This window comes from Oryza glaberrima, chromosome 9, assembly GCF_000147395.1.
Source record: "Oryza glaberrima chromosome 9, OglaRS2, whole genome shotgun sequence".
Classification (NCBI taxonomy): Eukaryota; Viridiplantae; Streptophyta; class Magnoliopsida; order Poales; family Poaceae; genus Oryza; species Oryza glaberrima.
The window spans coordinates 14,923,128-15,062,924 of record NC_068334.1 but is presented as its reverse complement, the minus strand read 5'-3'; the positions used below and the strand labels follow the sequence as shown (position 1 = coordinate 15,062,924).

The window sequence follows — 139,797 nt, the reverse complement described above, 5'->3', positions numbered from 1 at the left end:
GATCTATTGTTGTCCAAGAACCAAATTTTTCATAATGTTTGTTCAAGAGAATAAATAATAAGGATGTATAGTAGTAAAAAGATTGAAGTCAGTATATACCATGAGAAGTGCATGAAGGAACTCAGGGACAACAGAAGAAGATGGTCCATTTGCATCCTGTGATTTGAAAAATAATACCAGTTAGTATGTTCTTTCTAGGTAACAAAAATAGCTTTAATTTATACTTACATGGGAATGAGTTTCTGCCTTATCCTTGTCCACTGTCTGCTCTAGCCTTTCTATCCTTGATGCTAGTTCTTGATGAGCATTGTGCACAGCATTAGTGACTGCCTGCTGAACAATGTCTTGCACTTGCTGTTGTGTGTATAGTGGCTGTGTCTCCATGCTACCAGATGGTGCACTTGCTGAATTACCAACATGGTTTCTATCTATAATTCCTGGAAGACCATAATACCTTCCACGTTTTCTACCTTTAGTGAGCTGCACCCAAACATGCTGTTTGTCGACTTGATTGTTTTCTCCTTCCTTAACACGATCATTATACACCACCTAATTAAGATATGTAGTGGCACCATTGCATGGTTTTAGATGATTTCACTTTTTTTTATTGCCAAACTTGAAACTAGAAACTAGAATAAGCAGAACACATACCGCTAACTGTTCAGCTTTCTTGTTGGCATACTGTCCCTTGCCCTTTGCATGTCGATGTGTGCGTTCAAAGACATCAATATCATCAACATCCGTCCCTGCATTCTCAATTATCTATCCAAAAGTACATATCATAGTGAGAAGTCAAAGTAGTATAAATCATAATAGGAAAATCATTTAACTTTGGTACCATGGCTTGTTTATGCATAGCAACACTTCGTGAACCACAAGTATGATGAACACCACCTCCTTCCATCTGATTTTTGCTGTTTTGAGCTGACACCTTCTTTACATTTTCATCAGACCACAAGTCACACAACATATCCCACCACTTTTGCTCAATCCAATAAGGAGGGAATGCCTTCCAAAGTTGAGGATCATCAACATCAAAATCATCATGAGAAGGGGTATCTCCATCCTGTTGTAACTCAGTCGCACGCATATTTTCGATATGCTTCTCCAAAGAACGTTTTGCTTCAGATTTCTCATGTGACAAAGCTTGGCTAAAACGTTCAACAGCTTTGCGATAAAATAATCTAGCACAATCCTCTTCTCTACCATCAGCAAACTTAAAACGCAGCTGTAAAAGGATAAGGTAGGATGTCAATCCATTAAAAGAACCTAAATATTCTATGTGAATGCTAACACTGTAACTCACCAAAAATTCCTTCAGAATAGTTATCCTTGTATGAGCAGGAAAGTTGTGATAATGAGCAATGACAACTGCTTCATCCTCAGGCACCTGTTTGCCATGTTTATCCAAAGGTCTATATGTGCCAGGGTAGTGAGCTTTTATAAGACATGTGATGGTAGATGAAACATTCTTCTTCATAGGATTCGTAATCCAGGCACTAGAAACAACATGCCATTTACCAAGTTAGGTAATATTAGTGTAAAACAATGAAAGTGACAAAAAAATATGTTCAGCTATCATAATATTAGATTTATAGGAACTATGCATCTGTATTTCTTAAAATTTAACATGGAGTTTACAACAAGATTTTCAATTATTAACAACAATGATATACATATTATATGGAGTGTGTGTTTGTGTGTGATAGAAAGTGTGTGTTTTAATATAAGCAGAAATTTAGAGTGTCAACTTACTCTTTATTGAGTGGAGTTATCACTGCCCTATCTTTCTCTGGAACTGGTGCCATCAAAACATTTGGACCACGACCACCCTTACTTTCTTTTGTTGAAGTAACCAAAGAATCTGAAGGTTCATCTTGTGTTGAATCCTCAAAATGGTCTTCAACTTCAGGATCCGGATAATGTCGATGGCGTCTTGACATAATACTTAACTAGTAAAAACAAGGGTTATTTTGCAAGCAAATGTACTCATTAAAGAATAGATAACATAGTAAATTTGTAATAATGCCACTGCTCATGAGAAAATGAAATAATAATATCACACACACACACACACACACACACACACACACACATATATATCAATTGTTTAGTCACTAGAATCACTATCATTGTCTGAGTCATTATCTGATTCTATTGGCCCTTCATCTTCACTGCTGCAATCACTGTCCATGGCAACATAACTCTCTATGTTCTCATGGCTATTTGGTCTATTTAAAAAATCCATATCTTCTGGATCAACTTGCTCAACAATATTTGATTCATGAAGCAAGCTTTCATCAGCAAGCTCCTGTGAAATGTCAGCTCCAAGCTGCTCTCCCTCTTGATAATATTCAGAAACTACAGGAGGAAGCGAATCATCAACTTCATCGTCCATTGCAGGAACGGGTAAAGTACCAATTGGATTTGTCTTGAATGCAACCCACCAATCTTTTCTTCCACGTGGTGGCGATGGATATGGTGTATAATATACTTGGTCCACTTGGTATGCAAGCACAAAAGGCTCATATTGTTCCAATCTTGATGTATGGTTAACTTCAACTAGGCCTAGTGCTTTGTCATACTTCACTCCTTTCTTAGGATCAAACCAGTCACACTTAAATAGAGCCACCTTTAGATCACTATCACTGACATATTCCAACTCTATTATCTCCTGAATAGTGCCATAGTAGTCAGGCCCTTGGTTATCAAACCAATTTGCTGACACACAAACTCCACTATTTGTCGTTGTCCTCGATGATTTCTTTTGTTCATATGGCTGTGTACGAAAACGAAACCCCTGAACATCACATCCCTTATAACACTTAACCATGTATCGGGGCCCAATGGAAAGAGCCCTTACTTGTTCTTCAACTGTTTCATCTTTTCCAGCCTGTAGAATCAATTTTCATGAATCATGCATTAAAATAAATAATAATCCATCAGATATTACATCATGTATTCTTACCAACTCACGAAGCCAGGTTGGAAAATCTTTCTCATGCATCTCTTGTAATTGAGTTGTAGTGATGTTCCTGTTTTGTTGTTTCATCTCCCTATCAAATTTCCTGACATTTATTGCAATAACATAAATGTAATATGTCATATTCACAAAAATAGAGCCCAAGTAATAAAATAGGAAAACAGAATAATATATACTTACAAGACATATTTGTCAACTTCTGCACAATTGAGTAATGCATATACCCTAGCAGCCTGCCATTCTTCTCTTGATAAGTTGCGTGATGTGCTCTTTCCAAGAGTGCGATATGGGATAGAGAATATAGACAGCCAGTCAGTAGGTGCTCTGAAACCACCATCATCATGTCTAGGGACGCGAGTGTGCTTTGTTCGCACATGATCAGCAAAGTACATAGAAATAAAATTAGAGACCTCCTGTACTCTATACCCCTCTACAATTGAACCTTCGACACGTGCTTTGTTTCGAACCTTCTTGCGAGCCTCATGTAACTCCCTATGAATTGAGCAGAAAACATAATTATGAAATTAATATACAAATTCACACTTTAGTACTTAACCAAAGAAACATACCTTTCAAATACATACATCCAGCGGTAAGCTACAGGCCCTCCAATTAAAGCTTCATAAGCTAGATGCACCACCAAGTGTTCCATACAATCAAAAAATCCAGGAGGAAAAATCTGTTCAAGTTTACACACAATAACTGGCACTTCCTTTTGTAGGTGCTTCATTTGTTCTATATCCACCTCTTTTGCACATAGTTGCCTAAAGAAGTAGCTCAGTTCTGCTAAACACTTCCAGATGTGCTTGGGGAGGAAATCACGAAATGCCACAGGTAGCAACCTTTCCATGAAGACATGGCAATCATGACTCTTCATTCCTATGATCTTGCCTCGATTAATATCAACACCCCGTGCTAAATTTGATGCATAACCATCAGGGAATTTAAGATTCTTAACCCATTGCAGTACCAATTTCTTCTGTGCCTTATCTAGACTATAACAAGCTTTTGGTTTCACCTATCGACCTATAGATTTTTGTTGCATATGAAGTTCTTTGCGATTGCATATATTGGCTAAATCAAATCGAGCCTTGACATTATCTTTAGTCCTCTTTGGGATATCCATCAAAGTATTCCATATATTGTCAAACACATTCTTTTCAATGTGCATCACATCAAGGTTGTGCCGTACTAACAACTCACACCAGTAAGGCAACTCCCAAAAGATAGATCTTTTCACCCAATTATGCTCCTTTCCAAAACCTTCAATCTCTTGATTTCCTGCCTTGGTACCAAATGTAATTTGAGGGAGAGATTTAACACAATCATACACTTCTGAAGATGATCGATGAATAGGTGGGCCATCTTTCTCCTCCTTATTCAGGATGAACTTGTCTTTTGCACGTCTAAAAGGGTGTCCCTTTGGTAGGAAACGCCTATGACAATCAAACCAACATGGCTTGCCTCCAACTTTTAGCCAAAATGACTTTGTGTCTTCCATGCAAATTGGACAAGCTAATTTCCCGTGTGTGCTCCAGCCGCACAACATCCCATATGCAGGAAAGTCACTTACTGTCCCCATAAGGGCAGCTCGCATGACAAAGTTCTGGTTTTTTGAGCGATTATATGTCACAACTCCTTCTGTCCAAAGTTGCAAAAGTTCATCAATTAGTGGACGAAAGAATACATCTATGTTCTTTCCAGGGTGCGTAGGCCCTGGTATAACCATGGTAAGGAAAATATTATGTGCCTTCATGCATAATGCTGGGGGCAAGTTATATGGGACAACAAAAACAGGCCAACAGGAGTAAGGGGTTGCAGTTTGATTAAATGGCGTGAATCCATCAGTTGACAACCCTAAACGCACATTTCGAGGCTCCTTTGCAAAATTAGGGTACTTTGAATCAATATGCTTCCATGTTTCACTCTCTGCTGGGTGAGTTAACTTTTTCTTTCTGCTTTCATTGTTGCACCTCTCTGATTCAAGCCCATCCTTGTGGTATGTCATGTGTGTTGCAGTCCCTCGTGACATGTAGAGCCTCTGTAGGCGTGGAATGATTGGGAGGTAGCGAAGCACCTTCTGTGGAGTGCCCTTCTTATTCTCAGGGAGTTCTAACCCTTCAATATTACGAGGCTCATTACATGTTATACATTTCCTTTTGTTAGCATGCTCCTTATAGTATAACATGCAATCATTCTTACAAACATCAATCTTTTGGACAGGCATACCTAAAGCTTCGACGACTTTCTTGCATTTGTAAAAACTCCCTGGCAAATTTGCATCTGGAGGCAACATTTCTTTCATAACCTTGACCAGCTCATCAAAGCAAGCTACAGACATATTATGGTCTGATTTTATTGTCAACAACCGAGAGACTGCAGATAATTGAGAGTGTTTTCCACACTTCTCCCACAATGGCTTGTCTGCTGCATCTAACATATCAAAAAATGAAGCTGCTTCAGCATTTGGAGGCTCTTCAATATTTTGACAAAAATTAGGCCCTGCGGCATCCAACACCATCTCATCTATATGATCTGACTCTCCATAGGCATTACCTCCTTCATTCATCTCATTGTCAATACTGCCTTCTGGTGTCTCACTGGTATCAGCTCCACTTTCACCATGTCTACTCCACACATGGTAATTTTCAGTAAATCCTTTATTGCAAAGGTGCATTTGAACTATTCTTTTGTCATGCAGCTGTCCATTCTTGCACTTCGTACAAGGGCATCTAACCCTTTTCTCTGCCTGACCTTGTAACTTTGATACAGCGTGTGACATAAACCTCTTAACTCCTTTCAAATACTCATCTGAAATGTATCCATTCACTACCCTTTTATACATCCAACTACGGTCCTCAGCCATTAATCTCACACTAAACAAGCTATTCTGACATGCAAATAATGGCTAGCCCTACACTTGAAATTATATGGTAAGGATGCATATTTTGAAAGATTATGTCAAGGAAGTTTATCAAAATAAGAAGAGGAAAGATTAGATGTAGACTAATAGCAAATCTTCTTTTAAATACAAAAAATAATTGCTCCCAGATAAATCATTATTAGTGATAACTTGAACATATTAAGTAGTACATATTTCTCTATAATTTGTTTACTCTGTCTACACTTCAATACACCAAAAGAATAAACAACATGTGTCTTAGCTTGTTTAATTTACTGAATTTTTGCACACATGCCAATGGTTTGCTATCAGATTGCACAATTATTAACATTCAAATTCCATCGTACTTTCAGGAGACCTGAATTTTCTAACCACTTAAAGCAATCCTGAGATTGCACAATTATTAACATTCAAATTCCATCATACTTTCAGGAGACCTGAATTTTCTAACCACTTAAAGCAATCCTGAGATCAGTACCAATCATAAATTAAACTATGTTAATAATTCCTACCTGTATATTCTAATCCGAAGAACTGATGATAGAATATATATCTACTAGAGATACTCGTAATTTTTGGGCAATAAAAATATCTAGTAGCGAGCAACTAAAGAATTAGAAACACAACCATCGTCAGGAACTTGAGTCATACATGTGCAAGTTAGAGAGCAAATTTTAGTGTGTATTACTTAAACCATAAACAAATTAATCCAATATCCAACATCCTGGAGCAAGGAGAGTAGAAGAAACCAAAAGGATGATGAACATTCTTTCAAAATCATTAGTTGAGATGCTCCTGGGATACAATCACAAAAGATGAAAATCACAGGACATGACAAAATTCTCATAGGGGAATTCCATCGAGCAACTGGTAGGCACACATTAATCAAGATGTTACCTGAGGAGGAAGGATCGGGGCACGGCAGAGCGGCACACTCCGACGAGGTAGGAGTGCTGGGCCTGGGTGTCAGGCACCGCCGCACCGGGCTACAGGAGGTGCCGCACCTGAAGGCTCGGAGTGCGACAGGGGTGCCGACCTGCGTCGAGGCAAGCGCACGGCAGGGGATTGTTAGCAATCACGCGAGGAAGAAAACAAATGAAGAAAATTGGGTGCTACAAACTCACGGAGGGGCAAATAAATTTCTCCAATCAGATGAGGAAATCACAATTAGACCGGTAAACATGGGGAGTGGGAGAGATGGGATAATGGGGGTGGACGATTTTGGGGGGAACGCCAGAAAATCGCGGGAAGGAAAAAGATGGATTGGGAATTGGGGGTTTTTTTCGTGAGAGCTAGAGAGCCCTTCTTTTTCTTTTTCTTTTTTTTTTGAGTTGACGGGGTTTTTCTAGAGGACTGGCATGTTTTTTTTTAAGTACGGGAAAACTTCCTTTTTTTCAGGGAGTGGGATGTGGCTGGGTCAAAACAAACTCCAGATATTCCCTCATTAAAAAACTAACTCAGGATAAAATATTGCATCAAAAATTTATACATGGTAATATTATTTATAAAATATATGAAATCTCGTGTTTTCTATTATACAAAAATTATGTAATTATTTTCAAAGTTACATGACCATAAGAGTAAAATATACCGTCTTTAAATATAGATTTTGCATCCTTTATTTCTAGATAATCAATCTAGAATTTTTTTAATTTTTTTCAATTTTTATAACGATCGTTGCTACGGGAGTAGAGCCACCAGTAATAACATAAGTGTGGTAGGCGTGTACAATAATACCTTCGACTAAGTGGCGGTCATGGAACTTGACGACGAAGATAGAACAGTGGCAACGCTACTCAACCTGTCAACCATGGAGACCGTGTATATAAGACCTCGGCAACGACAACAGTGGTTACAATAATGTATTGATTAGAGGGTTGGTGTGATGGCGACAAGTAGTAGCTACTAGAGTGTTACTCCCTCCGTCCCAAAAAAAAGACAAACCCTGGTTTCCGTGCCCAATGTTTGACCGTTCGTCTTATTTGAAAAAATTATGAAAAAAATTAAAAAGACAAGTCACGCACAAAGTATTAATCATGTTTTATCATCTAACAATAATAAAAATACGAATTATAAAAAATTTTCATATAAGACGGACAGTTAAAGTTGGACACGCAAACCTAAGGTTTGCCTTTTTTTAGGACGGAGGAAGTAGGTAGTAGTGACAAGCATGCTAGCATGGGAAAATATCCCTCTAGAGTAGAGGTGCCAATGTACTGATAAATTTTTATACGGCAGATACAACGGTGGGCACCTTCTCTCGTTTGCATGACACTTGTTAGATATGGCTAAAAAAATATATCATGGCGTTACACCATTTTATTAATGTAATATTTAAATAAAACCTATACTAAAATATAACCTTAGATGTGACTCGGTATCTCTACTATTAAAATATTTGTGTTATTAAAAGATCATGATAATTAATTTATGTTTTTCTATTAATGGAAGACAAACAGTTATGCATGTCACACGCACATGCCCTGTTTTTATCATTTGCAGGCCCTTCCGAATAGTTCATTTATATTTTTTTTTATAGTACTGGAAATGAGGTCGCGTGGTCGACATTTTATATTAACATGTTTCATACAATTTTTATCGGTTAGCTATACTTTAATTAGCAAACTAAAACTTAGTAAATGTAAAAGAAGTTTTTGACAGTACAAGCACAATTTCATTTGCAATTCTTTAATTTAATTTTTTATTTAGCTATTTATAGAGTTTTTTTTTACAGAAATCAATTAAATATATTTTTATTTTTAGATAATGTTTAATCTATTTATAAATAAAAACAAGCTCACAAGATCCATGCATGGCTAGCGTAATAATAGCAATTAACTAACTGTAAAATTTATATTATGTAATTTATATTACAAAGGGATACTTTATTTCATACAATCCCAAGGACCATCGCACATGCCTTGGGGATGACGACATTCTGCAAGGATACGTTCATGACCCTTGCAAATAAACATTATTAGCAAGGAACTAGAGTGATGGTAGCAGATAAGGATCTTCTGCAAGACTATACTATTGCAAGGGGAAATACTCTTGCCAATAATTGTATTTCTTGTAGTGTTTTTATTATAAAAGTGTAAGGTTTTTAATTACTAGGCAAGTTGTTTAGGTTAAACCTAATGAACCCCTGAGCTATTCAAGTAACTTTTAGTGTTGAATATAAAACATATTTCCTAAAATGATGCATGTTATCTACAAATCATTAGGAATTATTTATTTTTATTTAATTCAAATGTAATAAACAAAAAAGTAGAAATGGTAAACTGATTACTTTTAAAAATCATATATTTGTATAGATATTCTATTCATTACATCTTCGTAGAGAAAAAAACCACTAATTAAGAATATGAACATAATTTATGTAAAAAATATTAAAATTTTAACTTCTATTAAGCTATGAACGCAAAATATATCCTAAAGATTATATTTTTACTCGTAATAATTAAAATATTAATATATAGTAAAATTAATTTGCGAGAGATTATATTAACATGTAATAAGAAGCCAGGTGAAAATGAATATGTTTGCTACTGAAAGAAGCCTGTGTATTGACAAAATAAATTATTTTTAAATACTAGTTTGTAAATTTTTTATGGAAATTATGCCATTAATTTTTGTGGCAATTGCGAGAGATGTATCGTTTCATTCAGCTTTTATTTGAAAAAATATAAAAAAGAAAAAAACAAATATCTTTTGGAACTGGTATAATTTTTGCTTCGGGAAAGAAATCATTTATCCTCTAACCACATTAGATGATGTTAGCAAAAAGAAATGTGAATTATCTAAGGAAACGCAAAAGTTATTAATAATAAGAATATGATCAGAGTTTAAATTTAAACAATTTATATTCATGATATTGATATGATATATAGAGTTAATTTGACTTTTAATGATTAATAAACTAGTATTTTCACTATTAGCTACAATATAAATCAAAGGGACAGAAGTTTTATTTAATGAAATAGTATGAAGTAATAATCCGAATTTTGTATTATTTCTATTAATATTTTTTATTTAAAATGGTTATTTATATTGGAAAGTTTGTAACGGTTTAGGAATATAAAATAGAGATTCCAATAATGCTAATGCATGGCTGTTTAGCTGTTATTTCTGGTCGATAAATCGTATTTAATGAAAGTAGAAACTTTGTTGGTATGAATGTTATATATATATATATATATATATATATATATATATATATATATATATATATATATATATATATATATATATATATATATGATCTACAGTCATTAATTATGTCTTTAGCTCCAAGTCAAATTATGATGGCAGTGCATCTACATTGAACTATTGGGTTTATCGTGTATTGGAGTGTGGAATTTATTTAGAAATAGTTTAATGTACATTAAATTTTATATAACAATAAATATAGTTAATGGATTGTAAATTCATATATTAAATACTAGTATTTTTTGGATGATGTGGTTTAATGCATGTCAAGTTTTTAGTTTTATTTATATAAGATATATAGATTTGCCGTTTATATAATTTGAGGTTACGCTGCTATAAAAAATAAGGAATAGTATGATATCTAATTTATTTTAAGGAAAGTTATTTACAAATATGCGCTAATTTTTTAGAAATGTTCCAAACGTTGATATATATATTTATAATGTGTAGCGGTCATCGGATTGATGACAAATGTCACCCACCAACTTTTTATTAAAAAACATAGATATTTGTAGAACTATATGTATAAATGAATAATATATGCATACATTATTAACATGGTATCATGTGATGCTGATCCTTCCTACGTCCGTACTCCAGCTCCTTTGCAACGTCACCAAGACGGCTTCACCTCGAGTTGTTGGTTGAAGGATTGTAGCTTCTTCGACGCTATCATTGTGGGTAGCATCGATGTGGTGATTGAAACAACATGATACAGTTATCTTACCGTCATAACCTCCTTTGTTGTTGTTAGTTTTGTGTGTTGCATATTCGTCCTTTGTGCCGTGTTGGTGACGGTCTCAACTCTCCGTCACTGGTGAAGATAGAGACATTGATTTACAGTTCAATTACTTTCTCCTATCTTCTGCCTGGATCGACTGTAATCATCAACGGTGATGTGTGTGAGATCTGATCATTCGATGATCGGGCATGGATTACGATGAGTATTCGCACATTCGAGTTCAAATTCAGAACTTGGATGATGACATATTCTCTATACTGGATTTGACTTTGGGATCCTATGGCAACGGTTTAAGGAGGAGGACTATGTGCAGATTATACATATTTTTGCCAACAATGCATATCTTCTTAATTTGCTTGGCGGTCCAACCGCCAACAAAACATTTCCTTACGGTTAGCTGTCAGAAAATCGTAATATCCCTGGCTTTCTAGATTTGACAGTTTTTACTTAGCGGTCGGCCAACGGAATAATTAACCTTGGCGGTTTTCATGCTATACTTGGTGGTTTTTGACCGCTAAGAAAATTGCGGATTCTTGTAGTGGTTGTCATCTCAGTATCTGTATTTAGACTTGTGTTACAGATAGTTCTACTATTTAATTTCCATCAATTTGTTTGTTTTTTAAAAATTTATTGTCATTTTGAACTGCAAACGCTATAATACTTGGGTGATAGTTATTTCGAAGCAATAGCCCAAATAATTTCCATTATTAAAAAGATTATCTTTGTACCACAATAATACACACATAATAATAAAAACTAGTCGGTGAAACATCCAAGACAGTAAAACAACCGTTTCAATTAGTCAGAGATAGTAACTCTGGAACACACTCCTCCGTAGAGCAGCTGCATGAACACGATGACACTTCCGGGCCTTACTGGGAAGCCTGATCATGTTGCCCACCCCAAACCCGGCACGTCGAAGCCCAACCACAGTTTGGGCCGTACACCTCGGCCCACGGGGAACTCTCCAACAAGCTGGCACCACCGCACTTGACCTCGTTTTCTTAGTGACACGCTCCTCCTCCATCAGCATGCTGATCGGTGGTGGCGTCTTGCCCTTGGCGATGAACATGGCGACGCGATCCATGAGCGCTCCGGTCTCGGCGTGGGAGCCGAACTCCGGCAAGAGGTGGAAGCAGTGGTCCACGCCCCTGGACTCCACTAGCGTCGCCTCGCCGCCCCACGCGCCGCCACGCAGCGCCGCCGCGTACCGCCGCCCGCGGCCGCGCAGGACGTCCTCCGTGGCGACGGACACCAGCGCGCGGCGGCACGGCAGCGACGCTATCGCCTCGGCGGGAGGGTCGATCCGGGGATCGCCGTTGTTGGCCGCCGCGCCCGCCGTCACGTACGGCCAGAGGGCGTCGATCCTCTCCGGCAGCAGCATCGGCGGCGGATCGCGCGTGCGCCAGGAGGCGGCGCCCGGTGTCTCGCACGGCAGCCGCTCGGTGCCCCAGAAGTATGGCTGCAGCAGTATCATGCCCTCGATGTCGATGTCGTCGTCGAACACCTCGCCGGTGTTGCGGATGGCGGCGCCGGCACGTAGCGCCACGTTGTGCACGATGTTGGCGCCGACGCTCTCGCCGGCGAGGAACACGCTCGAGCGGTCGGCGTAGTCGCCGACCCAGGCGTCATCGGAGAGGCGGCGGCGGCGGCGGGAAGCCGCCCACCGGAGCGCCGCCCACGCGTCGTCGTAAGCCGCGGGCACGGGGTGCGCCGGCGCGAGGCGGTAGTCCACGGACACGACGACCGCCGCGGCGCGAGCGGAGAGCGACTCGGCGTAGTCGTGGAACATCCTGGCGGAGGCGCTCCCCGTGCAGAAGGCGCCGCCGTGGACGTAGACGACCAGGGGGAGCCTCCTCCCGTCGCCCGCGGCGGCGGCCACGGCCGCGTCGACGGGGAGGAACACGCGGACGGACACGCCGGTCTCGTCGTCGATGACGACGTCCTTCGTCGCGACGCCGCTCGCGCTCCTCGCATTCTCGTCGGACGACGCCGCCACCGTCTCGTGGCGCACCAAGACCCACCTGCGGCCGTCGTTGAACTCGACAAGGAACGGCCGGAGGTCGACGGCGATGTTGCCGCGCGCCGGCGACGGCGAGCTCTTGCTGCTTGTTCTCATGCTGCAACTGTAGCTCGCTCTTGCACGATGGCTTGCATGGAATGGGAATTAAGCGGGTTCTTATATATAGGGAGTAGAGAGGTGCAGTGCTGGTGAAGTTCTCTAAACCCCTTAATTAGTTTCTTTAGGAGACCTTAATTAATTAATTAATTGATTAATTCTCAGAACACAACTAACTGATTGATCGATGCGCGTTCCCATTTCTCTCGATCTTGCAAGGATACGCGTTCCATTTGAAAAGACATATAAACATTCCGTAGAAGGGTATAGATTCGCAGGAAGCCAGGAACAAATTTCTCATGAATTAATACAAAATTGTTGTTGATGAACTTATCTGGGAAAGGAAGATATATGATTTATATATAAGCATTAAATGTTATGAAGTTTTTGCATAGGAAAACAAAGAGGAGAGATGCCATACGTATTCAAAAACCAATACTTATCCATGTTTCCATGCTTAAAAAACATGTAGGCTGATACCCTTCACATCCTCATGCATGCACCAATATTGGTCTGGCCGGTACATTTTCGTAGAAGGGCAGTTTGCTAGCAACCTTATCTCATGAATTAATTAAGACATGCCACATAAAATAAAATCATTATCCATGGACCCTCTGGGAGAAGGAGAGAGAACCTGGGACTGGGAGGAAGGCGTGTTTGCTGAAGCAATGCCGATCGATATTGTTTATGAAGTTTTGCATCTGCAAAAAAGAGGAGAATAGGTGGACAGGGAAATCCAATTCACTACTGCAAAATCATTTTTTTTCAGATAACCCATCATTTTTACGAATGGGCTAAAGAAAGACCCGCTTTTAAAAATACATAAGACTCCTCCGGTTAAGGTTGTCTTAGTAGGTCTGCTCGTAAAAATAGACCTATTTTCCCAGTTGGTGGTTTTGAGTCGATTCAGTTACACAAGTCTGTTGATGGGTGATACCCATATACCGGATGAGTAGGGTATTGAAGTACATTGGTGCGAGGATCTACACGATCCGACATCAAGCAAGCAAAAAAGACAAGGATTAATATACTGGTTCAGGCTCCTTATCAGGTAATAGCCCTAGTCCAGTTTATATGATATTGATATGGAAAAGCACATAATACATTAGGAGTAGGCGAATTCGGTGATAAGACTCGGAGATATCAGACCTCATGCGATATAGAAGAAACCCTATCCCCTCCGAGTAGGATTTTGTTAATCTCCCGACTTGTAGGGATATTTCCATAATACTTGATAAATTCCTTTAGCGCATACGGATACAACCTATATACGCAAAGGTATATCATACTCCTATATTCTATAAGTCATAGGATAGGAGGTATGCCTTATCCATAACTATGACAAAGTCTACCATGGACCGACGAGCTATATTAAAATCAAAGGACACGCCCCTGCCTCCGCTCATTTGTTCCTTTTTTCTCCTTCACTCTCAGCCCAATCTCTTCGTTCTTTCTATCAGTCTGATCCACCTCCTTTCTTGTTGACGGTGGCCGGCGGCCTCGGGAGCAGCAGCGGTGATGGTTGACACCCCATCCCCCCCCCCCCCCCCCCCCCCCTCCTACCTCACCCACCCTCTCGGGAGCAATTAAAATGACACCGATGATCTGATGCAGCAATAATGCGCGGCCTCGGCGTGTGTTTATCAACTATCAACACTAGGCCTCGACGTGGAAGAGGAGAAGATGACTAGATGAGGGTGTCAGAGTGGTTAGCCATACGGCAATGCCTAGCTAGCTTAGCTGCAACGAGAGCCGAGGGGACATGCATAGAGGTCAACGTCAACGTTGTTGCATCCTATAGTTGAGAGGAAATAAATATGTCTGGGTCGGCCAACGAGTCCATATATGGATTGTAACAAGTTGAACGCTCACCCATTTATTACATTATTAATTAAATAATTATAATTATTTTATAAGATTGAACAAGATAGAATAAAGTGTAATATATCACTTCACAAACATATAAAATTAAATTTGACTTCTACAAGTTGTAAAAAAAAATTTGGTTGTGCATATTCGTATAATAAATTTTTTATTTTTGTTATAACTTATAGAAGTTAAATTTAAACGCGTAGTTTTGTTACACATCACCTATATTGTCAAAAAAAATTTAAAAATTTTCACAACTATTTGGTTGACATGCAATAGACGAGTGGACATCCACCTAGGTAATTAAAAGAGTTTCCTCAACAAGCTCGCTTAAAATTTTAAGTTACCTTTTACATGTCGATAAATTAACAAGCCAACCAGAAAAAAGAAAAAAAGGGGCTCATAGATCAACCCATTTGCATCCTTGATATTGGCGGATCTTATAGCACAAGGTGAGATTTTGTTGTCGGCCAAATAAGGTGAGTTAACAGATCCATTGCTTTTCACCAAAATCGTTCGATTTTCATGAAATCGGCAAATCGCTGGTGGTCAGTTTGCAGAAACCGATCGGTTTGAGCCGGTTTACTTATGGCATTGACTGGAAGTCGTCGTTCTTTCCGGTTTCTGGCCAGTTTTCGATTAGCCAATGAGGGGTGGTTTTCAATTCCACAAGGAAAGGTAAAACCTAAGAAACACTATGCATGAATATTTCTAACATTCTTCCTATTTCAATAAATCACAAATATCATTTTCTACTTTTTATTAAATTTTAGAAAAATAGCCATTATACCCCCCTATGATGTTCTAACACTAATTTTGGTGGTAAACTTCATATATTAATAACAAGAGGGAGTAATAAAGAAATCAGTGTAAGGGATGATATGGATTTTTTAAAAATTAGCAGCACAAAAACATTAAACTATTTATTAAGCATACATCTGTCCCCCACATCGACATACTTCATTTTGCAACATAGGTATATTGTACTTTATCATAGTGATTGGGCAAAAGGAAGTCCAGGAAACACAAGGCCCAACATTTTCCATTTTGTTCTTCAGAGACAACTCCTGAGCACATACTTGTCGGCCTTATTGGCCATTATTCCTGATCCGGCGTGTTGAACTTTCGGCGCAGTTTGGCCTCGCAACGCATGCATTGACGTCGTTTTCTCCGCGCCCGCGCCATGCAACGTGCACCGGCGACGGCGACGCCGCCGCTTCGCCATCGGCGACGACGTGGAGGTGTTGCCCTTGGCGATGAACTCGGCGACGTGGTCCATGAGCGCCGCGGCGTTGGGGTTAGGCCTCGGCGAGAGGTGGAAGCAGTGGTCCTCGCCGCCGGACTCCACCAGCGTCGCCTCGCCGCCCCACGCGCCGCCGCGCATCAGCGCCGCCGCGTACCGCCGCCCGCGGCCGCGCAGGACGTCCTCCGTGGCGACGGACACCAGCGCCCGGCGGCACGGCAGCGACGCCACCGCCTCGGCGGGGGGGTCGATCCGGGGGTCGCCGTTGCCGGCGGCGCCCGCCGTGGCGAACGGCCAGAGCGCGTCGAGCCTCTCCGGCAGGAACATCGGCTGCGCGGCGCGCCTCCAGGCGGCCGGTCTCTCGCAGGGTAGTCGCTCGGTGCCCCAGAAGCATGGCTGCAGGAGTATTATCCCCTCGATGTCGATGCCGCCGCCGCCGTCGTCGTCGTCCTCGCCGCCGGCGGCGGCGGCGGCGGCACGTAAAGCCACGTTGTGCACGATGTTGGCGCCGGCGCTCTCGCCGGCGAGGAACACGCACGCGGTGTCGGCGTAGTTGGACACCCAAGGGTCGGAGTGGCGGGAAGACGCCGCCCACCGGAGCGCCGCCCACGCGTCGTCGTAACCCGCCGGCATGGGGTGCTCGGGGGCGAGGCGGTAGTCCACGGAGACGACGACCGCGGCGGCGCGCGCGGCGAGGGACTCGGCGTAGCGGTGGAACGGCGGGGCGGAGGCGCTCCCGGAGCAGAAGGCGCCACCATGGACGTAGACCACCAGAGGCAGCCTCCTGCCGGCGGCGACCGCGGCCGCGGCCGCGTCGACGGGGAGGAAGAGGCGGACGGACACGCCGGTCTCGTCGTCGACGGCGACGGCGTCCTTCGTCACGACGCCACTCGGGCTCCTCTCGACGGGCGACGCTGGCACGGTGGCGTGGCGCACGAACTTCTTGATGCGGCCGTCCTTGTACACGCGTAGGAACGGGAAGAGGTCGACGGCGATGTCGCCGTCGCCGTCGCCGCCGCTCTCATTTCGAGCCGGCGAGCTCTTGTTTGTACTGCTCATGCTGCACTGAGATGAATATGCTTGCAAGCTAAATTATTGATTTTGCCTGAGGATGCTTTTTGCATGTGTGGTTGATGGGGGTTCTTATATATTAGAGGAGTGCTTAAGTTGTTGAGTCTTTGACGAAATCACGAAACGCTATAAATTAAGAACAACGAATGACACGTTTCATGCATCATATAGTCCATTCATTCTCTTTTTAAATAATATATCATGTTGTTTCCGTTTTGTTTTCACATTTTGAACACCCATATAGTCTCCGAGAGGCACATGTTTTTTGTTTTTGTTATTAAACAAAGTAGATGATATTAAGTAATACAGTATAGTACAGACATATTGTTGCAACAAAGAGACGAAACATCTGCTAGTACTCGGAACAAAAGATGCTTCACGTATTCAAACATCGCAAGAGATGTAATGCTGGTAGACGTGTGCATACCCAACTGATCAACCCTACACGCACAAAAGTATATTTTTATCGGAAGGCTAAATGGCTGTCGAATGATTTTTGATAGCTAAATCATTCATGTTTCAATATATTTAGAACCGTTGTTTTATACGTTGTAGAAAAATGTTTCATGAGGTGATTTGATTGTGCTTCAGCTTTTTAAAAGATTGAAACATTTTCAATCTAATTGGTGAAACATTTTCGATCCACTTGGTGAAACAACGTCCGATTAGTTTCAAAATATGCATGATGAAAGCCTAAAAAATCATGTGAATCCCAAATAGACTTTTTCTCGATGTATTTGGATTTGTTTCATGTTTCAATATATATATATATATATATATATATATATATATATATATATATATATATATATATATATATATATATTCTGAACCGTTGTTTCATACATTGTAGCAAAATGTTTCATGGAGTGATTTGATTGTGTTCCAGCTTTTTTAAAAGATTGAAACATTTTCGATTTATTTGGTGAAACACTGCATGATGGAAGCCTAAAAAATCATATGAATCCCATATAGACAGCCCTCCTTCGATGTAACAGTTAATAAGTATCACCGAATAAATCAACAACTGACACTACTACCGAAACGGTACGAGAACCCCTATAGTTTACACATGGATTGTAACTGATTGCGCCCGTAAAAATCAACTTACATTTTCGCATAAGCTCCTTTAAAAGATCCGTATGAAAAAAAAATCAATTTTCAGAGACTGACCTCTTAACATATATACCCAAATATAAAAATAAGTATATTTTCACAAGCGACCCCATTTAAGAGGCCCACCTTCAAATATCTAACTTCCTACGTCCACTCCTCACTCTCTCCCCACTCCTCGCTTAGCCTCTTCTCTCTTCCTTTTCTTTTTATGAGAAAATAGTAGGAGAGGCTCCTATTACTACGGTATATTAAAGGACAGAGAGTTTATGTACAAGAGAATATAGAAGGCGAAGCACGAGGGATTGTTAGAAATTATCAAGCCATGTTTGCCAGATTGGTCGATCATGTATTTTTACTCTATTCAAAAGTAGAGTAAAATCTTCCCTGAAATGAAGCTTCCAAATTAAGGTTGAAAGAAGGTTGAATGTTGTTGAATATTAAGTCATTTTTTCGTTTCCAAATGTTCCAAAGAGCTATAGCAATTACTTCAATAAAGAATGGGTGACCAAAATTCCTTTTTTTTAATCATCATGTTCATGACATCTTAATTCGTTTCCCAACGAAAACCAAGAAAAATCCTGCATTGATTTGTGAATGAGCAGGTGAAAAACGTGTGGTTTGAGTCTTCTGGCATAGAAGTGTTGCAAAGTAGGAGTACACAGTTGGCTCCCGAGTTGACACTGAGATTCGTTCCGTGCAGCATATCTCTTGTGTTTAGGCGATCCTCTCCTCTCCTCTCACCCCTCTCCTCTCCTCTCCTCTCCTCTCCTATCCTCTCTTCCTACTGTGACTCCGATAGAATGTGGTGTGAGGAGCCCAGCGGAGGAGGCACGTGTTGATGGCAGCAGCAGTGGGGCCCTCTCCCGTGCTTCCCCACACGGATCTACAGGCGGCGGCCCTACCCCACGCTCCCCCGTGCGGATCCGGCGGTAGAGGGGCAATGCAACACGGGGAGGAGCGACGACGGCCTCGGTGACGGTGACGACAACGACGACGAGCTACGGGACTCAGTGATGGCAATGGCGATGACGACGAGCAACGGCAGACTGCGGGACGATGTCGCCGGCATGAGACCTTGCTAAGGTTTTGAGATTGATTTTTTGGGATTTTTTATTCTTTTCGTATTTTTGTTTTTGCGTGCGGACGACATAATCACTCGCACGATTTTCCTGTGCAGGTGCGCTGTCCGCATGAAAAAAATAGTGATTTTCGCAGATACACACAAAAATAGGTTTTGGCCATATGAAAAAAAAAATTAGTGGTGCGATATATATTCGACATCCTTACTGTTAAAAGCTATATTAAAAGAGTTTTAATATATTTTTTATATAGTTCAAAATATTTATATATTAATGGCTACAAATTTTGAAATTTGTTGGACATCTCCTATTTAAAAGGGTAAATTTTGCTGCAGGATACCCAAATTTAATGTAATTCGCTGATGGACATCGTAAAAATATGTCACGGTTGAAAGATACCGTAAAAACTGATAATTTGGTAGAGGACAATTCTGGCTCAATTAGATAGATAAATTCTTAAGGAAGACGATAATATCCTTAGAACCAAAAGCTTTTGACCAAAAATTTTTCTGAAGAATTTAATGTGTTCTTGTTTTCCCTGAAGAATTTTTCTCTCTACTCGAGCCAAAAATGTTTTGCAGTAAATTATCAAATTTAAATGTCTTTTAGCCATGATACGTTTTTATGATATTTATCAATAAATTATGCAAAATTTGAATTTCCCAGAACAAATTTTGCCAAACGTACATAGCGCGGATATATTCCATTTGATACCTTTCACATTGTTCGGGAATGTTCCGATGGAATGGACCGTTGCAAATAAATGGATAAAATAAAATAAGATTGCTGTACGCTTAAGGGAATTATTAGCTGGAAGGAACAGCCTTATCATGAACTAACACGTGCAATATAAAATCGTTTTTTTGCTAACTCCGAACTTCCGTGTGAAAAGGAGATAACCTGGCGGGAATTGAATTATTGAATACACGCAATTACGCGTGATGAAGCAACATTCTGTTATCAAACTTTTGCGGATGGGAAAAAACTACTCTTTTTATTTTATAATATAAGACTTTATATTATTGTTCTTCTATATTAATATAGATATTAATGAATCTACAGACAGATATATTTAGATTTGTTAATATCTATATAAATATAGATAATACTAGAAAGATTTATATTATAAAACGGAGGAAGGTTATGTATTCGAGGCATGGGAGTTCGGTGCAAACCAGTCGAAAAGAATGCGCCACGTAGAATGACATCACTCACACATGTCTTCCGACACTTATGCACACTGAAGTTTTAAATCGGCCAAACTAAATCTTCAGCCAATCTCTTCAGCCCATAACCTAGTAATCCCACAACCCATAAGCAACAACCTTTAATTTTTGTCATACCCCTATTCTTCTTATGGTTACTTTGGAACCCATGATTCTCAAAACACGGAAATAAAAACTACGCAGGATTAAAATGCCATAGCAACTTGAATCCCATGGACCGAAAAAATGCACTTTAACTGTAGGAAATACCGTTTGGATGAAGCACAGAGCGAAAACTCACCAATTAGATGAGAGAGATAGACACAACGGATTTTTTTCTTTGAACATAGAGCATATTGTCACGCCCCGAACTAGTCCCGAGCGGAACTAGCCCGTGACGCTCCAAATTAACCTGTTAGTCGATACCAGTCCCAGGAAACAGTGCTGGTATCACAGGAAGACAGAATATCACAGCAACAGAGGTCTCTTTATTATAGAGTAGGAGTACAGTCATGTTGGGCTGCGGATAGATCCCGAGCTCACAACTGCATTACAAAAGGGAAGCAGAAGCCAAGACTTGGACCAAACATCACAGGCGCGACTTGGGAACTAGGCCGAAACCCTAAAATTCATCGTAACCGGCTTACTCCTGGAAGAACTCCTTGTCAGCGGGATCCGCTTCATCTTCTTCAGCAACTGGGGGGATTATTTATATAGAGCAAGGGTGAGTACGGGAGTACTCAGCAAGCCATGGGAAATAAGTGTTTAATGCAGGCTCCAAGGAAAGGCTGTTGTTTTTTTTTTTTTTGCAATTGATTTTATTTGAACTCTTTTCTGAAACAACTAAGCGAGTGCTTCTCAAACGACACGGATGAGACAGTGCGTCTCGTCCGGTCGGAGTATGTGCAATGTATCAGTCTTTTGAATTGGTCAAGATTGGCACCCGGCCAACAGCTTTCAAACGGCCACCCGGGCCTGGCTGATCCCATCAGCCGCAGATTTTCCAAACATCAAAACCCATTTCACAACAGCAAATCTCACAAGGCAATGGTCGAACAAAACTATGCTAGGAATCACCTCACATCCGCCCATGACTGTGGGCACGGCTGTTCGAACAGTTTAATAACCTCTGCAGAGGGGGTACACTTTACCCACACGACATTACTAACCCGTATCATCCAGCCCGTGCAGAACAGTCATGACTAGAGACCTTAAGGCTTTCATGACAAGACATTTCGAAAGCCGACACAGGTTCACCATATGCCAACGAGAGGGGTCCCAGACCAACACCAGATTAGGTCCCAGACCATACTGTGCCAGGAAGCCCAGGGGTCCTCCCCGACACCACCCCGGCAAATCCACATGTCTCTTGGCATCAAGGCTCCCCTGATTAGCTAATTACTCAGCCAGGGGTGTCCCATTCTACCCATGTGGTCGTACTTGTCTTATGTTCGAATGAAATTCCAAGGAAACGGTCCTTAAGTGCAAGAGCGGGAAACCGTACACCCGGTACGTTCCCCGGTCCGCGATTTTGGAAATTCATTTAGTTCGCAAGCACCGACCCAGGTGTCGGGTTTTCCAAGTCTTTTGTAAAACCCAAGTTTTACCCAAGATGTTTCTCAGATTTTAAGTTTGAAGACGACCGTCGATACCCGCACAGAGTGCACGATTACCGAGGCGCAACTAGGTGGGTACAAGGGAACATGGTATAACAATTGCAATGGAAGGGTCAAATGCAACAAATTAGGTAGGTCCGCCAATCTGCCTTGCAGACGGGACAAACAGATTAAGTGCGATCCTATCAATGCATAATATTCTTCAAGCAACATAATTAAGTTCAAGTATAGGCTCAAGATGTTCAAAGGTGGCTTGCCTTGCTCGAGATCTTGAGCTTGATCCTCGAAATCCTCGCACTGCGGGTCTTCGGGCTCCGAAGCTACACGCGAAATGGGACAACTCAGCAAACGGCGAAAATAAAGCCCTATTATTGACCTCTAAGCGTGCCATTAGATAGATCTCGAGATTTGAGGAATTTTGGAAGTTGAACGGAGTCAAACGGACTTACGGTTGGGAAGATATTGAATTTCTAAGATTATTGGATTTTTGGTCTAAAGGAAAAGGATTTATTTAAATCCTTTTTAAAAAAGAAAAGAAAAGAAAAGAAGGAGGGAGGGAAATTAGACTTTCCTCAGGCGGCTAGGGCGCGGCCCGAGAGAAAGGGGGCGGCTCGGCCGAGCTTAATGGGCCGGCCGGCCCAAGAGGGCGGCCCAAGGCGCGCGCGCGGGCGGGGAGGAGAGAGAGAGAGCCGGTGGGCCGGGTCCATCCCGCGTGGTCCCGGGTGGGACCCGCTTGTCAGCGACTCGGCTCACCGTGAGCGAGGTGCACGCGGGGCGTGCTAGGGTTTGGGGAGGGAGGCGCGGCGCATGCGCGCATTCGCGGAGGGCGCGGTGCGGCGGGCCCACGCGCAACCTCACGGCTCGCGGTGGACCGCGTGCACGGGGAGGGAAACGGAGGGGGCGGCTGGCCTGGTCGGTCGGTCCGGTCGCAGCCGAGGTGGCGCCAACGTGGCGCCTACGTGGCAGCCACGCGGGCCGGCGGGAGGTAGACGACGATGGTAGCCGGAACGGACGGCGGACGGCGGTGGCGATCGGCGGAGCGAACCACGGCGATACAAGTGAAAGCGAGCACACCGGGAGGTTGCACGGGACGAGGGGAGACGAGCCAATGGCTCAGATTCGCCGGGGGATGCTCGACGGCGGCGGATTGCGGCGGTGGCAACCGGCGGCGGGAGAAGGGGGAAACGGCGATGAGGTCACGAGGGGTCGATTCCTGGCGGTGAGAGCATCTACGCGGCTACGGGAATCCGTTGCTAGCGTCGGATTGGGCGGGATCGCATCGAGGGAGGCCGGCGACGAGAGGCGCTTCCGAGCTCGGGTGGCGACGGCGGCGAGCACACGGCGAGCGACGGCAGTAGTCGGAGCGGCGCCGGCTAGCTACGGGGAGGCTACTCGTGCTACTACCCGAGTCTAAGGGGGGGAGATGGAACGAGGAGGGAGAACGGAGGGAGACACTACCGTGCGGGGAAGGGGCGCAGTGACGAGAAACCGACGGCACGGGAGTGATCTCTCTGGCCTCGGGTCGGGGAAGAGGAAGAAGATGAGCGCCCGGAGTCCCCTTCCGCGTCCTAGCGCGCACCGGCTCCTCCGGCACACGCGACGGCGGCGGTCGGCGAGAGAGATGGAGGGACGGCAATGGCGCGGGCGAAAACGGGGAAGATTTGGGAGGGGAAGAGGAAGGGAGGGCGCCTAGGTTTATAGGGCGGCAATGTCGGTTTTGGAAACCGACCTTGGGCGGTCAAGGCGCGGGCTGGCGCTCGGCGCTCGCGGCCAAAACGGCGACAGAGGCGGATGACGCCGGCGGGGAGGAGAAAAGGGGAAAAGGAGGAGGGGAAAGGGGGCTTGCCTCCTTGCCATTTCGGGAAAAGGAGGAGGGAGAGAAGGCGACGCGGCAGAGGGGGCGGAGGGCTCTGCCTCCGTCCCTTGGAGGCACGCGCGGGGAGAGGCGGGGCCGAGTCGATGACGACGGCGATGACGGCGGGGCGGTTTGGAGCGGAGCGGCGACACGGGCGGCAGACGCGGGGCAGGCGCGGCAGGCGCTGACGGCGGCGGCGACTGGCCGGTTGGCCACCACGACGCGCGCGCGCGGGAAGCAACGGCGCGCGGCGACGATTTGGCGGCGTCGGCGGAAACGGCAGCGGGATGCGGGAGGGAGGGCTCGGCTCGGCGCGGCTCGCACGCACGCGCGTGCAGCGCTCGAGCAGAGTGGGGAGAGAGAGAGAGAGAGCCGGGGAGGGAGGGGGAGATGGGACGAGAGGGATTCGGCCCATCGAACCCGAGGGAGGAAAAATAGACTTTTGCGGAGGGATTTGATTTGGGAAGGATTTGGATTCGGGATTGAACTCGACGATAGATCGGGGATTTGAGATCTGGGATGGCACGGACACTAGACAATAAGCAAAGAAACAAATTTCGCAATTAGGATTTTTAAGAGTTAGTTTTCCCGCTAGGCGCCACGACGGAACAGGCGTTACACTTATGTTAGAATTTCTTTAAGATTATGTTTTGAGCAAATACAAAGGAATTTTATACAATACTAGAAAAAATACCCTTACGTTGCAACGAGTAAAAATCCAACGGTTCATGTGATGTTTCATTTCAGGTTGTCCGATACAACTTTCACTACATATTATATATTATATTTTCAAGCAAGCAGTCCAAACGTTTAATTTTTAGTAGATTTTAACTAAAAATACTGCAACAACGTGGGGGCATATTACTAGTAAGCAAAAGTTTCACGCTAATGAAAAGAGTGTAACTCAACTGTGTGAGTGTAACTCGACTGGTTAGATTCCTTATGATAGAACTAATCCATCTGAATTTAAGTCCTAGACTCGACGCGGATACTCACATTTACGGTTAATTGTATTCAGTGGTAGGTGACATACAACGAGACGTTCGTGACTTCGTGGTGACTTCGTCAATCTCAAGATAACATTATGAGCGCTTGAGTTTGTACCACTCTAGTTTAAAATAGATTATCTATTGGATTATTGTATTTGATTTTCTACACGATTATAAATTTAAATCAAATATTGTGAAATAATAGTTTAGAACAAAGGATTTAAGCAATATAGTAGGTGTTGACGACCAAATTTGGTAAATCATGCATCAAATTCGAAGCTAAAGTCGAAGCGGATTTGGCGGGAGATCGTTCCCAGAAACAGAGTGCGTATCGGCTACGGGAGCATCGGCTAATGTCTGCATCAGCTGATATTGGACCGGACGAAGAACAACCAATGTAGCCGATCTGGTAAGGTGGTTCTAGAATCATCTTCGGGATCGATTGATGTGCTGCACAAGTATTGCCACATATGGATTGAGTCCTAAGAAGGCAATTGTATCTATTAATTAGGATTTTCTGGTAGTTTTTTTAGAGATATTTTCGGTAAGAGTCTACCTAAAAGACTTTTGTATCTTAGAGTTGTAACAGATTGGGAGTCGTGTCCGGCAAGGACATATTATATATTTTGGGTATAAATATGACCCAAGACCTTGTAAACAAATTAACGACAGTTCAATCGCCACCTTTTCTACTTTCATTGCTTTCGACGAGTTCTTGCTTTCAAGTTGGGTTGCAACGGGTTCGATCTCCAGCAAGAGGTAAAACTTGTCATGGTGGCTTGTGTTCTCGGGATTAGTGCTTACATCTTTATGATACTCTAATCTTGTTTATGTAAATCGTCGAGTTATCATATATGTTATATAATCTTTTTCAATATCGTTATCTAACCTTAAATAGGCTAGCATCTATCATCAGAGGGTAGCCGATAGGGTTAAACATCAATGTTGATCTAGATTATATAGTATATCTACCATCTCAAAGAGGTTTTCATTGACTTGTTTAGATCTTATGTTTCTCTTTGTACTTAATGCTGCATCGGTCAGGTTCGATCTATTAAGTAACATCTAGAACCATAATATCTAGCTTGTTTTATGATTATCGATAGAGATAGTATCGGAGTTTCAGCCGATCTTACCTGGTTTAGTTATCTTGTTCCTTACATGTTTACTCGATATGCTAAATCTACCAGTTATATTAAGATCTTATTGCATTAAAATATATTAAGCTCGTTGTTTAGTATATTTTGTCTGTTTTAACATCTTAGGATAGAGCAGTGTCGGAGTATTAGCCGATACATCTAAGATTTACTTCATCGGCTATGCTATGAATATATATAATCTCAATCTTGAAGTACTTTTAAACATAAGTGATTTATATTGTCTCGGCAGACTGTCCGATCTATCACAATCACTTAGTTTAAACATATTTTTAGAAATAGATTATATATCATTGATATCTACAGCCGATCGGGTAGATTTAATTTTATCTTGCTTCTTTCTTTATTGCCGATCTGGTTCACTTCACATTGGCCCAATATTGAACGATATGTCATCGGCAATACAGCCGATCGGCTATCGTTTGTAGATTTAACTATGTTTCTTTTCTTTTTTGTTGGTCAAGGATCAAACCAACTGGCATGCTCAGAAACCAAAAGCAATTCTTTGGACCTACACTGGAGTTAAGCAAATCTTTCAGGCCAGTGTGTGTTTTTCGCATCAACAGTAGGAGAAAGTTTTTCTTAGAAAAATATTTTTTTTTTTAGAAATATCGAGCAAATAATCCAATAGACTAGCTGAAAAGAACAGGATTATGAAGTCTCATCGATCAATAGCAAAGGGGGCTTTGTATCTCTTAAGCATGTATTGAAAGGATCCATGCATTCGCAGATGCATGCGTGATGACTGTAAATTTATATCTCAAGTACATTTCTCACATTTTCAGCAACAAATGCAAAAATGTTAAGAGTATAAGACATATTGTGTCAAATTACAATCAATCGATCTTTTATCTATCCATCTATCTATCTCTAGTGCAATAAATCATTTCCCACAATATACAGATCAACAGTTGTTACTGAAGAAACCTAGTATATTTACATTTCACAAGTCGGGTTTCGAATAAAAAATTCCCCAAGGTAAAATAGCCGTATGTACGTGCTACACAGGTAAAGAATCTCCGGCTTAAATTAAATCAGCATCCTAACTCGTCAAGACTTGTCCTCTTTCCCCTTGATCTCAGGTCAATCTTGATGGAGCACTTCTGTGAAACGTGAGGCAGTTCAGATACGAGGAGAGCCTGCAGAAAGAATCAGTGGTCAATAGCCTGAGAGACTGAAGGTCTGAAGAATATCATAATACAAGTTTCAGTGAATACCTTGCGTGTAATTACAGACTCGATCCCTTCCCGGTGCACTATGTCGGTGTAGTTAGTTCCTATCCTGCAATCAATCGAAAACTGCACCCAAAAACATGTTGAAAGTTTGCAAATTTAGTGATCCAATCTCCTGAAATTACAGCAAGCAAGTAAATGATTTAGAGCAAGTCTGAATTCTGAAGATCTTTTTTCAACTATCAGTAGAATAAACTTTTTTACGTGTGATATTAGTGTTTCAAAAGCTAATGCTAGAAAATATATTACGATGAAAATAAAACCAAAAAGATTAAATCTAACATTAAAATTTAAAATTTAAGTTTTAGCTATGACTGATATAAGCTAATAAGCAGATAATGAGAGGTTGAACCTGAATCTTGGGCAGAGCGAAGTTCATGATGTGCGTGCGCGCATCGATGCTCCCGGCGATCCGTATCTCCAAGTACTTGCGCTGCGCCGAGAGCTCGCCGACGACGAGCCGGGTCACGTCGGGCTGCGAGAACACGGCGTGCACGGGCACCGTCACGTTGGCGCTCCGCGGCGGCTGGTAGAACTCCGGCACGCCCACGGAGCCGACCGACTCGTTCGCGTACGCGACGCCGAGCGCCGCCGCGCCGTACCTGATCCCGATGCCGTTGGCGTTCTGCGCCGCGAACACCAGCGTTGCCACCGAGCACGCCGTCCCGTTCGCGTTCGCGCCGCCGCCGCCGGTGCCGTTCGCCGCCGCCGACGACGACAGCGACGACTGGATCAGGCTGAACGACCTGTCCATCTGCACGGACTGCAGCAAGAACGTCGGCTTCTTGAGCCTAGCGACGAACACGACGAGCAGCACGGCGGCGACGAGCGCGAAGAAGACGACCGAGAGGGCGAGGTAGAGGCAGAGACATCTCGCTGACTGAGGCGGCGGCCAGTGAGCGCCATTGTTGCAGCTCTCCTCGCAACTCTGACGACCTCTCCTGCCGCTGCTGGTAGAATCCATGGCTAGCTAGCTATAGCTAGTGAGAGAGAGAGATCAGAGAAGAAGCCATGGAATCAGCAGAGTGAGACGAATATATATGTTGCCATTTGCAACTTTGCATTGCACCAAAGAGAAAGGAAAACCGCGGGAAAAGCGGTGGTGGACTTCTCCTTCTCCATAGTCGCAAGACTCGTGCAAATACCATCGAGTCGCCTTTATTCTTTCCTTGAAAAGTTTGTATGAATTTTGAGCTTCTCCTTCATGGAGAAGATGGAGGATCACTTGGAAGAGCAGGCAGGTGACTAACTTAATCCGGCATGGATGCTTAGTTTTAGAACTAGATTTCACAAATAATGAAGTTTATTCGCTACAAGAATCCGTAATTTTCTTGGCGGCCAACTGATTTCTTTGGCGGTCGGCCGATGAATAAATAACCACCTTGGCAGTTTTCATGTTATAATTGGAGGTTTTTGACCGTGAAGAAAATTACGAATTCTTGTAGTGATTCAATTCTTCCTATGTACTGTCCCCATTGTCAAATGAAAAACTGATGATCACCATGTTGCATGTACTGATGGGTTAAAAAATTTCTAAAACAGAATATATGTGCAATACACATAAAGTTGCACAACAAATTCACCTTTTTTTTGTTATAATTATGTGAAAGACACACGCGCGCACATAATCAAATACTCACCCCACACACACCCATGGCGGTGAGTATGCCGAAAAATATCAAACAAGCATAATTCTAGCATTGTTATCATAAAGCTCATGAATTTGTAGTTTTTACAATGTTCAACTTTACAAAATCTATGTTTCCGAATATGCACTGAGCATCATATAGTAAATGGGCTCCACTCATCAGTGTTACATGAACGGGCACATCGTCTACGAGGTGACTTCTTTCGATCGACAATTTGGATGCGGTTTCTACATATACTTGTAGTGTTTACAAATATGTAAATAGTTGTTGTGTGCAATCATAAATATAAATATGGTGAATGCAAGGACATAACAAACATATATTGAATAAAAGGGTTGGTCAGCCATGTCAACGAAGGTCACCATGACAAGAATTTGGTAGAGAGCGATGGAGCAATGGAAGTTAGAATCGGCATGGAAGCAAAGGAGTAAGAAGTAGAGGTCGATCTGGTGTTGAGCTACGGGTGATAAAGTCTAGAAAAAGAAAAGAAGCTACCAAAGATACTTTTACAGTAAAAAGTTTATACTTTTATTCTTAGTGGTCCAAAAGCTAAGGCTAATAAAGAATAGAAAACTATGAAAAAAAAACCTAAACTAACTCTAAGATTCCAATTTTGGCTACGTTAATAAGCTAAGCTGATAAATCTACTGAGAGAGGCAAAAAGATTAGTAGGCTGGCTAGACTGTGCTACAAATGGGGGATAAACGGTATAATAAGTTATATATAGGCAATGCGACTAGGGAAACAGAAATTAGTTCGTGCATGAACACCATCAGGTCCAAGGAGTTTGCATCTAGCCAAACTTCAAAAGGAAATTTTGGTTCCATACCATACGATTTTTGCTAATTTAGTTACACAGCACCTAAATCGTGCGACACATTTTTAATAATCAAATATTGTTGTCTTTGGTTTGATTGGTGCAACCACCACAAGGTATTGTCTGATGCGAACAATCAAACTAGGATATAGAATGGATGGAGATTGCATGGCATGTAGGACTATGTAGCTTGGGCTCATAATACAGAGAGGGGATAACGACTGCCCTAAAGCAGAGAAAACCATTTTCGAAGGAGAAAGAACTCTACAATTCAAAAAACTTCACGTGGGGAGGGGGGGGGGGGGGTTCCATGTTGTTTCCTCACCAAATTTCAAAATTATCTAGAAAGGTTCAAGGTCCGAGAATTTGTCAGGAGATTTGAAATAAAAGGCGTGTGGGAGCACTAGAAATCTCACTAACCACATTTTGGTTGGCACCATGACACTTATTTTATTTATTGTACTAGTGGATATTTCACCAGCAAGATTTTAAAAGAGTTGGGTTTCATATACACTCATTAGCCTACGTTTCCATAAATAAATTTTAATTTTCTATGGAGTGTGGTTTTCAAAAGAATAATTGGATTTTGGGCTTGTTTACTTTGTTGTTACTTTCAATCCTACCAAAATTTAGTAATACCATATTTTGACACATTTTGACGCTAAAAAATTTTGGTAGCATTGGTTGTGTTTAGTTTAAAGCCATACTAAAGTTTGGTAGAATTTTGAACAGTGAAAACTTCTAGAATTAACAAAGTTTGATAAGGTAGCATTGGTAAGGATCCGTTTGGTTTGTTGTCTTACCAAAATTTAGTCATGTCAAATTTGGTAGGGTTGAAAGTGGCAACAAAGTGAATAAGCCTTTCATATACAACACTTAGCTTCATAGGTAAAATCTTATTTTCTATATGACCATATCAATCGATCTACACCATCATAATTTAGGTCTACCATGATCGGATGGTCAATATCTTTATTTTTGTCTTCGATTAAAGTCGGAGTTTTTACACGATCTAATGTGCAGCCTCTTTTTCAAGCTCTACTAATATAGTACTCCCTCCGTTCCACACTATAAGACATTTTGGCTTCTCCATCATTAGTCTAGATTCACTAATATACATATAAATTTTGACGCATATATGAAGCACATACATGGATCCATATATGAACTTATTAAAAATCCAAAACATCTTATAATGTGAAATAGAGGAATTAGGTAAACATGCAAAGCTTGCATGTTTGAAAAAAAAGAAAGATGTAAGAGTAGCCAAACATGGTAAACATGCAAAGCTTGCATCTTAGTTGATTTTGATTTCTTAGAATAATGAATATTTTAGAAGTTGTAGAAGAATGAAGGACTATGAGAAGTTAAACAAGTATGTTGGGAAGAAATTAACATACAAGGTGGAAAGGGAATTATGTTGGTGTTAATCGATGTCTACTAGTTTAGAGGCAGTTGCCAAAACCATAGCGATCCACCCGCCGCTTTCCCTTTCCAACTCACTTAGGAATTGGCATCACCTCCAACTCTTGCTGAGGCCCCCTAACCTCCTCCAAAACATTAGCAAGTGATGCTAACCACTACAAACCTCATGCTAGTTTCTCCCTTTGGCAACTTGTCTTTGTCCTCCCAACGTTAATTGTTATCTCTAAATATTTTCCTCACCACCTCCTGATCAATGATCGTAGTTGTTAATCAATTATTCTGCCTATTGAATCAACATGCAAATGCTCTCTGTGTTCGTGAAAAAGTAGACAATTGTTGATACATTTTTAGCTGATTTTATTTTCAAAAAAAATAAAAAAAAATAGAAGTTGAATATGACTGAAGGAGTAGGATAAGTTAAAAAAGTAGGTGGATGAGGAATTAAAATAGGAGGTTGGAAGAGAACATTTATGGGGCATTAATGGATATACACTAGAGAAGTTTCCTTATACCAAATAAATCGTGGCCGTCGGATCTCAATCAACCGCATCTCCTCCCATCGAAGATCATATAAATTCCTCCCTCCCTAAACCCTAACGCCTCCCCAATCCCGACCCGCCGCCGTCTTCCCACATCCCGCCGCCTCGGTATCTCCGCCAACATCGGCGAGGCGTGCCGGTCTCTCCACAACCACCGGCAAGACCCGTCGGTCCCTTCACAACCACCGGCAAGGCCGCCAATCTCTCGACAGCCTCCAACAACCGTCTTCCTCCTTTTGCGTTCAACATAATCACTGGTAAGTTCCCCTCACGTCGACTCGGTTTTTCTCATAATCGTAGATCAAGTTAGATCCATCGTGAATTCCTATGCCCTTACTTCCATGTTGCTTCTAACTTCCACTCCCCCCATCATTCTCTACCAAAATCTTGGCGTACGTGACCTTCACCGCTACTACAAACCTCATGCTAGTTTCTCCCTTTGGAAACTTGTCTTCCACCTCCTAGCATTATTCATTGTCTCTAAATCTTTTCCTCACAACCTCTTAGTAAATGATCGTCGTTGTTCAAACAATTATTCTTTCTATTGAATCAAGATGCATAGGTTTCTATGTTTGAGTGAAAATAGACGGGTAGGTGAGTAGAAAATTGTTGATAGCTTTTTTAGTAGATTTTAATTTCTTTTTAACTTCAAAGAAATCAAAAGTTGAATAGGAGTGAATGAGTAGGAGAAAAGTCAAATAAGTAGGTGGGTGAGATATTAAAATAGGAGGTTGGAAGAGACAATTTATGGGGTACTAATAGATATATCCAAGAGATTTTGGCATAAACCAAATAAATCGTGGCCGTCGGATCTCAATCAATCGGATATACTCCCATTGAAGCTTATAGATTTCTCCCTCAAACCTTAACGCCTCCCAATCCCGATCCGCCGCCCTACCCCTTTATCGCCGCCAAACACCGGTGAAGCCTATCAGCTTCTCCGTGATTGCCGACGAGGCCCATCGGTCCATCCACAAACACCGGTGAGGACCGCTAGTCTCTCAACAACTTTTGGCGTGACTCGTCTACCGGTGGCAACTGTGTCTTCCTCCTCCCTTAGTTCTTCATAGTCACTAGTAAGTTACCTTCATGTTTTCTCGGTTTTTCTCATCATCGTAGATCAGACTAGATCCATTGCCACTGCTCCATCATTCTCTACTGAATTCTTGGCCTAACCGACATTTCTTACCATGGCTGATTAATCACACTTTCAATTCAATATATGTGTATTATGTACTTGCATTCACCGTATTTATGCTTGCGCAAGACAACTATTTGCATATTTACATATTTGCAAAACTATGTGTATAATATGTAGGAACCACTCCTAAATCCACATCCCGATCTATTTCATTGTATTTGTGGGTTTATCATTTTTCTCAGATTATTTATGTGCACACCATTTGTACAAGGGCCGATTTTGCTTAATATAAGTGAGAACAAAATACAACAATATTTGAACAAAAAGCAAGAGTAGTATATATTCATCAATATTAACCGATGAAGTCGCATGCACACGTGTTTTTGGAAATATATGCAATTCTACTCCCGAATAAACTTTGATCTACCTCCTGTTATTCAGCATATATATATATATATATAGGCGCCAATAGTACAATTTATGAGCTGAACACATATAGAAATTCAGATAGTACAGTCAGCCTCGGATCTGTACATTAATTTTCTGAGTAGAAACAAGAAATCCCCCCCTAATTCGCATCTTCTTTCTTCTCATGCAGGTCAAGAAATTCAAGATCGATCGATCGATCGACGCCCTAATACCCTAGAAAATCTCTGAGAGAATCGAAGTCGATCGATCGCGCCAATTCACCATGGAAGGAGGAAAACCCCACCCTGCTGCGACTGGTGGAGGAGCATCGAGCAGCCACCTCGCCGCCGCCGCCGAGGTCGCCGTCGACGAGGCGTTCGCGCGTGACCTGTACGTGTCGCAGCTGATGGAGCTGGGCGACGACGACTGGAGCAGCTTCGCGCCGCCGATGGATCGCGTAGGATCAACGTCGTCCCTCGCCGCCGGCGCCGCCGGGAGCAGGGCCCAACCCGTCGTCATCGATGATGATGATGATGATGACGCGCCGGCGGCGGCGGCGGCGACGCGGACCGTCCAACTGTACGTGCCGCCTCCGTTACGATCCGGTGGGCGCCGCTCCGTGGCGACGAGACAGCAGCCAGCACCGGCAAGATCTGCGACGGCCTTCCTCCCGCGGCCGCCGGGCGGCGCCGCCGCCGCCGCCGCCGCCGCCGACATCGGCACGGGCTCTACCGCCATCTTACCACAGGGACTACCTGCTGCCATGGCGCCGTCTACTGAACTCTCACTCCGCCCCGGCGGCCTCATCGCTGGCGGCGCCGCCGCCCCCCGCCACGGCGGGAGACGTCCTGCCGCCCGTATGGCGGCTCGTGCCGCTCCCGGCACCGGCCATGCCCGTGGCGCCGGCAATGGCCGTTGGGCTAGGGCAGAAAACCTCATGGCAGCATTGCAAGCAAACCCTCGCCCAAACGTCGCACAGTTCGGCCGGATATGGACTCGCATTGCCGCCGCCGACCGCCAGCTCACCGCCGCCGCCGCCGCCGACACCCCGGCGGCCGTCACCGCCACCACGGGAGAAGGGAGCCACGCCGCCCCGGCCGTCTCTGCCGGCAAGTGTGGGCAACACAGCACCCCGGCCATCTCCGCCGGCAAAGGAGGCACCGCCGGCGGCATGGAAGAAGAAGAAGAGGTTCACCGCAACGTCGCGAACGAGAACGACTCGGTTTCCTCGAAGAGGCAGGCCCTGCTCGCCGACAGGGACACGCCGGCCGTCTTCGCCGGCATGGAAGACGGCCACGACAACGACTGGTACGACTCCGTCATCCGCGACGCCGTGATCGCCGAGCTGCAAGAGGACCCAGAGCTCCATGGACCTCTCCCGGTGCAGTACCTCACCCCAAGTTCCAAATCACCCGTCGTGGCGCAACCACCACCCCGCGCCACCACCGCGGCCATCGCCGGAGAAGAAGAAGAAGGTGAATTCTCCATGCCAAACTTCTACAAGAAGTGGGGCCTCCGCCCATCCGACCTCGATCCCGACGAGGCCGGCCCGTCGACGAGGCGGCCGAGGGTGCTCCCCCTCGCCGACGGCGACCTCCCGACGTTCGACTGCGGCATCTGCTTCGACACCCTCCCGATACTCGACCTCTTCCGCGGCCTCCCCTGCGACCACAAGTATTGCCTCGAGTGCATGACCACCTACATCGACGGCAAGGTGAGGGAGGGGGCCGTGCCGGTGGCGTGCCCGGACCCGGAGTGCGCCGCCGACGGCGAGGGCGCCGGCGTGCTCCACCCGGAGGGGTGCAAGAAGGCCATCGACTTCGCCGCGTTCACCGACTGGGGGCTCCGGCTCGCCGAGGGCGCCGTGCCGCACGACCGGCGGGCGTACTGCCCCAACCGCCGGTGCGGGATCCTGCTGGAGACCAGCGGCGAGGCGGAGCCGGCCATGGCGGCGTGCCCGGCGTGCCAGCACCTGCTGTGCGCGACGTGCGGCGGGGAGTGGAGCACGGCGGACGACGCCGACCACCGGGACTGCTCCAAGGGGCCCGAGGCCACCATGGTGAAGAAGCTCGCCGACGAGCGGCGGTGGAAGGCGTGCCCCAAATGCAGGATGCTGGTTGAGAGGACAGCCGGCTGCAGGGTCATGAGTTGCAGGTACTCACTCACTTCACTACTGTGCTCACCTCCCTGTCTACTTCATTTCACTTCTTGTGTTGTTGCATTTGCTTCATTATTCTACTATTTATTATGATCCATCATGAGCATTTCATAGGTTCTTGCATTTGCTTCATTACTCTATTTAATCCATCACAAGCATTTCAAATGTAGTTACACAATTTTTTTTGAGGAAAATGTAGTACATAATTTGGAGAAAATGTATCTCCCACATATAGTTTGAGATGCGTTCGATAGCATTGGGAGTTAAAATACGTGGTTAGTACTATGTGCTAGATAGCATAGAGAGCACAAATATATGCTTTTAATTATTCTTCTTAATTATTCGACGTCAAGTTTTTCTTTGGTTGTCAAGGCGCTTTTTTTAAAGTAGTATGTTGTTGGCAGAAGTTTTGTTACTCCCTCCGTTTCAAAATGTTTGACACCGTTGACTTTTCAGTACGTATTTGACTATTCGTCTTATTCAAAAAATTTAAGTAATTATTTATTTTTTTCATATCATTTGATTCATTGTTAAATATACTTTCATGTACACATATAGTTTTACATATTTCACAATTTTTTAATTAGACGAACGGTCAAATATGTGCTAAAAAGTCAACGGTGTCAAACATTTTAAAACGGAGGGAGTAATATATAGCGTATACGGTTTGGTGCACATCACTCATCTGGTTTTTAAAAAACAAAGCATCTGATTGTATCATCTTTGAATGTGTTTGTAGATTCGTCCTCTAACTTTTTATAGGGGGGACATTTGTTTTTTCATGTTTGAACTTGTCTGTAGATTCGTTATCCAACATTTTCGTAGGGAGAAAGTGTTAACAACATATATTGGGTTACATTGCAAGGTAGGACATGCTTTAGTTTGTGTCTAATCCATATTTGGTTCCTTTGTTTTTCCATTTGCACCATTAAATGCTTGGGAAACATTTTTACCATGGTAGAAGTTTGGTATAACTCGTGTTTAATTATAATTACATCTTTGTACAGTGGTGTATATATATTTACTCCCTCCAACTCTCAATCCGTTTCATTATACTTGATAGTTTTGGTTTGATATGATTTTAGCGTACACATTAGGATGTTTCTCCAGGTTAAATGAACTTTTGAGTGGTAATTGTAGTAAGTAAACCGGCGTTCAATGGCTTTAGTGGGGGTTCAATGGCGTAGATTTGAATATGAACCAAGATATGGAAGCACATTGAATTCAAAAACTTGCTGTGAAGATTTTTACAGAGGTGTATGTTTATATATTTAATGGGAATACGATTTTGCCAGATTACATGGAGCAATAGACTTTTATGTATATGCGTTATCATAATTCAGATTTGTGTATGTGTTTGTGTGTGTATTAGTGTGGCTAACACACATATCATACATTTTTTATTTAATTAACAAGCGGTTTATTTTGAAGGTGCCGCATGGTCTTCTGCTACCTTTGTGGGCTCCAGATAGGAGCGGTGCTGGAGGGGAAGGAGAAATGCCAGTGCCTCGACAATCTCGGCGTCGTTCTGGTGCCCTGATCACCTGCAGAATCGGCGCCGAGGAAGAAGGAGCTAAGCTGGAGGCTGATGCATGCATGGACAATGTCGAACATTAGCTGCTGCCCCCAGCAGATTCTGCATGCGTTTACTGGTCGCTAAACCAAACTATTTCCTTAATTTAAAGTTTGATCCGTCGGTCGACTAGATTACTTAATCGAATTTACCTGGATTTCTTAGCGGTTTAATTCATCGATTGTGGTTGAATGATGTGTGGATCTGTGCATTTGCTTCTTTTCGCTTCCAGCGGGTTGCTGGGAAAAGTTGGAAAGAAAGACATAGATGGTTGGATGGTTTCGGATTGTATCATCTTTGAATTGAGACATTTATTAGATGTGTTGGATTCTGTTATGTGTGTGTGCTTTATCTATCTTAGCTGCTGATTTATACCTATGTTTTTTTAGTTTGGAGTTGGAGGTCACATAAAAGAGAATGGTGGGGGTATATATGTTCTCAACATTTTAGGAGTCCCTTGGAAAAAAAATGTGTTATAGGGGTTTGTGTGTAGGCTGATAGTGTTAGTAGTTTTTATTTAACAATGTTGGTTACTCTTTAGTCTTTAGTAGCTGATAAATTCTGGATGTTGCAACGAAACAGATCGGACAACTTTTTTAAAAAAAATTCCCCTTCGGTTCAACCATTGATTAGCAATTGAAAAGTTCGTTTTCTTTTCTATGCTGTGTCTACTCCTTCAGCCCCAAAATAGGTGTTTATTTAGGATTTAATTTTTTTAAAAAAATAGTGCTATTTTAAGTAGTATTGGTCCCATCAATTACTTGTTATTAAATTTATCATTATATTATCTTTAACCACCCTTTCACCTACAATTAGTACATCATATTTAATAAGAAACGCTATATTATTTTCTTCTTACATCTTAATCTCTACTAATAATATGGGCATATCATTTATTTTGAAATGGAGAGACTAGTAGTACTCTCTCTGTTTCAGGTTATAAGATTTTCTAACATTGCCCATATTTATATAGATGTTTATGAATCTAGGCACACATATATGTCTAGATTTATTAACATATATATGAATGTGAGTAACGTTAGAAAGTCTTATAATATAAAACGGAGGAAGTAGTAATTTGTGCGGACCAAAAGATTAATTAGTGGATGGTGACCCATGAGCACCGAATACATGGATCACTATACATGAGGACACTTGTCTTCTCTGTACATAAAAGTATCATGTCTTTAGCATCTAACCATGAATAGATGCAATATACAGATTAAAGCACTGTGCAGATTTTCTAAAAGGAGAACTGCATCTTAGCCTCCAATAAAAGCCATTCAAATAAAAGGGGTGGTAATATTATTCCTCTGCACAGTTACACCTCAAATGCAATGCAAATATGCAAATAGTAGTGAAAATTTTAAATTTTGTTCACTTACCAAAAAAAAACCCATGTCACATGCATAGTGGCTTTCCTATATATAACTTATCTAGTGCACACCAGATATATGGCATGTGTATTTGAAGTTGATTCTAGCTAAGTATAAGTATGTTGACAGGTGGTCTCTCATCTGCGCAGTAGCCAACGACACAGACGCCATCCCGTCGCCGACTACCAAGCACGAGAAGAGGGGAGTTGCCGCCAACACCTCTACACAAAGGTGGTCAACCCCCACCTTCCTCCTATCGCCGTGTTTGCCACCAATACTGCGTCCTGTCATCGACAGTACAGCACGAGGGGGTTGCCACAGCAACTGCTCCCATCCATCCCCGTACCTCCACGCAGGCGGTCTCACCATTGCCCAGTGTCGCTATTGCTATGCCTTGCGAGCATTTCTCTACCACGCGTTGGTCACGTAGATCTAGCCTCGAAGCTACTGGATCTAGCATCACCAGCGCTAGATCCACTGCTGGAACTGTCTTCAACACCATTGGTCATAGTTGTCGTCGCTTCAACCGCGTTGCCGCCATCACAGTCACTATCATGGCCAGATCCATCCTCCAAATCTATCACCTTGTGCTCGCAACCTCTGGGAGCTCATGGGAGAAAAGGCCCCGCACCACTACCATCCTTGTCACCGCAAGATTTCCGACGGACAGCTCTGATGGTGGCGAGGAGGTGGGACGGAGGAAAGTGGAGTGGCACCGTGGCATGGGTCACTGCCCGAGTCATTCCTTAGTAATTGAGTAAAGCATGGGTTATGACTACTATCATAACTTTAACTGAGGAAACATTACAAAGAAAATTCAAGACTTTCATCACGATCACAACCAAATTTGTTGTTTTCTTCTCGATTTGTTGAAATTTAGCATTATGGTTGATGCGGATTGTAATGAATTTGCCAAGATATCGAGAATTGGTGGGTGCGTAAGTATGGGATTACGAGTATAGTAGTGTGTGCACATGCATAATAATAATAATAATTAAAAAAAAGAGTCCTGCTACACGTACTTTTTTTTTTTACAAAACTCTTACAAACAATAATCTCACTTGTTTGATTTAAGTATATGAAAGTTATAGACAACCTAAATATCCTAAATATACTCACAACATGATACGTAATGTTAGCAAATATTGTGCCTTTAAGCATAATATTGTTGTGTATCTAGCTCATCTCTAACCGTTCCAATCGTACCCTGTACCTGCCCAACTTTAAAAAGCGCACACACCCACCTAAAGGCTAAAGGGATCGCGACCAACGACGACGACGACCCGCACTAGCCCAAGTCCACTCCATCCACTTCCTAGTTCCTTCTCGCCGAAGAATTAGCGCCAAGTACGCGTCGTCCCCCTCCCATGGCGAGCACCGCGGCGTCGGCGTCGGCGTCGGCGGCGCAGGAGCTCGACCGGGAGCAGTACCTGCAGGAGCTGATCCGGGGCTCCATGCTGGACCCGCCGTCGTCGTCGTCGTCCCGCGCGGGCCGCGTGCGGCCGCTCACCGACGACGAGATCGGGCGGTTCTACTGCGAGGTCTGCATGGAGTGGAAGCTGGTGTTCGACCGGTTCCGCGTCTCCGACGGCTGCCCCCACGCATTCTGCGTCGCCTGCGTCGTCGGCCACATCGAGGCCCGCGTCGCGGCGGGGAGCGTGCCCGTGCCGTGCCTCCTGGCGGGCGGGGGCGGCTGCTCCGGCGGCGGCGTCATGCACCCGGAGCGCTGCAAGAAGCTGCTCGACATCGACGTGTTCGACCGGTGGTGCGTCGCGCTCTGCGAGCGCGCCGTCGGCCCCGCGCGCGCGCGGTGCCCCTACCGCGACTGCGGCGAGATGGCGGCGCTCGAGGGCGAGGCAGCGGCCGCGGCCCTGCCCCTGCGCGCCGCGGCGTCCAAGGCGTCCTGCCCGACCTGCTCCCGCGCGTTCTGCCTGCAGTGCGAGGAGCCGTGGGACGACCGCCATGGCGGCGGCGGCGGCGGCGGCGGCGACGGCGGCGCACGGTGCGCGCTGACCCAGCTCGCCAAGGGGTGCGAGTGGCGGCGCTGCCCCAGCTGCCGCGCCATGATCGACAAGATCGATGGGTGCAAGCGCATGACATGCAGGTAAACTCATCGATTCACCACTACTCCGATCCTCCTCTTCGATTCAATCTTTAATTTCGATCGCTAGACTCAAATCTCTAAACTTTGCTTCCAAACTTCGAAATCGGGGCGAAATTTTCGCCACTCATCTGAAACACGTATTCCATTCGTTAGTTTTGACTAACCGTTGTTGACTTGACCGAACACGTACTGAACTTCCCTTGCGAAGTGGACGCTGAAAAGGGAGAGAAAGATCTTAGCGGTAACTGACCATTATTTATGGAGAAAATAAAATCTTTTTTAAAGAAATATTTGCTTGTTTCTCAAACTGCTAACCAATGCATTTTGTGTAAAAGTTTTCTTACTAAAATATTGTAACGCCGCGCTTTTAACGAGACGTTAAAAACTAATTCGGCAAAATCCTGATTGCGAATATTTCTTTCTTTGTGTGCGAGTCTAAGTCGTGGCATGGATCTCAATTCAAATCCGTCCTTGTTCCCTCTCATCGCCATCAAAATCGTCCACCTCAAGATTTCTATTCCAATTCAAGTCTTCGAAATTCAAATCCTTCCTTGAATCCTCGCCAAATACTTCTCCGAATCCAAAATTATTCAAATCCTACCTCGAATCCTTCCCTTGACTCCACCTTATGTTCCTAGAGTCCAAGTATCAAGGTTAAATTCCAAAATCCTTCTCAAATTCTCTCCAATCCAAATTCCAATCCCAATATCCTCCCAACTCAAATCTCTATGCAGAAGTTTATTTTGCCTCCCTCGGGTGTTGTGGGCCATTTTCCCCTCAGCCCACTTCCCTCTCCCAGCCGCTCTCCCCTTCCCTCGAGCGCCGCTCATGCGTGCGCCATGGCCGAGAGAGAGAGCTCTCTTTTCTCTCTCTCGCTCTCTCTCCTCTCTCCCGATGCCCCATGCCGCTACCCTCCAAAGACGGGAGCCAGCGCTCGCGCTCCCCTCTCACTCCTCCTCCCAGAACGGCATGGACAAGCCTCCCCTTTTTCTCCCTCTTTTCCCCTTTTTCCCTCTCAGACTCGACCTCTCTCTCACGCCCATGCCATTGCGGGCGGAGGCAGAACGCCACTGACGCCGCGCGCCAGTTCGCCGCCCCCACCTTGACCACGCCAAGCCGCGCCAGCCCGCGCTCGCGGTTCAATTTCCGCCGCTCGATCCACCGCCTTCGCCACCCAACACATCCATGCCATCGCCGCTTTCGCACTGCCAACGAAACCGCCGCTGCCGCCCGTGAACACCAACCGAGCTCCCTTGACCGCCAATGTCGGTTTCCCTCCTCCAAACCGACCTCTCCTCCTCGCCTATAAAGCCCGCGCCCTCCCCTCTCGTTTCGTCTTCGCCTCGCTCGAACCACCCGCGCCATTGTTGCCGGCCGCCAGCTGCTCGCCCCTGCCCCATCGCGACTGCCTCCTCGCTGCCGCGTTGTGCCAATGGCCGCGTGAGCCTCGGCGTCGGCATCGTCAAGCTCGGTGCCGCACTGCCGTGGCCAAGAGCGTGTGCACGCACTCATCATCCTTTCGGCCTCGCTGCCTCCCTCCTTTCCCCGGCCGCGCCATCTCGGTTCTGCGCCGCCCCGCCGTCGCGACCACCTCGTCGCGACTCCCTCCGCGTCGCCAACGCCGCTCCTCCCTCGCCAGTGAGCTCCCCACCGTATTCCTCCTCCTGCCGCACAATGCGCCGCGCGCCTCGCCGTTGCTCTGTTTCAGCCGCGGCGCGCAATCGCGCACCGTCGTCGGGCCCCAGCTCGTCGACCACCCTAGCCAACACCGTCCTTGAACTCCCTAGGGCCTCCCCAAACCATTCCCTAGCAATGCCGTCGCCTGCAATGGCCTCGCCACCATTACCGTCAGCTCCCAGAGGCCGCCGTCGACGCTAGCCCTCCTCGGTGCTCCTCCACCCTATCCGGCACCGGAAACGGAATCCCCGACTCTCAGAGATACTCCCACACCTTGAATTGAATCCTTGTCGCCCCTCCGCCGTTTCCCCCTTTTTTTTCTAGCCACCGGCACGCGTCGCCGCAATCCGCCGCCGTCGATCTTCCTCCGGCGAATCCGAGCCACTGGCTCACCTCCTCTCGCGCCCCTCTTCACTCCGGTGTACTCCCTTTGGCCGAAGACCGTCGCGCCGTGCTTCGGTGAGACCCCCGCCGCCCGCCGTCCATCTCGGCCGGCCTCTTTCTTCCTCTTGCCGGCCTACGTGGCATGCCACGAAGGTGCCACGTCAGCGCCACCTCGGTGAAGACCGAGTCAAGGCGGGTCCGCTCCCTCCTCTCTCTCAGTGCGCGCGGTCCACGGAGAGCCTAACGGCTGCGCGTGGGCCCGCCACTCTTCGGTCCACCTGGTGCACCAATCCGTGCGCCACTCCTACCCGAACCCTAGCGCGCGCCGCATGCACCGCTCCCATGGTGAGCCGCGCCACCGACAAGCGGGCCCCACTAGGGACCCCGCAAGGTGGACTCGGCCCACCGGCCCTCCCTCTCCCTCACTCTCCCCGCGCCCCCTTGGGCCGCCTCTCCGGGCCGGCCGGCCCATTAGTTCGGCCGAGCCGTGCCTGTCCTCTCGGGCCGCACCTGAGCCGCCCGAGGAAGTCTAAATCATATCCCTCCTTCAATTTCTTTCCAAAAAGGGTTTAATAAATTATTAAATCCTTTTTCCTTTGATTAGAAAATCCAATAAACTTCGAAAATCCATATCTTCTCAACCGCTCATCCGATTGACCCCGTTCCACTTCCAGTAATTTCGTAAAATTGTGATCTATCTAATGGTACTATTATTTAGTCTAAATAGGATATTTTTTCTTGATCTTTTGTTTAGGTTTTTGATTGTTTGCGTATAGTTGCGGTTACTGGATTTTCATCGATCGCGGGTTTTCTCGAAGATACGTGAAGCTTCGTGAAGACCTTGAGCAAGGCAAGTCACCCTTTGACCAATTGCTCCTTTAATTGGAAAATCATTATTATTTTGTTTGCAACTTGCATTAGTAGAATCACACACTTAACTTGCTTGGCCTCGGTTTGCGTGCCAAACCGACGGACCTACCCAGTAGTCGCACTAATTTCTGTAGGTTGTACTACCCTGATTCCTTGTCGTTCCACCTTTGTGGTACTTCGGTATCCGTGCTCTCTGAGCGCGTATACCAACTATTCCACATACACCATTGTTTGTCGATAATTTGGGAAATGGGATTGAGAAGCCTTGAAAACCCGACATGTGGCGTCGGTGTGTTTGAAAACAAAATAGATTGTGAAAACTCGCGATGCGGGGGTTGTGCCTATGTGGTACTGTCCTGTATTCGCATATAAGGACCGATTCCTGTGGGAAATTCATCCGAGCATATAATAAGTGCGACCACACGGGTGCAATGGGACGCCCCTGGCTGAGTAATTAGCTAATCGGGGGAGCCATGATGCCAAGAGACATGTGGATTCAACGGGGTGGTGTCGGGTAGAACCCTCGGGCTTCCTGGCACAGTATGGTCTGGGACCTAACCTGTTGTCGGTCTGGGACCCCTCTCGTTGGCATATGGCAACCCTGTGTCGGCTTTCGAAATGCCTTGTCATGAAAACCTTAGGGTCTCCCGATGTGGCTGATCTCACGGGCTGGGTGATCCGGGTTAGTAATGTCGTGTGTGTAAAGTGTACCCTCTCTGCAGAGGTTATCTAACTGTTCGAACAGCCGTGCCCACTGTCATGGGCGGATGTGAGGTGTTTCCTATAGCGTAGATTTGTTTGCCTGTACTTTGTGAAAAGTTGTTGTGGTTTGGGAATCGTTACCAGAATCAGCCTATGTGGCAGATGGATGACCTGAGTGGTCAAGAAACGAATTTGTGTGATTCGGGATATCTACAGGCATCATAGACTAGGCTTCCCGAGTGGAAGCGGATTGTTGTGCTGCTGGGCAGTTGTACTCTGGGAGTCCGAGAAAATGAAAAGGCTCTGGGAGCCGCTTAATCAAGTGAAATGGCTCTGGGAGCCGAGAAGTAATGATCTGACCCGGGGGGGTCGGTACATTACCAATTGAGTTGTTAAAAAACATCTCTTAAAGTCGAATCGAGACGCAAGTCTCTTTTCGGCCCAAACTTAGAAAGAAGTAAACCACTTAGTAATTTCAAAATGATTTCAAAACAAAGGATTTGCAAAACAACCTTGCCTCTCTTCCAAGCTTGCATCAAACACCTAAATTCCCGTGACTTGCTGAGTACGAAAGTACTCACCCTTGTTCTATATAAATATATATATAGTTCCTACACCTTGAAGTGAAGATGAAGTGAAGTGAAGAATAGGGTTTCGTCCTGGTTCCCAGCCGTCGCCTGTGGTGTTGGGTGTTAGTCCGTTGGTTCCGCTGCTGCTGCTGTTGTTGGTGTTTCCTCGTCCGTGTCGTCGGTTGCATTCTCGGGCTGTTTTGAGATGCAACCTAAGTTAAGATAAATAAGTCCTCTATTTATTATAAGGATTGCAATGATTCATATTTGTCACCGTAGGTACCAGCGCTATGTCCTGGGACTGGTACTGAGATCGCGGTTTCGTAGGAAGCGGTTCACGCCGTTTTTCCTACGACACGCTCCTGTCAGGTGCCGTTGTACGGCGGTGCCGGATTGGGGTGTGACATCTTGAACGCTTTTATAAAGCTACTTTCAATTTTGCAGTAGTTATAATTCATTTGTTTATGCTTTGAAATAACTGTAGAAAAAAAATAAATGATCCATCAAACCACTTTCAGCTATTCAAATAGAGCCGTAGACCCGTAGTTATGGAATTATGCTTTGATTTTTTTACGATTACACGGCAGACTTACACGCACACACAACACTACACACGCAACACCACACTCACATCTCCGTGAATACGTCTCCTAACACATGCTCTAAGAGATAGAAACTAGGAACACATACATGATCTCACTAAAGTTTTTTTAGAAAGTTCATATACATATGCGTAATATTCGTGAGCACCAGCATTAATTTGAACTCTGGTGGGTAGAGTCATACATCCACGACTTTACCACCACATCATTGGTGCTTCCTAAGTCGGCATGAAATTTCTTACATTCATGTGATAAATTTTGTTTGCAGATGTGGCACTGTGTTTTGCTACGACTGCGGTTCATCCTTTAATCCGAGAATGTATTCATGCAAGTGTACTCCTCGCAAATCTTCACAATCGGAGGAGGAAGACGGATTCATCGACCTTACTTGCTCAGACCGTCCGCTTAATCTGGGGAATCATTGCTAGTAATGTTCTGTAGCGAGTCGGCGATCATTCGATTCAACCTGTTTCCATTACTCCATTTGTATATGCGGAGTTCTTGTTCTTGACGGAAACGATAATGATATGTCGCGATTTCTCATCGACCAATATTTGGAACATTTTTTTTTTCATCTGTATATGGCGACTAGTGAGTATGATTGGACAAAGCTGAGGCGCGTTGATATTGTCTTTTGGGCGAGAGAACCGGTAGAAACTTGGTTAAGGACAAGGGGATGAGCCCAGTAGCCTGTTACTCTCTGTTAGTACTTCAGCCCACGATAGGCTGAGCTAACGATTTCTTACAGATTGCCCACTTTTGATAAAAAAAAAAAACGAAATTTTATATATGGCTCCCTGCAGGTTAGCGCAGGCTGCGAATATAATGTGTTTTTTTGGGTGGATCCTAATTTTATTACATGGAAAATATGTGTGTGCACTATTATTAGCATGCGCATCCATATAAGTGCACGCCTTTAACACACACTTAGGTTGTTTTTGTTCCGGCATCTAGGCTTAAGGTAATATCTCATTCTCAATTAGCATAATTCCCGAACTGCTAAACAATATATTTCGTAAAAGAATCATATAAAAGTTACTAAAAATTAAATAAATTTATTTTTCAAATTTATAGTAATAATTAATTAATTAATCATATGTTAATTGCTTGCTCCAGTTTCCATCTCAGTTGTTCAGCTCAAGAACGAACGCAGTCTAAATTAGATACCTATAGTATATTTCTTTTTTATATTAAAGGGTACATTAATTTCTAAGCTTGTTAAATTTTTAATATTGCTATTGGTTACTTCATCCGTCCTAATATATAAGTATTTTTAGAATAGTACTAAGTCAAACATTTTTAAAATTGACTGCTAATAGGAAAAAAATAAAAAAGATCGATCACGTAAATTTGATGTTACTATATTTTCATTGAACAAACTATCATAGTATATAATATTTTTTATTTAAAACATCTTATTGTTGGTTAATGTATAGCATCTCGAAGACTGTATTGAAGTAAAAAAAAATACTAATATCTTGGGAAAGATGGATTTTTGAAGATGTACATGTACATGCAAAATAATTTCAGCACATTTCTTTAGTGATGTCACGGAACCTTCTCAGGTCCTAGCTGGATCTGCCAACGGTTACATAAACAATTTGTCAGTTGTGAGCATCAAACAGTTTCCCATGAACAAAGTAGCTGAAACGTGTTCATTCCTCGCAGAAGCAAAAGCAAGCATTCGACAGAAACATGGCGGCCGAGGCGGCGCTGGAGCCCAACCAGGAGTTCCTCGAGGCCTGCATGCCGTCGGCGTCATCGATCGGCCAGGGAGGCGTCCCGCCACGTGCTGCCGCTCGATCAGCGACGACGACATCGGGTGGCTCCACTGCGAGAGATCTGCGACGAGCCGAGGCTGCTGTACTTCTGTACGACGGCCGCCGCGTGTCCGACGGGTGCGCGCACGTACGCGAGCTCTGCATCGCCTGCGTCGTCGTCAGCCACGTCGCGAGCGAGGCCCCGCGTCGCGGCGGAGGAGGAGAGGTGCCCGTGCGCTGCGCTGCCCTTTCCCGGACATCCACTGCGACTGCGACGCCGTCGTGCACCCCGGAGGACTGCAAGAATTAACCTGCTCTACCTCTACATCGGCGGCTTCGACGTACGCGTGGTGGCATCGCGCTCTGCGAGCTCGCCGTCGGTCAGCGGCTCAGGCGCCTTCGCGCGCTAGCTGTCCCAACCCGGACTGCGGCGAGCTGCTCGACGCCGGCGGTAGTCCCTGACTGATAGTCAAACCTCCAAACTTGTTTATGCAATTTGGAACGCAAAATTGCACTCGCATGTAACACATCTATATACAGCTTTTCTTGAAAAAAAAAATTCTTGAGTTCGAGTGTTCGATCGACAACTTATAATCCAGGTGAGTGACATGTAGGTTTATTACTTGTATATTTTTAATAGGCACCCACTGACATGTGGGCCCTATATAAATTGTTTTCATTATTTATTTTAAATTTTTGCTGTCAGTGGGCCCTATATAATTGTTTCAATTATTTATTTTAAATTTTTGCTGTCAATGGGCCCTATATAATTGTTTTAATTATTTACTTTATTTTTTTTTGCTTTAAGTGATATAGGTAGGTGTCACGTCAATAACACGTAGGATGAAAACCAAATCAAATAAGCCATATAGGTATCACGTTAGTCTAAATTGGACTCAATATTGGCTTGAAACCTCACTTACACCGGTTTTGCAACATAATGATGTGTTGCACTGAGTTTTACTGTTGAGTGATAAGATTGAAATTCGGCTCTTAGACGAGGGACGTAGAGTGAAAATTTTCATTTCAACGGAGTGACAGCACTGTTCTTGTAGGTGGGAATTGTATCTACAAGGCAAAAGATACAGTTTGGGTTTCCTGTTTCACTTTTTGTGGGCCGCGCATGCCATGACATTGTGTTGGGCTGTCCGGCCTAGACAGTTCTGCTAGGCCCACCAAAAAGTTTTCTTAAGCCTACGGCCTACCAAAAAAGCATAATGGGCTAATGGCATATACAAAGTTGACTGGAATAAGTTCACTTAAGGTCCCTTAACTTGTCAACGAATCCGATTTTCGTCCTTCAACCGTAAAACCAGATACAATGGGTCCTTCAACTATCAAAACCGGTGCAAAACAGGTCCCTCAGCGGTTTTGATGGTGGTTTTGGCTGATGTGACGCCTACGTGGCTGGTTTGACTTGGTCCTCGTCCTACGTGGCGGTGACGTGACATTGGAAGCAAAATATAAAAATAGAAAATAAAAACAAAATGTGGGGCCCACAAGTCAGTTAGACAAAAGAAAAAAGAGTGGGACCCACCATCCTCTCTATCCACGGACGAGTGGACGACGGGAGAGGGAGCGACCGGCGCCTCCTCTCTCTCCCTCCCGGCATCCTTCATTGCTGGCCGGCGAGCGCGCACGGAGAGGGAAAAAGGCGTCGGCCGGCGAGGGGGGCGGAGACTGCCGCTGGCCGCTGCCCGCTGCGCAGTACTCTTCGGCGGGCTGCGACGCGGAGCTAGGGTTGCAGGAGTCGGAGGGCTGCGGGAGGATGGCGTGGATGACAGTGAGGAGGGTGAGGACGAAGTAGTCCGGGAGGTCGGCGCCGTTGGCCTTGAGCTTGGTGTCGAAGTCAGCAACTCCATCTCCAAGGTTCTCTGGATGGCCACCCTCAGCCCCACCTCGCTGCCCAGTAAGCTTATTCTACCTCAAAGCTCTCATCCGCCATTGTTGCAACCAAAAACTGCATCAAAGCTCTAACCGATCTATGGATTTCACGTAGACTGGAACAGGATGCGGATCTTGGTGAACACCATCACGCAGAACCGCGCCAGGTCGCTGCGGCGGCTGCTTGCGTCGCTGCGGAACACGTACTACGTCGACGATGAGGTGGTGCCGATCAGCTTCAACATGGACAGCCGCGTCGACGCGGCGACGCTGAACACCGTCAACTCCTCCGACACTGAACCAGTACTAATGTGATTCACTCCACCTGACTGACATTGCTCAAAGTTGAGGTTTATAATTTGCCTGACATTGTTCTACAGCAATTAGTACCGGTAACAAATTACATTGTGTTTCTTGACATGCTCTACCCCTTGTATATATGTACACAGCAACAAGACCTGTCCATCGTGATGAACCTGCTTGTCAGCAACACAGTTGTACCGGATGAGCTACAGAACACTGTCAAGACCAAGGAGGTTAAGCAGACTAAGGAAGGAAGACCTGTTAGGCACCGAGTATGTAATCCTAGAGTGAGTGGGCCGGAATGGGCCATATGAGCACCATGTCTAGGCTGTCGATAGTTGCGTGTGAGAGAGAGAGCATCTTAAAACTAACTCTGTATTCATTTGGATGAGTTGAGGATGAACTAGGCGGCGAAGACGGCGGCGGCATCAACCCTGTCTGGTTGGTTAAATCCATCTGTGTGTGTGTATCGTTGTTCTGTTTGGGCGATTCTTCCTCTGTTCTTGGGGGTAGTTAACAAATTGGTATCAGAGCCTTGCCGAAATTTTTTCCTCCTCTTGATTTTGCTGTAATTCCTGGGTGAGGTGGGAATTTGTTGCTTCGGCAACTATATTCCGCAAAAGCTTCGACTCCCTCAACTAGGTCGGCGAGATCTCGAGCGAGTTCGTCAATCACGGCGTGCTACGACAAGCCTCGCTACGTGACCAAGCAAGCGGCCAAGATCATGGATCAGGAAAGTAAGCTTGATCTCTTGTTGAGGAAGATGGAGGAGGTGGAGAAGAAACGGGAGGAGAGCGAGAAGCATCGGGAGCTGTCGGAAGAGAAGAGCCGATCTGAGTTTTTGGCTCTCAAGGTGGCGGTGGAATCCCGAATGCCGGTGGTGGAGAAGCGCGTGGATGATTTGCACGTGTCGGTGGTGGGACTCCAAGATCAAGTCGACAAACTCCACTCCTTGGTGCAGCAGCCACCTCGTCCTTCCCCTTCTTCTCCGGGTTCGCCCGATGGTATGCAAACTCCGCCCAATTTACTTCGCTCCCCTCTGCTCTGGAACAGTCTGCGTTTGCCTCTGCTCTTTTGGGTGCTTCGGGAATTGGGGGTAATGTTCCACCTATGTCTTGTCCGCAATTCAATGGTGATAGTCCTCAGCTCTGGAAGAGTAATTGTGAGGAGTACTTTGAGGTTTATGGTGTTCATCCTAAGAATTGGGTGCGGTGGCTGGACTGAATTTTACTGGCAACGCTGCTTTTTGGTTACAATCAGTTGTTGGCTTATGATAGTTCTTTGCCTCTGAATTATTTTGTTACCAAGTTCGTGGAAGGACTGAGGAAAGACATTAGATCTGGAGTTTTGATGCTGAAACCTCAAGATTTGGATACAGCGTGTTCGTTGGCTTTTTTGCAAGAGGAAATACTAGAAGGAAGTCACCCTGCTGTGTACAGGAAACCTGAGCCGATTTTGTTGTCTAAAAATTTTCCTCGCCAACCTGCACCTGTTTCTCCTGTGTCCAACCATCCTCAAGGTTCTGTGTTGGAGGATAGGAAACAGTCTGAATTCTCACAGTCTCGCTCTGATAAGTTTTCTGCCTTTAAATCCTACAGGCGTGCTAAAGGCCTTTGTTTCACGTGTGGTGAGCGTTGGAGCAGAGAGCATAAGTGTGGCTCCTCGGTTCAGTTACATGTTGTTCAGGAACTTTTAGCTGCGTTGCAGGACGATCAGTTAAACCATGAGTCCGTCGATACTGTATCTAAACCTGCTGAACCAGTTTTTATGGCTATTTCTTATCAGGCTGTTACTGGTACTGAATCCTTGACTTCTTTTCGGTTAAATGGCTGGGTACAGGGGTATGAATTACTCATGTTAGTCGATTCTGGTAGTTCTCATTCCTTCATTGATATTACTGTGGCACAAAAACTTCAGGGTATCCAATGTTTACAGCATGCTGTTTCAGTTAAAGTTGCTAATGGTGGTGTGATATCATGCTCTCAGTATATTCCTGGTTGTGACTGGTGGACTCAGGGTCAAATTTTTAAAACTGACTTTAAGGTGTTGCCTTTGGGTTGCTATGATATTATATTAGGGATGGATTGGTTAGTCACTTTGGGATCTATGAACATTGATTGGGCTGCTAAGTGCATGGAATTCGCTAGAGCAGATTCCTTGGTGACCATTAAGGGAATTCAGTCTCAAACTACTCATTGTTCTTGTATCAGTGGTGATCAATTGCAAGGCATGTTTAAGTTGGGATCCATCATGCATGTTCTTCATCTTCAGGAAGTTTCCACTGCCAAGTTAGGTCACATTCCTCCTGAAATTCAATCTCTTCTTACTGAATTTTCTGCCCTATTTGATGATCCTCAAGGCCTGCCACCTAAGAGAGCTTGTGACCATTCCATTCCACTGAAATCAGATGCTAAACCTATCTTCCTCAGACCTTATCGTCATAACCCTGCACAGAAAGATGAAATAGAGAAGCAGGTTAAGGAAATGTTGTTGTCAGGGGTCATTCAACCCAGCAATAGTGCATTTTCTTCCCCAGCATTGTTAGTTAAGAAGAAGGATGGTACCTAGCGCTTGTGCATTGATTATAGACAATTGAACTCCATCACTGTGAAGGGTAAATTTCCTATGCCTGTTATAGATGAACTATTGGATGAATTGTTTGGATCCAAAGTTTTTTCCAAGCTGGACCTTAGGGCTGGTTATCACCAGATCAGATTGGTGGAGGGTGAGGAGCACAAAACTGCTTTTCAAACTCACTCTGGACATTATGAATATCGTGTTATGTCTTTTGGCCTTACTGGAGCTCCTGCAACATTTCAAGGCGCCATGAATGATACTTTGGCTCCTGTGTTAAGGAAGTTTGCTCTTGTGTTTTTTGATGATATACTTGTATACAGCCCTGATTTAGTTTCTCATGTCCACCATCTTTGACAAGTTCTGCAGTTGTTGACTGAGCATCAGTGGAAAGTTAAATTGTCTAAATGTTCTTTTGCTCAACATCAATTGTCATATTTAGGTCATATTATCAGTGATCAAGGAGTCACTACTGATCCTGCTAAGATTGAGGAAGTGGTTAATTGGGCAGTTCCAAAATCTGTCAAAAAGCTCAGGGGATTTTTGGGTTTGGCAGGTTATTGTAGGAAGTTTGTCAAGCAATTTGGGATCCTTTGCAGGCCTTTGACCAACCTGTTAAAGAAGGATGTTCCTTTTGTCTGGTCTGTGGAGGCTGATCATGCTTTCAAGGCTCTTAAGCAAGCTTTGGTATCTGCTCCTGTGTTATCTCTTCCTGATTTTTCTTTGCCTTTCACTGTTGAGACTGATGCTAGTGATGAAGGTATTGGTGCTGTGTTATCTCAGCGTGGTCATCCGATTGCATTTCTTAGTAAGGCCTTGGGGGTTAAAACAAAGGGTCTTTCCACCTATGAAAAGGAGTATTTGGCTATTTTATTAGCTGTGGACCATTGGAGATCTTACCTGCAGCAGCAAGAGTTTGTCATTTTAACTGATCACCATAGTTTAATGCACTTGAATGAACAAAGGCTGCACACCCCTTGGCAACACAAAGCTTTTACTAAGTTGTTGGGCCTTCAGTTTAAGATTTGCTACAGGAAGGGATCCAGTAATGCTACAGCTGATGCACTTTCTAGGAAATATCCTGAAGAGTTATCTGAACTACATGTGGTTTCCAGTTGCAGTCCTATATGGCTTCAGGAGGTTTCTGATGGTTATCTTCAAGATGCCTTTTCTACTCAACTTTTGACTGACTTGACTCTTAATGCTGAGTCTCGGCCCAATTTCTCTTTATGTAATGGTGTCCTTCGCTTTAAAGGCGGAGTCTGGATAGGTAACAATCCATCTGTGCAGGATAAGATTATCTCTGCGTTGCACAGTAGTCCTTTGGGGGGGCACTCTGGTTTTCCTATTACTTATAGTAAAATCAAGTCTCTTTTTGCTTGGCCCAAGATGAAGAAACAGATTCATACTGCTGTCAAGACATGTGGTATTTGCATGCAGGCCAAACCAGATCGCTCTAAATACCCTGGTCTTCTTCAGCCCCTTCCTATCCCTGATGGTGCATGGCAGATTATCACCATGGACTTTATTGAAGGTTTGCCTAAGTCCGGTCAATTCAACTGTATTTTAGTGGTGGTTGACAAGTTTTCCAAGTACTCTCATTTCCTTCCATTATCCCATCCTTTTTCTGCTATTGATGTGGCTCAATCTTTTATGGTCAATGTTTACAAGTTACATGGGTTACCTAAGTTCATCATTTCAGACCGCGACAAGATTTTTACTAGCCACTTTTGGGAGCAGTTGTTTTTGAGATCCGACACACAATTGCAACTAAGCACCGCTTATCACCCCTAGACAGACGGACAAACTGAGCATGTGAACCAATGTTTGGAAATATATCTGCGATGTTTTGTTCATGCTGTTCCTCATAAATGGAGTTCTTGGTTGTATTTAGCAGAATTTTGGTTTAACACTTCTTACCATTATGCCATTCTTCAGTCTCCATTTGAAGCTCTCTATGGCTATCCTCCTGGTCATTTTGGTATAAGGGATGATGCCTGCTCAGTACCTGATTTGCATGAGTGGTTAAATGAACGTAAGGTGATGACTTAGTTACTAAAACAACACCTGAATCGTGCCCAGCAACAAATGAAGCTGTATGCAGATAAAAAGCGCAGTTTTAGAGAATTTTCTGATGGAGATTGGGTCTACTTGAAATTGCAACCTTATATTCAGTCCTCTGTGGCAAAAAGAGCAAATCATAAACTATCATTCCGTTATTTTGGTCCTTTTCAAGTTTTACATCGGGTGGGCAAGGTGGCTTATAAGTTGTCTCTTCCTGCAGAGAGCTCCATTCACCCTGTTTTTCATGTTTCACAGCTTAAGCATGCTGTTGGGTTTAGGCATTCTGTTCAACCGTGTTTGCCTGCATGTTCTGACCTTAAAGTTCCAGTGGTTGTCTTGGCTTCTCGTCAGATCAGGAAAGGTAACTCTGTGAAAGCTCAAGTTTTAATTCGGTGGTCTGGAGATGTTGCAGGACAGGAAACTTGGGAGGATCAAGTTGAGTTGTGTCAGCGTTTTCCTAATGCCTTGGCTTGGGGTCAAGCCACTTCTCAAGGAGAGGGGGTTGTCAGCAACACAGCTATACCGGATGACCTACAGAACACTGTCAAGACCAAGGAGGTTAAGCAGACTAAGGAAGGAAGACCTGTTAGGCACCGAGTATGTAATCCTAGAGTGAGTGGGCCGGAATGGGCCATATGAGCACCATGTCCAGGCTGTCGATAGTTGCGTGTGAGAGAGAGAGCATCTTAAAACTAACTCTGTATTCATTTGGATGAGTTGAGGATGAACTAGGCGGCGAAGGCGGCGGCGGCATCAACCCTGTCGAGTTGGTGAAATCCATCTGTGTGTGTGTATCGTTGTTCTGTTTGGGCGATTCTTCCTCTGTTCTTGGGGGTAGTTAACACTGCTCTACATAAAGGCTCGCGCCCTCATCCAACACCACTGGAAGATGGAATCCATCCTGGACCACATGCTCAGGGAGGGCCAAGACCGCATGCTCAGGGAGGCCGGCGTCGTGATCCAGCAGCAGCAGGCGGAGGAGAAGAACAGCAGCGGCGACACGGCCATGGCGCCGCCGCCACCGTGCCCCGGAAGTAGCGTGACCTGCTACGTGTGCTTCGAGGAGGTCTCACCGGACGCCGATCAGCTTCAACATGGACAGCCACGTCGATGCGGCAATGCTGAACGCCATCAACTCCTTCGACTGGCCGCACGGCGGCAAGATGCTGCAGCGGAGGATCATTCAGGGTGAGCTGATCCGCGCGCAGAGGACGGGCGGCCAGCGGCCGTCTTCGCCCCCCTCGCTGGCCAACGCCTTTTTCCCTCTCCGCGCGCGCTCGCCGGCCGGCGAGGAAGGATGCTGGGTGGGGAGAGAGGAGGCGTCGGTCGCTCCCTCTCCCGTCGTCCACTCGTCCGTGGATAGAGATGATGGTGGGTCCCACTCTTTTTTCTTTGGTCTAACTGACATGTGGGCCCCACATTTTGTTTTTATTTTTATATTTTTCTTCCAATGCCATGTCACCGCCACGTAAGATGAGGACCAAGTCAAACCGGCCACGTAGGCGCCACATCAGCCAAAACCACCATCAAAACCACTGAGGGACCTGTTTTGCACCGGTTTTGATAGTTGAGGGACCCATTGTATCTGGTTTTTCGGTTGAAGGACGAAAATCGGATTCGTTGATAAGTTAAGGGACCTCAAGTGCACTTATTCCAAGTTGACTTATATAGCTCACTATGTAGGAGTATTTGTGGCCATGTCACCATTGAGGAGAGAGATAAGACAAAAAAGAGTGAACGGTGGTTAGTCGACCGGCATCTACAAATTCTACACAATAATAATATTCTTTAAACTTTATTCTGATGTAATCCTACGAGGAGATCGAATAGTTTATCACTATATTTCAACCAATAGGCATCTACAGATTCCACATAATAACTCTTTTTTAAATTTTATTGTTGAGGTAATCCCACGATGAGATTGAATAGTTTATCACTATATTTCAACCATATATAAGACAATGCATTATTTTCAAGAGCTTTTCTCCCCATTGGAAGGGATATACACCTCCCTGTCATTTTAGGATGTGAAAATTTTAAACCGGTTGAATGTTTATAACAGTGAATGATTGATAATATCAAGGCTTTTGTTATCCTTATAAGGGGTGTGTGTGTGTGTGTGTGTGTGTATATATATATATATACACATATCATGCTGTTAGGTTGGAGATATATAGGAGTAGGAAAATGCTACACACACGACTACGGCGTCCGACTGTCGTACGACCACGGCGTAAGTGACGTGATCTATTCGAGCTCCGGTGTGATTCTCCATCTCGTTGCACCTTCCAAAAGCCCAAGTCGAAGCTAAGCAGCTAAATAGACGTTTGCTTTGCATATCTTATGAAACAGTGATCAAACTTGGTTGTAGTCTTGTGATTTCAATCAGAGAACTAAACAGAATATTTGCATGTTTTATTTTTATTTAAGAATTAGAAACTATGCTTGTGGTTTTGGACATCACGGCATTTATATTTTGTTTAATGCAACCTGTTATAGCCATAAAAATAGAACTTGAAACTATGGTATATACTCTCTCTGTTTCATATTACAAGTTAAACTACTTTGACATTGATCAAAGTTAAACTACTTTAAATTTAACTAAGTTTATAGATAAATATAGTAATATTTACAATATCTTGGGATGAAAATGTTACTATTTTTTTTACAAATTTGAGCAAACTTCAAGCAGTTTAACTTTGATCAAAGTCAAAACTTCTTATAACCTGAAACGGAGGAGTATATTAAGAGGGTTAAAAAAAAACTTGTCTGGAAAATGGGCATCTGCAGCTGTGAAAACATTACAAGAGAATGTTAGATAGAGATCGAAGTTAGCAGGCAGTGATTGAGATCGACCAAAACTCCGGCAGAACAGTCGTATAGCCATGTCCACCATGTTAATGCTGTCTTCCTGAGTTTGGGCTTAGAGTCTAGACTTGTATATGGGCTTGCATGGCATTGGACCGATTCATATAAGAGAGTCGTCTCACGCCGTCACGTTGTTCGTTGTTGCCGTTTCAGTCGTATGGTAGTCGGATGATTTGCGTCAGACGTATAGCAGGGTTGATAGGAGTATATGTTTTTTCGGGAATACGCAAAAGGCTTTATAGTTCCTCGGTTTTCTGTTCTTTGTTTTTCCTATATGTAGTTCTACAATCTTCTTAGTATGTTTATACATCCGGCTAACACTTTGTTAATTTATAAAAACTCCTGGCTAACACTCAATACTTGTATTTTTCTACTACAAGAGAAAAATTAAACGGCATATATATGTATTTTAAGATAATGCTACTAAACAGCATATACGAAGTTGAAATGCTAATCTTTCTACCATACCTATCAAATTAGTTTTGGTGCCAAATAATGTCTCATATAGTAGTGCCCTGAATACTTCGATGATAGAAGAGGCCTTCTACTCCCTCTGTCACATTGTAAGCGTAACCATGAGTTTATGTGTCTAACTTTAATCGTTCGTCTTATTTAAAAAATCATCATCATCATCATCATTATTATTATTATTAGACGATAAAACGTGAATATTACTTTATCTGTAATTTATGTTTTTAATTTTTTTAAAAAAAATAGATAAGATGGACGATCAAAGTTGGACACAGAAACTTATGGCTGCGTTTAAAATGAGACCAAAGGAGTATTTTATTGGTGTTGTATTAAAATGTACTAGAGTACTATGAAGTCAAATGACGGCTCCAAGACTCCCAAGTCCAGGGCTGATTTGGTTTGATGCCCTACCAAACCATTGGTAGAACCAAATCTTGGGCATGTTTTGGCACTACCAATGTTTTGGTAGAGTTGGACTATATGAGTTATATTAGCTATGGCAAATATTGGCATCAATCCAAACATCTACAAAGTACTATTTAAATTGCCAGCTATTCGGTAGGGCAAGTTTTTGGCATAAAACCAAAACAGCCCCCAATCTCCGCTGTACTACCTCTGTTCCAAAATAAACGCAGTTATGAGTTTCCATATCCAATTTTGATTGTTCGTCTTATTTGAAATTCTTTTATGATTAATATTTTTATTTTTATTAGATTATAAAATATGAATAATACTTTATACGTGACTTAAGTTTTTAAGGTTTTTTTTTTAAAAATAAATAAAACAAACGATTAAAGTTAGATACGAAAACTTATGTATGTGCTTATTTTAGGACGGAGGGAGTCGTACGTGCAGGTATGCTTGAGCTATCAGATGGCTCGCTCCATGGATTTTGCTTGCGTCTCTCGTCTCCGTGCAAATTGTAAGCGAGCGACATTAATGGGCCTCTTTAGTTCGAGAAAAGAAAATTTTTGGGTGCCACATCGGATGTTTGATAGAATGTCGGAAGGGTTTTTCGGACACGAATGAAAAAACTAATTTTATAACTTGTTTGAAAACCGCGAGACGAATCTTTTGAGCCTAATTATCCTGTCATTAGCACATATGAGTTAATGTAGCACTTATGGCTAAGCATGAACTAATTAGACTCAAAAGATTCGTCTCGTGATTTCCTCCCTAACTGTGTAATTAGTTTTTTCATTTATCTATATTTAATGCTTTGTGTCCAAGATTCGATGTGATGTTTTTGAAAAAAAAATTAGGAAAACATTTTGTCGATCGACTGCGCATGTCGGGCCACTCGGCCCCTCACTCTCCGAGCAGTACATCAAACGATCAGATCAGAACCGGAATATTCATATGGAATATATCGTCGCGTTAGCTACAGCTTACAGAGTTACAGCTACTGCTGCTGCTGCTCTCACTGTTGATCCGCGTACTGGAGTGGCCCCGCGTTATGCCGTTTCGTACGAGCAGTTGGAACTTTTACTATCCGATTGCTTCGAGCTAGTTGAGCGGCCAGGCACGGAAGCAAAACAGAGGCAAAAACAAAACAAAGGCCGTTTCGTACTGTTGAAGCTTAATTTATCCATCCATGTCAGCAAATGTCACAGCTCAAAAGTTCACGTACGGATCTCGGACTCTCGGAAGCACACGCTTTTTAATTAATTTATTTATTTTACTTCAGATAAGGATATTTTCTATCCGGTCTCTATATTTAACCGGATATATGCAGCCTTTTTAAATTAGGCTATAAAACAACCTAATCTGAAATCCGCATAGAGATTTGGCTTTTTAATTAATTTATTTATTTTATTTTAGAGAAGGATATTTTTCATCCAGCCTCTATATCCAACCGGATATATGCAGACTTTTTAAATTAGCCCATGAAACAACCTAATCTGAAATCGCTCCTATATAGATTTGAACTCGGTACCTTAGAGTGCAACTCAAGTCACTGCAACCACTAGACTACGTGACATTTTGCTTAGATGTGACGACGTTGTTAAGGGCCTTCATAGTGCAACGTGGCTTTCAGCCCGAGCACTCCACCTTGGAGACTCAGCATCACGTCCGCATCTGAACCTATCAAAACCTGAAGATCACGCGTTCAAAGAGGATCATGTGTTCTTTGAAGTTATCGAGAGCGTGTAGCGTGGAGAGGGAGAAATCTTGGCCGCACTACGGAGGTGAGGCTTGTGGCTTCCAATACGTGACTTTGGATATACTCCCTCATTTCCTAAATATTTGACGCCGTTGACTTTTTTTAAATATGTTTGACCATTCGTCTTATTCAAATCTTTTGTAAAATGTGTAAAACTATATGTATACATAAAAGTACATTTAACAATAAATCAAATGATACGAAAAGAATTAACAATTACTTAAATTTTTTGAATAAGACGAACGGTCAAACATTTTTTAAAAAGTCAATGGCGTCAAACATTTTGGGATGGAGGTAGTATTTATTTAAGCTTCTACTTGATGACACATGCACCATGGACCTTGTATCTTTCATGGGTCTTATGCCTAGGTGGCACCTTGGACCAAACAGGTATGTGTCTTGTTACTGGTCAAACAAGAAGAAACCAGTGCTCCTATCTGATAAAGACATCGAAAAGTTGGCATAGCCCTAGAAAAGTCTTCCCTAGAAGGGGTCTCAGGGTCATAGGTAGGATAAGTACACTGTTAGGATACTAACTCTTCTAGTGGAGCGGCCACGGCAACCACAACTTTGGGTTTCGAAGCAGCTATAATGGCGGTGGATCTACTTGAGCGGCCCCTGGTGCTAGCGGATTGGGGACGGCTGACCGACGAGCTTCCTACAGTCTGGCAGTAAGCTGCCCTTCCCCGTGCCGCACTCATTCTCTCATCCCAAACACTATTTGGTCGCTTCCTTGGGAGTTGTTCTTCCACGTGTTCCTGCTCTTGGCCTGGTGAGGGCAAGTGCTATGGTAGATGTGACTATCACCTCCAAATTTATCTATTTTATTCAATAATGAATTAAGAGGCAACTCATACAATGTATCACCTCTAGTATACAAATATTAATATATCTAATACTCTCACATCCTTCTTGAAATTTGTGTGAAGGTTGCCTCTTGATTTAGAGGTGGCTCATCATCTCTCTCCTCACTTCTCTCCTCCACATCATTACTCAATCCAATGTGGTATTCTTAGGGACAACATATAGGTCATTATAGTACTTGCCCTGAGGCCATTGTGCCTCTGCAGGGATAGGGCAGAGGCTAGGGTGGACATGTAGATCCAACATGGCAAGCTAGGGATACTCACTATATCCCCGCTCTGTGCATGGCCTATGGAGGATTCCAAGAGAGATTTTGATTACATGCTTTAGAATATCTTTGCGTGAGCATGTGGGGCGCCACTGAGAGATCCCTACTCAGTACGTGATCAATATTAGAACAATAACGTGATCTATGCATTCCATGTTGGGGGTTTACCTCATCTTTTGTCAGTGAAATTCGAGCACTAACGAGACGTCGATTTTTTTCTTTTAAAAAAAATTCAAACAAACAAAATGCACTCAAGAATTAAGGGGAAGACCGGTGGAGATATGTTGGCAGTGTTTACCCCATGAAACTAGATATTTTTTTTGCGAACGCAGACCGCTGGATTTCCCAATCAAGTTTTTAAAATCAAACTAAATTTCAATATTTTTGATAAAACTAAACCAGATTTCCGATTTCACAAAAACCAAAAAAAAAACTGTTAACCCTGTGTTTTTTTCTCAAGAATGGTTTGGTGAACCTCGCATGTTCGAGGTCGCTTTTGAAATTTTGATAATAGGGTTGCACTCGGTGCAGTGTGCCCTTCGCAGTTCACTGTTGCGTTGTGGCCGATGGTGATCGATTATGGTATCTATAACGTTGAATATTTCTTCTGTCAAATCCCCTGGTAGAGAAGTGTATTTCCCCCTATAGTTCCGGTTTACTACCAATCCAGAACTAAAGATCGCTATCTTTAGTCCCGGGTGAAATAACTAAAGATGGCCCCCTTTTCTTTTTTTTCCTTTTTATTTTTTCCTGAATCAAGTGGCATGCAAATCCCCAAATCAAACCCCAAATTCCCAAATCAAAGTAACATCCGAAATTCACATCACAAATCTTAAAGTTACTTATACACACAAATCAAATACATCACAGATCCTAAAAAATTACACACAAATCAAATACATCACAGATTCATACAATAAATCACAAATTTATACATATCAGTGAATCACATATTATTAAAAAAACGAAAAACGAAGCCGTTGCCGCCGCTCGCCACGGCCGCCGGCTGCCGGGCGCAGTCTCGCCGGCCTCCGGCCGCCTGCCCGCCGCCCACCGGCCCGACGGATAGGAAGGGGAGGAGGGAGAGGAGAGGAGGAGGTGGAGGAGAGGAAGAGAGGGTAGATTTGTAGGAGTGGAGGAGGAGGAGAAGAGAGGCCTGTAGGAGTGGAGGAGGAGAAGAGGGAGAGATTCGATCTATGTGTTGCGATTGTGGAGGAGAGGATAAGTAATAGGGATTATATACTACGCGTTCACTTGATCTTTATATTAGTCTCGGTTGGTATTACTAACCGGGAATAAAGTGGTAATCTTTAGTCCCGGTTGGTGCCACCAACTGAGACTAAAGATCCTCGGCCTTCTGACATATATCTGACAGGGGATGAACCGATCTTTAGTCCCGGTTGGGAATCCCAACCGGAACTAAAAATCATAAAATAGCAGTAGGGTTTTCAACCGGGATTAAAGATCATTTTTAGTCCCGGTTCTTTTTGGAACCGGGACTATTGTGGTTTTGAATCGACCCAGCAAATATCATTTCTCCGCTAATGCTAGTTCGATAACGTATGCCTCTTCTTACCTGATTCTAAGAGGCAGTGTATATAGATGACCATTGTCAGTGTTAAGTTACTCGAACTACCACGGGACAGAGATGACAGAATTAGAATAATATATATTTGCACCCAGATTAGCAATGATCTATCTCTGGGCAGCCGTTATCACAAGCCCAGCTGAAGCCAAAATGACAACTTGAATTGCTGCCCAAAGTCCCTGTCCGCCGTACATTTTGGCTCGTCCCAACGAAGGCGACGGCTTAGATGCGTCCCCCGTCAATTACCTGTACTATCTCCTTGCAATTGCCAATTGCAAGCAAAACGACAGGGAATTGGTACCCGTTTGTTTACCCTCCGTCTAAAAAAAAAGTTTAATTCTAACTACGAATCTGAACACGTATGTGTTCAGATTTATAGCTAGAGTTTATCTTTTTTTTTTTTTAAGGACAGACTAGTATGTCGGACGATCTTTTCTCTCGCCGAGCAGTAAGATATATCCAATCACACTGATCGAGAAGTTTACTGTTATCTCGTAGAAGTGGCTGCCATTCACTGGATCCGTCTTCAGCTAATCGCTAGTGATGCCTCAAGTTGGTAAGCCGAACACGTACGAGAGCAAAGTTGCCAGACAAATTTAAGGCTTGGCGTTTCGTCAAAGCTGCTGGATTAATTAGCTTAGCTCTGCTACTTGCGTCGAGTTGTCCCATCCATCCAAGCTTGGTCACCACTACCATAATGTACGCACTGTTTGATGTGCTCGACACGGCGGGAGGATCAATTCGTTTTGTATTGTTGATTGGGTGATCGATCGTTTTTCGTTAGGTGCAGTTTGGCGAGAGAAATGTTACTACGTGCTGCAGGTAGCACGCACTCGAAAATATCTGAAGATACATATCACTTGTCCTCGTGATCACCTCATCTATGCGATGATGATGATGATTCATAAAAGGTTTTGCTACATGTTTGTTCACAAATTTTCTTTAAGACTTTATTAAATATAAATACTACCTCTATATTTTAATGTATGACGCCGCTGATTTTTTTGTCTAACGTTTGACCATTCGTCTTATTCAAAAAATTTATGTAATTATCACTTATTTTATTTTGACTTGATTCATCATCAAATGTTCTTTAAACATAACATAAATATTTTCATATTTGCATAAAAAAATTGAATAAAACGAATGGTCAAATGTTAGTTGAAAAGTCAACGGCGTCATACATTAAAATACGAAGGGAGTACAACGTAACTTGATATAATTACAAAGTAACTCTGATGTAATTTTAAACCGTTAGATTTACTTTAATATTTGTGTAAGAATGGATGGAAAAAATCACAGTGCAGGCACAGGTAAGGGGATTTGATCCCATGACCTTTGCTCGGTACAAATAGCGTGTTACGATATGATTTTTGAAAGTTATGTGTGAGTTATACTATAGTTAAATACAAGTTACAATATATAATTAAAGAATTTTGTTATACTTACGTCTGATTTTTTTAGAGAAAATTCAACGTTAAATGTGTAGACAGCCCCATCATAAAGGGCACCAAAAAGCGCAGCGTTGGGAGCCGTCCGATCGCGGAAATCACCGGTCGACAGAGATTTTTTTTTTTTTTGGCTCGATGGCGTGTGACGATCCGATCCAACCGCGCCTCCCTCACCCGCGTTACGCCGCTGCATATACACGTTGTCCGTATCCCCGCGCTGGCGGATCAAGGAAAAAAAATTGGAGGGGCTGAATTACACTGTTTCTTTAACCTTCAGCTATTTAGAAAACTTTAGTTTATTATTTATGATGAAAAAATTGAAGGGAGTGTTCTAGGGGTATCTATGGGTCTGGTGGGTGTAGGGGGGACTCGAGTCCCCCTGCACCTACTTTGGATCCGCCCTGCTCGTGTCTCATCAAACAACCTTAGCCACCGCGCGCGTCCGCCGGCGTACGTACGCACGTACGTTAGCCGCCTCGCGCGCCAACGCCACGCGACGATTTCCACCTCCGCGCGGCTGCGTACTGCCGCGCCCGGTACGCGGTCGAGAAAAAAAAAAACCACAGCCGAGAGGAGGAGACGGCGCAAACGCGCGTGGCGCGCGCACGCCGCACGTACGTCATCGCGCGCGCGTCGCTAGCTAGCGAAACGGTGCCCCCCACCCCTCGCGCCTCGGCTCCTCCCGCGGCTGCGCGGCCGCGGACGCGCGCGTGCAGCGAAAAACGGCGCGGCGCACGCAGCAAACACGCATTCTGCACGCACGCACGGGCACGGCAACGGCGAGGCCCCCACGGCGGTCAGGTACGAGGAAACAGGGGCAAAGCGAGCAAATCCACCCCCCAAGCTAGTGACGACATCATATCAGTGGAGGAGGGGGTAATAACCGAGCGAACGAATGATCGGTGCGTGCAAGTAGGGCACAAACGGCCGGGAGCCCAATTGCAGGTAAAGAACGAAAGAAACCGGCAAGCCTTTTTCCACTCTCTGCGTGTGGACAGGGAATGAATCATCATGACTGTACTACGGTGTACGTGTCTATACTCCACGCACCCAAACAAACAAAAAGGTGACGTGTCGTGTGTGCGCCTTGGCAGTGGCGAATCTAGCGCCAACTTGGTACTACCACCTCTCCCTACGCCCTCCTAGTGCATACTACTACAGACGATCGACCGGTAGCCAACCAGGCCAGGCACCACCGCGACACAGTTCTTTTCGTCATCCTCTTTTCCCTTTCCTATTCCTTTTAAGAAAGAGCTGAGCAACAGTACTGCGGTAGCACATGAGGAAGCCCAGCTCTCGCTGATTAACACAATCGCTGACAGATTAGCAGTAAGTGTATATAAGCCATTCAATCTCCTCAATTATTTTCATCAGGTCCTAATCCAGCTGAATTAATTGCATCACCACACCAGCAGTATGCGTGCAGTGTGAGTAGGGGTCCAGTATTCCAATACCACTCACTCCGTCCCACAAATAACATATTTTTATGATTATATCGTTTGACTATCTGTCTTATTTAAAAAAATTTAAAAAAAAATAGTCACGTATAAAGTATTATTTATGTTTTATCATCTAATATAAATAAAAATATTAATCTAAAAAAATAAATAAGATGAAGAGTTATAAAAGTTGTATCTTAAAAACTTATAAATATACTTTTTATGAGACAAAGGGAGTAGTAGTCTATAAAGAATCGTCTAATTGTTGCTTTGTATGATAGTGTCTATGGAAAGGAGAAAAGAAAAGGAGGGAGAGATCTACCCAACAAATTGCTGGTCACTAGGGAGAGGTGAGGGCGATGTGGCAGGGGGGAGGAGGGAGGGGGGGTTGAGTTCAGTGAACCTGGGGAGGGAGTGGGATCCATGGCACGGCAAACGGACGCCGGAGGTAGGCATCAACGCTGGCAAGTAGCAGCCAACCGAAGCACTCATCGATGATTATATTTGCACCTGTCAATGCGGTCCCTTTCTGACCCCCAGCACAAGTGCTTTGTGTCCTCATCGTCGCTGTTCACCTCTCTCCTGCATAGGATGTTCACCTCTCTCCTGCATAGGAGCAACATCTTGCTTGCTTAGGGAGCTTAAAATTCTGATAAGTATATCGTGAGATCAAAGCCAGCTAGTGAGAATATGAAAAAAAACTGGGTTTTCCAACTTTCGAGTTCTGGTCATTTTTTTTGGATTTCGTGACTACAGATTCTTAGAATCATTGAAAAAAATCTAATATGTTTGAGAAATCTACAGGTTTGAAAAGAAACTACATATGTTAAAAGTTCATCCAAAACAGGCCTTTCTTTGATTACGTCTTCAGAAATCAGAAATATCTCCATGACAAGAGGGTGTGGGGGCTGTGGGCGTTCGCCGAGACAGGCTAGAACGCATGAACTTTACCTGATTCTCGTACGTGGTTCATTTCCTTCGTTCCAAAGGAGACTTCAAACACTGAATTCCTGTACTCTCAATTGTCACCGTATTGTTCTATTATGATTTTCCGTTGTTGCAAACGGCTCCTAAATACGAGACATGAACATTCGTCATGCACTAGAAGTCCAAGTGCTTACGAATGATTTTTTTTTTCATAGCTGATTCAGATTCTGAATTTTTGTTCAAAGATCCGTGTAAACTCTGCCGTGCCGATCACTGCCCTGGTAAAATAATTTAAGGCCGGAGCTAGAGACTTTCTGAGAGAACCACTTGGCGGAAAATGGTGATCAGTGAAAAGGTTAGAATCCTTAAACCACGATGCAACTGAACCCAGGCCGTCTCTGTCACTGACTATCTCTCATGGCAATAATTCGGAGAGGACCACACCCAATGGCAAGAGCCAGAGGAGAAATTCCCAACTTGGCCAATTTGCTCCCTAGTTTTCGATTTGTTGTCAGAAGCAAAATCTCGAGATATAATCCGCCATGAAGCAGACTCGCCCTGGAGCCTGAAATTTCTGCCTTAAGCCATAAACATTGGCTACTTGCTGAAAAGTACATCACTAAGCATCGCAAAGACGAAAAAGATAAGCTAACAGCTACGAGTAAATGAAAGACTTTGTGGTTGCAGATCCGAATGCCAATATGATAAAGCAAAACCAGGAACCAAATCCAGTGTGCAAATGATCTTATTTAAGCTTTTTTTTTTCAGGTCACAGTCCTGTAGCCAATCAACTGCCCCAGTATTAAATCTTCAGCATCAAAGTATAAATATAGCACGAAAGAAAAGCCAAAAATCAGCTTATGCCTTAACCACCGACTGCTCAGAATATACATTGCTGGAATGAGACACAAATCATTCCCAACAAGTAAGCTGGGCAAGACAAATAAGCTCATACATCGTTAACATGTAAGCTTGATTCTGTCTTGATTTCTCTAGATTTCTGATGTCACACACTAGCTGTTGACATTCCAGAAAAGCAGAACTGCACAGGAAAGCGAAAGCGAGCACTTTCAAAGTTGCAGATTGTAGATACGCAATATGAGCACAACTATATAACTTAATAAGCACATTACAGCACACACATGGCCAAGGCAGTTATTTGAATCAGTCTCCAACATACTTCAAATCATAGACCACACCATACAGCAAACATAGTATAAACATTGTCATAGAGAGTACAGCTGATAGCAGCTTGTAATATTCTAGCATTACTTTGGTAGCATCCCTCTACAAAACATAGCAGACATCACCAGCTCTTCATCTTGGCCATACACATTCAACCTGACAAGAAAACCATATCCCATTTTACAACATATGTAATCTGTACATGAAAATGTATCTACAAGAAATCAAAATAGTAGGTAGTGTGGAGTGCCTTACATGGTTTGCTAGTGACAGACCACACTGACCAGAACATTTCGTCTCCTCAGTAGGCACCAGCTGCCATGAGCAGCTCATCAAGGCTCCAGATGCCCTCGTTGCTTGCCCCGTCTTGTGTAGCATCATTTTGCAGAAGGTTGTCCATTGATTCATCTGAGCTGCTCTCAACATAAGGTAATGGCAAATACTTCATCTCGGGATCGAAGGTGGGCATGTTTTGTGCGAGATTAGGCATGCCATTTCCCTGGGGCACGGCGATACCATAGTTGTTCCTCATTCTCTTTGGCGCTCCACCTGTCAGGTAAGCAGGTTCACCATATGCTGGCATGGCAGCATTAGGAACGAAGACAGAAGTGTAGTCTGGGGTCAGGGTGTCATCCTCCCAACCAAAGTCTGAAGAGCCAAATGAGTTGCTGCTCGTATCAGAGAGCATGTTCATCTCGAATGTCTCAGTGGAAGCAAGAGGTTTGACTGGAGGCATGAGATCAACAGGCTCTGCCGGCTTTGAAGGCACCTTTGCAAGCATTGCAAACAAATCATTGTCTGAACTGTTTAGCTGAAAGAAAGCATCATCGCCACAGGTCTTCAGAGGTGGAGCTAGTTTCTCTTGCTTGGCAGCGTTTTGCTTCAGGGAGAGCTTCTGAGCAACAGCTGGTTCATCAGGAAAGTTGACCTTGGCTTTCTTGCCACGGATCTTGCGGGCTTCAGCGTCATATGCCCTAGCTGCCTCCTCAGCAGTGTTATATGTTCCAAGCCAAACACGGACACCCTTGCTGGGGTCTCGGATTTCAGCTGCCCATTTGCCCCAGGGACGCTGGCGGATCCCCCTGTACTGATTCTTCCTCTTGCGCTTTGCCGATCTAGCAGTAGGTCCATCATGTTGGACAAGCTTTGTAGTCAACATCCCATCTACACAAAAGCTTATTTGTTAGTATACATCTCAACAAACAGATTTGGAAGTAGGATATAAAGGAAATATCATAGCTATAAACTGTAAGTTACACAATACACTCTCAAGCAACATGAAGATGAAGTTATACTGGATGTTCACAGAGAGGTTGAGACATGAATCAGTTCAATTGATCACTTCTCAAATAAATCATGACATATATAAGAAATCTTAAAGTCCATGAATATAGCAAGCATATGGTGTAAGCACTGTCAAAGTGTAGAACTACTCACTTGCCCTATGATTAACAATAGATAATAATCTACATATACTGTCTACAGTAGTCATCTACTCACCTGCAACGTTCTATCCAGGAATGAGATCTCAGATGCATAAAACTAACGAGGTCCCTCTGAGGGTATATTTTGATGTAGCTCAAAATCAACTGTACAAACTACTAAATTAGAGTTCCTTATATTCGTTAGTTTTTTTTAAAAAATAAAATAATTCTTTAAATTCGTATCCCTTGAATGAGAGTACGAGATCACCAACAAAGTTCAAATTAACAACCTAAAGTTTCTTCTGTTTAGAATTAACAAGAAAAAAAAAGAAGGGGGCTTTGACAGCATCACCTAAAGTTTATTCTGTTTAGAATTAACAAGAAAAAAAAGAAGGGAGCTTTGACATGCATCTAACAATCTATATAAAGAGTGGAACAACTAAAGAACCCATCATTTTTTTTATTTTTAGATAATACTACAGAACCCATCATACTCTGAAAACTAACAGCTAAATATGATAAATCAAGAGTACAAGAAAAAAATATGCCTCAAAGAGTACTCCAAATCTCAAGATGAGATGGTGGCACAGATGAAACTTTGCCAAGGAAAAAAAAAAGGCCATTAAGTTTTGCGTAATTACACTACTAGATCACTTATTAGAAACAAAGCAAGTAAATCCAGCGACAGAAGAGCATCCATAAACATAGGTTAATCCAAGAACATACTACAACTCTACAAAGCCAAATTTTCTCTAATCCAACACAAATATTAGTGATTAAAACACATAATGACACTGCGAAATCACAAGAATAAATATCTAAAACTCATCACTCTCTCTTTGCTACTCCAATTCAGGAAAAAGAAAGAAGAGTAGAATCTAGGACAAAGTTGAATTCCTATTTCGTAGTGTAAATTCGTAAACCACCAAACCTACAGATGCTATCCATCTAAAAGAACCAGATTCGCTAGCAAGTTTACGTACACAGGTATTAATGAAGTTAAGAACTAATAGCACGCTAGATTGAAGAAAAAAAAAAACTATACTACACAGTGCCGTCCCATGGTTCGCATCAAGATCAAATCCATGGCGCAACCTGATGAAGCCCCATTTGGCAGCTACCCCATGAGACCCCAATTCTCTCCCCAAATCACACGAAGAACGCAAGAAACGGACCCAGAAAAAAGGCCGCATCTTGCGCTCGTCTAACGAGAAAAGGGGGAAAAAGAGCTAGCTTTATGCGTTATTTTTTCACCTGCAGTTGGGGGCGCCGCCTTGGCCGCGGCACGGACGACGAACCTCGCCGCCGCCGGCGGGGGGACCACCACGACCACGTCGTCCTCCTCCTCCTCCTCCTCCTCGCCGCCGCCCCCCTCCGCCTCGTCGTCGCTCATGCCACGCTCGAACTCGCGGAAGTCGGCCTCAAAGTCCTCCTCCGCCGCCGCCGCCTTCCCCTTCCGCAGCATCCCCGGCCACAGCACGTCGGCCGTGACCCTCCTGCCCTGCTGCTTCTTGGCCGCCGCAGCCGCCGCCGCCGCCGCCGCCGCAGCGGCCGACGGCGGGATGAACCCGGAGATGATTGCTCCGCCGCACATGGCCGCTAATAAGCTACAGATCAAGAAACCAAGAAAGATAAATCGAGAAGAAGAACGCAGTGAACACTTGCTGCCGCTCACGCGGAGGGCGCAGTGGGAGAGGAAGCCGGGGGTGGTGGGTGGTGGCCGCTACTTATAACCGCGGATGCAGCTGACGCGCTACTCGACAGCGACGGCGTAATCAAATAAAAAGAAAAGAAAAAAAAATGGAGGAAGAGGAGGAGGAGGAGGAGGACGAGGAGTGGAGGAGACGAGCTCTCGCGTCGCCTCGGTCCTTTTTTACCCCGCCTAATTACCAACCTCCTCTTCTGTCCATGATGTCACTACAACCACTAATCAAAAGATTCCTCGGTAAAAACAAAAGATTCGGCCACGAACAGGGATGAACAGGAGAGGGACGGTGTGGTAAGAATTTTTCTCCGAGGAGATATTTTGGGATGATTTTTACTATCAGCTTTTTGGAGCGAACCAGATCATGTGACGAACTGCCTTGCATGGTGTCATCACGGTATCATCCTCCTCTTTTGGTTTTTCTTTTCTTTCTTTTTTTTTTGAGATTTGGGAAATGTTTGCTGCGAGAAGGAACGCAAGATGTCTGGGGCGAGAGCCATAACCGATGGGCGGCACCGAATTCGCTGGTGCTGTTTTTTGTTTTTGTGTTCTTGCTTCGATTGGTGGTTTGGACTTTGGAGGATTGCTTCGCTCAAGATCGACAAAAAGAAAAAAAAGAAAAGAGAAAAAAAAAGTTGGTTTGGAGTTTGGGGTTGATTGAATTGGTTTGACGTTTTTAATCATTTGACGATGCTTTCATTTGCACGGTTGCATAGTGTTTTGTTTTTTTCCCTCTTTTATTTTTTAAAGACGATTATGGAACGGAATATCACACCAAAATCAATGTGGGAACTGATCAGCAGTGTATCAGACCCCATTTTGATCATACACATCGGGGTATCTCTAAGTTTGTCTTAAATGACTTTTTCTTCGTTTCAGGGTATTTTTCATTTGGCTTTCAAATAAAAGTAAAAGTTTTTATATTTGTATCATTATCAATTTGAAATCGAAGACCGGAAAGTAAACTTAGATGAAAAATAAATCCTATAATCAAAGCTTCAAATTTCAAAATTTGGAAGCTGGTGGTCAGCTAAAAATTAGATGATGAGAGTATAAGATTAATCGGATTAGCTAGATATGTCAAATGCGATTTATTTTACCAATTAGTTGTGTTTTCGTTCCTGCGAGCCTACCAAGCTTACCCATTAGTGAAGTTTGTGTGATTTGGTTTGTCCTATGTAACCATTTGCTTTGTTTCAGGTTACGGTTTCTACAGAAACCATGAGAACAATAACGTAAAGCTAAAACAGTCTCATAAAACTTCCATATACACCTAATAGATAAGGTGATTTGGTTTATCCTATGTGACTATTGTTTCGTTTCGGGCTCTATAACATGGTTCAACAAAAACCATGAGAACAATAACGTATCGCTAAAACAATCTCATAAAACTTCCATATACACCTAATAGATAAGGTGATTTTGTTTATCCTACGTGACTATTGTTTCGTTCCAGGTTCTATAACACGGTTCAGCAAAAACCATGAGAACAATAATGTAACGCTAAAACAATCTCATAAAACTTCCATATACACCTAATAGATAAGGTGATTTGGTTTATCCTACGTGACTATTGCTTCGTTCCGGGTTCTTCTATAACACGGTTCAGCAAAAACCATGAGAACAATAACGTAACGCTAAAACAATCTCATAAAACTTCCATATACACCTAATAGATAAGGTGATTTGGTTTATCCTACGTGACTATTGCTTCGTTCCGGTTCTATAGCACGGTTCAACAAAAACCATGTGAACAATAATGTAACGCTAAAACAATCTCATAAAACTTCCATGTATGCCCTAACACCTAAGACGATTTGGTTTATCCTACGTTACTAGTGCTTTGTTCCAGTTTTTTATAAGACGGTTCTATGACAACCATGAGAACAATAATATAAAGCTAAAACAATCTCACAAAACATTCATATACACCTAATGTGATTAGGTTTATCTTACGTGGTTATTGCTTTGTTTCAGGTTTTATGACATGGTTCTACGAAAATCCAAGAGAACAATAACGTGAAGTAAAAAAAAAATCTATGAAGCTTCCATATACACCTAAGATATGAGATACTCTGTATTGGACAACCATACAAAATTTTGCGATGAAACTTAAATTCATAGCATGATATTAAAATGACAAACAACAAACAAAAATACAGAAGCCAGGATTAATAATGTACTCCCTCTTCAAAAATATAAGAGATTTTGGGTGGATGGGACACATCCTAGTTCCTTATCCAGATTCATTATATTAGGATATGTCACATCATCCAAAATCTCTTATATTTTGGAACGGATGGAGTACTAATTTATTTGTCGTTTGTCCATGTTAAGAATAGGTACAATAATGGGCGGTAGTAGTTCTACGTAGGATTTTGTGATGATTTAGAGGAGAGCTGGGAAGAGAGAGAGAGAGAGAGAGTGAGTCGGCGACTAATTTGTCGTCGGGTTGCACGCGCCGCTCGAGGAGACTGTGGGGCCCACCTTGCGTTGCCTCTTCTCGTCGCCAACTCCCGCATCGGGCATGCCTTTCACTGCTTGCCTCCGTCGCCAACTGCCGCAGCCATTGGACCGCCGCCCTCAGCCTCGCCGGCACCGACGCACGCCCGCCGCTATCTCCCACATCCGGCGCACGGCCCCCGTCACCCGCGCCTGCACAGTCGCCGCCGTCTTCTGCCTCCGCCGTGCGGGCCAGCCGCCGCTGCCCTCGCCGCCTGCCGCACGGCAGCCACCGTCTTCCGATGTCCGCCGCATGGTCGCCGCCGTCTTCCGCCTCAGCCACGCGACCCGGTCGCCGCTGCCCCCGTCACCCGCCGCACAGCCGTTGTCGTCTTCTGCCTCCGCCGCGCGGCCTGGCCGCCGCCGTCTTCCGCCTCAGTTACGCGGCCCAGCTGCCGCCATCTTCCGCCTCCGCCACCATTTCCTACGTCCGCCGCCGCCGTCTTTCATCATCGGTGACAGGAATCGAGGGAATAGGAGAAGAAGACATGAACTATGAGGGGATAGAAGAGAGAAAGAGAATGTGAGGTAGGAGAAGATGGTGGGTCCTACGAATCAATAAAATATTTGTGTTATAGTATTTCTATTGTATTGGCATTAGCTATACTGCTTAAGCTGTTTTTTTGAGCCAACAGCGGGTTATGTTATTGACCTTCCTCTAACATGAATGAAAGTTGTTTGCTATTTTGTGTGTGGTTGTCTAAATCATTTCTCTATATGTGGGATCGTTTTTAGAATTTTTCTAATTTTTAACATGGAAGTTTCCAAGTTTCTAATACTAGTCATTAATTATCTCATTTACATATTTTTAACTTATAAACTGCTCATGGTAACTTCTAAAATATCCTGGTTGCTTTCTTAAAAAAAAATCCTGGTTGCACAATTGCACGTCGCCCTCACATATCCTTTTTTATTTCTTTTTTGTACATGCTCACATCTTCTCGATGCATCATGTATGTAACACAATAAAAAGAATTCGGCATGGTGCATGCATTTCCCTCTCCATTTACCCAATGGATTAGCATTATCACGAGTAAGTTTCTCTATGTTCATCCACCATGCATGAGAACAACTACTCGTCCGCTGTAAATCACATGTCGATCGAAGGTTTCTTTCCCGGGTCAAAAAACGTTCTCGTTCATCTCATGGCCATTGGTAATCTCAACAAGCTGTACAAAACTGCCACTGGCACACAGACTGGAGTACTGGACGTATCACACCGACCAAGGAGGATCATATGGCTACGATCCTAGAAGTGTCTGCACGTAACAAATTTTGGCTGTTTTTGTGACAAACTATCGGCTTTTGATCTTTCCCTTCGTAGTATTTTGTTGGATTATACTCCTTATTTTCCAAAATTCTTTTTTATTTTTTTGTGTGTGGGTGTGATGAGTCGTATCGTGACTGAATGGTACATTCACGCATGGATGCTCATCTACATTGCACGCCACATTTATGAAATCGACAAAAGCAGCTACTCCTCCTGCCTAAATTGCAGGCCGTGTCGTATTCAGAAACTGTATAAAAACATGTGGACAGATCTTTTTTTAGAACATGTGGACAGATCTGACATGCTCCTGATTAGCTGTACTGTGCATTGTATAATATACTCCCTCCGTCCTATAATATAAAGGATTTTGAGTTTTTCTTTCAACGTTTGACCACTCGTCTTATTTAAAATTTTTTATAAATATAAAAAATAAAAAGTTATGCTTAAAATACTGTAGATAATAAAGTAAGTCACAAATAAAATAAATAATAATTTCAAAATTTTTTGAATAAGACGAGTGATCAAACGTTGCAAACAAAAACTCAAAATCCCTTATATTATGGAACGGATGGAGTAGTACTAGGGGTGTGTAGTTCCACGCTAAAATTGAAAGTTTGAAGAAATTTGGAACGATGTGACGGAAAAATTAGAAGTTTGTGTGTAGAAAAGTTCGATGTGACGTTTTTTTTTCAAACTTTGGTTCTAAACACGGCTTATGGTTGTGTTTTTCGTGTGCCAATTTTTTTTTAAGTATACGGTCACACATTTGTAGCATTAAACGTAAACTAATAACAAAACAAATTAAAGATTATGCCTGTAAACTGCGAGACGAATTTATTAAGTCTAATTAATCTATCATTAGCAAATGTTTATTGTAGTATCACATTGTCAAATCATGGCGTAATTAGGCTCAAAAGATTCGTCTCGTGATTTACATGCAAACTGTGCAATTGGTTTTTTCGTCCACATTTAATGCTCAATGCATGTGTCCAAACATTTGATCTGATGGAAAAGTTGGATGTTTGAAGAAAAAAATTTTAATCTAAACATGGCCTAGTACATATGTACACCCTTCGTCCCAGAATATAGTAATCTAGGACCAGATGGGATATATCCTAGTACTACGACCCCCTGTCTAGATTTGTAGTACTAGGATACGTCACATCCGGTCGTAGATTGCTAGCTATATTATGGGACGGAGGGAGTACATACAGAGAGGAATTTTTGACTCAATTGTTTAGTTTTTTCTTATATTTTTGCCTCTGTAAGCAAACTGAGCAAGCGATAGATTGACTTCGATTACAAAACAATACTGGAGTACATACTCTGAACATCTTGGATTCAGTTGCAGATAGTGTTTATCTGTTTATCTCTCCAATATACAATAGTTCTAACAAGATCATGGCAGATACTGCACATTATTGCATGAAAGTTCATCCCATCCCTCTGGTTTGTTGGACAAGACCATTTCCTCATATTTTGCAGCTCAAGGGCCAAATTAGCAGAGGTCGTCATTGTATTTCTTATTCTTCTTTCCAACCAACTTGATTTTTATATCTATACTGTATTTGTGTGAAGGAAATGTCACCCAACTGAACCATACTTCGCTGCACTTCTGTGTCCGTATCCGGACGTCACCTTTATTTTTGGCTTTGTCTTGGTTTGGCATTTCGCATGGCACTTGGGAGCACCACAGAAATCTGTACTTCTTTAGTTAATTATATGTCATCAAACTTCATGATACATTGAATGGAACAAGATGCTGAATTTGGACTATGCATTAGTGTGTACAATATAATTTGTTTAAAGAAGTGATGAATTCCATTGGAGCAATTATAAATCACACCCTTTGCCTGACGAAGAGTCCGAGAATGTGTGGTGCTGTGGACACCAGCACAGTGTACATTTAGATGTCTTGGATGGCACCAGGGCCGTCCATTCACGAGGGTTCCCCCGTACAAAGTTCTAACGGAGACATAAACTCAATTGACGAAATAAAATGATAATAATTTATACGCGAGTCCATGTAGTATTTTGTAGCAACTAGGAAGATAGCTCGCGCATTTGCGCGGGCATGTGTGTTAAGTTGTTTCAAAAACAATTATAACAAATTAAATTTAAATAAAAAGTAAGATGCTTTCTTTTTTTAATTGAATGTTCATTCTCTCTCTTTTTTTTCTGTAGAAATCTTGAAAAGGTTATATTGCTAAATGCTGATTAATCTATCCGTCATGCTGGTCCTCCCTTTTCAATGGGGCTATCTTTATGATAGAATTTTACTTGTATATGCTATAGGTGCATAGTTTCAGCGAAAAACAATTAGAGGTAATGTCCTTACCTAATGAAATATAAACCTAACCTAGCTACTACTACATTTGTTTACTCATGCCCAATCTGAATAAATTTGTAATTGCATACATTCAGTATATATGAAATTCTTACGCTCTCTGGATTTTTAAATGTCCCCAAAAGCATCAATGAATTAACTTTATTGCACAATTTTCAATAGGGTATTTAGTAGTTTAAAATTAAATAATGATCCAATTTTCAAGGTTTCAAACAACCAAATTTTGCAAGCAAGGACAACACAAAAATATATGTGAACAACCCTTATGCATCTAGTTGTTGTGTTATTCAAACCTTAATTTAAGGATTAATAAAATTAAATTCATTTCTAATTCAGATCAAGAAAAAAATAATTTTGCTAACCCTAAGGCATATAAATATTAAAACTATTATTATACGTTGCCAAAATTAAATAAATCTTAGAGGATTAAATAAACTCATATAATACAATTTATTATAGCTAAATCGATTGCAATGTTTTGATTTGAATTTGCATGGATTGAGATATATTGATATGTAATGTTAGCATTAGCTTATTTATATTGTAAATAGAGGACATGCAAATTTGTATAAGAGAATGCAGACTAACCTCATCATTTAATATTTGGTTGGATCAGATAAAGTCAACTCATATATATACTCTCTCTATCTGGGCTCATAGCTAAGATTCAGCAATGCAATAAGTGTCAATAAAGTTTACTATAAACACTAAAATATTAATCGGATTCAGTAAGACAATCAATTAATGCGCGCGTTAATGAGGCTTATGACAAAATTAAATTTGAATATTATGCCTAAAATTAAGTGATAGACGACATGCTAGTTGATAGCGAGTTGTGTGTGGTTACTTCATCGTTCATAGGATTTGTCAGCCTAATCTCTTAACGGTGCTCAAAGGTCTACAGTGTGTGTATATTTATCGAAATAAGTGTGTATGTGTGTGTGTATATGAGGCACATTTGTGCCTCGAAAAAAAAGTAATAGGAGTTAAAATAAATGCATGCATGTGGGATCAGATCAATGGCTTTAATTGATTGAAAGTATTTTGCTAAACCAAATAGTATACTTACTCATCATCACCAAGATAAAGCAGCTACCAGAGAAACTTTACATTGATCGATCATGCATCTTGTCGCATTATCTGCTGCTATACTTTGGCCACATGCGTTGCTATGGATGCCCATGCAAGTAGCCAAGCTGCCAACGTGTTGCACGAATGCATGACTAATTTTCGTCTTCTCCTGTATGCATCAAATCCCATAGATAGTTATTTTTTTAGATAATCAGAGATAATTATAGATGAAATCAAATCTTGATTGAGGAAACAACACCAGAGTTGTAAAGGATTTGTATGTAGTGGTCATCGGTCCTCTTGCCCTCGCCGCGTCAATATGAATAGATCGATGAAGCTAGGGCGCGCTGGCATACACCGAGAGATCGTCATGGCCAGCCGGCCGCCGTCGCTAGGTTTGGAACAGGCTCCATCGCTGTTTAAAAATCCCACCTGCGCCGTGTTCCCATCTGCTAATGGCTGAACGATTGATACAAGGATAATGATCGGTTGTTGATTGGATGCATCCACATATACGTACTACGTATGTATGTACATAACAAATAATTATAGGATAGATCTAATGGTTAAAAAGAATGGGTCCACCAAATTAAATCAAAATAGATGGTTGGATGTTTTGCTTTCTTTTTTAGAATTTATAGGACTTTCTTTAATTTATTAGAGCGCCACGTGTCGGCTTAAGAACGTTTGTAGAATGCCACGTGACGGCTTGAGAGCGTTTGTAGGAAGTTTAATGGACTTTTAGTATATAATAGATAGATGTAAAATATAACACAATTTAGTTATGAACTATTATCCAATATTCGATAATTTAGTTCGCATCAAAGCATTAATCAAAATTAGAGAACTAGACTACACAAGAAAGATTTGGTGGATCTGATGCCTGATAGGTGACTACGTTTGCTGTTGGAGTTTTGGGGTGTTATGGTGCGCCGTGCTCTCTGCAGGCGTGTTGCACAACTAGCCAGATAGAGATTAAGGCACGGCAGCACGTCGGCAAGTAGCCGAGCACAGAGCGCGTCAACCGCCAAGGATGATCCAGCTACAATGTACTCTCTTCGTCTCTAAATATAAAAAATTTTGGTTCGACGTGACGTATTCTAGGACAATAAATCTGAATAGGCTTCATAGACATGTTCGGCTGTCGGCAGCCCCGGCACGAACAGTGCCGCACTCACTATGCGCAGCCGCAGCCACAGCCGTAGCCATCGCAGTCGGCTTGCCAAACAAGCCCCATATTTAGATATGTCATATCCAACCAAAGCCCCTTATATTTAGAGACGGAGGGAGTAGTCAATAATCAATCGAGAAAACAAATCAATGCTCTTGATCCTAGGAAATCAATCGGAGTAACAAAGTTCACAAATGGTTTACAAAACCAATGGTAATCGTGCTTACCATCGAGTATAAGTAAAGATAAAACCACAATAGCCACACCAAATTCAGATAAATTTCAAATATAATTTGAATTTTTAATTTGATATGATTTCTTACAGTTTGCTGCGGTTACCGACAATAACGTACTTATTGTCGGGACGAGGTAACTCCATCCCGACGGCAAGGAAAAACGTACCCTTATTCCATTCGCTACTTGGTCTTGTTGGCATACGTCCATTCATATACACGGTTGATAATTCAAATGGGGAACTCTGAAATTCGGGAGCCTGTACTGTCCCATACTTCACTCGTCCTTGTAGATGGGCCTAAATGACGCTTGAAATTATGGAAAAATAATACTCACCATAATGTAAGGTAGGAGTGGTTCATAGTACAGTAGTACTGTTTTCACAAGACAGGTAGTTCAAAGAATGGTAGGGACTAGGGAGACGATGAATCGCTGAACCGAACAAACCTCTTCCTACTTTTGCCGCTAACATAAGACCCGGTCATCCGAGAAAATCGTCCCACCTCATTCATTTTAACCACAAATTTTGACAATTTGACTCTTTGTAAAAACTATTTTTATAAATGAACCGCTGCCAAAACTTATTTCAAATATGACTCTTTTGCTCAACACCAAATCATGTGGCGCTGAACTTAGACACCTCAGCGCCACATCAGCTAGTGCTGAATACCGTGCCACGACGGATGGGAGAGTAAGTCAGCGTGTCAACGTACATTCAGCGCCATGCTATTTGACGCTGAGGTGTCTAAGTTTAGTGTCACACGATTTGGCGTTGAGCAAAAGGGTCAGATTTAAAATAAGTTTTAGCAGCGGTTTATTTGTAGAAATAGTTTTTACAAAGGGTCAAATTGTCAAAAATTATGCATTTTAACGGTCTTCAGATTTTACATGGACATGGTCATACGAGAAGTAGGTGTCAAAGTACATAGACCCATCTTTTTCTCCCCCCAATCGTAACTTCAATTTTACGAAGATGAACAGATAAAGAGAAAGCGACGAGATCGGTGAGGGCGGCTCAGAGAGACGGGACCTCATCACAAATCATACAGCCCGTGAGGACGGACGGACACGCGGTTGAGCGAATCAAAGCTCATCCGCAGCAGAGCGAGTGGCACTGTGGCATGTACAGGCCTACAGTGTACAGGAGAGAGAGAGGCGGTTGAGGCGATCTCTGCGGCTCCCGTTATTACACGCGTGTGTCCTGTCCCCTAGCAGCGGTGCGGGCGACCTCCTTTCGTTGCGGCGACGCGACGCGCGGTGGGATGATACTGGGACGGTGGTTTTGTGTTGTGCCGCGGACAGAAGAACCGCGGCGATATTGCGGCGGCCGAGCCTGGGCAGGGGCTAGGGTGGTAGTAGTACGAGTAGTTCGTGGGCTGTTTTGCCGACTTCGGTTTGCCGTGCCGCCGCAGCGCGCGCGCGGGGAGGCGACAACGGCGATAGCCCCTGGTCTCGGTCGCCCGCCGCCACACCCGCGGTCATGCACCGAATTGCGGCGCCACGCGCCCAGCACACGCGGCTACGGGGAGGGGACGGGAAAAGGTTGTGCCGAGTGCCGACGCCTGTGGGGGAATATCTCCATTTGACTCTCCTAAACATATAATCTAATTTATATCCTTGAACCACAATACCGAACATCTTAATCTTTTAACTATTAAAACCAATATAATTTTAACTTACTTATCGATTTTGGAGAGCGGCTTATGTCATTCTTACTCTTCCCTTTTATCTCTCTCTCTCCTCCTTATCTCCCTTCGGCCCCTCCTATCTAACTCTCCTGCACTACCAGCGCCACTACCTCCCCTGCACCGCCAGCGCCACTACTGCCACTCCCCCATCTGCCACTTGCGAAGAATGGCCTAGATCCAGGTGCCTGTGGAGGAGCCGACGATAGACATTGCCAAATCGGGGTCATCAAGCCCGCCGAGCTCTTCCTTGGCTGTTGATCTACATCGACTTTTGCGCCGACCTGCTCCATCACGTCACCCCTCATAAGTCATAACTGGACGAGCGCACTGCCGTCGGCTGTGTCTTCATCTCCTGAGCTCCGCGCTATTCTCCGTCCTGACGACTAGCCACCGTCTTCGCCATGGGGACCCCGCCACTGCCCAGGGAGCGTCGTCTCATCCTCGGATCCACGCCATCTCTCTTGACCAGCCGAGCGCACCGTCATCAGGCTACATCTCCATCCCTCAAGCTCCGCGCCGTTCTCCATCCCAACGACCGCTCGCCGTTTTCGTCGTGGGGTCCCCTCCCCTCCCGCCGTCTAGGGAGAACCATCTCCTCGGATCCATGCCCGGGCCTCCACCCTCATCAGCTCTGTTGACACAGTAATAAAAGTGGAGAAAGTGTGTGGAATAGAGAAGGAGAGGGAGAGAGAGAGGGGGAGTATGACAAGTGGGTCCCCACTTTATTTTTTAATTTTTTTTTCTGATGACTAGTATGAGACGTGAATGCCAACGCTCTCAATACTGTCTTAGGAGTAAAATTGCACCGTTTTAAAATAGTTGGAGGGGTTTTCAAAATATCCGGTATTGCGGTTGAGTGACATACGAATTGAATTTTACCCATAATTGAGGGGCCCGACTTATTCCCGCACGTGGCCGTAATGTTGGTCCGTCAGTTACACTGGGCCTCTCTGCTGTGTTTCGGGGTCGCGAGGGCCGTCGATGGACGGCCCATAGGCCAGTGCTGAAGGCCCACACAGTTTCCCCGATTCCCCACCCGTCACGGCGCCGTCTGCAGTAAACGGCAAAGTCCTCCCCTCCGTCTCCGTGTCCGTCGACACGCCGCCACCGCCACGGGGGTTGGGGATTTCTTTCCCCTCCTCCAAGCCAAGCCGGACGCGGACGCCACCGCCCTCGCCTTCACCTCCATTTATACCTCCGGCGAGCGCCGCGGCGGCGGCGACGCACGCATCCTTCCTTCCTCCTCCCGCACCACCGGCGACCGGTAAAACGGAGAGACCCGTGGGCGAGCTTGTTCGAGGCGGGGCACCACCACCATGTCGGCCCCCGCGGCGGTGGAGCAGCGGCTGCAGGCGCTGCGGCAGAAGCTGGGGAGGAAGCAGCACTTCGAGGAGGCCGTCGCCGACCTCGCCGCCGCGGTCCAGGACCACCACGCCGCCGCCTCCCCCGCCCTCCGCGATCTGGTAAATGAGGCCGACCTCCCCTAGCCAGCCCCCCCCCCCCCCCCCCCCCCCTCTCTCACCTCACGTTACTTCCCGATTTCCTTTCGTTGCGGCCTGGGTTAGGTCCAACGTCGCCGCCGCTGTGGTAATGATGAATCTAGGTTCGATTGGTCCGGTAATGGAGTAGAATTCTTACTCTAAAGTCATCATCAATGGGCAGAAGAAATTAAAATGATCTTCTCTGGGATTGATGGGCAGAAGAAATTAAAATGATCTTCTCTGGGATTGTTAATCCTATTAAAATGATCTTCTCTGGGATTGTTAATCCTATGAAAATGATCTTCTCTGGGATTGTTAGTCCTGTCGTGTCAGTAAGGAACACGTCCTTAGAATAACTCATCTCATCCCAACGAAATTGTTCCTTTTCTTTTCTCCAAGTAGCTTGATATCTAAATTTATAACAAGAGGCTAAACGTTACAAGTAAATACCAATCAAAATGCAGTGAAATCAGTACGTACCCATCAAAATTTACATATTCTTCAAGCTAGCATGGAGCATGGTTAAATTCAAAGCAAGCAATAAAAAGAATCTGCCGGAGTAGTAGTTTATTATAATCCAATGAATCGGCTTGGTAAGATGTGACGTTAACGTTAACATCGCCCAATTCACGGGAATCAAGAAACCAAAATAACGATCACCATGAACGATTGGAATTATTTGTAGACAGAAGTAGCGATGAGTGACAGAGTAATCTGGCTCAGGTGTTTCCTGTGGCTTTATGCACACTCGATCGAGCAAATGAAGAATGACATACATGGACAGAACTATGCTAACAAAAGTGATTTCCTTGGATAATACTAATCCTTTTGTTTCATTATCTTCTGATGAAGTAATCCTGTTAATGTAAAAACTTCTGATTTTTTTTTAAGTTAAGGTTAACTTCTGATGCTGATGCTTTTTTAGTTAAGGTCGTCCTCAGGGATTCCATTTTTGTGTACCAGTATACCACACCCCTACAATCAGTTGTTTGGATTAGCATTCTTTTCCATACTCTACCTTCATTAATATCATCCATCATATCGACATATATAATGCTCATTTAGCACAATCTTTTGTTCTTTGGCAGATGTATTCTACAGTTTGCCGTGTGGCAACTGTCCTTCAGACTAGATATACAGCACCTGGATTCTGGCGTGCTGGTCTGAACCTCTTCTTAGGTACAGAGAAGCTGGTAACTAATCCTTCAGAAAAGGAGCAACTGAAGACTTTCATTCTGAGGGCCCGGGAGCATCTTGATGAGAAAGAGAACGAGGAATCCATGCCAAACAACAGGGAAACAGGTATGTCATTAATAATTGAATAGGATGATGTGACATTCATAGACACATATGCATACTTAGATTGGCTATACTCTAATGATTATTCTGGAGGCGACCTGTGATGCATATTCAATTAAATTTATTTCTTGGTGAAATTGATAAACATAGGAGTTCTTCAAGTACATATTTGTCTGCAGTGTATTTTGGTGAAATAAACTTTCCTTAAAATATTCACCCTTATAAATATCTATTTGCTAAGAAGATGTAAACTTTTTTTTTCCAGATACAAGATTTCTTTTTGAAGGGCATCTTACAGTGGGACCTGAACCTCCACCTCCTGCCTGGCTTGTTGCCCAGAATTTAGCACGAGAACTTAGCATTTTAGCTGAACCTTCTGGAGATCAAGGTGCGAACAACAACGGAGAGTCCAGGGCTGAGGAGATGGCACCTGCTGCTGCTATAATGAATTTCTTAAACACCATGACAGTGGATGGAGACCTAGAAGCCGCTTTGGAAGAATCTCTGCAGGTAAGAAAGAACAATTCTTGAGAGAATCAATTTATTTGGTATACTTATTTCATTATTTTTTCAGCCCTGAACTTCTATGTTAGTTTCTTGTTGCACTTTTGCACACTGCAAACTGGAGTAGTATCCAAACTGTGCACAACCATAGGCTTTTGGCCCATGTTAGGTGCTATAGAGAAACAAGCAAATTTGATAAATTTGTTGAATGTCTTGATCAGTGGTTTGTAAAATGATTTTTCAATTACTAGTCTGCTGCACATTCAAGTGCTGATCAAGTTGCTAAAAGTGGAGCTCATCATGCTTTGATGCATGCCAAATTTCTTCATGTTATTATGTTATTGCAATTATCAACTTGGTTTAGACCCACATTCTCAAATTTATATAAGCTTGTCACTTGCTACAACGAGAAGGATATACTTGTATCTCTTATGATTGTCTAGTAACCACCACTGAAATTCTTCGAAAATGGAAAGCCCGCATTTCATCATTTTGTCAGTCAGTTCAATAGGGTAACAAGATTTGCATATTGTTATGGATCTTGAATTTGGAACTACTATTTTCAGAATGTGATGGCGAATCCTAAGGTGCCTCCAGCTTCAAAGGAAGTCGTTGCGAATCTACCAGTTGTAACCGTGACGGAAGAAATCATAGCTAGATTGGGCAAAGAGACTCAGTGTGCTGTTTGCCGGGAGAGCTTGCTGGTGGACGACAAGATGCAGGAGCTACCGTGCAAGCATCTTTTCCACCCTCCATGCCTCAAGCCATGGCTGGTAATGTCCACATAACCCCTTTGAATGATCTGAAAGTAGCCTCGACGCATCGTTACAACTCGGTGTAGCTGAACATTATACCCATCATGGTTGTGTTGTGTTGCACGCAGGACGAGAACAACTCCTGCCCGATCTGCCGGCACGAGCTGAGGACGGACGACCATGTGTACGAGAGCCGGAAGGAGCGGGAGCGAGAAGAGGAGGAAGACAGGAAGGGCGCCGCGAATGCTGTCAGGGGTGGGGAGTTCATGTATGTCTGAACATCTGAATTTCAACCGAACGTGATTATCTCTCTGTAACGATTTCCTGAAATTCAGAGTGCACTGGAGTTGAAAATTCATGTACAAACAACGTTTGCTTCGGTTCACCACCGTATCTTCGTTGAATGATACTACCACTATACAGCCAGCTTATTACAGCATCATTGTTCGTTGATGTGCATGTGATGAAGTACTTGAGTTGAGACATTGTTATTCTTTTATTCCCTTTTTACACACAGTATTCAGTCGCGTTAGTCTCCTTCGAATATGGGGGTGGTTAGATAACGGATGACGCTGATGATAACTATTCGATGATACAAATGAATAAACTAAGCATTGTAAAGTTAAATTTTATTTTAACAAGGTTTCCTAAAGAAATTGAGGACGAAGATTTTTTTTAAGAGAGATTGTACCGTCGAGATTGAACAAACGCGAACTATATTACTACTGTAGCTGTTCTACGAGCTTAGTAGCACTCAGAGTTTTCCAAACCGCCGGGACCGGGGTTACCACGCGGTAACCGTGAACCGTTCAAAATTTATCAAAAATTTAAATTATTTTTTAAATTTATTTAAATTTAAGGAGGTTACTGCGGTATTTCTATTACCGTACCTCCGCGATAAGACTGGTAACCAGGGTAACCGCATGGTTTATCTACGGTAATGTAAAACCTGGTAGTAGTAGCCTATCAGAGTAGGTTGTGTTGGTGGTCACTTGAAAAATTGCGATTCCATGGGCTGATGCCCTTACGTGGGCCCACCACCCACCCCTGACGAGTGGGGCCCACCAGGCAGCGACCCCATCACACGTGAGAAGTCCAGTCCACAGCTCGCTCCATCGCTGCGATTTGCAACACGGCGAGACGGATCAAACGGGCGCCTGCCCCCACGAACTAGACAAGCAGCAGCGCAGCAGCAGGTCAAGCACCCAACCCAAAATCCCAGAGAAAAACACACAAACAAAAACAACATACAACTGCACACACCCTGCCGATGCAGCGAACGTGTCCAAATAAATTAAAAATCCCCCAATCGATCAATATACGCTGCACCACACCACATACTCAAAAGAAAGAAAAGAAATCCCCCCAATCCCCATTTCCAGCGAAATCTAATCTAATCATCTAAAAATTCCCTTCCCTTCCCTTCCGTCCGAGCCAGAGCAGTAGTAGTAGTAGAAGTAATGAGGAAAAGAAAACGAAAAGCGCCAAGAAAACAACGCACCAACACATCCACAGCAGCAGCAGCAGCAGCAAGCATCATCGGCTCAGGCTTCATCAGGAGAATAGGTTAGATGTGAGAGGAAGGAAAAAAATCCGAGGAAAAGTCTCGAGCCCCCCCCCCCCCCCCCCCCCCCACATCTCCACTGCTGCAGCTTTGCTTGCTCGAGAGAAAGAAAGAGAGAAAGAAAATAAAATAAAAATCTCTCACAAATCTCTCTCTCGCAGCCGTCAAAATCCAATCTTGGCGCATCCCCGGCCGCCTACTGTTCTCGCCCCCCCTCTCTGGTAATAATTGTCAGGCTGGTGGTTGGTTTGCTGCTGCTAATAATCGAGTCTTTTCCTCCCAAGGAGAGGCGTTCAATTTCTTGGTCAGGATTTGTGGAGGTTTTTCTTGGATTCATTTCGTCATCTCGTCGCGGAGCCAAAGCTTTTGGTTTTTTTTTTTTTCCTTTGGTTGGTCTTGGCTCGATCGGGATGGATGCGGGGTGGGTTGGGCTCGCGTCCAATTCGCCTCCACCACCACAAGTACGCTTCTTTTTTATTGTTTCCGGAGTGGGGATTGTAGAGAGCTATTTCGGCAATCGCTAGGGCTCCGTGTGTGTTCTCTCTCGCCCACTTTACTCTTTTTTTTTTCTATATCATTATTCCCCTTTGCCCTCCAAATCGAATCCTCTCTCCCCTCCTGCGGCGCCGCGGGGAGGGAGCGATCTGGGGAGGGGGAAGCCGTCGATTGACTCGATTCTGTGTCGCGGGGGCTCCGATTCGGCCTCTGAATTGCGCCCTGGTATGTTTGCCCCGCGTCGATTCGTGGGTTCTTGCCGCGGATTTGGTTGGATTTATTTAATTTTGTGTGATTTGTTCTTGCTGTTGTTGTAGGGTTCCATGAGGGCGTGAGGTGAAGTTGGGGAAGAGAGAGAGAGAGAGGGGGGGGGGTAGGGTTGCTGCGGCGGCCATGTCGCAAATCCAGAGCTTCTCGCGGCAGAACTGCGTGCTCCTCGCGGTGCTGTGTGGGAAGCACGCTGAGAAGCGTGCCCAGGCGAGGTCAGGGCCGGAGGCGAAGCGGCTGCGGCCGTCGTACCCGTTCCCGGAGCTCAGCTCGTCGGGGAGATTGGAGGTGAGCTAGCATTCTCGGTTGGTGTTGTGGGGGGTGGTGATTTGTTTTGTTGTGCGAGCTGAAAACGAGGGAGATTTTCGAGTGCAGGTGCACACGCTGTTCAACCCGACACCAGAGCAGTTCCTCGAGGCGCAGCGCGTGGTTCAGCCCAACTTCTTGTACATCCAGGGGCAACAGCTTGAGGATGAGAAGGAGATTGGCTCGCTCGTCTGGGGGGACAATGACGTATCTGATCCGCAGGCGTTTAGTTGTCTCATCAGCCCGCCATTTCCGACCATAGTAAGCACAAACCTTTTGTTGAGCGTATGCAATATTTGTACTCTTTAGTTGAAAGAGCAGTAGAGCAACCTTTCCTTTGTCTACTATTAGCTGTTAATGGAAAACCAAAAAAGAAGGCCTCACAACTGCATCATTTCCTAGTTACATGATGGTCTCTGATATGTTCTGGGCACCACATTGTAGTGCCATACCATGGTATGTGAGAATTTGAAAACTTCCTCTGTCCGGGTGGTGCTAACCCTGCTTAACGGTTGTCAATACAGGTTTATCTGGAGGTTCCAATTGGTGAAAAACTTGCTCAAGCAGTTCATTCAAAGGTAGAAGTCTTCCATTTTCCTTTTTCAATATTCCATCTTGTTAATCAACCAAACCTTATAACATCGTTTTGAGACTGTAGTTCGTTCAGAAGTACCAAACGTTTTCCTTTTTTAGTCTGTCTCATTTAGATCATATCTTAACCCTACGACATAGTAGTAGTACAGTGCTAGTAGTTTTTCAACAAATGTCTAGACTCTGTAGGACGAAATTTTTGCTTTATAGATTCTTTTATCTATAAACAAGCACTGAAATGTTGAACAACCAAGTATGCAGTACTATTTTACACATGACACTATTTGGAATTTAGCAGTGGTGATGTTGTTTCATTTCAGGGGATTCCATACGTAATATACTGGAGAAATTCATTTTCATCATATGCAGCATCCCATTTTCGCCATGCATTAATGTCAGTGGTTCAAAGGTACCAGCATCCTTTTCCCTCTCTACCATCATCATCATACGGCAATAACAACTAATAATTTTCTTGTATATGTAGTTCGGTGAGCCATACTTGGGATGCTTTTCAGCTTGCTCATGCATCCTTTCGATTATACTGTGTAAGAAACAACCATGTACAAAGTGTTAAGCTTGGGCCTCGTCTACTAGGGGATGCTCCAAAGATAAATATAACCCCTCCTGAGAATGAGATGGTTGAGGAGGAAGGTTCTTCAGATGTGTTTCCAGCTATAAAAATTTATGATGATGACATCAACATGAAATTTCTTCTTTGTGGAGTTCCTAGCACACCGGTAAGCTTTGGTATTTTATATCCAAATTTCCTTACATCTTATTTCCTCTATTGTACGAATTGGTTTAATGGTGTTGTTAACCTCTTCTCTTCTGCAGGATCCTTGTTTGTTAGGTTCATTAGAAGATGGCCTGAATGCACTTCTGAATATTGAAGTATGGAATAAAGCATTGCAGCTCTACTGTACATTGATTATTTTTTATGGACCATGGAGTAAATTTTACACTATTTCCTGAAGAAAAGATGGAGTATAATGATTCTATGAGCAACCTTTGTTTTAGATACCTTAACTCAAGTTTGAAGAAACTAGGATCTCAGTATGTTAGATACTATTGAAACTGTTCTGTTTTCTTAACATTACAACATTTTGTTTTCTTGTTCAATATTTAGAAAAGGGATGTATTTTGCGTGTTAATTGTTCTGATTAAGGAAAGAGAGGGAGGGAGCGGAAATGTTTTGATGTACTGATGTGGCTCACAACAGCACTATGCATGAAACCACCCTAAATAACACCACACAAATAAAATCTAGATAGACATCTTAGTTTCAGTCTACAAGATGCTAGTAATAAAATGGTGGTTCAATTTTTTACTTGGCACCACCAAATCTCAGACTACGTTGTACACATGCTGGTTCTGAAAATCTGAAGTTAGCAGTCCATCCTTTTCTTGTATTATTTCTTGGTCAAAGGATGCAAACACATAGACTAGCATAGTGATATTTGATGCATCAGGATTTCTTTAGTTATTATCCACCAAGCTTTTATGCAAGTTCTTTCTTCTGTTTGTGTGTTGTTTTTGCAACTTATTGCTCTATCTAACGGTTGATCTTGTTTTTGGCAGATTCGGGGGTGCAAACTTCAGAATCGAATCAGGTACGTTGAATTGTTGTCTGTTCTAGCTGTTTACATACCCGTACCTTTCTGTAGCATACTACCATGTCCATGACTCCTTTAGTTTTGTGCCATCTGTCAAGTTTGATTGTCACGCATAATGCTGTCAAGTTTCTTTTAGGGGTGGACAAACTGTTTCAGAAAATGTGTACTAGTGATCCTTTTTTCCTTTATGTTAGAGCTACTAATAAACTGTAGCTTATACTGTATACAATTTGCCTTATGCATGTTGGAGTTGTCCCAATATTGATTTTCCATCATACTTAAAATACCACTTAACAAATTGTTTTCTCTTCTGCTGCTGAGTATAGTTGATAAGACTTCTTTCATATGTGGCAGTGCTTCTCCACCACCACTTCATGCTGCATCCTTACCACGTGGAATGGTTACAATGCGTTGCGACATCACTACGTGCAGTTCTTCTCATGTGTCACTTCTTGTTTCTGGTAGCGCACAAACTTGTTTTGATGACCAGGTATGAATTTCTGCGAACCTGGATATATAATTCCTGATCTTACATGTACAAAATTATATGGCATCTACCTTTCTGCAGCTTTTGGAAAGCCACATCAAGGATGAGATCATTGAGAAGAGCCAACTAGTCCGTGCTCTGCCAAATAATGATGATAAGTTATCATCAAGTGTGCCTTTCACTTCAACGTCCACAGCTTGTGGGGCTTCTACCTTTGAAGTTTGGATGACCCTTCCTAAGTGGGCAGCACAGGTTGGCTAACTGTATTGAACACACAAGATATGCTGTGATTAGAAGTGCAGGGTGTGCTTATTTGCTCATATTTTTATTCATTACTTGGCTTCTCTTTATCTTTTTTTTTTTCCGATGCACCGACTGAAAGTTCATAATGTTGTGTAATTCTATTGTAAAAGGCTCTTCTCATGCTTTTGCTTTTGATCTCCAAGAACAGTGATTAGTTATGAAAGCAACAAAAGTCTTCAATCTCATTATCTAATCCTCACATGTAAAACATTATTTGTTAATCTTTGACTGACCATCAATATTTTTTTTCTGAATAATTAGGTTCTGAAGCATTTAGCGCCAGACATCTCATACAGGAGCTTAGTGGCACTTGGAATTGGTTGTATAAATGGCACGCCTGTTGCTTCATTCGATAGGCGAGATGCAGACCGCCTTCTTTTCTTTTGTACAAATCAACACAAAGATTTGGCTATTGAAAATGGCCCATACTTTCATCTGCCAAGATGGTCAGCATCTCTTACCAAGGAAAGAGTGAAGGTGGGTCTGGAATCGAAACCAAATTTGTTAGGTGCGAATGGAATTCCTGAGGACAAGAAACGTCTGATCGAAGGGCCTTCCTCATCTTCCAAGGCAAAATTGAAGCCTGCAACTATGAGGCCCATTCCTCACTCTAGAAAGCAACAAATGCATCCTTTTATGGGTTTCCTGGAAGCTACTGTTCATGAAACTAGTCAGGTTAAGCCAAACTTGCCAGCTGCTCCCCCAGTGAAGCATAATTCGGTACCTGCTGCTCCAGCAACACATAGAAAATCAACTTCAGGGCCATCTCATGCTCAGTCAATCATTCAACTGAACCCACTGCCTCTGAAGAAACATGGATGTGATCGGTTGCCTATTCAGATGTGCTCTGAGGTATGCTTCTTGGGTCTTACATGAGGATGAAGTGCTTCTATACAAGTACATTATTGTGCTAAAATAATGTGTTTAACCTTTTTCTAGGAGGACTTCTTGAAGGATGTCATGCAGTTTTTAATTCAGAGGGGTCATAATCGACTCGTACCTCATGGAGGACTAGCTGAATTTCCTGAGGCCGTCCTTAATGCGAAGCGCCTTGACCTATATAACTTGTACAAAGAGGTAATGCTAAAATTAGCACATTCTGGTTTATGCATAGCAAGGTGATCAGAAGAAGACATTTTATTTGGCTCGTTTCCTGACGAAGTGTTTGTTTTTTCAGGTGGTGTCTAGGGGTGGCTTTTATGTAGGCAATGGTATAAACTGGAAGGGTCAAGTCTTCTCGAAGATGCGTAACCATACTGTGACAAATAGAATGACCGTATGTATCCACTATTTACTACTGTGACAAATAGAATGCGTAACCTTGAAGGCATTTTCTTATTGGATCTTAACCTGTGCCACTTTTAGCATGCTATAGTTTTGCTGTTATCTTAGTGCCACTAACATATGTCTTTATGCCATTTTGTTCACACTACTTTCACGTATTAAATTTATCATTTCCTTTGTTGGTGAGTCTGGTAAAAGCTACTAACTAATTGATGGACTACTCAGCTTCAGCATCATTGTCTTTCATCTATGTTGAAATATATATACGGAGTAGTAGTTCATTTTGATGTAAATTCATCATAAAGTGACACCTTATTTATCTCTGCTACTACCTTCAACAAATTCTGTTAAGTGAAATGTTAAATGTTAACTGTACACATTTGTCCTAAAATGTTTAGGGTGTTGGAAACACACTGAAAAGACATTACGAAACATATTTACTGGAATATGAGCTAGCTCATGATGATGTAGACGGGGAATGCTGTTTGCTTTGCCACAGGTTTGAGGACATCCCTTTCTATGCCTCCTTTGGTTCCCCAATTTGCGATTATGGTTTGTCATAATCGAATCTAACACCATCTCCTGTGTAATTCCAGTAGCGCTCCTGGAGATTGGGTGAACTGTGGTTTGTGTGGTGAATGGGCACATTTTGGTTGTGACAGACGACAAGGCCTAGGCACTTTCAAGGTTAGAAAAAAAAAACTTTTAGTTCAGTCCTTTTCTATTGGTCATAGCTTGATCTTATATGAGTCACCTTCTTTACAGGATTATGCAAAGACAGATGGGCTGGAATACATCTGCCCTCACTGTAGTCTAGCAAACTATAAGAAGAAACCTCCTCCCCAAAAGGTAGCTAATGGCTTTGCGAATACAGTGTCTGTATCACGAAATGTTTAGTTTTCCTTTCTTCTTTTTTGCCCTGTGTTTCGGGGAGAAGAGCCCAGTAGAGTAGAGAATAGGCAGGCTGCTGATAGAGAGAGGAAGGTGTGTAGTGTTGTGATCTGTATTACCCTATTAATTTGGTTCAGCGTAGGAAGCTTAAGTTTTATATAGAATGTAACAACTGACAACACAGCTAAGCTACTACGGTAGCTGGTCAAATTAAGTTAAGAGCCTGTTGATATATGTTTTGGTTGTATCTCCTCCTGTTTCTCCTGACACAAGGATTGTGCTTAATTTGCACTCAGGCTTTTTTTTTGTTGTTGACACTAACTGATAAATAGAGCCTTATTTCATTCTTTAAAATACAATAATTCCGTGATATTGTATTACATCCTCTGATAAAAGTACATTCCAACCATTTAAAAATGTAAACATTTCTGTTTTTGGTTATGCGGAGAGGGAATGGTCCTACGTTCGATTTTTTCTCTGGTCTTAGGACAATATTTATTTTTTGGACAAAGTTTATGGTGCTATGCAAGTGCTTTAAACGATTAATTCACATCAGTTTGTTTGTTTTTAAACTAAGTGTTTTAAAATTGATTAATAGTCATATTTATTTTACTATCTGACTAAAGGGAGGGAAGGAGTAGTTCTTTTTTTTCGGAATTAATCCAACCCATTTTAGCCTGTACACACAGTGGACTAAGGTGTAATACAATACAAATAGGACTTGTCCCTCAAGGGGTAGTTGATTACTTGATTATTACAGCCATACAGTACTAGATCGTAGTCTGATAACTCCTTACATCATAGTAACAAACTGATCAAACACTAACACCAATTCCACGAGTTTTGCACATAGGCGCATAACTAAAACGCACTTGCAGTTATAATACGGCACACATGCATGGAGTCCAATGGACCGATGGACATTACACAAACAGGAAGCTAAGCAAGCCAGACGACAAGCAACAGCTCCGCTAGCTGTATCTCCTGTGTAACTCAAGGCATGGCACAGCTGCCGATCTTGTGATCTGCCAAATTCTGTTGCTTCACGAAGCTCAATCGATCAGCCGCGAAACTCGTCCATGAACGCCTCATGGAACGCCTGGAGGCGGGGAACCATCGCCGTGATCGTCTCCTCGCCGGGGAGGATGGTGCACCGGATGTGCGATGTCCCGGAGACCTTTTTGCAGGAGGAGACCAAATCCTAGTCAGGCAAATGCATGCACAGCTTGAGACAAAAAGGAAAAATTCTCTGAAAAAGAGGTGGGTTACCGGGTGAAATCCAGAGCCTGGGACGACGGCGATCCCCGTGGCGCCGAGCAGGCGGTGCGCGTAGAACACGTCGGGGGATACGCCCTCCAGCTGCGCCGCTTTGATCGCCGCCTGTGGCAGGCGCAGCCGTGGGAAGAGGTACATGGCTCCCTCGAACTTGTTACACGACACGCCTTCCAAACCGCTGAACGCTTTCTGCAAAGCCTACAGGGTAGGTTAAAATTAAATCGACGTGAATATTTTTCTTACATATAAGGAGGACGCACCCCACACTCGCTCTACCCACACACGCCAGGGTTTTAAATTTCTAAATTGCTATTTCTTCCAGGGGGGGGGGGACCGAAATTTCGGAAATTTTGAATTTTTTTGACCGAAATTATTTGAAATTTTGAATGAATTTGAATAAAATTCACAAAAATCTGCAAAAAAACCGAAAATTTTGGGCGAGATATGAGCTTGCCGGTGGGGGTGGGGGGGGGATTACCGAAATTTCGGAAATTTCGAAACGAAGTTTCAAACCATGACACACGCGGGTTAATCATGGTGGGAGAAGAGGATTTTTTTTTTCTAGCACACAAATTCTGGTTTTCGACATTGTGTGATGCAAATTGGATATATCTGATATAAATTTGCTGATATGTGTATTTTGTTCCTGACCTTTGCGCGCTTGAGTAGAGATGAATAAGTCTCTTCCTTCTCGACCATGAAAATCTCAAAAGCCTCATCCCCTAGCTGCAAATCTCACCCACAAGTCAGTTAAAACACAAGTTTGAAGGTGTAAGGTGTAATAAGTTCTCTATGGTTCTCCTATAAACTAAAAAAAACATTCTGTTTCTTAAATTTTATAGGCAAGAGTCAAGGGAGAACTTCACAAGGATAAAAAAGTTCAGCAAACCTCCGTCAAAGTACTTCTATTGTACAACCAGATTGTGAAGATACTAATATGCTAAAGATGAAAATTGTAGCGAAAGCATCTTTTGGGAAACCTTAGGTGGATCCATAACAAGGCTGATAAGGATTTGACCAGCTATGTTGGGACAAATAGTTAGAGAAGCCAACTTGTACATCTCATCGATCACATCATCTCCAAAACCACAAATCTCCATGTAGCCTCCCCTTCTACCACATTCTCCATAGTATCCTGCAAAATTCAGAAATCAGAAGACAAATTTTTGGAAGATACTCTGGTTGACATGAAGACTTACCCATAGAGACCGAGTGAAATGACACTATAGAGAGGTCATGGTGATCATAACCAAGTGATCTGGCCACCTTTTTGAAGGAATTGAACCTCTTATTCTCTGTATAGACATTTTCTTGGTATACCTGTAAATGCATTTACATCACTAATCTGCAAGACAATTACCTTCGATATAACCGAGTTTTTTTTTTCAACACGATGAATCTAATTTGAAATATCAAACAATCAGCAAGTGTGAACCTCATCAGCAAGAATAACCAACCCTTCTTTCCTACAGAATTCCACAATCTCCTCCTGGTTGGTTATAGACAGTACCTACAACAAGGGTTGCAAATGTGGAACAAGAAACTTCTTTAATGACCTGAATAACAGTTAGATACTTACTAGCATTATGTGGTGCTATATAGGATATAGGTTGCAGTAATTCTCGAGAAATCTTTTGATTTTCCTTCATTATTCTATCAAGTCATGAAACTGTAAGATAAAATAAAAAATATTCAGCACACCTGGCCAGTAGGATTGCCGGGATTTATGACCACCATAGCTCTAATAGTCAAACCCGATGCACGGGCGTCCTCTAAACACCTCTTGACTTCGAAAATCTCAAGCCCCCACCCACTGTCTTCAGTAAGATTATACGGTACCTTCAATTCAATTTAGATCCTTCGTTATTTCTTGCATATAATAACACTTGAACATTCATCCACTTGGAAGTGTTTTTTGGACGTGGAAAAGGTGCATACTCTAACTTATAACCATTGTAATGATGGTGAGTCAAAGAGTTCAAAAAGAGACTGCGAAAAGGCAAAAGGGAAATAAAATAAGAAATAGGGAAGAAACATTAAAAAAAGGAAAAAGAACTGTATAAGGTGAGGTTAGCCCTCCGTGTTTTTTTTTTTTTGGCATGATACTCCAAGTTGTTATTGGAAGTTTGAGATACCATTGGCATATCAATGGACACTTTCTCGAAAAATCCAAATGCTAGCACCGTACCATTGTTCCACCATGAAGAATAATAGAAGCAGAGTATAAGGGATATTCAGGCAGCGGGCACAAAATGCCATCTTCATGGGACCTGATGAGTATTTGCATCATCATGTTGATCTGAAAAAGGAGGGTAATTAAGTTGAAGATATCCAGATAGACCAAGCATCATTCTGTACTAATGGAGCTTGGAAATGCAGAGCATTACTGCTGAACTTGCTCCATCTGTCAGAAAAATGTTATCTGGTTTTGATGGAAAACCATCTCTGGCAGCTATTCCATCAGCAACTGCTTCACGCAAACCTCTGACTCCCTGATATATGTAATAACAAGTGTAATGCACAATGAAAAAGGTTAAAAATCATCCTAGGACAACGCCAAGTAAAAAACTTTTTTTTTGTTATTTGTAAATAAGGAGCATGTATTTACAGTACCTGACTACTAGTATAGGAACCAGAATCTCTGCCTGGAAGTGATTCAATAATCTTCCTGGCTCGTTTTAGCGCACATGGACTGCATTTGTAGATCGAAAGAATGTCAGTCATTTTCTTTTTAGGCCAAAAATTTATTGCCACACAAGAAGTGAAAAAAATTTTGCAACGCTTGATATATATTCCCTCCGTTTTATATTATGAGACATTTTGACTTTTTTAAAAATCAAACTTCCTTAAGTTTAACCATATCATAGAAAAACATAGCAACATCTACAAACACCAAATTAGTTTCACTAAATCTAGCATTGAATATATTTTGATACTATATCTATATTGTGTTGAAAATGCTATCACATTTTTTTCATAAACTTGGTTAATATTTTTAAAAAAATGACTTAGAAAAAAAATAAAAATGTCTTACAATATCAAATGGAGAGAGCACATGCTAAGTTTTTTTTAAAACGAATCGGCACCAGACTGTGCCCATTTCATTGAATATAGTGGGAAAAAGACTGTACAAAGCTAAAACTTTGGAAATTTACATAGGAAAGTAAGGTTATACTATTTGTCTATTTGGTCCAACCTGAATAATGCACGAGCTTCGTCTCTGTCTATGAGAGATGGATTGTCACACAGAGAAAGAACCTAAACGCAATAATTGGAGCCATCAAGCCATCAAGCAGAAATGTACGTACAATCTGTTGAATCAATTTGGAATGTAGGGAGTTTAAGAATGCTAACCTCGCGAAAGAAATTGATTGGTCGTTGGCCAAGAGCCTGAGGGTTCCCAAGATTGCAGTATATTATCTGCTGGGAAGCAATCAATTTGCACACTTACAAAACATTCATGTACCTATAGTACTACTACATGTATGTGCAGAAACACATTTGTATTGCAAGCTTGAACACACCTCTTGAAAAGGGAGAGAGCCCGGATTTTCGTATATCTCCTTCTCTAACCGCTGGTTGACGCATAGGAGTAGAGTATTAGCAAAAAGAGGATATAAAACAACATATATGCTATTACCTCTGTTTTTTCAATCTCTCTTTTTCTTAAGTATCAAATTGAGTTAACTTTTTTTTCTCAAACTTTAACCGACAGTATTTATTTAAGTAACTCCTTCGATCTGTACTCTGCATGCAACAACCTTCTCAGCATGCATGCAATGGGGTTGGAGGATGGCTAATTGGAATCTGAGATAAATTTAATCTAGCGCTACTTAACGAAAAGACAACTCCTTTGCTCTCTCCCACCTATAGATGGCCATAAGGCCCGCCCAGCCTGGCCCGGCCCAGGCATGGCTAGGCATGACCCACCGGCCATCGGGCCGGCACGGCCCGGTCGGCACTTTGTGTCGGGCCGTGCCGGCTCATGGGCTGCACCTCCGGCCCAGGCACGGCCCACCAGTAGTCGGGCCATGCCGTGCCGGCCCGAAGGCACGGGTGGCACATCATGCCTTTTTTTAAATGAATCTATTTTTCTTCACTCCTCTTTGGGCTGTGACATAAAATAAGTCTATTTTTTCTCCCTCCTCTTTAGGCTGACATATATATAGCTAAAATAACTATATTTTGCGTCCCTATTCTTGAACCGTGGCATATAATATGTCTATTTTTACTCCCTATTCTTTGTGTGTCGGGCCTGGCCTAGGCCTGCCCAACGTGCCGGTGGGGGAGGGGGGGCAGGCACGGGCCAAAATGTTGTGCCGTGGGGCGGCCCGTCGGGCCTCAGGCCTTTTGGCCATCTATACTCCCACCATCACTGCAAGGTTATATTTTACTAGTGGTGATGATATGGCACACTTACATGTTGAATTTTAGGAGATAGTGGACATCAACTTATAATAAGATAGGGTATGTAGTGAGCTCATGTTTCAATGTACCAATGTATATATTGTGGAAGGAGTCTTTATGGGAGTCAATAGCATGAGCTATCCATGGAGTAACTAACGACTACCCATAAGAAATAAGAATATCTCTCTCCTTTGCTCCCCTCTTCATCTTTTGTGTTTGATGTTACTTACTACTCCCTCCGTTTCAAAATGTTTGATACCGTTGACTTTTTAGTACGTGTTCGACCATTCGTCTTATTCAAAAAATTTAAGTAATTATTTATTCTTTTCATATCATTTGATTCATTGTTAAATATACTTTCATGTACACATATAGTTTTACATATTTCACAATTTTTTTTGAATAAGACGAACGGTTAAAGATGTGCTAAAAAGTCAACGGTGTCAAACATTTTGAAACGGAGGGAGTACATTTTTATTTGTTAGTGGGTACCATGATTCCCATCCCATGTTTGTAGCGATAGAAATAGAGATAACTGAAGTCTATTGTGACAGGGCCTAACCGTACCATAAGGACTACTTAACCCGTATACATTGCCCTTATCTTATGATCATAAGTATTGTATAACATACTACAACAAAAATTAACTATTTATGGGTCTCATCTCAAGGTAATTGTAAGCTTCAAACATTGGCTTTGCCCTCAGTGTAGGTTGATGAGATTTGTAGTTACCCGTGCGTGGCGGACAATCTCCCCACATGGCTCGTAGGTGAAGATCCTGACCTTCAAGACGAATGAGAATGCGCACATATTTGATCAGTTAATAAAACTCGATCGAGCTAGCCATCGATCGATCGATCGATCGCGAGCTGAGGTTCAGATCGACGGAGGAACGCAACGACGCACGTAGCCACGTACCTTCTGGTTTATGGTCTCTGCGGTGATGGACGGCGCCTTGTTGTACGACATGGCGCCGGCGAGACGAGCAAGCGGAGCGTGCGGTGTCGTCGGTGAAGATGAGGAGGAGGAGGAGGAAGCTGCTGATGCTGCGTGCGCGTGCGCTGCTAAATGGGCGACGACGCGAGAGCTTCTTGGGCGGTCGCTAGGCAGCGTATGTAGGTGACACGTCCCGGGTAGGGGGGGGGAGGGGGAAACACAGACACACTGGGGCGTCGGACCCGTGTCAATCGATCGCGGGGTGTGTGTGGGCGCGCGTACGTCGTGCCGCGTTGTACGTGTGGCAGACGGAGACGGAGCGCGCCGCGGTGGTTCGGCGCGCGGCGTCAATGTTCGGCGGTGCATGGTGTTCTCTGCTTTCTCATCGATATGATCGGGCTGGCGCCTGAAATTTGAGAAAGCAACTGGATGCATGCTACATCTGTATTTTAATAGATGATGACTATGATATAACTTTTGAGAACACGTTTAACCTTTTGTCTTATTTAAAAATTATACTCCATCCGTTCCAGAAAAGTGAATTTAGAACTGGATGTGATATATTCTAGTATAACAAATCTAGACATACATATGTCCAGATTCATTGTACTTAGTATGTGTCACATATAATGTGTCACATATAGTACTAGGTTGGTTTTTTATGGGACAGAGAGAGTATGTAATTACAGTTTATTTTGTTGTGAGTTATTTTATCACTAAAAGAACTTTAAACATGATTTATATCTTATTCATTTGCACAAAATTTCTAAAATAAGACGAATGGTCAAATTATGTGTCCAAAAGTTAATGGCTTCACCTATAAAAAAAAGAAAATATAAGGGCTCACCAGTCCTCACATTAAAAAAAATAACTATATCATACCCATTAGGACTTCTTTGATTTGGAAAAAATAGCATTATTATTCGTTTATTTAAAGACATATGCCGTTACAATTTGATAGAAATTAAAGATATGCCATACTTATACCTCTTCAATGCATTTATCAAAAAATTTGTACTAAACTATACCCCGGCCTCCTCCTTTCTTCACTCCCTTCTTCCTTCTCCCTCTTTCTAATCTGTCATCTCTTTCATCGGTTCAATCACCCCTGTCAATGGATTAACCTAACCACGCCGCTGCTAGCTCCGTCGCCGGCGACCGTGGGTTCAATTGAATCTTGGGTAAGAGAGGAGAGAGGGAGAAGGAAGGAGGGGGTAATTTTGTATAATTTTTTTATATAAATGAAATTTAAAGGGTAAGTAGAGCTATATCTTTAATTTATGTCAAATTGTAATGATATATTTTTTATGTTGAATTTTAATTAATCTTGTGTTGGATTATATGTGGACTCTTTTTCTGTTATTTATTATTTTTAATTCTGAAATTCAGTTATTTCTAAATTATATTATTATGAATCTTATTTTTATTTTTGTAATTCCAAAATTTATTTATTTATTAAAAATTTTAGTTCATCTCATATTGGATTATACATATGGACTCTCTTCTATTATTTCTTATTTTTAATTCCGAATTTTAGTTATTTATAAATTATATTATTATTTAAATCTCATTTTTTTCTTTTTCTAATTTCAGAATTTATTTTATTCTTTATTATGAGTTTAATTAATCTTTTATTGGGTTTTTTATGTGATGTTCTTTCAATATTTCTTTTTTTCTGAATTTCAATTATTTCTAAATTATTTTTTACTTAATTTTTCCTCTGATTAATATAAGTGTTTTTAGTCTTCACCACGGACGTGATGGCTTCTTTTCCAACTGCCCTAATAGATTTTCGTGGCACTAAAATGTAGCAATCGCTGTCTGACTCTCTTAGGCTGCTCCCTCTTCCTTGACCAATGTTTATAGGCTTCTAGCTGCTTCCAATTTTTGTTGGTTGTTTTCTAGCAAGAGAAGATTCCACTTTGATTCGATTGGTGTCTCACTGTCTCCCCATCGATCAAGGTGCTTGATGCCACGGCCACCATCCTTTCGTTCCCTCCACTTCGTCTTTGGCATAAAATTTCTGGCACCTCGGCATCTCGAAAGCAAAAGATGGCAGATGCCCCAGGATTCATCAGAGCTTTTTTACTTGTGTTCAGAATCATTCCACGAGTTCTACTCGACTGAGAATCATTCGCATCCTCTAAAAATAATCGAGATGAAATTTACACGCACAGGAAACTAATTTATCCAGAATTTACCAGGTTTTTTGCACATAAGCAGGAGCAGGTTACAGTTAAGTTGCACACTTGTACCCATGAGACCTGGAAAGCTTCTTTCCCCCACCAAACATTTCTTGTTCATTTGAAATATGAAACTGCATGTAGTTATGCGTATACGTTTCCTCAAATTTGCCTCAAATTACTCAAAACCTTGCTCTCTCTCTCTCTCTCTCTCTCCTTCCTCCTTATCAAGTTTTTCTTAATTACATCGATTTCTCCATATTTTACAGAGAGTACAGTAGAAAATTTTCTTTTGATCATATATCATCCAAGCATGGGTCACGGTCTCATCAAGTATAGCATACTGTACTTCGCTCGTGCTAGGCTACGGCGAGTAGTCTCCTCGGCGAGCCGCCGCGGATCGCCGCCGGCGGCGGCCGCGGCGTCCGATGATGCAGGCCTAGCCACTCCTTCTTGGCCATGGCGTCCCGCTCCCTCGCCTCGTCCGTCATGATCTGCTTCCACCTGCACTCCTCGCTGCAGAACCCCTGGTCACCCCTGCATCCAAGCAAACCACCCCAAAATTCAGGCGGCGATCGATCGAGCTCCAGCTAGCCGCCGGCCCGCCGCCGGCCATGTCGTCGGCGTGCCGTTGCCGTACGTACGTACCTGTACATGTACACGTCCTTGTCGGGGCCGAGCTCCCGCTTGCACAGGGAGCACGCGCTCAAGAAGTCACCGCAAGGACGCCGCCGCCGCCGGTGACGCGCCGCCGGCGGCGGGGACACCATCTGCATCTGCTTGAGGACGACATGGCCGTGCTGCTGGCGGTGGTGGTGCCTCGTCTGGGCGAGGATGATCTGCAGCCCGACGACACGAAGGCGCTGCTGGTGGATACTGATGATACCGTGATCACCATGGCCGTCGCCGTGGTCAGCGCCGAGGTGCTCGGCGTCGGCGGCGCCGCCACCCTCCTCCCCGAGATGGAAGATGCTTCTCTGCCGGCTCGGAAGCATGGTGGAGTGGAGCGCGCAGGGAGGAGGAGGCCCGCAGCGCGCGGCGGCGCCTCGCACCAAACGGAGCTCGCCTCCTCCTCTTCTTCTTCTCGATCTCTTGTGGCTTTGCAATGGTGAGAGGGAGGGTGTGTGAGGGGGAGAGGAGTGATGGGTATTTAAAGCCACTCTGTCCACACACACAAGTGATCACTGGTCACTAATTAAGTAATTAGTATTGTATATAATTATCTTCTTAATATCTGAAATTGGGGCCAAATGATGGTAAAAATGGTCAATTTTCGGTTATTGGAATTGGTAGCCAAGTTTCTTTTATTCCACTTTGGCTGACTTAGCATATACCGAATGACATGCTAGAATTTATTTGATTTTGGAATGTTTTTTCAATTGAACTTGTTTAGAGGGAGTTGAGGGTTTTTCCCATCACCTTATATGGTTTGATTTTTAGGTATCAAAACTCGTTGGTTACGTGTCTTATGGTAGAGAGACCGGGATGTAAATCAATTTCATTATTTTTTTTTTAAAAAAAAGATGATAATGATACTTTTTTTTTTGAACAAAGATGATGATGCAACTGATGCTGCTGGGAATTTGACAGCAATGTTGATTGTGCTAGCTAGCTAGCTAAGCTGATGAATGATTGGTATTTTGTGGGAGTGAGAATTAAAGCTGTAGTTGATGCCTTGCTTTTCTCTTCTCTGCTCTTGTTTGTTCTTTCAAGGAAAGCATGAGCTTGCTAAAACCGATCATGGAACAGACACGGTGACAGAGTTAGTGTGGTCAGTAAAACTAGAGATGAACAATGGAGTTAGTGCGGCAATTGTGGAATCTAACCGTGGTTTTTCCTCAGCAAATCCCGGGAAAAAAGTCAGACGAGTGCGTTATCACCAGTTGGATCAAGATAATCCTGCAGTCCTAATCACACATCACCCATAAATCTAGAATTTTCTCTTTAAGTGGTTTACTTTGCTTTCCGACGCACCAATACGGTGGTAGGATCCAGTGTTTGTGCTCAACGTTTTTATTCATGATCGTAAATCTTAATGTGCATGATATACTTCCTGACAGGAGCTTTATCATCTCCTATTCTCTTCTGGATCCCAGATGTTGCAGTAATTTAAGCTGATCATCCACTTAAATCTTAAAATGATTTGGTTTTTCTACGTTTTTCTTGCTCATTGTTCAGTTCAGTAAAACCAGCATGTGCTACTGTGCTACACCTACACTGCTATTCTGCTGCGAGAATTGGCCAAGTTGCCGCTCACTTTTGAGTTGTGACTTGTCACCTCTAGAGAATCGCTGAACTGCAAAAGTTATTAGTAGGCACGAATCTCCTTTGGCCAAACACGAAAAGATGCAACACCCCCATTGTACTTACAACTGGACGATGCAGACTTGAAGCAGGCACGAATCTATAGGCCACGCAAAAGAAACTCTTCCAAAAAAAAGAAGGTAATTTGGAACCATGCCATTATAATTTTTTAAAGTTTAAGATATGCTATCAGTATCTCAATGACATGTAGGACCCATATGAGTCAATAACATGTGGGTCAGGATGGCATATCTTAAATTTTGCAAAATTATAATGACATGGTTACAATTTTCCCAAAAAAGAAAAACCGCGCATCTTTCAACTGCAAATCTGAAAATTCCAGAGGATGATCATTGATCAAGAAGCTCCTCATCAAGATCAAAGATTCTCACTCGTGCAAGAATCCATCAGATTTGGCAGAGCTTCAGTAGTACTATCTCCGACCCAAAATAAGTGCAGCCGTGGATATTCGTGCCCAACATTTGATCGTCCGTCTTATTTGAAAAATTTGTAAAAATTTTGAAAATATTTAGTCACACATAAAGTACTATTCACGTTTTATCATCTAATATCAATAAAAATACTAATCATAAAAAATTTTTAAATAAGACGAACGGTCAAACGTTGAACGTGAATAGTACAAAACTGTACTTATTTTGGGACGGAGGGAGGAGATTCGACCCGTTACATTCCAACCAGAGGCCTCTGCCGCTCGATCTTGCTACACTGATACTGACATGGATTTGGATGCTTGACGCGTTCTCCGCCTAATCTTCCCCCCGGCAGATTGATGAGGCGGTAGGCATCACTGATGCTGTGCTCCCTGTTGGAAGTGAAAGCGGACCGGAGAACCAATTCCACAGGGGCAGCTGCTGCTGGACCACTCGAGGTAGAGGTTTCATCTCGTTCTAACAGTAGAGTGATGGACAGGAGGAGGCAGGGACAGCTCGACAAATCATTGCTCTTTCCTCTCTCCCGAGAAACGATAGAATTTATAGTTATACCCTGGTTGCATAATTGGAAGCTCGCCGTTGATGAGGAAGAAAGGGACGCCGACGATGGGGACGCCGCAGCCCGGCGGCTCAGTTCGGTCGGCTTATCAACTGGGCCGCCTGGTCCGTGTCGGGGACGGCGCGATGGGCTTCCTCAACGGCCCAAGTCACCCAGATGGGCCTATGAAAGTAGCCCATTTGGGTCACTTCGATCGTCAGATCGGACCGAGACTCCTCATCTTTTCGCTTATACTTATACGAGCAAAGTTTTAAATTTTTAATTTTAAATTTAGAGTTAATTTTAAAGTTTTTTGTCGTTGTTTGTTTTCCAGTATTTGCTTTTAGATCGCTAAAAACACATACTGTCTTCATTTTTTAATAGATGACGCCGTTAACTTTTTCTCACATGTTTGACTATTTGTCTTATCCAAAAAATTTACGTAATTATAATTTATTTTGTTATGAGTTGTTTTATCACTCATAGTATTTTAAACGTGATTTATATCTTATACATTTACATAAAAATTTTGAATAAAACGAATGGTTAAACATGTGAGAAAAAGTCAACAGCTTCATCTATAATAAAAACGGAGGGAGTATATTTTTCGTTTGTAAAATATGTAGTTTGAGTCCTACCGCTCTTCCCTGATTCTGGCGGCACGCAGCGCCGCCTCCGCCGTCTCTATTTTCTTTTCTAGTTGAATCTCTAGTCGACGTAGAAGAATTCTTCTATACTTTCTGGTTGAATGTCTAGTTGACGCAGAAGAATCCTTGTATTCCAAAATTTTCATGGAGCTTTCTCGCAGAGAAGAGAGTACATTGACCCCTCCAAGAAAATGGCGGGAGCGTCCGAGAATGGCGGCCATTGTTGCGTGCCAAAGCTTCTAAACATAGCTTCCACAATCGTCTCCGGGCCCTTCTTTTTTCCCGGGAAGCGTCAGCGCGGCCACATGAATGAACCCTCGTTCTCCAATGCCTCCGGCCTTCCTCCTCCTCCGTCCTCTCTGCCAATGGTGATGTCAGGCAGAGAGTGTGAGAGAGAAAGAAGAAGCAGTCAATAAGGAGGAGAAAGAGGAGTGGGGGAAGAAGAGAAGAACTAGGGATAGATTCCGGCCATGTCGTCGGCGTTCGGCGACTTCGGCCCGCTCACCGAGCGGCGCCGCGCCGAGAAGGCGCGGCAGCAGCGCAGGCGCATCATGATCGCCCTCGGCACGGTGTCCATCATCATTATCCTCATCGTCATGGGCGCCGCCGCCATCACGTACAGCGGGAAGAAATCCGAGGAGGACGAAGGCGGCTCCAAGGGCTCGTCGAAGGGGAAATCGAAAGGCGGCGGAGGTGGAGACGACGAAGACGGCGGCGGCGGCGGCGGCAAAGCGGACCTGCGCGCCGTGTCGAAGAGCATCAAGATGATGTGCGCGCAGACGGACTTCGCGGACTCGTGCGCCACGAGCATCGGCAAGGCGGCGAACGCCAGCGTGTCGTCGCCCAAGGACATCATCCGCACCGCCGTGGACGTGATCGGCGGCGCGGTCGACCAGGCGTTCGACCGCGCCGACCTGATCATGAGCAACGACCCGCGCGTGAAGGCCGCCGTCGCCGACTGCAAGGAGCTCTTCGACGACGCCAAGGACGACCTCAACTGCACGCTCAAGGGCATCGACGGCAAGGACGGCCTCAAACAGGGCTTCCAGCTCCGCGTCTGGCTGAGCGCGGTGATCGCCAACATGGAGACCTGCATCGACGGCTTCCCCGACGGCGAGTTCAGGGACAAGGTCAAGGAGTCGTTCAACAACGGCAGGGAGTTCACCAGCAACGCCCTGGCGCTCATCGAGAAGGCCTCCTCGTTCCTCTCCGCCCTCAAGGGCTCCCAACGCCGGCTGCTCGCCGGGGAAGAAGACAACGGAGGAGGAGCAGCGGACCCCCACCTGGCCCTCGCCGAGGACGGCATCCCGGAGTGGGTGCCCGACGGCGACCGGAGGGTGCTCAAGGGCGGCGGGTTCAAGAACAACCTCACGCCGAACGTCATCGTCGCCAAGGACGGCAGCGGCAAGTTCAAGACCATCAACGAAGCTCTCGCCGCCATGCCCAAGACCTACAGTGGAAGGTACGTGATCTACGTGAAGGAGGGCGTGTACGCCGAGTACGTGACCATCACCAAGAAGATGGCGAGTGTCACCATGTACGGCGACGGCTCCAGGAAGTCCATCGTCACCGGCAGCAAGAACTTCGCCGACGGCCTCACCACCTTCAAGACAGCAACCTTCGGTATAAACCAATATCAGAGCTTCCGCCATTGACGCGCAATGTGATCGATGGCGATTTTTGCAGCGGCGCAAGGGGACGGGTTCATGGCGATCGGGATGGGGTTCCAGAACACGGCGGGGGCGGCGAAGCACCAGGCGGTGGCGCTGCTGGTGCAGTCGGACAAGTCGGTGTTCCTCAACTGCTGGATGGACGGGTTCCAGGACACGCTGTACGCGCACTCCAAGGCGCAGTTCTACCGCAACTGCGTCATCACGGGCACCATCGACTTCGTCTTCGGCGACGCCGCCGCCGTGTTCCAGAACTGCGTCCTCACGCTCCGCCGCCCCATGGACAACCAGCAGAACATCGCCACGGCGCAGGGCCGCGCCGACGGCCGCGAGGCCACGGGGTTCGTGCTCCAGAAGTGCGAGTTCAACGCCGAGCCGGCGCTCACCGACGCCAAGCTTCCCCCCATCCGCAACTACCTCGGCCGGCCGTGGCGCGAGTTCTCCCGCACCGTCATCATGGAGTCCGACATCCCGGCGATCATCGACAAGGCCGGGTACATGCCGTGGAACGGCGAGTTCGCGCTCAAGACGCTCTACTACGCCGAGTACGCCAACAAGGGGCCCGGCGCCGACACGGCGGGGCGCGTCGCGTGGCCGGGGTACAAGAAGGTGATCAGCAAGGCGGACGCGACCAAGTTCACCGTCGACAACTTCCTGCACGCAAAGCCATGGATCGATCCCACCGGCACGCCGGTCAAGTACGACTTCTTCACTTGAATCCGAACGACCCTAGCTACCCGTAGCGGATCGGAGGAAGTCGAGAGGACAGGTAGGGGGGTTTCGTTCGATATACTTTGGATGGCGAAAGAGTTTTGGCTGTCACTATACACGAGTGGAAATGTTGCGAGGTGCACGCATGAACTCGCTTGTTGATCAGATATTGATCAGAGTTGAACGCGTGCTGTGTGCCTTAGTTTTCATTTGCGTTTGTATACTGGCTGTACGTATGTGTTTTTGTAACTGTACATGATTTTTTTTTCTCGATCATGATTATATTTGAGTATAGCAGATTTTTTTTTTCCATGGAGAGTATAGCAGATACAGAGGTTCAGATTTATAGTACTAGAATATGTCCCATCCAATCAAAATCCTTTATGTTTTAGGAGAGGGAGTAGTAGAAAAGGCCTACTCCTAAATGGGAAACAAAATAAAGTATGGGATACTGAATTTTCATAAAAAGCCGACTCCTAAGTGGCAAAACAAAATAAAGCATGAAACAATGAGCGGTTGTTTGGTTCACAATCTATAATTGCCAAGGTTTATCATCTTTTCTACGTCAAACTTGTCAAAGGTAAGGTCATCAAAATCCAAGCCATAATCTAACCGACAAAATAAAATCATGCTATACTATTTAGAGTCACTAAAGAGAAATATTGGATTTGCCAATATTTATAAAAAAAATATTGGATTTACCAATATTTAAAAAAGAGAAATCTTATCATTCTTGTGAAAGTCAACCAAACACTCATCATGAATTTCTAACCAGGCATCGTCGGCCTTTGGACTGATACGGCAAACTTTGCCGTTGCTTCATCAGAGCATCCATACATGACCTATGGCTGGATTTCAACCACCATATCTGACAAGCACCTAACATCATCCTGCAGTACCTATTTCAGGATCAAATGAATTCAGAAAATCAGCACCAATTACAAACATGACATCCTTTCAATTCCTACTGGCTTAAATTAAGATTTACTTCAATTAGAAAAAGGTTAAGATTTTTATCCGAATGTAAAAAAAAGGTTAAGATTTAATTCTACGTGCGTTGACATTGCGAAAATGCTGCCGCTCGGTCGCCCGGGGGAGGGGGAGAAAATCGGGCGCTCCCCCCCTCCCCCCTCCACAATGTGTCCATGTGCTTCTACTGGGACCTCACCATGTGTCCCTACTACTTGCCACATATCTTCACCATATACTCTATTGCAACAAAAAAAATCACATATTTTGAAAACCCCCTATTAAGGAAATTTGGTTTATTTTTTGTTCCACAAAAAATGTTTTACTTAGTGTACTCACAATGTTTCACTATGTATAAATCTAATGTTGTAGTGAACTGAAATACTCCATTGCAATAAAAAAACCCACATATTTTGGAAACCCCCTATTAAGGGAATTCGTTTTATTTTTTGTTCCACCGAAAAATGTTTCACCTAGTGTATTTATAATGTTTCACTATGTATGGATCAAATATTGCAGTGAACTGAAACATTGTTTCACTATTTGCTGAAACATTATTTTTATATAAAGTGAAGCAACACCCAATTTAAACGAGTGAAATATTTTCGATCTACTTAGTGAAACAATTCCGATATACCCAGTGGAACATCGTGCAACATTTAAAAATAATTCAATAATAAGCTAATTTTTTTTCATCAGAATATATCCATGTGTGGTCTTATTTTGAAGATTTAATTGCAACGAATTTAATGGTACAATCGGATCATGATTTGGATAAGTAATTTAAGAGAAAAATCAGTTTAAAATAGTTTTTGCACGTAAATTGGGCGCAACGCCCGATTTTTCCCCAAAGCATCGGGCGTCCGACGCGTAGGACCTTCCTTGACATTGATCCTAGCCAGCTTTCTTTTTTATTCCATAATTTGTTCACTTAGTTGTATGACCTCAGGCCTATTCTTTTCTGTAAAAAAAAATAGATAAACTTTTGGATACTTGTGGCACGCTTTTCAAATTGCTAAACGGTATGTTTCGTGCGAAAACTTCCTATATGAAAGTTGTTCTAAAATATCAGATTAATCCATTTTTCAATTTTATAATAATTAAAACTCAATTAATCACATATTATTACCACCTCGTTTTACGTGAAATAGTTAATCTTTATCTTTATCTTATAGGAGGTACTAACACCACCTCAATGTTGTTCTGTCGTTATTTCTAACAAGCTCATACTTGCACATTACTTATTAATTATTAGATTCTCCATTCAACTGATGCGTGGATTAGTAACGTCCAGGGATTATAATTCCGACGAAAACCGGTCGAATCCCACGAAATTTTGAGGTTTCTACAAGGCTCAAAAATAGAAGCCGTTTGAGATTTCGATGAGTTTCATTCAAATTTAAATTTGAATTGATAAAAAAGAAATAAAATCAAATAAAATCTTATAAATAGTATGATATTCATAGAACCTATTGGGATATAAATTTTCGAAAAAATTGATGTATTCCGTGTATTTACTGAAATTTACAATAGGAAAGAAAAGAATAACGAATTAAAAAAGGAAAAAAATCAGTTTACCTCTTTTTCTAGTTACCGATTGAAATTTTGATGATTTCGCTTGGAATTTCACCAAAGCCTATCGGTTTTCGCGAGCTTATCGGTAAACTTAAGAAATTTGTATTCAAATTTTGGTTTATAAAATTTGTTCGGAATCGCGGAGTTTTGTTCAAAATTTTGGCTTTCCACCGAATTTCGTGAAAACTGTCATTCCGTCAGAGCCCAAAACGAAAGATCATCTAGGAATCGTAAACCTGGTAACGTCCAAGGCTGTGTTTAGTTCGTGTGCCAAAATTTTTTAAGTATACGGAGACACATTTCAAGTATTAAACATAGACTAATAACAAAACAAATTACAGGTTCCGTCTGTAAACTGCGAGACGAATTTATTAAGCCTAATTAATCCACCATTAGCAAATGTTTACTGTAGCATCACATTGTCAAATCATGGTGTAATTTGGCTCAAAAGATTCGTCTAGCAATTTACAGTCGAACTGTGCAATTGGTTTTTTTTCGTCCACATTTGATTCTCCATACATGTGTCCAAACGTTTGGTGTGACAGAAAAGTTGAAACTAAATAATTTGCTCAATTTTAATTTCAACCAAACTTCCAACTTTAGTGTTAACTAAACACACCCATCAACATTTGCTCAAGATGGAATCCAGTCCTCGGTCACGTTTAGATGCTCGAGATGAAAAAACGGCGAAGTTTGCCGTATCACCCCGAGACAGACGATGCCAACCCAACCAGAAGGAGAAACCGAGAAAGTACCTGTAAAAGCTGACTGCTGCACATGAAATGGAAATGACAGATGAGAGTCCTGCACTTTCTCTCTGCCTCGAGGCTCGCGCGTCGTCTCGGGACCAACGGTCGCAAGTCGCAACGGGATGGAACATGGTCCATGGAGTGATCAACAGCCCAGGAGTCACAGCTCCCTCCACGCACAAGAGTAACCGCACGACGCGACGCCATCACGTTCGATACCAGCATGGTTGTGGTGGCTCACGGGGTGGACCGGGGGAGCGAACTCGCCGCCGCCAGCGAGGAGGATGATGGGTACTCCACCTCCACCACCGATGACGACGACGACGACGCCGTCGAGCCCCACGGCCCGGCGTCCTCCGGGCTCCTCTGGGTCCCTTACGCCGCGGCGGTCTCCGCCGTCCGCGCCCTGCTCGGCGCCTCCCACCACGACCTCCGCCTCCGCGCGCACCAGCTCTCGCGCTCGCTCAGCGCCGTCTTCTTCTTCGCTGGCGCGGGGCTCGGGCCCGAGGGGGCGGTGCTCGTCTGCGCCGACGTGCCGCCGCTCGGGCCGGCGCTGCGGGACGCGCAGCGCGCGATGGTGCGGGTCGCGGCGGAGGAAGCGGACCACGCCGCGTGCGACTGCTACTACGACGCCGTCCGCGACGCCATGCGGCTGCTGGTCGGCGACGCGGGCCTGTTCAGGTCGTCCTTCTCGTCCCACTGGGTGTTCTTCTCCAACGTCGAGTTCCAGTCCCGCTTCCGCGGCTACAACCCGTTCCCCGCCGTGGCCGCCGCGTCCGCGCTCCGCTGGGTCCCGCACGCGGCGGCGGTGTCCGCCGTCCGCGCCCTGCTCGGCGCGTCACACGAGGACCTCCGGCTCCGCGTTCACCACCTGTCGCGCTCGCTGAGCGGCGCGTTCTTCGCCGTCGGTGCGGCGGCGGCGCCGTTCGCGTCGGGGGCGCGGTTTCCGGAGGGGAAGCTGTTCGTCTGCGCGGACCTCCTGCCGCTGGGGCCGGCGCTGGTGGCCGCGCAGCGGGCCATGATGCAGGTGGCGGTGAAGGACGCCAGCCACGGCCCGTGCGACTGGTACTTCGACACCGTCGGCGAGCTCATGCGGCTGCTGGTCGGCGACACCGGGGTCGGCCCTGCGGTGTTCGACCGTGCGTCGTTCGAGTCAGCCTTCGCTCTCGAATGGGAGAACTGAACTACAGCAAGTTCAAAGTTCTTCAGATTTTCCTTGGTTTATGTCTCAAACTACCGGTCAAATTAGCAGTTTGTTCGTAATTCAATACATGTCCCAGCAAAATTAATCTGAAGAATTTGTGATTGCAGAATTTTGCACTAGATTCATAGGTGAATTCAAACAAGTTTTACTGCTAGCATTTTCTTCATTACAGGATACAGGGCTACATCTGAAACAAGCAGATTCCTAACAAGACAAACACAATGCAAAAGGCTCCTAGCCGCCGAAGCCGTAGAGGGTGCGGCCCTGGCGCTTGAGGGCGTAGACGACGTCCATGGCGGTGACGGTCTTGCGGCGGGCGTGCTCGGTGTAGGTGACGGCGTCGCGGATGACGTTCTCGAGGAAGATCTTGAGCACCCCGCGGGTCTCTTCGTAGATGAGCCCCGAGATGCGCTTCACCCCGCCCCTCCTCGCCAGCCTCCGGATCGCCGGCTTCGTGATCCCCTGGATGTTGTCGCGGAGCACCTTCCGGTGCCGCTTCGCCCCGCCCTTGCCGAGACCCTTCCCTCCCTTGCCGCGCCCCGACATCGACGACGATGGAATTGGGGATTTTTGGTGGATCTGTATTGGGGAGATAGGTGAGGGCGATGTTATATGGAGTAGGATTTGGGTGGGGGAGTGGGGAGTGGGGAGCCGTCGGATGGGGAGCGATCCGCGTGAGTGGTGAGGAGTGCAGCGTGGGCCGTTGGATTGAGGGAGGCGCGGATCGGCGAGGTTGGTTTTGGGGAGTGTAGAGTGGAGACCGCGCGGGCAAATTTGGGGATTTCGTGGTGGTAGAGCGAAATTTTCGCGGTTTGGGCTGTGCGCGGCGCGAGCTTTGCGAGTTTTGCGCCGTGATGGATTTCGGCAGTCGGCACAGCCTTGCCTGGTTGGTTTGGTCTTTTTGGAGCTCTGGGCTGGGCTGCGCTGGGCGCACTGGCAAATGGCAATGTGCTACGGATGAGGCGATGAGCATGTGCAGGTTTCCTCGGTAAAAAGTCTAGAAAGCTACGTGTCATGCCGTCTTTGATTACTTGTGAATCGTTAAAACCTGGACCCTTTTTCATGCAAATGATATGGCCTGCCATCCAGGAATCGAAACATGGCCCGGCCATGGACTTCTGAGAAACCAAATACTACTACCAAGGTTCCTCTGCCACCACCAGTCCACCACAGCTCCACAAGTCCACAACTATATTCCACGCAAAGGCGAAGAAGACTTGTTATATGCTTGCACTATACTTCTTCACAGCTTATGTGCTCTCTACTCCGCTGCAAATATGCAGCAGCCTGTACTCGATCGTGTGTTCCCTCCGCACCGCGTGAACCTGCTGCAAAAATCCCCAGAAAAACCACCATTTCTGCCTCTGCCAAAACCAACTTCGTTTGGGCCACAGCCACACACCGTGTACGCACGCATTCTGCCATGAAGCCGCAGAGGCTGCCGCTGCCGCCCGTCCCCGCCGCGGCGCTCCTCCTGCTCCCCGTCGCACTCCTCGCCGCCCTTCTCTTGGTCGTCTACCCCAACGAGTTCGCCCTGCAGGCCTCGCTGGCCGGCGCCGCCGCATGCGGCGATCATCAAGGCGGCGGCGGCGGCGGTGGCGTGCAGGCGGCCCCGGAGTTCCGGCTGCTGATCGGCGTGCTGACCCTCCCGGCGCGGTACGAGCGGCGGCACCTGCTCCGGATGGTGTACGCCCTCCAGCAGCCGGCGGTGGCGTCGAGGGCGCGCGTGGACGTCCGGTTCGTCTTCTGCCGCGTCGGCTCGCCGGAGGACCGCGTCCTGGTGTCCCTGGAGGCGATGGCGTACGGCGACGTGGTGGAGCTCGACTGCCCGGAGAACATGGACAACGGCAAGACCCACGCCTACTTCTCCAGCGTGCCGCGCCTCTTCGGCGGCGGCGAAGCCGCCTACGACTTCGTCATGAAGGCCGACGACGACACCTTCTTCCGGCTGCCGGAGCTCGCCGAGTCGCTGTCGCGCGCGCCGCGGCGCGACCTCTACTACGGGTGCATGGTGCCGTGCGACTACGTCCGCGGCTCGAACGAGTACATGTCCGGCATGGGGTACCTGCTGTCGTGGGACCTCGTGGAGTGGATCGTGGCGGCGGCGGCGGAGATCGAGGGGAGGACGGGCGGGCCGGAGGACCGGACGCTCTACTCGTGGCTCCGACGCGGCGGCAGGGGCAGGAACCGGGTGGACGTGAAGCCGGCCATGTACAACTTCCCCGGGAGGCACCCGTGCTCGCACGAGTTCATACCGGACACCATCGCCGTGCACCAGCTCAAGGACAACCGCCGGTGGGCGAGGACGCTCCAGTACTTCAACTTCACCGCCGCGCTCAAGCCGTTCTACCCGGTGATTTAGGTTGATCGATATATCGATCTCGTGAGTTTTTACCGCAATTGAATTTTTTTTGTTGAGCCGAGTCAACTTCGGTTCGTGAGATTTGTATTCTTTTGATTGTTGTATACGTAAAGCTGCAAATTAAACATTTCTCGATCCGTAGGAACGGGCGGTGAGGTAACCAGTGTACGTAACATGTTCGATTGTTCATCGATCCCAAGCGTATACTACCTCCGTCCCAAAATAAATGCAGCTGTGGAAATCCGTGTTCAATGTTTAACCATTCGTTTTATTTAAAAAATTTATGAAAAATTTTAAAAAAATTAGTCATACATAAAGTATTATTCATATTTTTATCATCTAATAATAATAAAAATAGTAATTATAAAAATTTTTCAAATAAGACGAACAGTCGAACGTTGAGGATGAATAGTGTAAAACTACACTTATTTTGGGACTGAGGGAGTACGACCGAGTCGATATCAAGCAAATTAAAAGCGAGCACATGCACATGCAAGAGGCCAGGCTTGTTTAATTGTGTTATAAGCTTGGCCAACCGGACATTCCACTCCACAGCAACACCCTTCTCTTGCTCAGCGCGCTCACGTCGAATCGTAACAGTTCTACTTAAAAAAATATGTTGTCATATAGGAGTATTTTTTTTCTTGATTTGAGTTATTTTGTGATTACTATCTCTCCATTCATGTTTCTATCTCTCTGCTACCTCTTCTTTCAAATGGGAAATTTATTGTTGTAGGCTGTGTTCTTCCCTCTTTTTTTCTAACTCACTTTTCTCGTTTTCCGCGCGTGTGCACGTTTCTCAAACTCCTAAATGACACTATAGGAAAACAATCTTTCTATACGAGGACTCCTTTAGATTGCAGATGAACCGTAACTAACGGCGTCTGCAAAAATCGACCTCCATTTTAACGTACGACTCCCTAAGAGACCCACATGTAAAATTCTATTTTTACAGGCGGGTCTCTTAAGGGGTCGCATGTAAAAATAAGTCTATTCACATGCGGGCCTCTTAAAGATCCGCATACGGATCTCTTAAGGATTTGCATGCAAAATTATCTTCTCTTTATTACAGTTTTTCCCTCCTCACCACTCCAAATTTTTCACCTCTTATCCTCTCCTCTTTCTCCTCTTTGATATTTCCCCCTCTCTCTTCCTTCACCTCTATCTTTCTCTCATTTTCTCCTCTCCCTCTCTTTCTCTCCGTCTCCTCTCTCTCTCTTTCTCTCACCGAGCGGGAGGCACTGGGCAACGGGCGGTGCAGCCGATGAGCAGGCGCTGGGAGCAGGCACCACCCCACGACACGGACTACGGCGGCGGCGCTGGGGGGCATGGGCGACGGCGGCGGCCCTCTCCCGCCTGGATCCGCCGGTGGTTGCCCTCCCCTGCCCCGATCCGCTGGCAGCAGCCCTCCCCCGCCTGGATCCGTAGGCCGGTGCCCTCCCCCACCCTGATCCGTCGGCTGCGGCCCTCCCGGTGCCTCCTCACCGTGACAGGAGGAGGACGACGTTAACGGTGGCTGCGAAGGCTTAAGGACGACGGCGACGACTGGAGGATGAGGACGATGGCGGCGGCGACTGGAGGACGACGGCGAACCGGTAGTGGGTGTATTTTTCGACTTTTGGAATTTTTATTTTTTTCACGATTTTTCCTTTTCGCTTGCAGTTGCACGGGCCGCATATCTCGTCCTAAGCTTCATCTCAAAACCTGATCCGTTTCATATTAAAATACAAATTTTACCTCAATTTTTATTAGCATATTTTTCAAACGGTTAAACTGTGATTTCGTAAAAAAAAAACTTTATATATAGTTGTTGCTCTAAAATATTTAAATAAATCTATTTTTTCAGGTTTGTAGTAATTTAAATTTAATTTATCATTTTCAAATGATTTTCTTGTTTTAGATGTCCTTACTTAATCTCCATCTTCATAACTATTTGGGCAGATTTTTTCAGATGTAGTACTACTATGTGGTACGTATACATCATAACAAATCGTTGTTTGTTGCTTTTGCAATTAGTATATAGTCAAACCACTTTCGTTCGTGGTACTGTGTGACTGTGACTGAGCCGGAAGCTAGAAGCATCTCCTCAGAGAGACGTGGTCACTGATGTGTGGGCCCATGAAAGTGAGACCCACCTATCAGCGACCCATGTCTCTCTGATTTTACGTCAGAGGAACTCCGTCCGACTTAGCCTTCTCCTATCATCAAATTGTATGGACATTATCACGGAACTATTATAAACATTTAAGAACTTGCATGCCACTCAAATAGTTATGATTTATTAGATAAATTAATATATGATAAATTACTTCATAAACATGCAAGGTAAAATTTAACTAGTACATATTGCAAGGCAAAAAAACAAATTCAACTATGAATATACGTTAACTAGCTATAGTTTAATGTTTTTTCTTGCTCGTAAAAGTTGAATTTTAATTAACTGATATATCACGTGTTAATAAAAACTTTTATTTTTTTAAAAAACATCATAATTATTTGAATAACATACGATTAATGAGGAGGTATTTCCTCGAGAGTTTAAAATCCACCTCCATCATCATGTCAGGAAACTCTTTTAATCACATGGGTGGATGTTCTCCCGTTTATTGTATGCCATTTAAATAATTACGAAAAAAATAAAAAAATATGATAAGATACATCAATATGCAATATAGATGCAAGTTAAAATTCAACAAATACGAATTGTAACAAGAATAATAAATAAAACTCAAAATTAGTATAGGTATATTTGCAATTAAATTTGTTATCTTTGTTACAACTTGTAAAAACACATATTTGTGAATTGATATATTAGATGTTGATATATCTTGTTATTTTTTTGGTTATAATTGACATGTAATGAATGAGTGTGACGTCCACCCGTCATCTTCCGCTGCTTCATAAGCTGGATAACTGCGCAACGCAACACCCGGTAACCAGGCCATTTCGTTCGTCTCGTCGTCTCGTTTCGCCGGTTGGGATTCGGGAGCCATGAAGCAGGCCACGTCGTCGCGCTTTCCGGCCACCTCGTTTTGCTCGCTGTGCCTCCGCCTCCTCCTACCCCTCGGACTCGTAGCCATGGCGCTGTCGAGCCTTGTTGTCCTCTCCGTCTCCGGCTGCCTCAGTGCTCCGCGCTCCCGTCCCGTCGTCGACAACACTAACAACGACGGCGGTCGCTAGGTGCTGAGACGACGGCCGCGAGGGAGCCGGAGTTCCGACTCCTCGTGGGTGTGCTGACCACGCCGAGCCGGTACGAGCGGCGCGGCATCCTGCGCCTGGCGTACGCGCTGCAGCCCGCGCCGGCGGCGCAGGTGGACGTGCGGTTCGTGCTGTGCGACGTGACGGACGCCGCGGACGCGGTGCTGGTGGCGGCGGAGGCGGCGCGGCACGGCGACATCCTGGTGCTCGACGGCTGCAGTACCGAGAACATGAACGACGGCAAGACGCACGCGTACCTCTCCTCCGTGCCGCGCCTGTTCGCGCCGTGCCCCTACGACTACGTCATGAAGGCCGACGACGACACGTACCTCCGCGTGGCGGCGCTCGCCGACGAGCTCCGCGGCAAGCCGCGGGAGGACGTCTACCTCGGCCGGGGCTACGCCGTCGGCGACGACCCGATGCCGTTCATGCACGGCATGGGCTACGTCGTGTCCTGGGACGTCGCGCGCTGGGTGTCCGCCAACGAGGACATCGTGCGTCGCAGCGGCACGCGGGGGCACGAGGACCGCCTCGTCGGCAGGTGGCTCAACGCCGGCGGCAGGGGACGGAACCGGTACAACCTCAAGCCGCGGATGTACGACATCAACTGGGACATGGACGAGTTCCGGCCCAACACCATCGCCGTGCACAGGCTCAAGAACAACCGCCGGTGGGCCGCCGTGTTCCGGCACTTCAACGTCACCGTCGGCATAAAGCCATCCACAGCGGCAAGGCCACACAACTAGAATCCAGTGACAAACGGCATAATCGCTAGAAATGGATGTACACTATATATATTGCCTGGACACAACAATGTACTCCGCTATCACTCCTATTAGTCAGTCACCGACTACGAATGTGTAGTTACATCGAAATTAAACCAGGCCCGGTGGGACAAGTGCCTCAACGCCGACGGTTTATGTATTTCTGGGCCTTGCCATCCTTCTGGAATCAGAATGGCCCAACCGAACAACACGAGTCATCAGCGATCAGTTCGAAATATGTCTATTTTGTGTCCCTCATTTCTTACTCTGTTTTAAAACAGAGTATAATTCCGGGTAAAGTCTTGTCCAAAATCCTTCGCGTCGGTCGCTCAGGGGAAGGAGAAAAATCGGACGCTCCCTCCCCACGTGACGCGTGCTGCCTCCTAGGCCCCACCACGTGCCCCTGCTGCCTCCTAGGCCCCACCACGTGCCCCTGCCCCCACCTGCCATATATCTCCACCACATACTCTATTGCAACAAACCACCCACATACCCTCTATTATGAGAATTCGTTTTATTTTTTGTTCCACCAAAAATGTTTCACCTAATACACTCACAATGTTTCAATATGTATGAATCAAATGTTGTAGTGAATTGAAACATTCTTTTACAACAAATCACACACATATTATGAAAACCCTCTATTAAGTGAATCCATTTTATTTTTTGTTCCACAAAAAATGTATCACCTAGTGTACTCGCGATGTTTCACTATGTATAGATTAAATGTTGCAGTGAATTGAAACATTCTTTCGCTATTTGCTGAAACTTTGTTTTTATATAAGGTGAAACAACATCCAATTTAAACGATTGAAACATTTTCGATCTACTTAGTGAAACAATTCCGATATATTTGGTGGAACAGCGTGCAACATTTAAAAACAATTCAATAATAAGCTAAATTTTTTTCATTGTAATATATCTATGTGTGGTCTTATTTTAAAATTTTAATTGCAACGAATTTAATGATGCAATCGGATCATGATTTGGATAAATAATTTAAGAGAAAAAATAGTTTAAAATAGTTTTGCATGCATGCATGCTGACGGTCAGCTGACGTGGGCGCACGATTTTTCGCACCCCAGATCGGGCACTCGACGCGTAGTGCCCTCCCGGTGTTCGGGTGCGTGAGAATTTCGCGAACTGTTGCAACAACTTTCCATCCCTTCTTTTGTTCCTAATTATGCTTATAATCACCAAGCTAACATTTGTTTCGGTTAAAAGACCACTTCACATGACCACACATCGTTTTTCAGTTACGAGTTTGTTTTTTATTTGTTTCGGTTATCTCTCTATCGGCGATGTAGGCGCTGCGGGGATGGCAGGAACAGCAGAAAGGGTGCTGCACGCGCTAGCAAGGAGGACGTTGGAGGTGGCGGGTCGAGGTGAGGAAGGGGTTGCAACGCAGTGGGAGCCTAGTAATGGTGAGGAAGGCGGGAGTGTGCGGCGGCAAGGAGGGCATGGTGAACGGTGGCGAGGAAGGCGCTGGAGATGGTGGGCTGCGCGAGGAAGGGGCCAGTTGCGGCGCGGCGGACGGCGGTGAGGAGGGCTGGAAGCAGTAGGCAGTTCGGTAGCTGTGAGCTCGATAGAGCCCAGACAGATGGGGGATGGAAGAAAGAGAGGTGAGGGAGGAAGAGGACGACGCGAGGGTCGAGGTGGTGAATCCAGTGATGCCCACGCTTCTCCTTCCATCTCCTCTCTTGTCGGCCGGAGGAGAAGGAATAGGAGGGAACCTCAACGAACAACGGGATGTGGATTTGGCAATCGGCTTGGTTGCTGGCTTGATTGGAGATTGAGGGCAGGGGAGAAGAGGGGAAGAGGGAAGAAGGAAGAAGGGAGAAGACTGGAGGCAACCGCAGCTAGCAAACACCTGTGTTGTTGGAGTCCTTTAGCTCGGTAGCTATCGGCCTCCATGGAAGAGGAGGGAAGACATGACCCACCCTGCATGAGCTCACCTCTCCGTCGGCTGGCTGCCACTGCTATCATCGTCGCCTTCCTCCACGGGCCATGGAGGGCGCTTGCTGGCTCGCTACCTCCACCGTATCTACCCGGCTGGGGATGAAGAAAATGGGGGAAGAAAAGAGAAGAGGGTAACATGTGGGACCATTCATTATCTATCTATTATATTATTAAAACAGCTTTAAAAGGAGGCACCACGTTCGCTGTGGGAGCTAGAAATTCCCACATTAATAAGAGAAAAAGAAAATAAAAAAGAAAAGGAGAGCCCAAGTAGAAGTACAATTTAAAATAGCTGAAATTCGGAATTAAAAATAAGAAATATTGAAATAAGTTTCCATATAAGAATCTAATACGAGATTAATCAAAATTAAAAACAAAAATAATATAAAATCCAAAATTAGAAAAGCAAATGAGAGTCCAAGTAGGAATACAATATAAAAATAGCAGAAATTCGGAATTAAAAATAAGGAATAATAAAAGAAGAGTCCATATAAGAACCCAATACGAGATTAATTAAAATTCGAAATAAAAATAAATAAATCCGAAATTAGCAAAAGAAAATAAAAGAAGAGTTCATGAAGGAAACAATTTAAAATTAGCTGAAATTCAGAATTAAAAATAAGCAATATTGAAATTAAAATTGAGAATAATAAAAGAAGAATATAAGAACCCAATACGAGATTAAGGAATAATAAAAGAAGAATCCATATAAGAACCCAATACGATATTAATTAAAATTGAGAATAAAAATAAAATAATATCTAAAATTAGAAAAAATTAAAAGAAAATTCAAGTAGAAATACAATTTTAAAACAACTGAAATTGAAAATAAAAAATAAAAACATTAAAAGAACACAATACGATATTAACTAATTTTTAAAAAAAAAATTCTGAAATTTGAAACAGAAAAATAAGATTTCAATTAGGAATACAATTTATAAATAACTAAAATTTGTGATAAAAATAAAGATTATTGAAAGAAAAGACCATCTAAAACACATAACGAGATAAATTAAGAAACATGCCTATAAAGGAAAGGAGTAGAGTGGTGGCGGTTGATACGAGATATAAAAATTGTTAATAAAACACCAAATAGAATCCTAATGACAATTAAAAGGAGGGACGTCAGGCATGCCGTGAAGCAAACGAGTAAGACGGTTGCTGGGACTTCTAGAAAGTAAAAAAAAAATAACCCCATTGATAATCATATTCAATTTTTAAAATCTCAATGACAATAAAAAGGAGAAGCAGCGGGCGGGGTGTATAAGAGTATAGTTGCAGAGCAGCCGACGGTTGACGGGACTTCTAGAAAATAAAAAATGAATTCAAATGATAGTTATGTTCGATTTTTAGAATCATAATAACAATAAAGAGTTGGCGGCGGACGGGCTGTAGAGGGGCATAGTGGCATCGTTTGATGGGACTTCTAAAAGTTATAAAAAAATGAAACTACAAGTCCAATTTTTAAAGGTTTGGAACTTCCAAAAAGTAAAAAAGAACCAATGATAATCATGTTCGATTTTAAAATTTCAATGACAATAAAGAAGGGAGGCAGCGGGCGAGCCGTAGAGGATTACAATGGCAAAGCCGCTGACGGTTTGGCGGGACTTTTAGAAAGTAAAAATGAACCCAAACAATAATTATGTTCGATTTTTAAAATCTCAATGACAATAAAGAGAAGAGACAGTGGACGGGCTGTAGAGGAGTATAATGGCAACGTTTGACGGGACATTTTGCAATTATAAAAATGAAATCCAATGTGACAATAAACTCTAAAAACTATAAAATCCAAATTTTAAAGGTTCCAAAAAGAATGAATAGAAATAATGGTAGATCGAGCAAGCAAATAAAGAAGGAGATGACATAAGGGGTAGCAATTGGTGTGACTTTTAAAAACTATATAATTAGAAACATGAGGATGATAAGGTTTTGTCTTTCAAAGTCTTAAAACAATGAGATAACTATTTAATAAATTTTAAGTAAAAATCATACTAAAAAAATATATGATTTTGTTTGGGTGCTAGCCGCGCAATTGCGCAGGCCACCTAGCTAGTTATATTATTAAAGGAATAGAAAAAGGAGCCTCCACGTTCGCTTTCATAGCCTAGAAATTCTCACATTAATCAGAGAAAAAGAAAAAACAGAGTGCATATAGAAATACAATTTAGACATAGCTGAAATTCGGAATTAAAAAATAAGGAATATTAGAAGAGAAGACTAGAGCCCATATAGAAATATAATTAGGAAATAACTGAAATTCGGAATTAAAAATAAGGAATATTAGAAGTAGAGTACAGAGTCCATATAGAAATACAATTAGGAAATAACTGAAATTCAGAATTAAAAATAAGGAATATTAGAAGTAAAGTATAGAGTCCATATAGAAATACAATTAGGAAATAACTAAAATTCGGAATGAAAAATAAGGAATATTAGAAGTAGAGTACAGAGTCCATATAGAAATACAATTAGGAAATAACTGAAATTAGGAACTAAAAATAAGGAATATTAGAAGTAAAGTATAAAGTCCATATAGAAATACAATTAAGAAAAAAAATAGAAATTCGGAATTAAAAAATAAGGAATATTAGAAGTAGAGTATAGAGTACATATAGGAATTTAAAACTAACTAAAATTTAGAATAAACATAATAAAATTAAAAGTAGAGTTTAGAGTCCGTATAAAAATATAATTTACAAATAACTAAAATTTAAAATTAAGAAAAATATGGGATGAAGAGTTTAAAGTCAATATAGGAATACAATTTAGAAGTAACTGAAATTCGAAATTAAAAATTAAAGAATATTAAAAGATGAGTTTAGAATCCACATAGAAATACAATTAGAAATAATAAAAATTCAGAAATAAAAATAAATAATATTGGAAGAAGAGCATAGAGTCTATATAGAAATACAATTTACAAAAAAAATTCGAAACTAAAAAAAGAAATATTAAAAGACGAGTCTAGAGTACATATAGGAATATATATAATTTACAAATAACTGAAATTTGATATTAAAAATAATTAATATCTAACACGTATATAAAATACAATATGAATATTACAAATTAGTAGTTTTGTAAAGTTATTGCAAAATTTAAAATTATGTTGTCATTTTAATATATTTGAATAATATAATGAGAAAACATATAGGCTATTATATGAGAGAAAATATAATGATGCTAGCCGCGTAATCTGCGCGGGTCACCATACTAGTTTTATAAAATATTGCTAACAGCCATTGTTGACTTACTTTTTTTTTTTTTTGCCACCTTGGAATGCCACGTTAACCTCCCCAGTTCAAAACCATCTAAAACAGGAGTTAGGGGGTTAATTGTCTAGTATGAAAAGTTGATGGTATTGGCCCCGTTTGGCACAGCTCTAGCTCCCAACTCCAGCTTACCTGGAGAACTGTGCCAAACGGTACTGTCATGGTTACGGATAAGGCATATCTCATATCCCACGCCTTATGGAATATACGGATACGGTATACCTTCGTGTATACGATATGTTTCCGTATGCGATAAGGGAATTTACAAGATATTATGGAAAATATCCTTATGGGCAAGTGATTATCAGAGTCCTATTCAGAGAGGATTAGGTTTATTCTATATCGTGAAGGGTTTGTTGTCTCTGAGTTCTACTTGGAGACTAAGGCAACTCACGGTATAAAAGGCCACCTGAGGGTTCAGATCATTGTATCACAACACCAACACCCCCACCATAGTTTACGGAGCGGGAGGACGCGAAGCCCACTTGTCGGGAGATCTCATCGAATCATCTAGAGAAGGATCTCGCCAGTAACGCCGGATTCATTTGTTCTCTTTGTACTCTGTGATTTTTCATATTAATCTCATACAAACTAGATTAGGGCTATTACGTAACGAGGGGCTTGAACCAGTATAATCTTTGTCTCCTTGTTTGTTTTGATGTCGTATCATGTAGATCCTCATACCAACGTACCCCAATACCCTATTTATCCGGTCTACGGGTATCCCCCGTCGATAGATACATATTCTTTATTTTTTTAGAGCAGAGTTAGCAGAGCTGCTCCATAAAATTGTACTACGGGGTGGAGCTGGGTTTTTGCTGCTCTACAACTCCACTCCACCTCAAAAGAACCACTACCTTTTTAGTGTATTTACGTAAAAATACCACTAAACTACCCTTTCCTACCCTTCTCCTCCCGTTGTCTCTCCTCTCCATCTTCCTCCCCATCCTCCTCCGGCGTCTGGCTGTGGCTGTGATAGCGGCGTTTGCGTTGGTGGCGGCAGGCGTTGGTGGCGGCGGCGATAGGTGGTGGCCCAGGGCGGCGGAGGAGATGTGGGTGCTGACCAGCGGCGGCGGCTCGCGGGCTGCCCGGCGGCAGCAACAGTAGGGTGACGTCTACAAGGTGTTCAACAAAATGGCGACGAGGGATGTGGTGGCGTGGATCTGAGTAATCTAGCCAAATACTTTCTATACCCGTCTCAGCTCGTATAGGAGCTAGCTCTTAATGGAGTTGGAGTTAGAATTTGGAGTTGGAGTTTAGAGCTCTATCAAACGGGACCTGAATATCTGCTATTCACCACGATAGTAAGGAGGGTAATTCAATTTTTTTTTTTTAAAGATCACTAGGCTATACGGGTGGCTTTGGCGCCTATTGCGACCTATCGATCACTACATTATCATCTCGAGTGATTAGAACCCCCTCTCTTGGCAACCGTTAGTGCCACAGGGCCCATCGGCATAGCTCAGCTTGCTACGCGACGCATCTATATTCTGTAGCTGCTGCTGCTGCCGATCGATCGAGCTGTGTGATGTCGCCGGCGCTTGGAGTCTTGGAGCTTCATCGATCAGTTTCCTCCGGGACCAAACTCCATCCGGCGACAGTGCTGTTGCTTGGTTCCTTCCGTGTACAAGTACACACGGCCGGTCCCCTCCTCTTCCATGTCCAGGGACCAGTGGGATGGAGACTTGTGAATTTGGAGGTTTAATTTTCCGAGTCGTTTCCGATGACCTTTGACCTGACCAGGGTCTCAAAGATACTCCTATGACGGTAAGTAATCGGTCGCGGTTATCAATCTTATCAAGTCGGTTCGAATTGAGAAACCGTGCAGTAAGCCGGCTAAATACGGGAAAGGTTCAATGTATATATCTGCAAAATTTGTTCGGATTTCACCGGTTTTTGTCGATTGATTTCGAGCTAATCAGGTAGGACTGTTGGGTATCGACAAGTTTTCTTTGTCTCCAGAAACGCGGGGAGCACGGCTTGAAAACGGGGGCTCCTCGCCGTGGAACAATTCTGCTCGTACAGGCTAGTAATTACTTAGCCGAGAAGCACAAAGATGACGAGCAACAGGAAGAAAACGCGGTACAAATTCTGGACGAAACACGACTGGAGATGACACCAGCCCATGACCAGGATTCGTCACATGAAACAGCGATGTGCGATTTGATTGGAATCAGTTCTTGGTAGCCCGTTACTTTCAGAGCCATGAACACAAACAACAATGCCATCAGCATGTGCGAGCATAGCACAGCACGGCACGGCAACTCAGGGACTAAAATTTGATTAATACTGGTATCAGTATACTACAGGCTTCGACCCTACTACTAGGGACCATATGGCTTTCTTTTCTGCCTCATATTCAGAAACTTCTCTGCATTATTGTTATTATTATTATTCCTGTTCAGAGTTTGATCCGATCATTCACCGGTAAGGCTAGGCATTTCGCAGCGGGGAAGCCGTCGTCGTGAACGGCACTTCACGCTCTCCTTTGACTCGGCTGCTATTATTGAACGGCGACAGCTCAACGTGCCATTTCTGAACCTCTATGGGATATGGACTCGTTTCGTGATTAACTTAACCTTTGTGTCAATAACGAGACAGAGCAACCGTCTCTGTCAAAAGAAAAAGAGAAGATGTTTTCTGTTTAATCGTTCGAAAGCTATAAAACTATTACACACACTCATATATATATCGTCCTTGGCGATTAAAAGATCAATGTAAAAAATAAATCATAATTGAAAACTCTAAAATTAAATTCAATATTAAGTTTTATTTGTAGATAAGTTAAAAGGTAAGCGATGGGTGTTGTTATTACTGCACGTGGCGAGTTCTAACTGGCCAGCGCATCGCGTCAAGCTAGAAAGAACTCTTGTCTTGTCAGCTGTTCTGTTCGACGATTTGTTTACAAAAAAACCAAGTTAGGCAGTGGAATTTCTTAATGGAATTCTTGATTACGTGAGCTTGATTAGTGCGCGTATAACAGCTACTACAGCTCGTTCTGCATTGCACCTACCAACCACGTTGTCTCCCGTTGCATTTGCATGCGGCCATGGCGATGAAGGCGCCGGCGTCGTCCAACTCCTACCTCCTCCTCGCCCCGCTCGCGCTGCTCCTCCTCGCCGCCGTCGTCTTCCTGCTCCCTTCTCTCAACGGCGCCCGCGTCGGCTCCGATGGCGGCCTCGGCGTCCTCTGCGCCCGCCGCAGCGCCGGCGCCGAGGACTACACCGTCGCGGCGCCGGCGGCGCCGAAGGAGGAGGAGAAGCCCGAGCTGAGCCTGCTCGTCGGCGTCCTGACGATGCCGAAGCGGTACGAGCGCCGCGACATCGTGCGGCTGGCGTACGCGCTGCAGCCGGCGGCGGCGCGGGCGCGGGTGGACGTCCGCTTCGTGTTCTGCCGCGTGGCCGACCCGGTGGACGCGCAGCTGGTGGCGCTGGAGGCCGCGCGCCACGGCGACGTCGTGGTGCTCGGCGGCTGCGAGGAGAACATGAACCACGGCAAGACGCACGCGTACCTCTCCTCCGTGCCGCGCCTGTTCGCGTCGTCCCCCTACGACTACGTCATGAAGACCGACGACGACACGTACCTCCGCGTGGCGGCGCTCGCCGACGAGCTCCGCGGCAAGCCCCGCGACGACGTCTACCTCGGCTACGGCTACGCCATGGGCGGCCAGCCGATGCCGTTCATGCACGGCATGGGGTACGTCGTGTCGTGGGACGTCGCGACGTGGGTGTCCACGGCGGAGGAGATCCTCGCGCGCAACGACACGGAGGGGCCCGAGGACCTCATGGTCGGGAAGTGGCTCAACCTCGCCGGACGCGGCCGGAATCGCTACGACCTCAAGCCGCGGATGTACGACCTCAGCTGGGACATGGACAACTTCCGGCCGGACACCGTCGCCGTGCACATGCTCAAGGACAACCGCCGGTGGGCGGCGGCGTTCAGCTACTTCAACGTCACCGCCGGGATCAACCTGCACCACCTCTCACCATGATCGATCGATCGATCGATCACCTCTTCGATGATCCATAATTGTTGTTTGTTAATTTCTTCCCCGTTTGATTAATTCTAATTAACTAATCGTTCGACACATTCTTTAACGGGTTTAATTCGATTCGTGCATTGGTTGTGCGGTGCACGAACACGGATGCGCGAGCTGTGACTCGGTTTGACTCGCTCAAATTCGATTTCGGCTGCTCGATTTCTTGGTGATCATCGGGTTGATCCTGTTCGATCGATTCGTCATTGATCGCGTCGTGACAACGATAGGTGTGGTTGTAATTGGCGGATTGATGAGAAACAGCACGGTGTGTCCGCGTGTGGAGGAAATGAAAGCATTCAAGATGGGGGGGTCGCCGGCTGATGGATATGATAACTCAAAGTTTGTATCCATCTTCTTCATACGATTAGGGTTGATGCAAGTGGTCCGCAGGGTGAAGCTGTAGTAGACTTGTAGCCTCCAAAGTGGAATGTGCTTGCTCTGCTTGTTATTAGCTCTGTAATTTGCTTGTACTCCTCTTGCAAAATGTAATTTGTCAAGGTTGTATATTTCAGATAGCTTTGCCATATCAATTTTGGGGATTTCCTATGTTGATTTTGGTGGTCTCACTCAAAAGAAAAGTGCATAACAATAGTGCAAGATGTACTTAACCTTGACTGGAGCAATGTCCGTTGCATTCTCAAGCATTAAACCTGTATATCACAACCTACGATCTTATTATACATTCGGTAGTTTGGCTCCTAAGGTGAGCAATTTGTTGCCTCGAGATAGATGGACATTTGTTCTATCACGGTGCTTGAGAAGATACTAATAGAAGGTACTTCGTATGTACCATGTCATATACTACCTCCTTTGGCATTCAAAAAAGAAACTAGCATGGTGCCCGCGCAGATTACGCGGCTAGCATCATTATATTTTCTCACGTATAATAGCATATATGTTTTCTCATTTTATTATTAAAATATATTACAATGACAACATAATTTTAAATTTTGCAATAACTTTACGAAACTACTAATGTGTAATAACTACTCTAGTCTCCTCTTCTAATATTCCTTATTTTTTAATTCTGAATTTCAGCTATTTCTAAATTGTATTTCTATATGGACTCTGCCTTTTCTTTTTCTTATATTAATGTGAGAATTTCTAGGCCATGAGAGCGAACGTGGAGGCTCCTTTTTGTTCCGAATTTTAGTTAGTTTTAAATTCCAATATGGACTCTATACTCTACTTCTAATATTTCTTATTTTTTTATTTCCAAATTTCTATTTTTTTTCTTAATTGTATTTCTATATGGACTCTATACTCTACTTCTAATATTTCTTATTTTTAATTCCGAATTTTTATTATTTCCTAATTGTATTTCTATATGTACTATATACTCTTCTTCTAATATGCCTTATTTTTAATTTCGAATTTCAGTTATTTCCTAATTGTATTTCTATATGGACTCTAGTCTCCTCTTCTAATATTCCTTATTTTTTAATTCCGAATTTCAGCTATTTCTAAATTGTATTTCTATATGGACTCTGCTTTTTCTTTTTCTCCGATTAATATGAGAATTTCTAGGTCATGAGAGTGAACGTGGAGACTCCTTTTTTTTCCGAATTTTAGTTAGTTTTAAATTCCTATATGGACTCTATACTCTACTTCTAATATTCCTTTTTTTTAATTCCGAATTTCTGTTTTTTTCTTAATTGTATCTCTATATGGACTACATACTCTAATTCTAATATTCTTTATTTTTAATTCCGAATTTCTATTATTTCCTAATTGTATTTCTATATGGAATCTATACTCTACTTCTAATATTCCTTATTTTTAATTCCGAATTTCAGTTATTTCCTAATTGTATTTCTATATGGACTTTATACTCTACTTCTAATATTCCTTATTTTTAATTTCGAATGTCAGTTATTTCCTAATTGTATTTCTATATAGACTCTATACTCTACTTCTAATATTTCTTATTTTTAATTCCGAATTTAAGTTATTTCCTAATTTGTATTTCTATATGGACTCTAGTCTCCTCTTCTAATATTCCTTATTTTTAATTCCGAATTTCAAGTATTTCTAAATTGTATTTCTATATGGACTCTAGTCAACTCTTCTAATATTCCTTATTTTTTAATTCCGAATTTTAGCTATTTCTAAATTGTATTTCTATATGGACTCTGTTTTTTCTTTTTCTCCGATTAATGTGAGAATTTCTAGACCATGAGAGCGAATGTGGAGGCTCCTTTTTTAATTCCTTTAATAATATAATAGATATACTACCTCCGTCCCAATTATGTTGCTATCCAACATTTTACTAGCTAGTATATATTCTCTATTTCTCTCTGATTTTAATATATAACATAGCCGACTACATAAAACAATATATATAGTCATGCTTAAGGAACCTTTAATAATAAAACAAATCACAACTAAATAAATATTACTTAGGTTTTTTTTAATAAAATCAATGGTCAAATATCATATCCAAAAGTAAACAACGCTGTATATTACTAGAAAGTACAAAACTTAATTAATCAATTGAAGTAGACATGCATGGGTACGCGTACATTCAGGTTGTATTCTGAGAAAGAAAGATCAGACCAAGTTGGTTTCACTGTATGATCAGTCTGACCGACTTTGCCATAACACATGCCATATACCCAGAAAAGGTCTAAACTTTATATTTACAAAATAGAGAGAACAAGTCAACACTATATCGATCTGCTAGTAGAATTCTTATGTTGAATTACTCAACAGAAGACCAGCTGCATTAGCCAATTAACCCTCAACGTTTCGAAGTTGCACGGAATCGATTTTTTCACTGAAAAATCACGATCTCAAATTAAGGCGATCATACAGGCAAAAGCATCCGCAAGAATTGTCAATTTCCCTGCCTATTAATCTACCATCATTTGTATAAGTTGGTGAGATCTCGGTTTCGATCGTCCTCCAGCCAAGGCATCAGGCATGTCATGAACAGTTGAACACACACCGGGCATATCTATCGCGCAAGTAGTAGTAGCCGACAAGCTTGCCTGTTCCCAGCGACCTTCTTCTGTTCCAGCCGCCCCCGAACTCAAAACGATCACGCCAAGTCGCCAACAATGCATGCTGGAAGCTGGATGCCTCGAATCTCAGCATGAATGATTGAATGATTGCTCACTGTGTACTTGTTATTTTAATCAAATCCCTTTCGAATTTTCGATGTACCCCTGAGCTGTCCTTCCATACATTGGCGATAAAACTAGAGCTCTGGAGGGCTGGGGTATATCCCCGGCCGTCTGCCACCTACCATATGGCGTTGGCCGTTGAAACATCCCCTGTCATGTGGCACGAGACAACCCAAAATTATCCAGTAAACTTATCGAGTAAGGTTCCTTGTCGCCGTTGATGACGGCAGCCTCGACGACGATCGATCGATCGAGCCCGTGTCGCGTACTCCCGTGGGTGATGCCACATTGCCATTGCCGCGACGACTTCTTCCGCGAAGAACCGTTCGTTTCCACCGACGCTTTTGACACGAGATAGAGAGAGAGGGGGGAAATGCTGAAATTTTAGTCCCACATCGCTAAACCAGCGCGCGTTCGTGCCTGGTTATAAGTCGAGTACGGCTATAGCTCGAGTAACGCGCGGGCCGCGATCGTGCGAGGGGCACTTGCATTTCCCCGCGAGATTTTTACGATGAAGACCGCATCGTCGTCGTCGTCGTCGTCGCACGGGTTCCCGGCCACCGCCTCGCTCTGCACCCCGTATCTCCTGCTGGTGCCGCTCGGCCTCCTCGCCGTGGTGCTCGTCGTCCCCAGCCTCGGCTCCTCCCACGTCCGCTCCGACGGCCTCGGCGTCCTCTGCCGCGCCGGCCCATCCGCCGCCGACGGCTACCTCGTCACGCCGGGTGGAGATGCAGCTTCCGCTGCTGCTGAGACGAAGGCCGTCGTGCGGCCGGAGCTCCGTCTGCTGGTGGGGGTGCTGACGACGCCGAAGCGGTACGAGCGTCGCAACATCGTGCGCCTGGCGTACGCGCTGCAGCCGGCGGTGCCCCCCGGCGTCGCGCAGGTGGACGTCCGCTTCGTGTTCTGCTGCGTGGCCGACCCGGTGGACGCGCAGCTGGTGGCGCTGGAGGCCGCGCGGCACGGCGACATCCTGGTGCTCAACTGCACGGAGAACATGAACGACGGCAAGACGCACGAGTACCTCTCCTCCGTGCCGCGGATGTTCGCGTCGTCGCCCTACGACTACGTGATGAAGACCGACGACGACACGTACCTCCGCGTGGCCGCGCTGGTCGACGAGCTCCGGCACAAGCCCCGCGACGACGTCTACCTCGGCTACGGCTTCGCCGTCGGCGACGACCCGATGCAGTTCATGCACGGGATGGGCTACGTCGTGTCCTGGGACGTCGCGACGTGGGTGTCGACCAACGAGGACATCCTGCGGTACAACGACACGCACGGCCCCGAGGACCTCCTCGTCGGGAAATGGCTCAACATCGGCCGCCGGGGCAAGAACCGGTACAGCCTCAGGCCGCGGATGTACGACCTCAACTGGGACATGGACAACTTCCGGCCGGACACCGTCCTCGTGCACATGCTCAAGGACAACCGCCGGTGGGCGGCGGCGTTCAGGTACTTCAACGTCACCGCCGGGCTCCAGCCGTCCAACCTGTACCACTTCCCATGATCGATCAATTTTTGTTTTGTATATTCTGATTGTTTTTATTTAATGTTGTTGAGGCGACGTTGGTTGATTCCGCCATGGTAGCGTACGCCATTCACATTCTTTCTCTGGAATTTGTTATTAGCAATTGGTTACATTATCTGATTGCGAGCTGACAGCGTGGCTGAGCCAAAGCGAATTAATAGTACAATCATTGCACACAGGTCGCAATATGTAGCGGGGGAATGCAGCCATTTGCTTCTCCTGATGATTTCACTCCGTCAGTTAATTCCGCTTCTTCACAACAGCTAATTGAAAACTTTCAAATTACTAAGACGCAAATTCAAATTTTGGTACGAACTATTCTGGTTGGATTTAAACACGTCCTATTTCGGAATCACAACCCAAGCTTTCGGGGCGTCAGCAAGCTTAGCAGTACGGCTGTGAAGACACCCGTGGCGAACAACCGAGCACATAATTTTGTCGTCCTGTAGACAGTTTGCTGTCGCATTTCACCGTCTTTGCACGTACTCCAGTTAAAAGCGGATGGAAAGCGACTGCCCCAACACTTAAGGCCATTCACAATATATCTACATGGCATTTGGCCTCAACTGTCCAGCTAAGCAGATTGTATACGTGGAGAAGAAAAGAAGGTGGGGCCCATGTATTCACCAGCTCCGCGCGTCCTCATTTGGCTCTGAGAGCCTCGTCAGAAAAACAGCTTTTTTAATCGCATTTGCACATGAGAAAGCAGGACACAGAGAGAGAAGGGGGAGAAGCTGACCCAAAAAAGTAAATTTTTGTGGTGGGGCCCGCATGAGAAACAGTTTGGTGGGGTCCACCTAAAGACACGCGCCCACGCCGCATTCTGGAGAGAGAGGAGCTTCACGCTGTTTCTTCGTACGTGGCTGTTTAGGCTCCTCAGAAAAACACGACGCAGTGCTAATGCCCTTAGAGTTTTCCCACTCGTTCCTTCTTGGAATAAGTTCACCTACCATTCCTTAACTATTCGTCGAGTCTGTATGACAGCCCTAATCCCTAATCCTAAAATTCACCCTTCAAATGTTCAAAACCATACAATCAAGATCCCATGATAGTATATATAAATGGTTTCGCTGATGTCATTCTAGTCAGAAAAAAAAAATAAGGTCTACATGTAAGTGAGATAAAAAAAAATAAAGAGCCCACATATCTTATTTCTTCTTTTATTTTTCTCTTTTCTTTTCTTTCTTCTCCTCTCCTTTCCTTTCCAATCTTATCGACACGCAGCCCGCCGCCACCGACGCTCCGCTCTGCTCCGTTGGCCGTGCTCTAGCCTATCGCCGTCGCCACCGCTCTGCTCCACTCCGCTCCGCTTCGCCAGCCGCGTGCTCACTGACCACGCACTCGCTGGCCACCGCCGCCGCAAATTCAAATTTTGATACGAACTATTCTGGTTGGATTTAAACACGTCATATTTCTGAATCACAACCGAAGCTTTCGGGATTGACTTAGCAGTACGGCTGTGAAGACACCCGTGGTGAACAACTGAACACACAACTTTGTCGTCCTGTAGTCAGTTTGCGGTCGCATCTCACCGTCTTTGCCGGTTGTGAAAAGCGGATGGAAAGCGACTGGCCCAATACTTCTTCCGTTAAAAAAAACAAACCTTAGATTTCCGTGACCAATGTTTGATTATCCGTGTTATATGAAATTTTTTTATAATTAGTATTTTCATTATTGTTAGATGATAAAATATGATTAATACTTTATGCGTGACTTATCTTTTAATTTTTTTCATAATTTTTCAAATAATACGGACGGTCTTTTAATTTTTTTCATAATTTTTCAAATAATACGGACGGTCAAACATTAGATATGGAAACCCAGCGTTTATTTTTTTTGGGACAGAGAGAGTACTGGTACTTGTGTTTTCCCACCGTTCCATCTTCCGTGCGTGTATGTTAGCTAAAGGAAAACGTACACCGAAGGTCCCTCAACTTGTCATCGAGTTACAAAATTATCCTTCAACTGCAAAACCAGATATATGACGTCCCTTAACTAATCAAAACTAGTTACAATAGAGCCTTCGGTGGTTTTGAGACCGGTTTTATCCTACGTGGCGGCTCAGTCAGCGTGGGACCCACATGGGCCCCACATGACATGATGACACGTCATCTCTCTCCCGTCCTCTCTCTCTCTCTCCAATTCTCTTCTAATTCGCCGGTCATGCCGGCCGGCCGAAGCAGGGGCAAGACTGGTGGTGGGGCTAGGGGGGTCACGTCGCCAGCGATGGCCCAGACAGAGTTGGGCGTTGGTGGTGGCGGGCTGGCGGCGCTGGCGGCGGCATTCCGTGACCCGCCGCAGCCTTTTCACATCGGGGCGCGGTGGATTGCGAGCACCACCGCGTCGCCGTTTTCTCCTTCTTCCCCGCCACCGGCGTCGAGCTCGCGCTGGAGGAGCGCGGCCTCATCGGAGACACGGCTGCCGCCACAAGGATTACGGCCGTGAGGCAGCTGTCGCCGCCGCCTCCGCAGTCGACGTCGTCGCCCGTGCAGCTACTCCCAGTGAACTGGAACGCGTCCCAGATGTTGGGGACGAAGTTGGCGGCGAGGAAGATGACCGTGAGGAGCTCCGCCGTGATCGCGCCGAACCTCCGGTTGTCGCAGGAGAAGGGCCTCGCTGAGGGGAAGAGGAGGTCGTCCATGTTGAATCGCAGCGCGCGGAACACGATGGGGAAGACGAGCATGTCGTCCAGCGTCGCCTCGCCGAAGAGGAGGAAGCCGAAGAAGCTGGTGGTGGTGTACACGACCAAGCCGAGTAGCAGTGACGCCCGCACTATTGGCCTGATCAGGGAGTGGTCCTTGAGCTCGTTGTGAATTGTGTGCACTGAATGCAGTGGCAAGTTAATCACATTCCCACAGAAAAATGCAAACTTAGCTGGTAATTAAAATGTACCGTTGTAATGGAAAATGTAGGCAGTCACAACTCACAAGAACTGGAGCTGCAGTGGGAAGTCTCCAGGTGGAGCTCCAGTCATGAACATCAGGGAACAGCTTAGGCATCGGAATCTGCCCTTTCATCAGCTTGATGGTGGCGATTCCGACAGTGATCACCACGAACACGACGGCCAGAGCAACCGACACGGCCGGCGTGTATTTCAGTGGATCTGAACTCATCCCAGGGAAAAAGAACACAAGCCATTAGAGTCACAACGAAATGTTCAGTGAAGCTGACCATCACGCCGACGTTGTTGACGATGACGCAGAGCTAGAGGATCCCCCTGCCGAAAGCACCGAAGGCGTCGCCCATGGCCTCGCCGTACGAGGTGGCGCCCACAGCGCGGCTGAACCAGACGAGGAGCTCGATGGAGGCGTCCGTGAGCACTGCGGCGAGCATCACCAGGATGAGGCCCGGCACGAGACTGAGCACCTTCATGGTGGCCGGGAGCGCCATGATGCCCGCGCCGATGATGGTGGTGGACAGGTTGAACACCGCGCCGGAGAAGGACGCGCGCGGCTCCTCACCCCGCCGCCTGCCGGCCGTGCAGCTGCTCCCCCACCGGCGTCCGTGAAGAAAAGAGGAGAGAGAGGAAGAGAGGTGGAGAGGGGTGGGGGAAGAAGAGGCTGACGCATGGGGCCCACGTGGGTCCCATGCTGAGTCAGCTGTCACATCAGACGAAACCGGAGTTAAAACTGCTCTGGATTTGTACTGGTTTTATAAGTTGAGGGATGCTTTATATCTGGTTTTACGGTTCAAGATGATTTTGTAATTCGATGACAAGTTGTGGGACCTTCAGTGTACTTTTTCCTTAGCTAAACCACCTAGCCCAGCTAAAATGTCCGGCCCAAACCAAGCTAACCCTTTCTACCCAGCCCAACATGATCTGGCCCAGAAACACGGCGGGCGTACGTCACGGACCCGATCACGATTCACGCTACGTGTCAGGCCTGATTAGTAGCACCCCAGCTCCTAAATTTATTTTAACTCTAAGTAGAGTTAGGTCATTTCCAACTCAAGACACTAGACATAGTTTTTATAAACTTCACATTATCAAGAAACTAGTACTAGACACTACTCTTCCAATGCAAACACCACTATTCCAAACATAAATTTAATGACACTTATCTCACATGATAACTTGGATGTTGCGTAGAAACCATGTCTTGCATGAGACATGGTTTCTTTCTCTTTCCTCATTTATTCACTTGCCACATTATTTTTTATCATATGTGACAGCTTATTTAATGCTATGGACACCCATCCTAATCATTGGGTTGGGAATGGTCTTATGGATCAATTTAAACCAAACTCTCCCTCTTTATTTCATTTCATGAGAGTGTCGTTGCACCCGCTCTATTTTTTTTTTCTTTTAAAGTTTAGCTAGACTTCAGCTTCAAGAGAAATAAAATTGGTGCTGAAACTCTTGCAAACTGACCCAATCTCGAGCTCTCTCGATCAGCCGCGGCATCGACAGCGGTCCGGCAAACCCAGCGACGCCGGCGTTCATCCTCGGATCCGATCACACTCACACCATGGTAAAGGCTCATGCGCTCAGCAAGATGCCCCAGGGCTGACCCACCCTGGCTGCCCGGGCAAGCCGTTCTCTCTCCCGATTATCCCCGGTCTCAAAACCACAAAAAGCCTTGGATCTCGGCTGCCTTTTTCCCCGCTCCATTGGCTAGTGCTGCTCTGCTCCTCCTCCTCCCGCTCAGCTCACTGCTCTGCTCAGCCCGGGGAGGGGGGCATGCATGCAAATGCAGGCGAATCATTTCCGGGCGCACAATCTCGCTTCGTGCCGGCAGGCAGCTTAATCATGGGCAGAATTATTCCCCCGCGGGGCCCCTAGCCCCTACTCCGCGCCATCGATCGATGGTGAATATGGCTGTGGTTTTAGATTCCAACTTATTTTTCAAACTTTCAATTTTTCTATCACATTAAATGTTTTGACATATCTATGGAGCATCAAATGTGGCTAAAAAAAACTAATTGCACAGTCCGACTGTAAATCGTGAGATGAATACTTTGAGCCTAATTACGTCATGATTAGCCATAGTGCTACAGTAACCCACATGTGCTAATGACGGATTAATTAGGCTCAAAAGATTCGTCTCGTAGTTTACAGTCGGAATCTGTAATTTATTTTGTTATTAAGTATACGTTTAATATTTTAAATGTGTGTCCGTATGCTTTAAAAAAAAATAGTCAAATTTTTACGGGGTCTAAACACGGCCGATGAAATCCATCAGCCGGCATCCCGCCGACACGAGCCAGGCAGTCGCTCGATTCATCACAGTCCCAACACAACACCGGGCGGATAGATAGATATGCGTCCCAATGATCCCCAGTGGTGGCCTTTCATGATTCTGGCATTCTGCGGCACTGCGCAGATGCGAACAAGGGAGAAAATGGGCCAAATGGGAGGGGGAGGATGTTGCAGAAGAGCCAATCATTGTGTGAGATGCGCCTCCATGCCCTGCCATGTCCTGATGATGCACACTGACACTGTGAACGAGAGCAACTGATCAAGCGAGGGCTATGGCTGGTCCTGCCTGCGTCGTGCCCGGCTAGCTAGGTCTGGGTTATATGTAGGATCATGATTATACACTTGGTTGAAGCACCCAAGGACCAATCGATCGCACTGCCAGCTATTTTAGTTTATCTTAATTAAAACCAACATGCTCCCTCCGTCGGAAAAAAAAAAACTAAACCTAGAAGAGGTTCGCATTTCCTCGTAATATCATAAATCTAGATAACCTTATATCTTTATGTCCAGATTCGTTGTACTAGGAGTGGTAGGAGTATATAATCGATTAGTTATAAGATTATCTTTATTTTTGTTCTCTTCTCTCTTCTTTTTACTTATGTATTTAATATACTACCTCCGTCCCAAAATACTCGTTGCTTTAAGTTTTTGTTTGTAATTTTTGATCATTCGTTTTATTTAAAAAATTATGAAATTATTATTTATTTTATTTGTGACTTGCTTTATTATAAAAAATACTTTAAGTATGACTTATCATTTTTTTATATTTACATTATTTTTTAAATTAAACGAATGGTCAAACGTTGCAAGAAATAAATCAAAGCGACCACTAATTTGGAATGAAGGTAATATTTGTCTTGTAGCACGTGCCGAGTTAGCTGTTTATGAGAGTCAACACCATTGATTTTTTTATCGTCTCTCTTCTCCGTATAAGTTTATAGCTAACTTATACTCTCTCCGTCCTAAAATATAAATAATTTTAGCTGTGGACTTCGATATACAAAATATATATTATTGTGAAGCATAAATTGCTATTAATAAAATACCTTTTAAAAGTATTAATACAGTCACATGGATTGTAAATGCGTGAATGTGATGGACTAAAAAAATCTGCGGTTCCTAATGGAAAAAAAACAACAACTAGACCAGAGAATGAAATGTGTTTATATTTATAGAAAAAATGTTATATTTTAAGAGGGATGTAGTAGTTTACTATTATCCTTGTCCTCCTGCATAAGAGCAAGTACAATAGCAGGCTATAAGCCAGCTATAAACATGTATCGAGAAAGAAAAGAGAAGAGAGAGAAGAAAGCGGGCTACAGATTTGTAGCTAGCTGCAACACTGACTCCAAGATGTTATGTGTGTATAAGAGATGAGACCGGGTATTAATGGTGCAGTATATTTTTATAGTTAACTATTGTATGAATGGACTATTAGATTAGCTATATATGATTTGGAGCCGGTAGCTGGCTAAACTATTAAACTTGCTCTAATGCAGGCGCCCGAGATGTGCCAGAGCGAGCCGCCAGGGATGGGCCACGGTGTGGCATGCATGCACACGCACCTCGATCGGAGATTCCCACAGAATTACCAGCACAGCTATACGCTCTTCGACCGGTGAATTCCGATCCAGTCGCAACCGATGTCTACTACTGCTACTACTGCGACGCACATTGTCGGCAAGAAGAGGACGACGGGCGTGTGTAGGCGAGGTAGCACGTCTTCTTCCTCGGCCACGGCCCCGACGCGCGCGGCGGCTGGCAAAGCTAGGCAGGCGTACGAACTCGTGGCCGGGAAAGCCGCCGGCGTCGCGCCGTGCAGGGGCCAGCCTGCTGCCGTCCATCAATGCCTAAAGGGATCCTATGTCTCGACGCACCAAGCAGCTAGCAGCACAGTGCAGCTCTGCTCTGCTCTGAGAGATTCGGTCGTCTGCACTGCAGTGGCCCTGTTGGTTTGGATGCCGTTTTGTTTTCTTTACCACTTCCACTCCTACGGGATACTAGTAGGGCTAGCTGCCTTAGGCTCCAGTCCAGAGTAGCTGTCTCTCTATCTCTGCCTGCTGCGACACATGCGTCTACTGCTGCTGCTATCTCTAGCAGTGAGTGGTTCATAGCAAGCTGGCCAGTGGCACCACCACGAATTGAGAACGATCTGCCGTTCAGTTCTTTGGCATATTGCTACAGTAGTGGTGGGATCAGGATATTTCACTGCACCCCGCCTGTGTTACTTATATGTGGTTTTAAAGATCATCGAATCATATATCAGTGATAAAAGACACGGTTCAGT

General features: G+C 44.2%; 17 protein-coding genes and 2 pseudogenes across 18 annotated transcripts; 11 read left to right on the top strand and 8 right to left on the bottom strand.

Annotated features, from left to right (window-relative positions):
- Window positions 1-11,622: 11,622 nt before the first annotated feature.
- On the bottom strand, window positions 11,623-12,955 carry LOC127783786 (probable carboxylesterase 12). Its single transcript, XM_052310950.1, has one exon. It carries the CDS (start codon window positions 12,953-12,955, stop codon window positions 11,639-11,641), a length of 1,317 nt encoding a protein of 438 aa, XP_052166910.1. The 3' UTR covers window positions 11,623-11,638.
- A 2,746-nt stretch (window positions 12,956-15,701) lies between these two features.
- On the bottom strand, window positions 15,702-17,158 carry LOC127785315 (probable carboxylesterase 12). The gene has a single exon (XM_052312752.1). The coding sequence runs from the start codon at window positions 17,124-17,126 to the stop codon at window positions 15,879-15,881; it is 1,248 nt and encodes a 415-aa protein (XP_052168712.1). The 5' UTR covers window positions 17,127-17,158; the 3' UTR covers window positions 15,702-15,878.
- Window positions 17,159-27,075: 9,917 nt separating this feature from the next.
- On the bottom strand, window positions 27,076-28,351 carry LOC127783885 (uncharacterized). Its single transcript, XM_052311033.1, has 3 exons — window positions 27,740-28,351; window positions 27,373-27,453; window positions 27,076-27,294 (listed from the first exon to the last, which is right to left on the bottom strand). The coding sequence occupies exons 1-3, from the start codon at window positions 28,349-28,351 to the stop codon at window positions 27,190-27,192; spliced, it is 798 nt and encodes a 265-aa protein (XP_052166993.1). The 3' UTR covers window positions 27,076-27,189.
- Window positions 28,352-33,488: 5,137 nt separating this feature from the next.
- Window positions 33,489-37,398, top strand: LOC127785258 (uncharacterized). The gene is made up of 2 exons (XM_052312692.1): window positions 33,489-35,520; window positions 36,956-37,398. Exons 1-2 carry the CDS (start codon window positions 33,650-33,652, stop codon window positions 37,062-37,064), a joined length of 1,980 nt encoding a protein of 659 aa, XP_052168652.1. The 5' UTR covers window positions 33,489-33,649; the 3' UTR covers window positions 37,065-37,398.
- A 2,343-nt stretch (window positions 37,399-39,741) lies between these two features.
- Window positions 39,742-45,954, top strand: LOC127784155 (E3 ubiquitin-protein ligase RSL1-like). 2 transcript variants are annotated; one of them, XR_008019451.1, is made up of 3 exons: window positions 39,742-40,577; window positions 43,393-43,488; window positions 45,650-45,754. XR_008019451.1 is itself a non-coding variant. In XM_052311348.1 (2 exons), exons 1-2 carry the CDS (start codon window positions 39,841-39,843, stop codon window positions 45,807-45,809), a joined length of 897 nt encoding a protein of 298 aa, XP_052167308.1. In that variant the 5' UTR covers window positions 39,742-39,840; the 3' UTR covers window positions 45,810-45,954. The 2 variants fall into 2 exon arrangements, 1 of the variants encoding a protein (XP_052167308.1); XM_052311348.1 differs by lacking the exon at window positions 43,393-43,488 and having other exon boundaries at window positions 45,650-45,954.
- Window positions 45,955-47,057: 1,103 nt separating this feature from the next.
- Window positions 47,058-47,603, top strand: LOC127783785 (uncharacterized; annotated as a pseudogene).
- Window positions 47,604-67,089: 19,486 nt separating this feature from the next.
- Window positions 67,090-70,323, bottom strand: LOC127784474 (ethylene-responsive transcription factor 1-like). Its single transcript, XM_052311789.1, has 3 exons — window positions 69,870-70,323; window positions 67,447-68,355; window positions 67,090-67,347 (listed from the first exon to the last, which is right to left on the bottom strand). The coding sequence occupies exons 1-2, from the start codon at window positions 70,207-70,209 to the stop codon at window positions 67,493-67,495; spliced, it is 1,203 nt and encodes a 400-aa protein (XP_052167749.1). The 5' UTR covers window positions 70,210-70,323; the 3' UTR covers window positions 67,090-67,347; window positions 67,447-67,492.
- Window positions 70,324-81,702: 11,379 nt separating this feature from the next.
- LOC127785464 (E3 ubiquitin-protein ligase AIP2) lies at window positions 81,703-85,101 on the top strand. The gene is made up of 5 exons (XM_052312918.1): window positions 81,703-82,066; window positions 83,173-83,386; window positions 83,649-83,893; window positions 84,454-84,660; window positions 84,771-85,101. The coding sequence occupies exons 1-5, from the start codon at window positions 81,920-81,922 to the stop codon at window positions 84,918-84,920; spliced, it is 963 nt and encodes a 320-aa protein (XP_052168878.1). The 5' UTR covers window positions 81,703-81,919; the 3' UTR covers window positions 84,921-85,101.
- Window positions 85,102-85,872: 771 nt separating this feature from the next.
- Window positions 85,873-92,690, top strand: LOC127784343 (AT-rich interactive domain-containing protein 4). Its single transcript, XM_052311573.1, has 16 exons — window positions 85,873-86,926; window positions 87,019-87,256; window positions 87,344-87,535; window positions 87,799-87,852; window positions 88,186-88,274; window positions 88,350-88,602; window positions 88,700-88,756; window positions 89,444-89,475; window positions 89,833-89,968; window positions 90,047-90,217; window positions 90,530-91,120; window positions 91,208-91,345; window positions 91,446-91,544; window positions 91,951-92,051; window positions 92,149-92,239; window positions 92,318-92,690. Exons 2-16 carry the CDS (start codon window positions 87,095-87,097, stop codon window positions 92,447-92,449), a joined length of 2,298 nt encoding a protein of 765 aa, XP_052167533.1. The 5' UTR covers window positions 85,873-86,926; window positions 87,019-87,094; the 3' UTR covers window positions 92,450-92,690.
- A 106-nt stretch (window positions 92,691-92,796) lies between these two features.
- Window positions 92,797-99,094, bottom strand: LOC127784344 (alanine aminotransferase 2-like). Its single transcript, XM_052311574.1, has 15 exons — window positions 99,044-99,094; window positions 98,858-98,908; window positions 97,243-97,293; window positions 97,073-97,138; window positions 96,915-96,976; window positions 96,332-96,410; window positions 96,106-96,210; window positions 95,907-96,017; window positions 95,420-95,557; window positions 95,154-95,228; window positions 94,918-95,038; window positions 94,699-94,853; window positions 94,370-94,444; window positions 93,713-93,916; window positions 92,797-93,644 (listed from the first exon to the last, which is right to left on the bottom strand). Exons 1-15 carry the CDS (start codon window positions 99,092-99,094, stop codon window positions 93,504-93,506), a joined length of 1,485 nt encoding a protein of 494 aa, XP_052167534.1. The 3' UTR covers window positions 92,797-93,503.
- A 2,124-nt stretch (window positions 99,095-101,218) lies between these two features.
- LOC127784108 (FCS-Like Zinc finger 15-like) lies at window positions 101,219-102,378 on the bottom strand. Its single transcript, XM_052311298.1, has 2 exons — window positions 101,893-102,378; window positions 101,219-101,781 (listed from the first exon to the last, which is right to left on the bottom strand). Exons 1-2 carry the CDS (start codon window positions 102,237-102,239, stop codon window positions 101,604-101,606), a joined length of 525 nt encoding a protein of 174 aa, XP_052167258.1. The 5' UTR covers window positions 102,240-102,378; the 3' UTR covers window positions 101,219-101,603.
- Window positions 102,379-105,479: 3,101 nt separating this feature from the next.
- Window positions 105,480-107,966, top strand: LOC127784549 (pectinesterase-like). The gene is made up of 2 exons (XM_052311877.1): window positions 105,480-106,808; window positions 106,872-107,966. Exons 1-2 carry the CDS (start codon window positions 105,656-105,658, stop codon window positions 107,570-107,572), a joined length of 1,854 nt encoding a protein of 617 aa, XP_052167837.1. The 5' UTR covers window positions 105,480-105,655; the 3' UTR covers window positions 107,573-107,966.
- Window positions 107,967-110,917: 2,951 nt separating this feature from the next.
- On the top strand, window positions 110,918-112,170 carry LOC127784552 (uncharacterized). The gene has a single exon (XM_052311879.1). It carries the CDS (start codon window positions 111,083-111,085, stop codon window positions 112,040-112,042), a length of 960 nt encoding a protein of 319 aa, XP_052167839.1. The 5' UTR covers window positions 110,918-111,082; the 3' UTR covers window positions 112,043-112,170.
- Window positions 112,171-112,188: 18 nt separating this feature from the next.
- On the bottom strand, window positions 112,189-112,637 carry LOC127784553 (histone H4). Its single transcript, XM_052311880.1, has one exon. The coding sequence runs from the start codon at window positions 112,607-112,609 to the stop codon at window positions 112,298-112,300; it is 312 nt and encodes a 103-aa protein (XP_052167840.1). The 5' UTR covers window positions 112,610-112,637; the 3' UTR covers window positions 112,189-112,297.
- Window positions 112,625-114,666, top strand: LOC127784550 (uncharacterized). Its single transcript, XM_052311878.1, has one exon. The coding sequence runs from the start codon at window positions 113,163-113,165 to the stop codon at window positions 114,423-114,425; it is 1,263 nt and encodes a 420-aa protein (XP_052167838.1). The 5' UTR covers window positions 112,625-113,162; the 3' UTR covers window positions 114,426-114,666.
- A 2,750-nt stretch (window positions 114,667-117,416) lies between these two features.
- LOC127783784 (uncharacterized) lies at window positions 117,417-118,604 on the top strand. The gene is made up of 2 exons (XM_052310949.1): window positions 117,417-117,549; window positions 117,606-118,604. Exons 1-2 carry the CDS (start codon window positions 117,417-117,419, stop codon window positions 118,367-118,369), a joined length of 897 nt encoding a protein of 298 aa, XP_052166909.1. The 3' UTR covers window positions 118,370-118,604.
- A 7,957-nt stretch (window positions 118,605-126,561) lies between these two features.
- LOC127784196 (beta-1,3-galactosyltransferase pvg3-like) lies at window positions 126,562-128,171 on the top strand. The gene has a single exon (XM_052311386.1). The coding sequence runs from the start codon at window positions 126,668-126,670 to the stop codon at window positions 127,607-127,609; it is 942 nt and encodes a 313-aa protein (XP_052167346.1). The 5' UTR covers window positions 126,562-126,667; the 3' UTR covers window positions 127,610-128,171.
- A 2,738-nt stretch (window positions 128,172-130,909) lies between these two features.
- LOC127783649 (hydroxyproline O-galactosyltransferase GALT3-like) lies at window positions 130,910-132,383 on the top strand. Its single transcript, XM_052310842.1, has one exon. The coding sequence runs from the start codon at window positions 131,294-131,296 to the stop codon at window positions 132,287-132,289; it is 996 nt and encodes a 331-aa protein (XP_052166802.1). The 5' UTR covers window positions 130,910-131,293; the 3' UTR covers window positions 132,290-132,383.
- A 1,734-nt stretch (window positions 132,384-134,117) lies between these two features.
- On the bottom strand, window positions 134,118-135,826 carry LOC127783650 (amino acid transporter AVT6A-like; annotated as a pseudogene).
- Window positions 135,827-139,797: the final 3,971 nt, after the last annotated feature.

Excerpts from the sequence above, each read along its gene's own strand:
- LOC127783786 (XM_052310950.1), bottom strand. The coding sequence starts at position 12,955 with ATGAGAACAAGCAGCAAGAGCTCGCCGTCGCCGGCGCGCGGCAACATC.
- LOC127785315 (XM_052312752.1), bottom strand. The coding sequence starts at position 17,126 with ATGAGCAGTACAAACAAGAGCTCGCCGGCTCGAAATGAGAGCGGCGGC.
- LOC127783885 (XM_052311033.1), bottom strand. The coding sequence starts at position 28,351 with ATGGATTCTACCAGCAGCGGCAGGAGAGGTCGTCAGAGTTGCGAGGAG. Across the intron at positions 27,454-27,739 it reads TCGCTCTGCCCAAGATTCAG|TTTTCGATTGATTGCAGGAT; the intron begins GTTCAACCTCTC and ends TTTTGGGTGCAG. Across the intron at positions 27,295-27,372 it reads AGTCTGTAATTACACGCAAG|GCTCTCCTCGTATCTGAACT; the intron begins GTATTCACTGAA and ends TTCTTTCTGCAG.
- LOC127785258 (XM_052312692.1), top strand. The coding sequence starts at position 33,650 with ATGGAAGGAGGAAAACCCCACCCTGCTGCGACTGGTGGAGGAGCATCG. Across the intron at positions 35,521-36,955 it reads TGCAGGGTCATGAGTTGCAG|GTGCCGCATGGTCTTCTGCT; the intron begins GTACTCACTCAC and ends TTTATTTTGAAG.
- LOC127784155 (XM_052311348.1), top strand. The coding sequence starts at position 39,841 with ATGGCGAGCACCGCGGCGTCGGCGTCGGCGTCGGCGGCGCAGGAGCTC. Across the intron at positions 40,578-45,649 it reads TGCAAGCGCATGACATGCAG|ATGTGGCACTGTGTTTTGCT; the intron begins GTAAACTCATCG and ends TTTTGTTTGCAG.
- LOC127784474 (XM_052311789.1), bottom strand. The coding sequence starts at position 70,209 with ATGTGCGGCGGAGCAATCATCTCCGGGTTCATCCCGCCGTCGGCCGCT. Across the intron at positions 68,356-69,869 it reads GGCGGCGCCCCCAACTGCAG|ATGGGATGTTGACTACAAAG; the intron begins GTGAAAAAATAA and ends GCTTTTGTGTAG.
- LOC127785464 (XM_052312918.1), top strand. The coding sequence starts at position 81,920 with ATGTCGGCCCCCGCGGCGGTGGAGCAGCGGCTGCAGGCGCTGCGGCAG. Across the intron at positions 83,387-83,648 it reads GCCAAACAACAGGGAAACAG|ATACAAGATTTCTTTTTGAA; the intron begins GTATGTCATTAA and ends TTTTTTTTCCAG. Across the intron at positions 83,894-84,453 it reads CTTTGGAAGAATCTCTGCAG|AATGTGATGGCGAATCCTAA; the intron begins GTAAGAAAGAAC and ends TACTATTTTCAG.
- LOC127784343 (XM_052311573.1), top strand. The coding sequence starts at position 87,095 with ATGTCGCAAATCCAGAGCTTCTCGCGGCAGAACTGCGTGCTCCTCGCG. Across the intron at positions 88,757-89,443 it reads ATGCACTTCTGAATATTGAA|ATTCGGGGGTGCAAACTTCA; the intron begins GTATGGAATAAA and ends TGTTTTTGGCAG. Across the intron at positions 92,240-92,317 it reads AAGGCCTAGGCACTTTCAAG|GATTATGCAAAGACAGATGG; the intron begins GTTAGAAAAAAA and ends CCTTCTTTACAG.
- LOC127784344 (XM_052311574.1), bottom strand. The coding sequence starts at position 99,094 with ATGTCGTACAACAAGGCGCCGTCCATCACCGCAGAGACCATAAACCAG. Across the intron at positions 96,018-96,105 it reads CAGATGGAGCAAGTTCAGCA|ATCAACATGATGATGCAAAT; the intron begins GTAATGCTCTGC and ends CTCCTTTTTCAG. Across the intron at positions 95,039-95,153 it reads TGGTTATTCTTGCTGATGAG|GTATACCAAGAAAATGTCTA; the intron begins GTTCACACTTGC and ends ATGCATTTACAG.
- LOC127784108 (XM_052311298.1), bottom strand. The coding sequence starts at position 102,239 with ATGCTTCCGAGCCGGCAGAGAAGCATCTTCCATCTCGGGGAGGAGGGT. Across the intron at positions 101,782-101,892 it reads AAGGACGTGTACATGTACAG|GGGTGACCAGGGGTTCTGCA; the intron begins GTACGTACGTAC and ends GCTTGGATGCAG.
- LOC127784549 (XM_052311877.1), top strand. The coding sequence starts at position 105,656 with ATGTCGTCGGCGTTCGGCGACTTCGGCCCGCTCACCGAGCGGCGCCGC. Across the intron at positions 106,809-106,871 it reads CTTCAAGACAGCAACCTTCG|CGGCGCAAGGGGACGGGTTC; the intron begins GTATAAACCAAT and ends CGATTTTTGCAG.
- LOC127784552 (XM_052311879.1), top strand. The coding sequence starts at position 111,083 with ATGGTTGTGGTGGCTCACGGGGTGGACCGGGGGAGCGAACTCGCCGCC.
- LOC127784553 (XM_052311880.1), bottom strand. The coding sequence starts at position 112,609 with ATGTCGGGGCGCGGCAAGGGAGGGAAGGGTCTCGGCAAGGGCGGGGCG.
- LOC127784550 (XM_052311878.1), top strand. The coding sequence starts at position 113,163 with ATGGCCCGGCCATGGACTTCTGAGAAACCAAATACTACTACCAAGGTT.
- LOC127783784 (XM_052310949.1), top strand. The coding sequence starts at position 117,417 with ATGAAGCAGGCCACGTCGTCGCGCTTTCCGGCCACCTCGTTTTGCTCG. Across the intron at positions 117,550-117,605 it reads CTCCGTCTCCGGCTGCCTCA|GTGCTGAGACGACGGCCGCG; the intron begins GTGCTCCGCGCT and ends GGCGGTCGCTAG.
- LOC127784196 (XM_052311386.1), top strand. The coding sequence starts at position 126,668 with ATGGCGATGAAGGCGCCGGCGTCGTCCAACTCCTACCTCCTCCTCGCC.
- LOC127783649 (XM_052310842.1), top strand. The coding sequence starts at position 131,294 with ATGAAGACCGCATCGTCGTCGTCGTCGTCGTCGCACGGGTTCCCGGCC.